This window comes from Somniosus microcephalus, chromosome 8 (genome assembly GCF_052327205.1).
Source record: "Somniosus microcephalus isolate GS21.2 chromosome 8, FLI_Smic_1.0, whole genome shotgun sequence".
In the NCBI taxonomy this organism is placed as follows: Eukaryota; Metazoa; Chordata; class Chondrichthyes; order Squaliformes; family Somniosidae; genus Somniosus; species Somniosus microcephalus.
The window spans coordinates 210,836,527-210,950,038 of NC_140994.1; the positions used below are offsets into that span (position 1 = coordinate 210,836,527).

At 43.2% G+C, this 113,512-nt stretch overlaps 2 protein-coding genes across 2 annotated transcripts; one reads left to right on the plus strand and one right to left on the minus strand.

Moving 5' to 3' along the window:
- Positions 1 to 5,111: 5,111 nt before the first annotated feature.
- LOC147114081 (ileal sodium/bile acid cotransporter-like) lies at positions 5,112 to 20,121 on the plus strand. Its single transcript, XM_085994059.1, has 6 exons — positions 5,112 to 5,473; positions 6,707 to 6,825; positions 14,146 to 14,234; positions 14,799 to 14,974; positions 17,948 to 18,105; positions 18,188 to 20,121. Exons 1-6 carry the CDS (start codon positions 5,112 to 5,114, stop codon positions 18,241 to 18,243), a joined length of 960 nt encoding a protein of 319 aa, XP_085850185.1. The 3' UTR covers positions 18,244 to 20,121.
- Positions 20,122 to 39,221: 19,100 nt separating this feature from the next.
- Positions 39,222 to 106,564, minus strand: sec24a (SEC24 homolog A, COPII coat complex component). Its single transcript, XM_085995665.1, has 23 exons — positions 106,249 to 106,564; positions 95,122 to 95,715; positions 84,236 to 84,409; positions 79,436 to 79,513; positions 78,799 to 78,944; positions 76,647 to 76,828; positions 75,590 to 75,692; positions 72,600 to 72,726; positions 68,977 to 69,086; positions 67,115 to 67,227; positions 63,368 to 63,486; positions 61,979 to 62,034; positions 60,495 to 60,701; positions 56,466 to 56,589; positions 55,388 to 55,546; positions 54,975 to 55,148; positions 52,811 to 52,921; positions 51,845 to 52,029; positions 47,397 to 47,534; positions 47,200 to 47,304; positions 45,141 to 45,233; positions 44,739 to 44,842; positions 39,222 to 40,589 (listed from the first exon to the last, which is right to left on the minus strand). Exons 1-23 carry the CDS (start codon positions 106,313 to 106,315, stop codon positions 40,475 to 40,477), a joined length of 3,384 nt encoding a protein of 1,127 aa, XP_085851791.1. The 5' UTR covers positions 106,316 to 106,564; the 3' UTR covers positions 39,222 to 40,474.
- Positions 106,565 to 113,512: the final 6,948 nt, after the last annotated feature.

The window sequence follows — 113,512 nt, forward strand, 5'->3', positions numbered from 1 at the left end:
ACACCACAGCCCGACCACCGGTCCGCCTGTCTACGCCCGCGCTCGGTGCCTCGACCCGGGGAAACTCGCCATCGCTAAAGCCGAGTTCAACACGATGGTGCGCCTCGGCATCATTCGCCGGTCGAACAGTCCATGGGCCTCGCCCCTCCACATCGCACCGAAACCAGGCGGCGGTTGGCGCCCGTGCGGCAATTACCGGCGCCTCAACGATGCTATGACCCCCGACCGCTACCCGATTCCACACACCCAGGACTTTTCCGCCCACCTGGCCGAGAAAGTTGTTTTCTCTAAAGTGGACCTTGTTCGGGGTTACCACCAGGTCCCCGTTCGGCCGCAGGACATCCCAAAAACCATGGTGATCACCCCGTTCGGGCTGTTTGAATTCCTCCGCATGCCATTCGGTCTCAAAAACGCCGCTCAGGCTTTTCAATGCCTAATGGACACCGTGTTACAGGACCTGCCATTCCTGTTCATCTACCTGGACGACATTCTCATCGCCAGCACCTCCAGGACAGAGCATGTGTCCCACCTCCGGACTCTCTTCGAACTCCTCAGCCAGCACGGCCTAATTGTCAATCCGGCCAAGTGCCAGTTCGGGCTGTCCTCGATCGACTTTCTCGGGCACCGCATCATGAAGGACGGGGCGGTGCCACTGCCGTCGAAAGTGGAGGCCGTGAAGGATTTTCCGCGACCCCTCACCGTGAGGGCCCTGCAGGAGTTTTTGGGCATGGTGAACTTTTATCATCGCTTCATTCCCCGGGCAGCCCAGCTTATGCGGCCCCTTTACGAGGCCCTCAAGGGTAAGCCCGCCAAGCTCGCCGTCAACTGGTCCGAGGAGATGGCCAATTCTTTCATGGACAAGAAAAGGGCCCTGGCTAACGCAACCATGCTGGCGCATCCATTGCCCGATGCGCCGATCGCTCTCACCACTGATGCTTCAGACTATGCTGTCAGCACCGTCCACGAACAGTGGGTCAACGGCACCTGGCAGCCGCTCGCCTTCTTCAGCCGGCAGCTCCGCCCCAACGAGCGGAAGTACAGCACCTTCGATCGCGAGCTTCTTGGCCTCTACCTCGCCGTCCGACACTTCCGTTTCCTGCTGGAGGCCCGCCTGTTCACGGCGCTCGTGGACCACAAGCCGTTGACCTTCGCCATGGCCAAAGTTTCCGAGCCGTGGTCGGCCCGTCAGCAGCGCCAGCTTTCCTTTGTCTCTGAGTTCACGACGGACATCCAGCATGTGGCTGGGAAAAACAACCCTGTCGCCGACTGTCTCTCCCGGGCCACTGCCAGCGCCGTACACCTCGGCATTGACTACACCCGCATGGCGGCCGACCAGGCCTCCGACCCGGACGTCCAGGCCTACAGGACGGCTGTCATGGGCCTTCAGTTAGCGGATGTCGCGTTTGACGATGCCGGCACCACGCTCCTGTGCGACGTCTCCGCTGGGCAGCCACGCCCCGTCGTGCCCGACGGGTGGAGACGGCAGGTTTTTGACGCCGTCTATAGCCTTTCCCACCCGGGCAGGAAGCCATCACAGAAGCTGGTGGCGGCTAAGTGCATCTGGCACGGGCTCAAGAAGAACATTCGCGACTGGGCCAATACCTGCGTGGTATGCCAGCGCTCGAAAATGCATCGCCATACTAAGGCCCCGTTGGCGCCTTTTGCGGTGCCCTAGAGGCGGTTCGACCATGTTAATGTGGACCTGATGGGGCCCCTGCCGCCCTCCCGCGGGTTCACCCACCTCCTCACGATGGTCGACAGAACCACCCGATGGCCGGAAGCTGTCCCGCTGTCGTCAACAATGTCCGCCGATGTGGCTCGGGCGTTCATCAACACTTGGGTCGCCCGGTTTGGCGCCCCATCTGACATCTCCTCCGACCGGGGGCCCAGTTCACGTCGGAGCTCTGGAACGCTGTCGCCCAAGGCCTCGGGTTGAGACTCCACCGCACCACCGCATATCACCCTCAGGCTAACGGGCTGTGCGAACGGTTTCATCGCTCCATGAAGGCCGCGCTCCGGGACGACAGTTGGATCGACAGACTCCCGTGGGTCATGCTGGGACTCAGGACCGCCCCTAAGGAGGACCTCCAGTCCTCGTCCGCCGAGCTCGTCTACGGGCAGCCACTGCGGGTTCCCGGGGATTTCGTCCCCAACGCCACGGACCCTTGGTCTGCAGCCCATCAGCGATCCGCCCTCCTGGACAACGCCAAGGTTTTCACATCGGTGCCCACGTCGCAGCACGGTCTCCCTCAGTCCCACGTTCCGCCCGACCTAAGTGCGGCGGAGTACATTTTCGTCCGCCACGAGGCCCACCGGGGACCTCTTCACCCACCTTATGACGGACCATTCCGCCTCCTGGAAGCCGGGGACAAGGCCTTCGTGGTGGATGTCGGCGGTAAGCCATACTACATTTCCGTGGACCGTCTTAAGCCGGCCCACCTGGATCTGGACCAACCCGTTGGGTTGGCTCAGCCCCCGCGGCGGGGCCGACCTCCGTCTTCTGCACCCTCAGTCCACCACCGAGCGCCCAGGGACCCTCCTGCGACCCCCCCGGTCCCCGCCCCAGATTAAGAAGCCGTTTTGGCCGTGTGATCTGGGCTCCTCAACGACTGACATTGCCAGTTCTAGTGAATTCTGGGGGGACGTATGTGGCGGAGACCACATAGGGACAGTAACACAATTCACTATGTATAGCCAATGTTGTTATCGCTCCACGTTATGTACGGAACTTGGTTGGGTTATCGGGGCAGGGTCCCTTTAAGAGTCGTTGATGGTGTGATGACGTCATAGCCCTGCGACGAGGCCGAGTCCCCCAGTCCATGCAGAGAGTTAATAAAGCTAACACGCGTTTTTCTTTGCTGCTATGAAAGTCTCGCAGTCTGTTTATTTCCAGCGACTCCTACACACGCAAAATTCATTGTCATCACTCAAAGAAAGGATGGGAGCGCTAAATCAAGCGCTAACGGCCTAGCTCAGTGGTGTTACACTCAAAGCGCTAACCAATATCAGGTGCAGTCTAATCATAAGTCATCATTGCCACAAGCTCTTTCCAGTTCTTAAAGGGGAGGTTCATTCATATTGCAGAACCTCATTCTCAGCATTGCTGCCTGTGAACCTGTGTCAGCAAGCAGGAGCAGGCCAAGCCCAAGGAGCCGGACAACTCAATCAGCTGTACTCATGACAGATCCACACCCCAGGGAGAGAGCCCGCAGATTTTCGGACCAAGTATTGGAGGAGTTGGTGTCCGTTGTGGAGAGACGGAGGGCGGAGCGCTACCCGGCAAGTGGCAGGAGGCCCTCGCCGCATGTCTTCCGTGCCATGTGGAGGGAGGTTGCCCATCAGGTCTCGGGCAGCACTGTGATCCCCAGGACCCATATACAGTGAAGAAAGAAATTTAACAACCTCACTCGGGTGGTCAGGATGAGTCAATGCCTCAACAAATGCTACATACCACTGTCTGAACCACCGCCTAAACCACAGTCTGCACCACACCTTCAGCACTCACCCACCAACAATCTCTACCTACCAACACTCACACCCACATCTCACGCCTTTCACACAATGACAGATATTCAACTATGGCAGGCTCATCACGCAAACACGTTGCTCCACACTCACTCACACTTTCCTTTCTCTTGCAGGCCAAGGCGGCTCACAACAGGAGGGAGCAGGAGCGCACAAGCGTGGGAAAAGCCAACACCCAACCACTGTCTACGCTGGAAAATAGAGTGCTGGAGATTATTGGGCGCCAGGTGGTGGGCGCCGTGGCCATTGGTGACGTTGACCCCCTTGGAGACAACAACAGTATGTTCATCCCTACTCCTCCTTCTCACATCCCATTTCCCCCTCACCCCTCAAGCATTTCTCACTTTCCAGCTAATCATGCTGTATGCATGCATTTCTGTATGCATTGCAATATTTTGTGGTTTCTCTCATTTCACCTTTGCACCCAGGAGCTGTGATATGGCATGACACAGGGATGGTATGATGGGCATGTGGTGAGCAAAAGGGATCTGAGGTTTAAGTCATCCTGCTGTGAGGCTGGAGGTATGTTTGAAGGAGGTGGCAGAGTTCTGTGACCACCACCTTGCTGATGCAGAGCCATCTAATACACTGCTCCTCGCTTAATTGAAGGTAGGAGAAGTGCTGTTGGAATACTCTCGGAGAGTAAGGCCTCCTGGTGAGAGCCCTGATGTCCCTCCTCATCTCTCTGCGCACATGTTCCCATATTTCTGGCTGTCTACGCTCCCTCTGCCATAGGTCCTGGAGGGCGAGGTGGCATGCCAGTAAAACCCCATTAATATTACCAAGTGTAGCAGTTTGAATCTTTGAACAATAAATGTAGCCACTTTGCACTTGCCAGAAGACTGCTGATAAAAAAGAAGCTTTAAATTACTCATACAAATTGCTCCACTGGCTGAAACTGACAAGAAGCCACTGAAACTAACCTGCCCTGACAGTTGCAATTGATTAATGCTGATGCCTTTAAATAACGTCGCTGGTGCCAGCTTTCATCAGCTGTGCGCCTGCTCTCCTTGTCGCTGTCTGGTCGAAGTGAAATGGTAAGCGGCGAAAATCAATCTTGCAGATCGGGCGCCCAGTTGCACGCTCACTGACATCATGATCTGCCTGGTGTTGAAGTCCCCAGCGCTACCTTGTACCAGCGGCGCAACAGAGGTTTGGATTTGCCCTGCGTTGCTGGGTTCGCCTTACCCCGGCGCTACTGCATCAGCGCCCTGTTAGCGCCAGCTGCTGGCATTAACGGGAGGCGCTAACCAACTGAATTTTTCCCCCATATTGTTGGAAGAAGTGAAATTTGATGGAGGTAAGGAATTGGCTAGTTTTGAAACCCTGGGAAATAAAGTGTAGGGAATGAGAGTTGATTTCAACACAGTGAGAATTCAGGGTAGAGGAAGAGCATGTAGAAAGGTATATCTGGAGCTTAGGAAGAATGTTCAGAGGAGAAATGACCATTTTTTGATAAAACGGAATTACTATCTGCATGAATGGGACTGATTCACTATTTTATATATTTATATTTTATTTTATTCCCTTTATACAGATTGATATTTTCTAGAACTTCTCTCAAAGAAGCCCTTGGAGACATAAGGATGAACATAGAGAATGAAACATTTACCAATGACACTTCAAAGAATCTCACAGGGAGACAAATCAATGCCACCTTAGATGCCATTATTAATACACTCATTACAGTGCTCCTTCTTTTTATCATGCTTGCAATGGGTTGCACTGTTGATGGTAACAAAATGTTGACTCACATTAAAAGACCATGTGGGATCATGATTGGTTTCCTATGTCAGTTTGGCATGATGCCTCTGATAGGGTTTGTGTTGGCACTCACCTTCCAGTTAAAGCCAGTGTCTGCAATTGCAGTAGTTCTCACAGGATGCTGTCCTGGGGGTCTAGGCTCAAACATTGTTGCATTTTGGGTGGATGGAGACATGAATCTAAGGTAAGTAAAATCAGTTATATTCATTTTTCTTATATTTAATATGCAATTGGGTTACATGCTCTTTTACCATGTAAAATAATGCATATGTGTGGAATAAATTAAGGTATTTGATTGATTGTCACTTAGATTTATTATTGCAGCAATTATATTTTCAATATAAAAGAGTGGCTTGACGGGGAAAGGACATTGTTGTAAAAAAAATGTTGTATTTAAAAAAAAACAGCTTTTTAGGTTTATTTGAATAACGTCCATCAAAAGTGATTTAATTGTATATGCTTCAAGATTGACAATATTTATTTCCCAAATGGGCCAGAATGTCCTGCACTAAGGAATGTTGTCACTAGTATGTCATTAACACATATTGAGAGGGTGTAAAATGTTCACACTTGTTTACTTAAACTATTAAAAACACCCAATGGAACAATTAAATATTAAGATTTTGATGCTACTAATATATTAGGATGATGATGTACTTGTGTTACAGCTCAATCATGGTGGTGGGAACAATTTGAGGTGATGGATAAAAAGCATCACAACTAGAGAACATATTGGTTTAAATCTGATGTTTCCTATAGTGTGTAGGTACCAATACCCTAAATAAACCTAGTGACAATAGTGGTGTGAAAGTGAGCAATATGGACCAGGAAAGCTGCTCATGCTGAGTTAACTAATCTCAGCCAATTGGTCTTGATCACTGGGCTGGGGAGGGGAATGGGGAAAATCAGCCAGGCTTATCACTTCTAATCACTAACCATTGATGCCTGTCGGAAAGGTTGAGGGCAAGATTGGGCTTGGCTGTGATGGACCCCCATTATGGATAAATATTCCACTACCACTTTTGTCTTTGTTCAAACCTGAAGGGTGGCCACTTAGGCAAGATATCGGAGGGCTGCCAGGCACTATGGAATTGTCCCCGAGCACAAATCACATTCTTTTGGATAAAAAGGGAGAAAATTAGCAGAATAAAAATAAAAATTGATGTAGTGCATCCACACAAGACAAACAAAATGATTGTACTCATAATACACTGCTCAATGTTTTTAATGTTATTGGTTACTGATTTGTAAAGTTACCAGAATGATGAGCCATTTGGTTAAGATCTTCCCAGATAATTCCATTAATCAGTATGTTTCATGATTTTTTTTAATAGGCCTATACATCAATATTCACATATCACCCTCTGCACAGTATCAATCTGTTGTTCTGCAGCATTAACGTTTTGCCTTTTCACAGCATTTGCATGACTTTGTGTTCCACACTCCTGGCAATAGGAATGATGCCTTTATGTCTGGTTATCTACGCAAAGAAGTGGGGAAACTTAGGAAACATCAACATTCCATATGATAGACTAGGTAAGAACTTTTGTTTATCATTCATGGAATCATAGACATTACAACACAATAGGAGCCTATTTGGCCAATCAAGACTCTGCTGGTGTTAGCTCTGCAACTGGAACAATCAACTTTTACCCACTTCCATGCCCTTTCCCATATTCTTTTTCACTTTTAATCCAAATTATTATTTTTTTTTAATAGTTTCTTTCGAATATGTATCTCCAGAAGTAGCTCTTCCACATCTTCATCAGGTACTCAGAGGGTGGTAGGTTTGTGGAATTTGCTGCCCCAGAAAGCTGTGGAAGCTACATCATTAAATAAATTTAAAACAGAAATAGATAGTTTCCTAGAAGTAAAGGGCAGGAAATTGGACTTGAGCCTAGGTTCAGAATGGTCATGGCCCTGTGGGTAGTGGAGTGGGCCCAGGGGCCGTGTAGCCTTGTTCTGCTCCTACTGTGTTCTAATTCTGTGTTAGATTTCAGGAGATGGTTTTATTCCTGTTCCTGGCTGGGGTGGAGATCGCCTTTACAGAAGGTAAGTACTGTAGAAAATATAGGGACAGAGTGATCTCCTGGAAGAATTTCGATCGCCTAGATGGGTCGGAGAGGAATTTCCCAGATTTTTTTCTCCCAAATTGGCCATTGGGTCTTTATCTGGTTTTTCGCCTCTCCCAGGAGATCACATGGGTTCGGGTGGATGCAGAGTGATAGAAGATTTGAGGTTAGGATCAGATCAGCCATGATCTTATTGAATGGTGGAGCAGGCTCGAGGGGCCGATTGGCCTACTCCTGCTCCTATTTCTTATGTTCTTATGTTCTTATGTACTCTACAGTGTAATTTTCATCATCCGCCTTAAAAGCTGAGGCAAAATACTTACTAAGCATCTCTGTCATTCCCTTACTCTCAAGTACAGGATGGGCCCTTACATTTCTGAACGGTCTCACCCTTTCTTTGACTATTCCATATGTACTTATAGCAGCCCTTGCTATTTCTCTTTGACTGCCAGTCTTCTTTCATATTTTCTCTTAGCCTTCTTAATCTCCCTTTTTGTTTCAATTCTATACTTGTTATATTCTTCATAGTTTTCTTTTCTTTTACCCTCCCTACATTTAGCATATGCCTCTCTTTTAAACCTCATTTTTGCTGTAACCTTTGTTTATCCCTGATTGCATTCCTTTTACTCCTAGTCATAAATTATCGAGCCTAATCATATCCATTTCATGTTTAAATATTACCCACCGCTGGTCTGCTGTTGAATTTGAAAACTTTTCCAACTGTTGTATCTGGACTAGGTCCCCTTTCATTCCACCAAATTTCGCTATTTTCCAGTCCGACGCCTTTGCCTTTGATTCCTCTCTTTCTTCATTAAGTTACAATCATTAATTCACAAGTTTTCTCTCAAGTTCAGGTCACTTACTTGTCTTACTTCATTTTCCAGAACTGCATCTTTGCTTGTTGGACATGTAACATATTTATTAAGATATAAATCTGGGTGCATTCTAAGAACATCTCCCAATGTTACTACAAACCTTTGTCATATTCCAGTCTTCCTTAGCATAGGTAAAATTCCCCAATATTAAAGTTCTATTACTATTGCAAACGTCTCTAACCTGCCTACAAATCTCACCCTCATGATCTATAATGTATCCTAATATGGTAACAGATCCCTTATTAGTTCTTAATTCTGTCCAGACAGATTCCATTCTGAATGCCACTATCAATACAATATCTCCTTTCTATGGTTATGATAGTGTCCTTAATTAGTAAAGCTTCCCCTATTCTCTTTTGTCCTTCTATATGTCTTCTAAATATCTTGTATATTCAGTTATATGCCACATTGCCATTCGGTAAGATATCAGACAGGAAAAATAAAATGGACATCTAGCCCTTTGAGTGAGCTTTTAGACAGAACCCACATAATCTTCTCTTGCTCTTCCCCTTTCACGCTTCTGTTCTTATTCTTTGTCTAGCTCCATCTGTGCTGCTTACTGTGTAAAAGAACAAAACTCGGAACCCCCTATGGACAGAATAGTAGCACTCGGTGCTAGAGCACTAACATTCAGGGCCATGAGAGTAAGACAAATCTGAGCCACACCAAGCAAAGAGCTGCCAAGTGACGGCTGTACCATCTCCCTGCAAGAGGGTAGAAAACTGGAGGGAAGGATCATACCTGGGTGGTACTTAGCATCACTTGGAAGCTGAGCACAAAGGGCATTGGTTACTGGAGAGGACATTGGTATAAGATACGGTTTCAAGGCCAAGCGTAGGAATAAAGTACAACAAAAACTACATGGAAAAGAACATTTTAAAAAAGACACCCGCATGTCTTTTGAATGCCTGTGAATTTCCAGATACGTTACTTTGAGAATTTCATCCCAATTTCCACTTCTTAAATTCCTATTTCATGGAAAAAATTTCCAATGTCTCCCACCAGGTTAAAATTTACCTAAGTACTAATTCTGCCAAAATTTTCAGGATACAGCAAAGAAATTAAATGCCAAAGAGATTATTTAGATAAAAATGGCAAACAAGTACTCTTGAAATGGAATGAAAAATGTGAACTAGAGATGAAGAACCCACGACCTCTTCCTCCAAGATACACTCACTCTGATATAAAAACAAAGTTAAGAGGAAATCTTCTAAATAAGTAGCACTAGGTTCAAGGTACTCATGACTTTAAAAAAATGTCAACGTATCTTTCAAAAATTCAAGCAATTAAAGGCAACCGCTTCCTGCCTTTTTTGTTGGTGACATTTTTACACCACGCATTCTGAGAGAGAGAGAGAGAGAGAGAGACTTCTGGAGAGATTCAATGCTGTGTGAAGGAGTTTTAGGTACTGAGCAGCACTTTGCAGGTTCATTTTGATTTGCCCTTCCTTGTATCGATTTAGAAGAGACTGTGGGGGCTGCACTCTGAGCTCTTTACCTGGGTCTCTCCATTGTTCTTTCCAGCAGATTTGATGTACAGGTCTCTCCAGGCCGAGATTCAAGGCTGCAATGAGCAAGATCAACCCTCCTCTTTAAGAACTGGCTGGCGGCATTGTGTCTGTGTTCCATTGCTGAGCTTCGCCAGCGCTCTGAGGTAGCGCCTCGCTCCTCGGCCTTTGCACCTTAAGACAGGTGTGTAGCGCCTGATTTAGCACTCCAATCTCCTCCAGGGGCGATAAAAGCCAAGTTTGCAGCCGGAGGCGATAATTAGCGCCAGGCGCTAATCTTTGCGCCTGGCCGATAATTGGGCCCCAAATGGGGCGATACTGAATTTCTCCACCATGACTCTATACATAATCATTTTCAACAATCTTCCATAGCAGTTCCTGATACCACAAGTTACATGCGCATCAATGCCTATCTTGAAGACTGAGAAGCTGCCCTGCTATGGCAGCTAGATACAGACATTTCTGCTTATAGACTCCCCAGGCAGATGCAAGAATATAGTTCAACTTTGTTACTGTGGAAAGGTAAAATCCTTGAAATTACACCGTGGGATATCAGTGTACGAAATGCTTAATATGTTCACCTGAAATTCCTCTCTCCACTATTTTTGCCAAGACATTAACTTATTTGCTATAAATATGATTCATCAATCAAACGATTCTCCATTTTTTAATCTGGTCATGGGCTGGTGGGTTTAGTACAAGACTGGGTTGTCTATTAGGAGCTAGGAGGAGTCACATCAATCAAAAGAGGAACAAAAGCAAACAACAGGTAGAGTCTGATAGACCAATTTCAGGGAAATTGTTATTTGATAAATATACTGCCAAGCTAGCCTCCCTCCTCAAATTGAGATCTGTCAATCCTGTAAGGACCAGGAAGATGTAATGACTATGTCATCCAGAAACTGACAAACATCAAATAGTCTGAAACAATTGAAAAACAGCTTCCAGTTACAGATTCCAAATAACCTATTTCATCAGCTGTTCACCCATCCTTCTTTTGAATCTGCAGTTTCATGAATTTTCCACAAGCACACTGAACCTAAAGAAAGAGGATTAAAAACTGGATGTTTAAGATGCATTCTATTTCCTGAGTAAAGTAGAATCTTAGAATGTGACAGATCACCAAATGCAATCAATCAGTAAATAGGGCAACCTTTTTGCATAGTGAATCATCCACAAATGGGAGAAACTCTGTTCTAGATTCACCAAGCCAGTAAGTTATGAAGACAATTTCTGATCTTGTAAGGCACGACTGTCAAGCTAACAAACACAAACAGCAGCCATTTTATAGCAAAAGGTTATCATTCTGAGAAGGATTTCTAGAGATTGCTGTTCGAATCCAATTTATGGCTTTAGATTATGAAGGGACCAACCAGTACACTAATAGTCCAAGTGAACCAATTACACTATGAAGAGTTTTCTTTGCTCAAAAAACAAACTTGATGAGCCAAATGACCTTTTCTTATTCCATGATTTGCTTATCTTGTGCTGTTTGTAGGGACCACTGATGAGAAGCAACTTTAGTCGGGTGGAGTGTGACATAATTATTTCCAATGCCTGGGTAAAAGAAACCATGGGAAGAGAATGACTCTACTTTGAAAGATTAAATGCCAAATGCATTAAGATTTTGTGGGGTTTGTCCAGAGCGACATTACTTAATAACTTTTTTATACTGTCAAAAAATTAACAGTGTCATTTGATTAAGAAACAAGCAGATTTTGTTCTGCTTTGTCAAAATGAGAAAGAAGATGCTGGAAATTTTGCTAAGGGTTCCCACCTAAATGGTTAACTTGTCTTTCGTTTTTATTTTCTCAATGGTTTCTTTGATGCAATGAGCTTCTGACCAAATATCCACGCCATCACTAAGACCGCATAGTTCCACCTCCGCAACATCGCCCAACTCCACCCTTGCTTCAGCTCATCTGCTGCTGAAACCCTCATCCATGCCTTTGTTACCTCCAGACTTGACTATTCTAATGCACTCCTGGCCAGCTTCCCATCTTCCATCCTCCATAAACTTGAGGTCATCCGAAAATCTGCTGCCCGTATCCTAATTCACACCAAGTCCCGTTCACCCATCACCCCTGTGCTCGCTGACCTACTTTGGCTCCCGGACTGGCAATGCCTCAATTTTAAAATTCTTACCCTTGTTTTCAAATCCCTCCATGGCCTCGCCCCTCCCTATCTCTGTAACCTCCTCCAGCCCCACAACCCTCTGAGATCTCTGTGCTCCTCCAATTCTGGCCTTTTGCGCATCCCCGATTCTAATTGCTACAGTACTGGTGATTTCAGCTGTCTTGGCCCTAAGCTCTGGAATTCCCTCCCTAAACCTCTCCACCTCTCTCTCCTCCTTTAAGACACTCCGTAAAACCTAAATTGACCTGTCCTAATATCTTCTTATGTGGCTCAATGTCAAATTTTGTTTGATAACACTCCTGTGAAGCGTCATAGAAACATAGAAACATAGAAGATAGGAGCAGGAGCAGGCCATTCGGCCCCTCGAGCCTGCTCTCCCATTCAATGAGATCATGGCTGATCATCCAAATTCAGTACCCTGTTCCTGCCTTCTCTCCATATCCTTTGATTCCTTTAGCCTTAAGAAATATATCCAACTCCTTCTTGAATATATTTAATGAATTGGCCTCTACTGCCTTCTTTGGCAGAGAATTCCACAGGTTCACCACTCTCTGGGTGAAGAAATTCCTCCTCATCTCTGTCCTAAATGGCTTACCCCTTATCCTTAGACTGTGACCCCTGGTTCTGGACTCCCCGACCATCGGGAACATCCTTCCAGCATCTAGTCTGTCTAGTCCTGTTAGAACTTTATAAGTTTCGATGAGATCCCCTCTCATTCTTCTAAACTCCAACGAGTACAAGCCCAATTGACCCAATCTCTCCTCATACGTCATTCCTGCCATCCCAGGTATCAGCCTGGTGAATCTTCGCTGCACTCCTTCCATGGCAAGAACATCCTTCCTCAGATAAGGCGACCAAAACTGCACACAATACTCAAGATATGGTCTCACCAAGGCCCTGTACAACTGCAGCAAGACATCCTTGTTCCTGTACTCAAACCCTCTCGCTATGAAGGCCAACATACCATTTGCCTTCTTAACCGCCTGCTGCACCTGCATGCTTACTTTCAGCGACTGGTGCACAAGGACGCCCAGGTCTCGTTGCACTTCCCCTTCTCCCAATCTATTGTCTTGGGGCGTTTTACTACACTAAATGCAAGTTGTTGTGGTTGTTTTTCAGATTTTTCTGTATAAAATCTAACACTAAACAATTTTGCTATAAAATAAAAAGGTTCTAAAATAATTAAGCTGTCAAAAAGATTTCACTCATGCAGAGGAGGAAGAGTCTTTCTCCCTCTCACTGCAAATTATAAACAAATGAACAGCCTTATCAATTATTGCAAAGATTCCTTCTTTAGATAAAGAAAGAAAACTTACTAGTTTACCAAGGGAAGATCATGTGGTTTGGGGTACAAATATATATATCTATCTATATATATTTAAATTAGATGGTAAGTATTTTATCAAAGAGGCTTCCTCAATGGCTCAGTGAATTTATCTGGTGAGTAGCTGAGTGAGACACACCAGAAAGGTGGCAGGTTCAATCTGCTGTCTGTACTGAGGTAGTTGATGCCAGCTGAGCTGACAGCAGTAGCCGCACTTCAATTGGCCTCCGCACTCCTGGGTAAAGAGGAAACATTGGTCTGATTGTTATCTAGACAGCTCTGCTGGAATGGTTTGTGTGTGGATGTTGGGTAAGGGTGGGTTTGGGCTTGGCTGTGATGTCTCCGTAGTTGCATAGCCTGCTGGCATACACATATGAAGAATGGTCAAACAATTTAAAAATTAAAAATTTTAAATGTTGGAAATTTGAAACTAAAACACAAAATGCTGGACATACACAGATCACTCACCGTCTGTAAAGAGAAAAACAATTAACGTATGTGTAACCCTTCGTGAATAATACCCACTTGGGTGAGAAGCAAATAGTGGGGGGGTGGCGAGGGAATAAAATTGGCAAGAAAAACGTGCTTCATCTATTTGCTTCCCTCAGGCCACACACCAAACTTGGGAAGACAACCTTCTTTTAGGCCTCTGTGCTGAACTAGTCACATGGCGACATGGAAGAATGGAATGGAGGCAGCTCTTTTCCATTCCTGTAGGAAAGTGCCTGATCAGACTTGACACTTACACGCAGTGGTAAAACTCAGACTGAGAAACAAGAATGTGTGGATCAGGAGCACAAATCCACATCCCACCACCCTTTTCATTCTTTGGTGCTCCAGAGGTCTGTCTCAGTAATCTATATTGTTATTGATAAATATTCAAAGTGTCTATTTTGGTATTGATAAGGAGACAAGAGTAACTAATGGAAATGTATTTTGCAGGCATTACCCTAGTGTCACTTATCATACCGATTTCAATTGGTGCATTCATAAACTACAAATGGCCCAATAAGGCGCAAGTTTTAATAAAGGTAAGACTTGTAACTAATCCTGCAACCTTAACAAGACCTAAATTTCAGAATGAATATAACAAGACTACCATTGCGACAACAAAAATTCAACAGCTCTGCATCTCGTCTATAATCTGAAGGGGTATCATTTCATTAACAAGCATTTGACAAACTTTTTTGTTGGGAGGGGGAGGGTGGGTTGAAGAAGAATTTGGCATATTTAAGATAATTGACAAAAAAAGCCAAGGAGGGAGGGAGATGAGGAGAATTCTTTTTTACACAGAAAATTGTTATGATCTGGAATGCACTGCCTGAAAGGGTGGTGGAAGCAGATTTAATAGTAACTTTCAAAAGGGAATTGGATAAATACTTAAAAAGGAAAAACAAATATGGGGAAGGGGTGGGAGGGACTAATTAGATAGCTCTTTCTAACAGCCAACACAGGCACGGTGGGCCGAATGACCTTCTTCTGTGCTATATGATTCTATAATTTCCTAAAATCTACCAGTTAGAAAATTCAATTCTAAATATATGATAATACCTCGCACAAATGAATTATATCATAACAACAATATTTGTTGACAGATTGGATCGATATTTGGTGTAATTCTGATATGTATCATTACTGTGGCCATAAATTGGCTTTACAAAGATATGTGGATCATGGACACTACCTTTTTGGTCACTGGGATAATATTTCCATGCATTGGATTTGCTTCAGGCTTCATTCTCGCATGGATCGCACGTGAGCCATGGAAAAGGTAATAAAACAGGAATCCCACATCTTATGCAAGAGAAAATTGTTTGTAATCGGTGGTGTAAGCCTGGTAATGTGCATAACTCAAGCAACTAAATGACTTGGTTAACATGAATCTACATCCATAATGATTCAGTTAAATAGATCTGAATGCAATGTCCCTGAATTTCATTATTAACCTTTTGGTCGGAAGTCTGAGTGTGATCTATCTGCCATTAGTACATGTTGCTTGCCAAAGCTATTAGTTTTTATTTTTTATACAGACATAATCATGAAATGTAAAATCCAGGACTCCTATGCAATTAAAATGGAATAACTTATTTGGTAACCATAAACCACTGGCCCGATTATAGGGAATTTGAATAGTAAAACATAATGGGCAGGATTTTCATTGTGCCGTGGAGTCGGGATTGGAGGCGTGGGGGGGGTTAAAATCCCGAAATCAGGGGTCCCGACCCCTTCCCGCACCCAAACCCGCCTCCATGCCAGTTTCAAAGGAGGCAGGTACCCGCCCCGAACTGGGACCCGCCTACCCGAGGCAGGAAGGGATTAGTGCCAATTAACTGCCTGTTAACAGGTAGTTAACAGGCAGTTTTTAGCCTAATCCCCCGATGGCTCCAAACCACGCCAAGTTAGAGGAGGCGGGCCATCGGGTTGAAGGACTTGGAGGGGTCGCGATGTCGGTGTTCAGGTGAGTGATGTGTGCATGAGTGCAAAGGTAAGTGTGTTTGGTGTGTCTAAAGTGATTAAATAAGTTTTACATACCTTTTCTTACCTTTTCAGCCTTCCTTCCTTTAGGTTCCAGGAGTCCCTCATCTCACCGGCACAGAAAGCAGAATGGCTGCGAACTGTCAAAAGTGACAGCCTTCAGCTTACTGTGCAGGAGAGATTTCTAACTGAGTCTGTGGAGAAGGACTCAGGTTACAAGTAAGACTGTCAGTGTTTGACAGCTTCAAACAGCTGTGAAACACTGATATTTCATCTGTCAAAAGCTCTTGACAGATGAAATTTCAGTCTGTGACGCCACCTGTTGCCGGGTGGCCCTTAATTGGCCTGCTGAGCCCGCTGGGTGGGCTCAACAAGGTCAATCAAGTTAAAATCGCGTGGATTGGCCGCATCTCGATGGAGGCGGGACTACAACCCTGAAAGTTGTAGTCCTGCCTCCAACCCGACTCCTGAGTTAAATTCCTGCCCAATGTCTTTGGTATGCTGTTTTCACAGAAAAACAGATGGAAGTTGCAAAATACGATACCCAAAAATGTCAGAATCCCATGTAATAAAAACAGAATTTGACTTATTCAGTAACCATAAACCAATGGTTCTCTTATTGCCCGCTATAATAGAACCACACAGGATACATCTGTATGGTTGGAGTTCCTTGAAGAAATACCCCTAGGCGTGATCCACTCACTTGTTTTTAATCTCCTCTCTTCACCATCATCAATGGAATATGGAGCAAATCTGCCATACAGACTATAATTGATATTTCTGTCTGTTTTTTCTCAATTCTCTCAATTCTCCACCCGGACACATAGACATGGGACCACGTGGAAATCAAAACCCCCAAAAAGTCTTTTGATTTTCCAATTTCTGACCACTGAAAGAAATATTTCAGAATTTATACAAGCAAAATTACAATATATGGATTGCTGTGTTACCAATGCATTTTCAAACATTTAATTCAGAAGATTTACTACAGATTTACAGTTCTTTAGAATGACCTCTATTTAGGTCTCATTGGGTGGTAAAACACTGGTTTGCACTTGAGATCAATTAATTGTTGAGTTCCAGATCTCAGGAATGTCCCTGTGGGAGACACCGAACAGAAAACAGGCACTTCTGGACATGGGAAAGGAAAATAGTCAGAGGTTACACTTCGGACCAATCTCGATTCTGACTACTGGTTTCAGATTGGCTATGTATTTCTCTGTACACTCGGTAGAATATGCTACTATTTCATTGTTTTTCCCAAAAACATTTGAATTATCCAGTAGCTCAAATTAAGTATTTTTAATCAAAGGACATAGGGGGAAAAATTCAGTTGTTTGCGCCTCCCGTTAGCGCCTTAAGAGGGCGCCAATTGGGGCGCAAAGCAACTAGAGGCCGGGCGCGGCGATGTTTGCGCCACTCGCGAAATTAACTAGACATATTGCGGTGGCGCTAAACACTACTGCCACAATCTCCTGCGCCGGCAGATCGTGACGTCAGTCGAGTGCGCAACGCCCCGGTAGCGCCCCGGACCGGATATTGAGTGGCGCCCCCTGCCTTACCGCCTGCCACTAGCAATGACAGGTTGAGGGGAGCGTTTTGCTGTCAGAAAGGGACTAGGGGAGCGCTATTTAAAGGCAACCGCTTCCTGCCTTTTTTTATCGGTGACATTTTTGCACCATGCATTCTGAGAGAGAGAGAGAGAGAGACTTCTGGAGAGATTCAACGCTGTGTGAAGGAGTTTTGGGTACTGAGCAGCACTTTGCAGGTTCATTTTGATTTGCCCTTCCTTGCTTCGCCAGCGCTCTGAGGCAGTGCCTCGCTCCTCGGCCTTTGCGCCTTAAGACAGGTGTGAAGCGCCTGATTTAGTACTCCAATCACCTCCAGGGGCGATAAAAGCCAAGTTTGCTGTCGGAGGAGATAATTAGCGCCAGGCGCTAAACTTCGCGCACGGCCGATAATGGCGCCCCAAACGGGGCGATACTGAATTTTTCCCCCATAGTTTTCTCATTCAAGTCAAGCAACTTCAAATGAAGAGGAGTAAACTATATACAGAAATATTCACGCACACCAATGTACAGATAAATAAATGAGAAGCAATGCAATTTTGGAAAAGGGAGAAGTGATAGGATATGACATCTTGTGGGTAAGTTATTCAAATGGGATGATGATGCCAGATGTGCATCTTTATCCTTTAGTTAGCAGATGAGACTTGCAGAAATCAACTTAACATCGGTTAATATTCCCAACACTATTCTTGTTTGGGTAGGTGTCGTACTATTTCTTTGGAGACTGGCATACAGAACACTGGCCTTTGCTCAACAATCATCAAGTTATCTTTCCCTGATGAGGTGGCTGCTGAAATGATTTTCTTCCCAATGGTTTATAGCTGTAGTTACATAATCTGTGGGATCACCATGGTTGCTGGTAAGGTCACTCAATTACTCAGTCAGTAATTCAAAGAAAGATATTGTAATTCTTTTCTTAAAATATTTTGTTTCTTTCTCAGCTTACAAAATTTACAAAGGCAGAAGTCAGAAGAATTCAGAATCCACAAGACAATGACTGATAATGTGGAAGCGAATATTGCAGTCACATCCTATGCTACATCAAAGAACAGATGACACAATGTTGTATGTCTGTTTCAAAAAAAACACCTAGGCAGCTGAAGGCACGGCTGGCAACGGTTGAGCGATTATAATCAGGGATGCTCAAGAGGGCAGAATGACAGCGAATATTAACACACGATCCAACTGTGGTGTACATCACAGATTAGCCTGATCTAGTGTCTCAAATTAAATTTATGCAGCTTTATAAATTTAAGTTTATTATAATGCATTTTTCTGTATTTTTCAATCAACTATGGCAATTCTAATTACTATAGATTTAAAGGGTGACTTTCCTCATTGCTAAGGAAAAAAAGGGGCTAGGAGACACACGGTCTACACAAAATTTTCATCATAGTGTTTTTTTTGAAACAGACATACTATTCAACATTGTGTCATATGCTTGGCACAACACTTTTCATGATGACAGTGCCTTTTTAATGCAATGGCTTTGTACCTGACGCTAGTTCAGATTATTGTGTATAGCTTTAACAAATGTTCTGCCTTCTATAGCATTTAGGTATTGAAAGTTTTAGTTTATTCAAAGTCTGTTTCTTTTTTACATCACAAGGAACAAAGAGGATTTTTCAAAACTAACTGTAGTCTATAGACTTTTGGGAATTTAGTTTAACTCGAGTCTCTGTCTATGCGTTTATAGTTGTGGGCTGTGGAACCAATCAAGAGGATCATGGATTTGGATTAGGGGCCAAAATGAGCAAGTTGGTAATAGATGGGTCAGAGTGTAACATAATATTTTCCCCCTCCAATTTTTTGCTTTCCCCCTCCCCTCCCCAACCCCCAGTCCTGAAGGCATTAATTTCCGCACTGACACACAGTTCCGTGGGCAATAGTCACCATCCAATACTTATCCCAAGTGACCATTACTCACATGAGCCTTGATGCCGCTGACAACAACAACAAGTTGTATTTATATAGCGCCTTTGACATAGTAAAACATCACAAGGCGCTTCACAGGAGTGTTATCAGTCAAAAATTTGACACCGAGCCACATAAGAAGAAATGAGGGCAGATGACCAAAACTTTCGTCAAAGAGGAAGGTTTTAATGAGCGACTTAAAGAAGGAAAGAGAGGTAGAGAGGCGGAGAGGTTTAGGGAGGCAGTTCCAGTGCTTAGGGCCTCGGCAGCTGAAGGCACAGCCGGCAATGGTTGAGCGTTTATAATCAGGGATGCTCAAGAGGGCAGAATGATAGTGAATATTAACACACGACCCAACTGTGGTGTACATCATAGATTAGCCTGATCTAGTGTTCCAAATGAAATTTATGCACATTAACCTCCAGCAGAAGTCTTTGTGTAGCGATCAGGAAGGAGAAACCTGACTAATTTTCCCTTCCTTGATCCATTGCATGCTCTGGCTGAAATCAGCTAACTCCACCGAGATTAAACCTTGCTCAGATCAAACCTGTGACCGTCCCAGTCGGCATGACTCAGGAGGATGACTTTAGCTCTTAAGCAGTAGGGGAAGCTCGGAATACAAATTGAAAGACTTTGAATCGGAATGAGTGCAAGGAACCAATTTTTTCTCCCAAATTCCTAGACTTATTTTGGAAGGAAACTAAAAAGGTTTTCAAAATAACAATGTGGCAGGATTTCAGTCAATTGGTAGAGAACACCTGCCATATTCATTTGTTTTTCCTCGGCTTTACACACCCCTCCAATTCAGTGTCCCTGGGTCCTGGTCAGTCTTTTACTGGAAAGTTCCTATGTTGCTTTAAACATTGCCCAATACATTTGAGTGGATTGTCAAAATCAGACAAGAACCCAGCAAGAGATTATGGAGCATTGCAATTGTAGTATTAAATTGCTAAATAATAAATACTGCCTGTTAAATATTTCAAAAGTGGTTATTTATTATTCAAATTACTTACATAACCACATACATTCAACTGCAAAAGTCTGTAACAGAAAAGCAGAATCTAATAAACCTTAAAATAATACACACCTGATATAGGAAACATTTACTTAGAAAATAAAGGATGCAACAAAAATAAATTTGAATTTGCAGCCACAAAGGGAAGTGCTCCGATTGAGCGATGAGACAAGCTGCACCACTGCTGACAACACAAAACCTCCACATCTCGGAGCTGGGTTCCAATCCAGCATGGGTTAATTACACGAAAATATCCTCTCTCTACCAAGTGTAGGGAACCTAAGAAATGAGTTTGGGTAATTTGAAGGCAGCTCCATAAGTGTGAACCCAGTGTACATAACTGTCCATAATCTAGCAATCTCAGAAAGGCCATGTGAATCCATGGGTGTGAGTAATGAAAACATGACACCAGTATAAGAAGGAGTGTTCTGCCAAATTTGGGCCTAGTTCTCTGAGTCAGATAAGAGACATGGAAGTTTCAGCCATGCTGTACCCCAAATTGTTTTGCAGTTAAGATCTTTTTCCCAGGAGTGTCTTGTCTTTCTACGAGCAGTTATATGCTGGCAGATATGACATAATTGGGATTACGGAGACATGGCTCCAGGGTGACCAAGGCTGGGAATTCAACATCCAGGGGTATTCAATATTCAGGAAAGACAGGCAAAAAGGAAAAGGCGGTGGGGTAGCATTGCTGGTTAAAGAGGAGATTAACACAATAGTAAGGAAGGATATTAGCTCTGATGATGTGGAATCTGTATGGGTAGATCTGAGAAATACAAAGGGGCAGAAAACATTAGTGGGAGTTGTATACAGCCCCCCAAACAGTAATGCTGAGGTTATGGATGGCATTAAACAGGAAATTAGAGATGTGTGCAATAAGGGCACAACAGTTATCATGGGTGACTTTATAGATTGGGCTAACCAAATTAGTAACAATACTGTGGCGGAGGAATTCCTAGAGTGTATACGGGATGGTTTCCTGGACCAATATGTCGAGGAACCAACTAGAGATCAGGCCATCTTAGACTGGGTATTATGTAATGAGAAAGGATTAATTAGCAATCTTGTTGTGTGAGGCCCCTTGGGGAGGAGCAATCATAATATGATAGAATTCTTCATTAAGATGGAGAGTGAAGTATTTGACTAAGAGACTAGGGTCCTGAATTTAAATAAAGGAAACTACGATGGTATGAGGTGCGAGTTGGCTAGGATGGATTGGGGAACGTTACTTAAAGGGTTGACGGTGGATAGGCAATGGCAAACATTTAAAGATCACATGGATGAACTACAAAATTTGTTCATCCCTGTTTGGCATAAAAATAAAACAAAAAAGGTGACTCAACCATGGCTAACAAGGGAAATTAGGGCTAGCATAAGATCCAAGGAGAGGACATATAAATTGGCCAGAAAAAGCAGCAAACCCAAGGATTGGGAGCAGTTTAGGATTCAGCAAAGGAGGACAAAGGGATTAATTTAGAGGGGGAAAATAGAGTATAAGAGTACGCTTTCAGGGAACATAAAAACTGACTATAAAAGCTTCTATATATATGTGAAGAGAAAAAGATTGGTGAAGTCAAGCGTAGGTCCCTTGCAGTCAGAATCAGGGGAATTTATAATAGGGAACAAAGAAATGGCAGACCAATTAAATACATACTTTGGTTCTGTCTTCACAAAGGAGGACACAAATAACCTCCCAGAGATGTCGGTAGAATAGATATGGGAGAACCTGTGGATGTGGTGTATTTGGACTTTCAGAAGGCTTTCGATAAGGTCCCGCATAAGACATTAGCGTGCAAAGTTAAAGCACATGGGATTGGGGGTAAGGTACTGACTGGATAGAGAACTGGTTGGCAGACAGGAAGCAAAGAGTTGGAATAAACAGGTCTTTTTCCGAGTGGCAGGCAGTGACTAGTGGGGTACCACAGGGATCGGTGCTAGGACCCCAGTTATTCACAATATATATTAATGATCTAGACGAGGGAACTAGATGTAATATCTCCAAGTTTGCAGATGACACAAAGCTGGGTGGGCATGTGTGATGTGAGGAGGATGCAGAGAAACTCCAGTATGATTTGGACAGATTGGGTGATTGGGCAGATGCATGGCAGATGCAGTATAATGTGGATAAATGCGAGGTTATCCACTTTGGTGGCAAAAACAGGAAGGCAAATTATTATCTGAAAGGCAATAGATTGGGAAAAGGGGAAGTGCAACGAGACCTGGGTGTCCTTGTGCACCAGTCGCAGAAGGTAAGCATGCAGGAGCAGCAGGCGGTTAAGAAGGCAAATGGTATGTTGGCCTTCAAAGCGAGAGGATTCGAGTACAGGAGCAAGGATGTCTTGCTGCAGTTGTACAGGGCCTTGGTGAGACCACACCGTGAGTATTGTGTGCAGTTTTGGTCGCCTTATCTGAGGAAGGATGTTCTTGCCACGGAGGGAGTGCAGTGAAGATTCACCAGACTGATACCTGGGATGGCAGGAATGACGTATGAAGAGAGATTGGGTCGATTGGGCTTGTATTCGCTAGAGTTTAGAAGAATGAGAAGGGATCTCATTGAAACTTATAAAATTCTAACAAGACTGGACAAACTAGATGCAGAAAGGATGTTCCCGATGGCGGGGGAGTCTAGAGCCAGGGGTCACAGTCTAAGGATAAGGGGTAAGCCATTTAGGACTGAGATGAGGAGGAATTTCTTCACCCAGAGAGTGGTGAACCTGTGGAATTTTCTACCACAAAAGGCAGTTGAGGCCAATTCATTTAAAATATTCAAGAAGGAGTTAGATATATTTCTTAAGGCTAAAGGGATCGAGGGATATGGGGAGAAAGCAGGGACTGGGTACTGAATTTGAATGATCAGCCATGACCGCATTAAATGGCGGAATAGGCTCAAGGGGCCGAATGGCCTACTCCTGCTCCCATCTTCTATGTTTCTATGTTTCTATGTAGAACCATTCTGGGAATGCGGTAATAAACCTCGGTTACTAGTGGCTCGTGTCGGGAATGCTTCCTTCAAATCCTGCAGATATCACCTAAAAGTGAGTTCTCATCCTTTGCAGTTGCGATACAAAATAGTTGGAGTTGGAGAATGGGACGGGTTTGCTATTTGTGAAAGAAAACGACTTGTTCTTTTCAGTATGACAATTCCCACCTCATTCTGTTACCAAAATAGTTTTATTTTCTCTCACAACACACACTTGAATACAATTGATTTATACTGCACTATTGTTACTCCGCTGAAACAAAATCTCCATTTCTGGGGAATATGTCTTTAAGAAATGTCATGCTAACATTGTTATTTTGCATCATTATTAGATATTGTAGTGTACAAGTAATTGGAGGATATAAAACTATTTCTGAGATTTTTCCATTTAACAATAAACAATTTAACATTTCTTTGAATTGGCGAATGAAGGGGCCTGACCTACATTCAATAAATATGTTTTAGTTAACTATTCCTCTCTTCCTCAATGCATGCCACAAAGTGTTCGATATCTCATTGTAACATTCACCTGAAATTAGCTCATTATGGGCTGGCATTTTGCGATCTGTCTGTTTAAAGCTTTGGAGTTCCTTTTAATCATTGTTGTTTGTTCAATAGTTCAACAACTGCTTGAATTCCTTACCCCTATTGAAGCTCCTTAATTATTTTTTTATTAGAGTCGGTGATAAAATTACGCCATCATTGAACAGGTCATTATTCTGACTTTTAAAGTACCAACGTAGAAATTGGATAGCGTCCTAATCGCTGCTTGTGCCTAATAAGGCCGGTGGCAGGATCACGGCAAATTGGTTCGCCGGCCTCATTTGTTTATTACTGGCACCATGCAGCCCCAGAGGCAGCTCGCCGGTCACGGAGAGGGGGGAGAAAATTCAGCCGGATCACACACCAACCGAGATACTCAGCAGAGTCCGGGGGGGAAGGAGGCAATCGGGAGGGGACGTGAGCAGTGGTTCGCGCATTTAATGTGGAGATGGAAGGAGCTCTCCCAAGATGTGTTTTAAATAGTTTTCAGAAAATTAGACTCTCTGTGGCAACAACTGTGTGAATTTCATTATGTTTGCCAACCTCTTTGAAGAGAACATAAATCCGAAGAAAGCCTGTGCATCTCAAATATTGGGTGCAAATTTACACTTGTTCTGAACCTGCATAAATACAGGAAATTGGAGTTGTACTTTCTTTCAGATGGGGGCTTAGGCAGGTCGGAGGCAAAGGTTCAGAAGACCAGCCCGAAAGATCGAGGAAATTCGGGCACTTACATAAGAAATAGGAGCAGGAGTAGGCCATTCGGCCCCTCGAGCCTGCTCCTCCGCCATTCAATAAGATCATGGCTGAGCTGATCTTGGCTCAACTCCACTTTTCTGCCGGTTCCCCATAACCCTTGACTCCCCTGTAGTTCAAAAATGTGTCTATCTCCACCTTGAATATACTCAACAACTGACCCTCCACAGCTCTCTGGGGTAGAGAATGCCAAAGATTCACGACTTTCAGAGAAGAAATTCCTTCTCATCTCCATCTTAAATGGGCGACCTTTTATTCTGAAACTATGCCCCCTAGTTCTAGATTCCCCCATGAGGGGAAACATTAAAATTTCCTTTATCTTTAGTGCCAGAAATCAGCATACCTGACCGGGAGTATTTACTTTACCGATACTGCATGTAACCCTTGACATGGAAGTGGTGAATGGGTCCAAAAAATGGAAAATAATCCAGTCGCCAAGACTGACCATCCTTCACCCTGGGCCAAAAAAAGGCAGATTTCCAATTAGATTGGTGCTTTTTGCAAGAATACAAAACACTGTTTTCTCTGCTCAGTCGCAAAGCGCACACAGCTGAGAAGGTAAATGCCCCATTCCTGGCAAACACGTGGCAAAGGAAATTTAACACTGACACGTGTAATGTTTTACATTTAGATGGAAAAACGTGGGACACAAGTATACAATAAATGGAATTAAATTATCACGAGAACACGCAAAAGGAACCTGGGAGTAATACTAGAGAGATGAGCTTTGATAGGATGAACAACCTCTTCTCTCTGACTTTTCTTATGTCTTTGCTTACCTTTTGCCATTGTCTTTCAGGTCATTTTGTTGACGGTAGTATTTGGCACTTACCATAAATGTAGCTTGGCATGGAATGCAGGTAGCAATTACAGTTGACCTGTTTGCCAATTGCCAGAACCAAATGTTAGCACAAATGTTTATCTACATTAAATGTGTTAAAGTAATTTCCAGGCCTTGAGAACAAGAGTCCTCAGTCATTTGAAGTTGTATATAATAATCAGTCCCCTTTAAGCTCAGAGGCTACATGAATAAACAAATAAAAAACTTAAGATAAATTGAGCTAATTATTATGTAACAGTTCATTAGGGGGGAGATACCTCAACAATATGAAGATTGGCAATTCTAATACAAGTTCAGCACTTTTCAGTCAGTTAACATCTGTTACAAGTTAGGGTCTTGCCTTAGCTATTCTCTCAGGTACAGCATTGCTAATCACTCCTGTAAGGAGTCTGAGCATCTTACATTTGGGGGTATGCTCATAGTGGCCAATATCTATATGTATAAATCGGTACTTCTGTCATTCTGTCTTTCTGTCATTCTGTCTATCTGTCATTCTGTCTGTCATCGCCTGTGCGTCTGGCGGGCTATGCGCTCGAAAGTTACAGGGCGTATCTACGCGCGCGTTACCTCCAAAGAAAGCTTACGCTTCCGAGACGGTTTTAAGCGTATTTACGTTTCGGCCGGGCTAAAATTGCGCCCGTGGTATCCCAAAAACCTTCAACATTCCACTCATTAGCATCTCATTATCCGCTCATTAGAGACAGAGTGACCTCGAGCTCGACCAATCGTACGCCGGGTTGCTGGCGTGTGCCGCCGGGCCAATCGGTGCGTGTGTGGCCGGGCTTTATCGTTCTGAACCGAGGTGAGTCGCCGCCATCTTGATTCCAAACTTTTCCTTTTTCCCGCTTTCTGCGTCTTAAAAAAAAACGTTGCTTTTAAAACACATATTGTTTTAAAAAAAAATGATTTAGAAACGAATTAACTTATCTAATCTCATTACTTTTCCTACCTTTCCCCGTTTTTCCAGGTAGGCCTCGAAGCCTCGGCTTCTCCTTCACACCCACGCCCGAGCTAGGCACCTCCCGACCCCACTCGAAGGCTGGAGGGCTGAGCCTCAGCCCAGCGCCGCTAGGGTGTGCGCGCAGCAGGAGCTGAGAGGCGGCGTATCTCTCTGGCTCGGCCGGGGGGCGGGGCTTGCTGAGCGTCAAGCGTCACCCTGGCAACCGGCCCCCCGGCCGTCTCGCACAGCCGCAATCGGCGGTCTTCACCTCGGGGGGGGGGGGGGGGGGGGCGCGACCCTCTGCGGGGGCCGCGACCCTCGAGGGGGGGGGGGGCGCGACCCCCGGACGGGGGGCCGCGACCCTCGGGGGGGCCGCCAAGCGTCACCCTGGCAACCGGCCGCCCGGCCGTCTCGCACAGCCGCAATCGGCGGTCTTCACCTCGGGGGGGGGGGGGGGGGCGCGACCCTCTGCGGGGGCCGCGACCCTCGGGGGGGGCCCCCCACCCTCGCCCCCCCCCTCCCCCTCCCCTTCCCCCCCCCGCGCCCCCCCTCCCCTTCCCCCCCCTCCCCCCATGCCCCCCCTCCCCTTCCCCCCCACGCCCCCCCTCCCCCCCCGCCCCCTCCCCTTCCCCCCTCCCCTTCCCCTCCCCCCCCCCCAGTCGCTCTCTCTCTCTCTCTCTTCCAACAACAACATGCCCTCGAAAAAGCCTCGGCACCGCCGGGCACTTCAGCTAGTCTACCCATACATGAGCATAACCTAGGGGTTAATAGTATCCATTGTATTGAATGATCAAACACATCTTTTAAAAACAATTAGATGAAGTATTTTATATATACACAGAGAATATTACAAAAGACCTAAGATAGAAGTTATACCCACTTGTGACATGCCTTTATTGTTCACAAAGTAATGTTCAGTCCGTTTAAAAAAAATATGGCATCCATTTAGTACATTATGTAGAATCGCATGTGATTTTTGTGGTGCACATCAAATATTGTATTGTTTGACCTCAACATGCTATGAGAATGCAATTTCTCTTAACATCTGCAAGCAGAATTCAAGTTCTACAGGATCTTCACCCACTGTATCAATTATACTTTCTAGCTCTAAATACAGCAGACTGCACCCTCGTGTGGCAAAATATTTTATTACAACGGGTTAGTGACCAGTAAAACTGCATTGTTTGAAAATAGTTTATCAGTCATTTTTTAATTTGCGCAAGGTGAAATGGGACACTTTCATTTTGGGCTCTTGCTATCAAGCACTCCCCACTCAGGTAAAGTACAGGTTAGATTGAAGTTAAGGATCCCTCTCCTTTGTACCAACAAGGCAACTTAAAGCTATCGTACTGTGCTATGGTTACTTTCCCATTTCTCACACCAGTCATTTCTATGACATCGGAATGCGATTGACAATATTGTACAGATCTGTCGGCATTTTTGTGCTGCAAAGTCCACAAAAGGCTGATGGGATAAAATATTTTCTCTCTGCCAGTTGTAAGGTTCTTCAGGGATAGAAGTTTGAAGAAATCTGAACCAGTTTCCAGTGGCTGAGTCCAAAGTACAAAATTGCTCACAATGTATCAATTTCACTCTGATACATATCGGCAATAAAGGTACCGCACTGGTACATTAGGGGGGTCCTCTTCTACATACAGTTTAATGTCTGTATTAAAATACTTGGATTTACATGAAAACTTACCTCTATTTAAAGAACTAAGATAAGTTGATATCCTACAAAGTATTACAAAGTATTTACAACACAGAAACAGGCCATTCGGCCCAACAGGTCTATGCTGGCGTTTATGCTCCACACCAGCCTCCTTCCATCCCTCTTCATTTAACCCAATCAGCATATCCTTCTATTCCTTTCTCCCTCACGTGCGTATCTAGCTTCCCCTTGAATGCATCTACTCTAGTCGCCTCAACTACTCCCTGTGGTAGCGAGTTCCACATTCTAACCATTCTCTGGGTAAAGAAGTCTCTCCTGAATTTCCTATTGGATTTATTAGTGACCATCTTATATTTATGGCCCTTAGTTCTGGTCTCACCCGCAAGTGGAAACCTCTTCTCTACATCAATCCTGTCAAATCCTTTCATAATCTTGAAGACATCTATCAGCTCACCCCCGCAATCTTCTCTTTCCTGAGAAACAAGTCCTGTCTGTTCAATTTTTCCTGACAGGTATAACCTCTCAGTATCATTCTAGTAAATCTTTTTTGCATCTTCTATAGTACCCCTATATCATTTTTATAATATGGAAACCAGAACTGTACACAGTACTCCAAGTGTGGTCTAACCAAGGTGCTATACAAGTGTAACGTAACTTCTCTGATTTTCAATTCTATCCCTCTAGAAATGAATCCTAAAGGAATATAAGATTATGTTTGTATTGCTCATTAACTGGCTGAAGCGATTTTAAAACTGGGACTTAACAGGACGTGCAAAGCAGATTGTATAACTCATATTACCATGATATGTGAATATTAACCATGATATCGACCAACATCCACTATAAGCCCACTGACTCCCACAGCTACCTTGACTACACTTCCTCCCACCTCACTTCCTGTAAGGACTCTATTCCATTCTCCCAGTTTCTCCATCTCCGTCGCATTCGTTCTGACGATGCCACCTTCCATACTAGTGTTTCCAATATGGCTTCCTTTTTCCTCAACCGAGGATTCCCCTCGGCCATGGTCTGTTTCATTTCACACACTTCTGCTCTCACCCCTTCCCCTCCCTCCCAGAACCACGATAGGGTTCCCCTTGTCCTCACCTTTCACCCCAGCAGCCTCCACATTCAATGGATCATCCTCCGCCATTTTCCCACCTCCAGCGTGATCCCACCACCAAACACATCTTTCCCTCCCCTTTCAGCATTCCAAAGGGACCGTTCCCTCCGCGACACCCTGGTCCACACCTCAATCATCCCCAATACCCGCACCCCCTTCTTTCCCACAGCACCTTCCCGTGCAAGCAGAGGAGATGCAACATCTGCCCTTTTAACTCCTCCCTTCCCACCGTCCAGGGCCTCAAACACTCCTTCCAGGTGAAACAGCGATTTACTTGTACTTCTTTCAATTTAATATACTGTATTCGCTGCTCACGATGCGGTCTCCTCTACATTGGGAAGACCAAACGCAAATTGGATGACTGCTTTGTGAAACACCTCCGTTCAGTCTGCAAGCATGACCCCGAGCTTTCGGTCGCCTGTCACTTTAATTTTCCGCTTCACCCCCACTCTGACCTCTCTGTTCTCGGGCTCATACAGTTCCAATGAACCTCAACGTAAATTCGAGGAACAGCACCTCATCTTTCAATTAGGCACTTTATAGCCTCCTGAACTCAACACTGAGTTCAACGATTTCAGATCGTAACCTCTGCCCCCATTTTTGCAGACGGCAGCTGTTGATGATTCTGCTATTCCCATTTACACCTCTTCTAGACCCATCTTTTGTTTCTTTACTTGTCCCATTACCATCTCCTTTTGCCTTGTACAATCATACCTTTTGTCATTTAATCTCTCCTGCCTTCCACCTCATCACAGACCTGACCTTTTGTTCTTTTCTCCCCTCCCCCCCTTTCCCTGCCTCTGCACTTGCTTATAACCTTGGAAATCTCTAACTTTCCCAGTTCTAATGAAAGGTCATTGACCTGAAACGCTAACTCTATTTCTCTCTCCACAGATGCTGCCTGACCTGCTGGAGTATTTCCAGTACTTTGTTTTTATTTCAGATTTCCAGCATCCACAGTATTTTGCTTTTGTTCAAATACATACTTACAGCTGTTTAGTGTATTTAAAAATAGTACATCATCTAAAGCTTGCTACATAAATAATTCCTTTTGAACTGTGGCAAAGAACAAAACATACCCTTAAAATATCTACCTGATTTTGAACTTTAAAAGCCACTATTCCCTGGCTTGGTGGAAATATTTCCCCATTTTCAGGCACCAAAGCAGAAATTGCCAAGTCACACATCACCATAGTTTGCAGCACACGTATGCTAAGGGAAGAGACGCTTTTTGATATGTGCTGCCAGTAATGTCATTTAAAACTAAATCCACCTTTCATATAAACTTGTTAGATTTATATAAATTCTATAGGCCTGAAAATTTTAACCACCAGCCTCAAATCTGGGTTTCGACCAGGGGTGGGCAATTATTTGGGCTGGAGGGCCACTTAACAAGCTTTGGTGAACTGCTGAGGGCCGCACACCAATGTTCCTCCTCCGGTGTAATTTGGGAAAAGCAAAACTCTCTACCAGCAGCAGGTGCTGGTGAGTGGCCGTACGGTCGCACACCAATCGCAAGGTCCCGCCCAGGCCGCTCACCAGCTCCTGCTGCTGGAAGGGAGTATTGCTTTCCCAAATTATTTAAGAGAGAGCCCTCGACTCCTAATTTGAAGTCTCGCAGCAATACCAACCAGTTACCAAATGGCAAAACTAGATTTGTCTGGAGTACATGATCCCATTTAAAACTTTACTTGTTCACTTTTTTTTTAAGTTCCTGTTATCTTTGCAAAAATATGTAATATTTTGGTGTACATTTTCTCAAGAGCATGTAGTTTTTTAAAATTCTCTCCTTTTTCCATTATTTCTCCGTGTTTGCATGAGCTAACTTTATCAAGGGCTCCTCACTGCTATAAAAAAAAACACACCAGAAACCTAAACTTCTCCTTGTGTGCTCGAGTGAGAGTGAAAGTGAAAGAGAGAATATGAGCATGCATATTTGTTTTTGGGAAGGGGGTTACATAAAAGGTTCAAACTGGGATAGGTTTAACTGGAGCAGTGTTAGCTTAAGGTTTACTTATCGTATAAACAGGCTCTTAATTTGATTTAATTAAATGTCAATCTGCACTCTTTTTGACCAAGTCACCATATCAACAAAGTTTGATGAGGAATTATTGCTCTTTCTGATGCAGGGATGGATTATTTGTGAAGACTTTGCTTTATAACTTGAACAAATAGTATAGACCAAAAAGACCAAAAGTGGAAGGGAAGAAAACAACAAAAGAAAAAAAAAGGGATGGGTTTCACCTTCTGATATTTATTTGACGTTTTTAAAAAGTTTCAACCACAAGTGACAAGAAAAATCATTTCTTCTTCTGCATGTGAGCTGATACCTATAATAGCTGCTGACACTGCAGTTTTTGCTCATTTTCAGGGATGCAGGTTATTTAACTACTTCCAACTTGTACACCTTCGTGAAAGCATTTGATGGCTATCCTCAATCATCTTGGAATTAATACTGAAACAGGTAAATGGATGCTTTTCTCTATCCTAAATTCTTCTAGGAGTCCTTTGTGTGTTCTCAGTTATTGAAATTCTTACAATGTGTCAGGATGTCAGTCTATGGGCTCCCATACTTGGTATATTAATTCCACAATACACACTTAATCCAGATTTGGACTTTCCTTCCACAGGAAAGTATGTTTACGTGGAATTTCTAAAGAACCCACAGCAAACATTTTCATCATAAGTTTACTCACTCAACTTGATTATTCATGTTTGGAGGAGGGAAGTCATATCAAACTAATGTACCTCAGAATCAAAAGAAATTTCAGCACAGAAGACAGCCTATTGTGCCTATAGTAGTGCTAGCTACACGAATCCCATTGTGCCCATCAGTGCTACCTACATGAATCCCATCATGCCCAGTGCTATCTACACAAATCCCATCATGCCCAGTGCTATCTACACGAATCCCATCATGCCAGTGCTATCTACACGAATCCCATCGTGCCCAGTGCTATCTACACAAATCCCATCATGCCCAGTGCTATCTACACGAATCTGATCATGCCCAGTGCTATCTACACGATCTGATCATAGCCCAGTGCTATCTACACGAATCCCATTGTGCCCATCAGTGATATCTACACTAATCGCATCGTGCCAGTGCTATCTACACGAATCCCATCATACCCAGTGCTATCTACACGAATCCCATCAACCCAGTGCTATCTACATGAATCCCATCATACCCAGTGCTATCTACAGGAAACTCTTTATCTGGCACCGACGGGACGGCGTGGTGCCAGTTTATCAAAAAGTCCAGATTACAGAGAAGTTATAGTTAAAAGGTACGAGAGCTCCGTACACAGCAACAAATACAGGCGTCCCTGTTGCTTAGCAACAGCTGCAGGAACCCCGGCCACAGACCAAAAATCCCTGTTGCTTAGCAACAAGTGCAGGAACCCCGATTACACAGCCACAAATGCAGGAATGGCCACAAATATGAAGTAAAACTTACCTGACCTACTCCTGAATTTTGCCGGTTACAGAGATTTCCGGTTATTTAGGTGCCGGTAAATTGAGAGTTTCCTGTACATGAATTCCATTATGCCCATCATGACTATCTACACAAATCCCACCATTGGCTCATCAGTGCTATCGACAGAGATTCTATTGGCTTATCAATGCTATCCTGTACAAATTCCACTTCACCACTCTCTCCCTACACTAGTATTTTTCTTCAAGTATACTTGTGAAGTGGAATTTGTACAACATTGCACTGATTTACCAGAATGGTTCCAGGGATGGGGAGCTTAGCTACAAGGACAGGTTGGAGAAGCTGGATTTGTTTTCATTAGAGCAAAGGCGGTGGAGGGTGATTTGACTGGTTTACAAGAGGTGTACAAGATTATGATTGGTTGGATAGACTAGAGGGGAAAGGCTGTTCCCACTAGTTGATGGTACAAAGACTAGGGGACACAGAATTAAGGTTTTGGTTAGAGATACAAAGGGGATGTGAGGAATACCATACTGACTTCAGAGAGATGTTTAACCTATTTGATAGCAAAATACTGTGGATGCTGGAAATCCGAAATAACAGAAAACACTGGGAAAAACTCAGCAGGTCAGTCAACATCTGTGGAGAGAGAAACAGAGTCAACGTTTCGGGTCAAACCCTTCTACAGAACTGAGAAAAAAAGGCAGGAAATGAAAGATTAAAAGGCAGTTTGTGGGCTGGGAAATGGAGGAGGGGCTGAAAGAAGAGATATTAAGAGATATTCAAGGTGAGACGAGATAGTAATAGGACAGGTAAAGAAACAAACAATGGCTCTAGATGAAGTGTGAAAAGTGCTGGCAGAGTGAAAGACAGCTGCCATGTGGGGAGAGAGAGAAAAAAAAGGAAAAGTCACAAACCAAAGTGTGGATAAAAATATAAAAATATAATAGGGGCCGAGGTTATGATCTGAACTTGTTTAACTTGATATAGAGTCCGGAAGGCTGTAAGTGCCTAATCGGAAGATGAGATGCTGTTCCTCGAGTTTACGCTGAGCTTCCGTGGAAACAATACAAGAGGCCAAGGACGGTGAGGTCTGACTGGGAATGGAGCGGTGAATTGAAATGACAGGTGACCAAAAGCTCGGGGTCACCCTTACGGACTGAACGGAGGTGTTCCGCAAAGTGGTCACCCAATCTGCGTTTGGTCTCCCCAGTGTAGAGGAGACCACATCGTGAGCAGCGAATACAGTATACTAGATTGCAAGTACAAGTAAATCACTGTTTCACCTGGAAGGGGTGTTTGGGGCCCTGGACAGTGGGAAAGGGGGGGGGGGGGGGGGGGAAGAGGAGAGAGGAGGTATATGGGCAGGTGTTGCATCTCCTGCACTTGCACAGGAAGGTGCCGGGCGAAGGGGAAGGGGTGCTGGGGGTGATAGAGGAGTGGACTAGGGTGTCTCAGAGGGAGCGGTCCCTACGGAATGCTGAAAGGAGGGGTGTGGGAGGGGAAGATGCGTTTGTTGGTGGGATCACGTTGGAGGTGGCGGAAATGGCGGAGGATGATCCGTTTAATGTGGAGCTGGTGGGGTGAAAGGTGAGGACAAGTGGAACCCTATCGTGGTTTCGGGAGGGAGGGGCAGGGGTGAGGGCAGAAGTGCGGGAGATAGAACGGACCCGGTCGAGGGCCGTGTCAACCACGGTACAGGAGATTCCTTGGTTGAGGAAAAAGGAAGACATGTCGGAAGCACTGGTGTGGAAGGTGACATCGTCGGAGTAGATGCGGCAGAGACGGAGAATCTGGGAGAATGGAATAGAGTCCTTACAGGAGGCGGGGTGGGAGGCAGTGTAGTCCAGGTAGCTGTGGGAGTCAGTGGGCTTGTAGTGAATGTTGGTCAATAACCTATCCCCAGAGATGGAGACGGAGAAGTCGAGGAAGGGAAGGGTCGGAGATGGACCATGTGGTGAGGGAAGGGTGGAAATTGGAGGCAAAGTGAATGAAATTGTCTCGTTCAGGGCGAGAGCAGGAAACGGCACCCATACAGTCATCAATGTACCGGAAAAAGAGGTGAGGGAGGGGACCCGAGTAGGACTGGAACAAAGAGTGTTCCACATAGCCCACGAAAAGGCAGGCATAGCTAGGCCCCATGCAGGTACCCATAGCAACACCTTTAATTTGGAGGAAATGAGTGGAGTCAAAGGAGAAGTTATTCAATGTGAGAACAAGTTTAGCCAGGCGGAGGAGGGTGGTGGTGGATGGGGACTCTTGGGCCTCTGTTCAAGGAAGAAGTGGAGCACCCTCAGGCTATCCTGGTGGGGATGGAGGTGTAGAGGGATTGGACGTCCATGGTGAAAAGGAGGCAGTTGGGGCCAGAAAACTGGAAACTGTTAAAGTGGCGGAGGGCATCAGAAGAGTTGCGAATGTAGGTGGGAAGAGACTAGACGAGGGGAGAAGAGAGTCGAGATAGGAAGAGATAAGTTCCGTGGGGCAAGAACAGGCTGAAACGATGGGTCTACCAGGGCAGTCCTGTTTATGGATCTTGGGAAGGAGGTAGAAGCGGGCTGTGCGGGGTTGGGGAACTATGAGGATGGTGGCCATGGGGGGGGGGGGGGAGATCTCCAGAGGAGATGAGGTCAGTGGCAGTCTTGGAAACGGTGGTTTGATGTTCGGTAGTGGGGTCATGGTCCAGGTGGAGGTAGGAGGAGGTATCGGAGAGTTGGTGCTCAGCTTCTGCTAGGTAGAGGTCGGTTCACCAAAAAACAACAGCATCTCCCTTGTCAGCAGGTTTAATGACAATGTCAGGGTTGGATCTGAGAGAATGGAGTGCTGCAAGTTCAGAGGGAGGTAGGTTGGAGTGAGTGAGGGGAGCAGAGAAATGGAGACGGCCGATGTCGCGGCAGCAGTTAGCAATGAAAAGATCTAGAGAGGGTAAGAGGCCAGAGGGAGGGGTCCAGGTAGAACGAGAATTCTGAAAGCATGCAAGGGGAAGACTCCTGGCCAAAGAAGTGGGCACGGAGACGAAGGCGGCGGAAACAGAGCTCAGCATCGTGCCGAGCTCGAAATTCATTGAGGTGGGGGCGTAAGGGGATGAAGCTCAGGCCTTTGCTGAGGACTGATCGTTTGGGGTCAGAGGGGATAGTGAAAATGCGGCAGGGGGTGAGATTGGGAGAAGGGGGGTCAGAGGAAAGTGAAGGGGAAGAAGGTTCCAGAGGGGCGTTGGTGTTCAAGAGTTGATGAAACTCTTCAATTCAACCGCTCCATTCCCACTCAGACCTCGCCGTCTGCGGCCTCTTGCATTGTTCCATGGAAGCTCAATGTAACTCGAGGAACAGCACCTCACCTTCCGATTAAGCACTTTACAACTATATCAAGTTCAAATCATAACCTCAGCCCCCATTATATTTTTTATCCACACTTTTGGCTTGTGCCTTTTCCATTTTTCCTCTCTCTTTCTCTCCCCCCCCCCCCCATGGCAGCTGTCCTTCACTTTGCCAGCGCATTTCACACTTCATCTACAGCCATTGTTTGTTTCTTTACCTGTCCTATTACTATCTCGTCTCACCTTGAATATCTCAATGTCTCTTCTTTCATCCCCTCCCCCATTTCCCAGCCCCCAAACTGCCTTTTTAATCTTTTCATTTCCTGCCTTTTTTTCCTGTTCTCTAGAAGGGTTTCGACCCAAAACGTTGACTCTGTTTCTCTCTCCACCGATGTTGCCTGGCCTGCTGAGTTTTTCTAGTGTTTTGTTATTTTGTATACCTACCAGTTCACTTACCTGTGTAATGGGAACTGGCATTGCTGCTCAGATGCATGCAGAAAGCTTTGGCAGTCTAATGTTACAGAAAGCATTTTTGAAGTGGAGTGTAAAAATAGAATGATGGTAAAGGGAAACAGAATTGTGCTTTTTAAATAAACGTAAAAGCAAGCTTAGTCTGAGCATTAAGTAACTGGTTCAAAATCAAAAATAAAGCATTGTCGCTTGTAGATGTCTTTGCTTGTAAAGATTGTGGCCCACACTAGCTGTTTTATATTGCAAATTTTGAACTAGCACACTGCATGCTTGGCCGGTACCAGAATAAAAGGTACAGGATAAGTTAGCCCTACTCATCCAAAACTCGCTGCCCATGTCCTAACTTGCACCAAGTTCCGTTCACCCATTCCGTTCACCCATCACCCCGTGCTCGCTGGCCTACATTGGCTCCCAGTTAAACAATACCTCGGTTTCAAAATTCTCATTCTTGTTTTCAAATCCCTCCATGGCCTCACCCCTCCCTATCTCTGTAATCTCCTTCAGCCCCACAACAGACCCCCCCCCCCCCCCCCGCCCGAGATGTCTGCGCTCCTCAAGTTCTGCCCTCTTGAGCATCCCTGATTATAATCACTCAGCCTTCAGCTGCCTAGGCCCTGAGCTCTGGAACGCCCTGCCTAAACCTCTCCACCTCAAGATGCTCCTTAAAACCCACCTTTGACCAAGCTTTTGGTCATCTGCCCTAATTTCTTATGTGGCTCAGTGTCAAATTTTTGTCTTATAACTCCTGTGAAGTGTCTTGGGACGTTTTACGTTAAAGGTGCTATACAAATGCAAGTTGTTGTTGCTGGACAGAACGAAGCAAGGGGTGGAGGTGAACTTTACAAACTTAAAAAATATATAGAACAGAAGAACAGGGCAACAGACAACAGTAACTTCCAATTATCTAGCATCTTTAATGTAAAAAAAAAAATCTCAAGGCGCTTCACAGATAGACCACACAGAAAAGGGACACTGCACCAGGAAAGAAGATTAGGTAGGGTGGGCAAAAGCCTGATTAAAGATGGATTTTTGAGGAGGTCTGTTTTTTTTTTAAATAAGAAAAGGTGGGTGGACAGGTTTAGGTGGGGAATTTTAGCGTAAGATCCAGGCGGGTGAAACCTTAGCTGCCTATGTTACAACAAAGGAAGGGGTGTACAAGAGGCAGGGACAGGGAAAGAGGCAGCGTGGTGGCGGCTGCGGGGGGGGGGGGGCGGCAGTGGTGGAGAGGGCGCGCGGTGGAGAAGGGGAAGGAGGCGGCAGGGGGGAAAAACCACACTTTAATCCCCAGCAGTAGAATGGGAAACATTTCTGTTTTTAAATACAATCTATCTTGACGACGAAAGTGGTGGACCTGCACCACAGCAATTGCAAAAAAGAATAAACCCAGCAACTCTTCTAGAATCAGAATTTCAAATAACTGTTATGGACATTTACATTACTTGTAAAATTAGAGAAACACAATCATAATGGCAACAGATTTTAAAAAAGAGTAATAGGTCCTTTCTTGGGAATAAGTTTTTTTCCCCCCAAAATCTTAAAACCTGATCCCCCTTCAAATCTGTAAAATATAGCAGCAATATACGACTGAAAATTGAACCGGCTGCCATAAGTATGATTCATCAAAAGTTGCACAAGTACTGGTAAAGTGTTAAAATTATCCAGCAAGTTATTGGATATTTTCCAAAGAACTGATTGCATGTCACAGCATATTGCTTTATTCAATAAAATTCTGTAATTAGAGCTCCTTCAAGCAGGTTGCACTTTGTAGTGCACAGGAGAATGAATTCAGTCCACAGGACATTTACTGCCAAAAGTCTCTCCTATAATTCTTATTCCAGGACAGATCCTAGATTCCTCCCTCCAAAACACATTGTCTAGCGTACTCAAAATTCAGCAATATTTAACAGGAAAAATCTTCAGATATTGGATAGTTCTTCAGATAAGGCAGTTCAGACAATTAAATTTGGAGTCGGTGGACATTTCCTTAAGACTTATAATACACAGCTCCACAACAATTCAGTAATCAAATCTCAATGGTTATACTTGTACTCTGTAGCACAATGATTTCACCTATGAGAGTTGGAGCACTATCACAAGTTTTAATTCCCTTAATATACCAAAACATAAAAGCAGTTACAACTGCACTGGAACATCCCTCTTCAATCCAAAAAGGCAGTGCAAAGTACCAGCAGCAAAACTGCACACAATACTTTTGCCTGCCTGTGAAACTCTCCCAGAGAACGTGAGCACCCAGAAATTGGCCTCTTATGTACACCAATTTAAATGGAGTGTTACCATTTGTTGAGCTGGAAGCTTTAAGCTATAGAAACCTAACTTGCCTATTAGAAGCTCAGTACAATTTATCAAATACTTTGTGCTCCTGCCAATCACTAGGGTAAAATTCATGAAACATCTGACCGAGGTAAAGCAATTGCCAGCAGTATCCCATTAAACTACCCAATATATAAAAGTGTTCACAAAGACAGAATGATCCCCTCACTGGTGATATTTGACTCCAATTTGAATAAGAGTTTATTTGGAGAACAGATGGACAGAAAACTATATTAAACTAGGTGTCCGAATGCAGTTACAAGTCTTTTGTTTTGAGCCATTGCAAACCCAGAAACAGTTGCACTTTGAAGACGATTTTGTTTTCTTATTCCACTTTTGTTACTCAAGCAGTCATCTTCCATCACCACCAAACTCAGAAGTGCATTAGACAGTTGTTTCACCGGATGCTTCACTTTGTAAATTCTCCCTACACCCACCTCCCACAAAAAAACAAATCCAATAAATGAGGTAAAGTGCACATTACAAATAGTCCTTTTGTTCAATAATTTCAACAGGGTAGGTGCAAACTGTTGACTGAAAGGTTATGTACTCCTCTAATGTGCTCCAAATTTTTTCCTCAAAATAAATCTAAAGAATTACTGAAAACATTAACATTCAAGGCCTCAGTATTAGACACTTTTAAGAGAATTAGGATTTAATTTGTTACAATTTTATACACTACTTTACAAAATGCAATTTACTATTTACAGATTACATTTCATAGTGTATGGACTTTCAAATGAATATTTGTGGTCCCAGATACTGTTACAGCAGGTTTTGCAGCATCAATTTTGATCACTAATTTAAACAATTCTGTAATAAAAAGCCTGTCTGTAAAATACATATGTCCCAATGATTTCAAAAGTGTTTGTTCTCTTCAAGTAGAAATATCAGACATGGCAGGCAATGTTACGGACTCTGCCTATTAGCATATTAGAATCATTCAAACTTAAATACCCAAGACAAAATTTAAAAAGGTGATACACATGATACTCCAAGCACAAAGATGTGGTAATATTAGCAATACAGCAACATCAACATAAATCACACTTTACCATATGTTGTGAATTACATAAATAAGTCACTTTTGCATAAATCTGTATTTTCCTAGTAAAAAAGCAGGAGAAACTAGAAAAATATAGCAAATTTAAGATAATGTTACACTGAATGTGGTCATATCTAGCTGATTCAAGACCAGATATAATGATACAGGAGAAGCAAATATTATAGGTGATAAGACCAGAGTCTAAAAACTGCTTCATCAGCATATACGATTACAAACGATGACCTGATCTCTCTAAATTGCCAGTTGTGAAGAGCACATGTACAGTAATAGTGATAAAATCCCATTGTTACATTTTTGTATTCTTTACAAGCATCTCCTGTAATATTGTGTCTTGTCTTTGGGGGAGGAGATGACATTCAACCATTGCTTGATTTGAAATCAGAAATTTACACCGAACTCTACATCGTGATGATTTCCTCTAGTTTCCACAGCTTTTACTACAGAATATTTAAACCATGCTATTACACCCGTGTGAGACATTTAAAAACAGCCCCACACTCCCAACGGTAGAAACTCAAATCTCATGAACAGAACTGGTACACCTAGGTTTTCACAACTGTATGCAGCTAGGTTTAACTAGGTAAATCTTCAAAAGGCTATTAACATAAAATGGCTTAGTTCTATTTATAATATTTTGTCATCCAATCTATTAAATTTTTCCATACTGTGTAGAAAATGTAGGCTGCCTCAATGAAAGCTAGAATATGTTCGATTTACAAGGATACCAATATTTAATTATTTTATTAAGCATATATAAATACTGGCACTCCTTGTACCAACACGAGCTGTCTCCACCCAGCTGAAGCTTGCATTCCTTTTGTGGATCACTTGTTCACTTGCTGTTGTATGTGAAGTAGGAACTCGTAATAAGACAATGCTGACTCTGTTCGATCTTCAACCATGTTCTGTAGGAAGCTGGCCTTAAGAGGGCTCTCATCCCTGTGTCAAGGAAATAAGTGAAAAAGCTCAGCTAATTTTAACCTGCAATATTTGTACATGTAAAACTTTTCAACAGGCTTTAGGTAAGTGCTCAGGTAAAAAAGCAAGTTTATTCTATCTAAAAGCATGAAACATTAGCTACCAGGGCTTCCAAGAAAATCTGGGGATCTTAATATTTACATAGGAATTGCTGGATGAAGAAAGACCACGGTCCAGAGTTCGCCATCCACCATTCTGGTAGTCACGAGACTTGCTTATTTCTTGGACATTTATGTAAATCCATGCAACGAACAAAATAAAAAGGAACTGGTTGCATTTTGGGATGATCAAATGTCTATAAAATTGGAATTTGAACACTAAATTAGAGTAAGATACAGCTTTGCTTTGTTTGGTAGTTTCAGGAATTCAAAACCAACAGTTCCTAAACACTAGTGCAGTAAAGGAATTGCAAGTTTCCTTAACTATTTTACTTCGAGAGTGTATGGTCCATATACTTTAAGATGTGCCCAGAGAACATTACGAGGATATTGCTCCTTAAACCTCCTGAACCTTGTAAAAGTTATGCCACCTTCTCCTTCCTTCACTCGAGCTACGTAAAAAGCCCCACGATTGGGTCTTTTCTGAGACACCAAAACAGTTGTCACTTTCTCTGAAGTGGGAACTGCAAATACCATGAGTACAACAAAAAGTGCTTTTATACAAGAATCGCTTCAAAGCATGCTAGGACAGAAGAGGGAATTTATCCTCGACATGACCGATTGCTGATTTGCGAGTGGTTCATGATAATACAAGATACAAAAAGTAAAAAACGTTCCATTCTCCAGAGAACTCATCTCCAAAGTTTAAACTTTTCCTCCATACCATCCACCCCCCAAAAAGTTACTGCATTCAGTGCACTAGGTGTCAGAAGCTTCTTCTGCAGATTGTAAAACTGCTGCATTTATCAAATACCTAATTATACATACAAATTTTACATTCCGAGCTACATGACTGGTTGAAACTATTGGCACAATTTTAATACAACAGGTTCTGTTTATTTCCATTAATTCTTGGGATGTGGGTGTAGCTGGAAAAAACAGCATTTATTGCCCATCCCTGATTGCCCTCGAGAAGGTGGTGATGGGCCACCTCTTGAACCACTGCAGTCCGTGTGTTGCAGGTGCACCCACAATGCTGTTAGGTGGGGAATTCTGGGATTTTGACCCAGCCACAATGAAGGAAGAGTGATATATGTCCAAGTTGGATGGTGTGTAATTTGGAGGGGAGTTTGGAGGTGATGGTGCTCCCATGCACCCGCTGTCCTTGTCCTTCGAGGTGGTTGGGGTTATGAGTTTTGCAGGTGCTGCTGAAGAACCCTTGGCAAGTAGCCACAGTAGGCTGGTGATGGAGGGACGGGGATGTTTAGGCCAGTGGGTAAAGTGCCAACTTGCTTTGCCTTGGATGATGTCAAGTTTCTTTGTTGTTGCAACTGCGCCCATCCAGGCAAGTGGAGAGTAATCCATCATTCTTCTCACTTGTGCCTTGTAGGTGGTGGAGAGGCTTTGAGGAAGACAGGTGGTGAGCCAGTCCCCACAGAACACCCAAATCTATGAATATCCCTTTCCTATATTGTTGTCACCTAGCTAACCTCTCACACAAAGAGTCTGCAAAGGGATATAGATAGACTAAGTGAGTGGGCAGTAAGGTGGTAGATGGAGTATAATGTAGGGAAATATGAGGTTATTCACTTTGGTAGGAAGAATAGAAAAACAGAATATTTTTTAAATGGTGAGAAACTTTCAAATGTTGGTGTTCAGAGAGATTTGGGTGTCCTCGTGCAAGAAACACAGAAAGCTAGCATGCAGGTACAGCAAGCAATTAGGAAGGCAAATGGCATGTTGGCCTTTATTGCAAGGAGGTTGGAGAAAAAGAGTAAGGAAGTCTTGCTACAATTGTACAGGGCCTTGGTGAGACCACGCCTGGAGTACAGTGCACAGTTTTGGTCTCCTTATCTAAGGAAGGATATACTTGCCTTGGAGGCGGTGCAACAAATGTTCACTAGATTGATTCCTGGGATGAGAGGGCTGTCCTATGATCAGAGATTGTGTAGAATGGGCCTATACTCTCTGGAGTTTAGAAGAATGAGGTAATCTCATTGAAACATACAAGATTTTGATGGGGATTGACAGGGTAGATGCGGAGAGGTTGTTTCCCCTGGCTGGAGTGTCTAAAACTTGGGGGCATAGTCTCAGGATAAGGGGTAAGCCATTTAAGACTGAGATGAGGAGGAATTTCTTCACTCAGAGGGTTGTGAATCTTTGGAATTCTCTGCCCCAGAGGACTGTGAAAGCGGAGTCTTTGAGTATATTCAAGGCTGAGATAGATAGATTTTTGGACACTAGGGGAATCAAGGGATATGGAGATCGGGCGGAAGAGCGGAGTTGAGGTCGATGATCAGCCGTGATCTTATTGAATGGTGGAGCAGGCTCGAGGGGCCGTATGGACTACTCCTGCTCTTATTTCTTATGTTCCATCAATCGCCCGAGTCTGGTTTCTGTCCTACCCACAGCACCAAGGCTGCCTGGTCTAACTCATCAACATCCTTTGCGATGGCAGTGTGTTATCTCTCCAAGTTTCCTTGATCTCCCTATGGTTTTCAAATCAACACTACTGACCACTCCCATCTTCGTCCATAGCATCACCTCATGTGCTTGCACAGCTACCTGTACCAACATAGCCAGCACATACACTGCAATAACTTCCCCATCTGCATCCCCTGGTCACTTCAAGGGCACCCAGAAGTTCCATCCTTGGCCCCCTCCAATTCCTCAGTGAAATCCATAAGCATGGGGTCAGTTTCCATATGTAGGCTGATGACATGCTATCTTCTCTGCCATCACCCTCAACTCCACTGCCAGACAATATCTGACAATACTTGCAAAACTTGAAACTTATCGTACACATAGAATGATACAGCACAAAAGGCGGCCATTCAGCCAATCCTGCCAGTGCTGGCTCTGCCCCGCTTCCCTCCACCAAAGTTGAATGGCCATTTATATTTGGCGACAGAAGCACCACAATGAGTCACTAACTTTAGCCGACATGGATAAGGGGAGTCAAAAACAGGACAAACTACAAAGGAAAGACACAGCGTAACGATTACAAAAGTGGAAGCAAGGAATTCCGACAATTACATTTGATATGTAAGCCTGTAAGAAGATTACAACTTTAGATAAAGGTTACCCTAAAGGGCTCCCAATTACCTGGTGACACTAGAGTCGGGCAAAGGGTAACTGCTAAAGCTGAACCTGGGTTTACACTTCAATCAAGATTGCACATTTTTTAAATACTCATACATCAATCCAGCTTGGGAAACAATTCTATTCTGATAAGTGACTAGCTCAGAAAATAGATCACATTAATTTGTTCTTTACTGTGTTAAATATTAATTCAACACAGAAATATACAGTACAGTGGAATAGTTAAATGCAGCCATTCTGAATTAGAGTTTGGTTAGTGGATAAATTGGATGCGGCATTTTGATTTATGGTTTCCAACTCTAAAAAAAAATATTGAAAGCAACAAGAAGCAGCATCAGTAGAGTATGCTGAAGTTTGAAAAGGGCGTTTACATTTGAAGCTAATTTCTTAAAACGAAATCCAAGTTTAGACCCATTAAAAAATGATTTACTAGAATGATACCAGAGCCGAGAGGTTTTACCCGTCAGCAAAGATTGACAAGCTTTGCTCTAAAAAAAAACTGAAGGGTGACATAATAGAGGTCTTTAAGATTATGAAAGGGTTTGATCAGGTAGATGTAAAGATGTTTCCACTTGCGGGAAGCCCAGAACTAGGGGCCATAAATATAAGATAGTCACTAATAAATCCAATAGGGAATTCAGGAGAAACTTCTTTACCCAGAGAGTGGTTAGAATGTGGAATGTGCTACCACAAGGAGTAGTTGAGGAGACTAGCATAGAATCATTTAAGGGGAAGCTAAACATGAGGGAGATAGGAATAGAAGGATATGTTGATGGGTTAGAAGAAGGGTGGGAGGAGGCCCGTGTGGAGCATAAACACCGGCATGGACCTCTTGGGCCAAATGGCCTGTTTCTATGCTGTAAATACTATGCAATACTATATAACATGTATCGAAAATTGCATCACTTACTTGATTACATGGAGTATGGGAAAGAATGGTCTTTGTTCCCTCAACCAGGAGAGGAAGGCTCTAGTTCGCTCAGATTCAGCAGTGTCCAGTTCTGGAAGCTGTGTCTGTTTAATGGATATGAACATTGAGATAAATGCAAAAACATTCCAAAATAACTGCAATGACGCATCAGATACTGAAACAACTACTGAAAACAGATGGAAAAAGATCCAAGAGATATGTTGACATTCTGGCGATAAGTTCAAACCTAGCGACTTAAGAAGGGCAATCATGGATGCGGTAAACTTAACAGTTGCAGCTTGCATTTAGATAGCATCTTCAACATAGAAAAAGATCATCAGACACTACAGAGACATGAGGAAAATGGACTTTAGTTGTAAGATTTTTATGTACTTGACCTACCATGTTTTGTGGTATGGAAGCATAATTGGAAGCACCAAGAGCTTGGCTCACAAAGTGTGGCCAACAATTTTTTCCAACCCAGAGAAAGAAAGCCTGAAAGACAGAAAAAGGTTAATTTTGTATTTTTTCAAAAAATGTTGTTGAAAATTAACTTAAATTCAAGCTATAATTGTGGACTGGGTGGCACAGTTAGTTACCACACTATTCTTTCACCCCTGACCTAGGTTTGAATCTAACACAGGCTGCTTAAACCACCCTCGACAGCTGCAAGGGTTCTTAGTAAAATAAGTTTGGAGCAGTTTTAAATGAAGATTTCTAACAGGCACAAAACTTAATAAAAGCAACATTCTCCCTCAGAGGCCACATAAAAAATGGAAAAGTTCCCACCAGTGCAATACAGAGTGCTTTTCTGAGGTTTGAGTCGAGACACAATGTTACAGGAAATAAGGACTTTTGCCTTGCACAGTACACCTGATCAAAGAATCCTGAATACTGACCTGAATGAAAAACACTGCTTTGCACAAGTGCATCCCTCACCTTGATCAGCACTAAAATTCAACTTTTTTTTTAATATAGCCATGCTCTGAACTTTAAACTGCACTCACACAAATTAAAAACCTACAAACTGAAATTTAGTGAGAATCAGTTTTGTTCTAGACAGTATTACTTTTTCACTAACAGGTTATTTTCTGCAGTCCAAAAGTTATTTAACATTCCTAAGCAAAACTAATTTATTTAAAAACTAAAATTATGGTATTACTCAATTCAATATTGTACTGTGTAAACTGCAGTTACAATCAGTGTATGTAGGACCAACCTGTCACAAATACACTTGGCAACTACAGTAGCCCCTCAATCCAACACTGATCAATGGCAATGTTTAGGATTCCCTCTAAACCAACTGCATACAAAAGCCAGCTTTATTCTGACCTAAACAGAGTTGATATGGAAAGTGATTTAGTGGCACTGCAAAGAATTACACTGTAGAGCATTTACAAAGTGAGTTGGAAACGCCTAGTAGCAATAACATGGATAAGTATCAGCTGATCAAAGAGCATCAGCATTGATTTATCTGTCTGTCATGTCTGAATAATAGAGTTGAATTTTTTGAAGTGGTCATTAGCATGGTGGATTAGGGAGTGCCTATGGATGTTATCTACATGGACTTCCAAAGGCATTTGATAAGGTTATCAAAAGATTAAAAGAGTAGGCTTCAAGAGGACACAGACAGGCTAGTGGAATAGGCGGACACATGGCAGATGAAATTTAACGCAGAAAAGTGCGAAGTGATACATTTTTGCTGGTGAAGGGTGTAAAGGGATATGGAACAAAGGCATGTAAATGGAGTTTAGGTACAGATCTAATTAAATGACAGAACAGGCTCGAGGGGCTAAATGGCTTACAACTGTTCCTAAGTTCCTAACAGGCCAAGACACTTGCATCAGGTAAATGCAAGGAAAACAATTGTGGTTAATATTTAAAAGAAGAGTTAAAATGAGGAGCGCAATTCTCTAACTTTGGATTCGAACAATAATTTTATTTAAAAAATGTTCTGCTAATCTTCCATTAACACCCTTGTTTAAATGAGTAACAATGATTCAAGAAAACTACTCACCACCTCGGAGATCTACATAAATAGTCGGTCTAGCACGCCACTAAACTTAGTTATTCCCACTACCTCCCCCCAGTCAGTTGTAGGACCAAACACTATGGTCGGAACACTAGAACAATGATCTACAATCTACTCAACGCATCAGCATCTAAACCAGATACTTGGCCAGGTACAGCTGTGTCTGGGAAGTGGGTTTTTTCATTGTAAGCAAGAGATTTGCATTGCAAAAGGAATAAAGCTACAATGAAGGTCTTTCTATAATAAAATCTTGACTTTTAATGGCTGGCCTCCCAACAGGAAGGCCGTTTCAGGTCTGCATTTTTTTGGCAAATTATGGGTAACATCAAAATCTAAAAACAAACCATGATTTTGATAAAAACAGAAGTAAATTGTAGAATAGAAGGCTGGTCTAAATAGGATTTAACAAACTATATAACAGTCACTTACAGAGCCAGCATCCATTAAGAAGGCACCGTCCCTACTTAGTTTCTCCACAGACAGCTGAAGAATTGGTGGCTGAGGTATGGTTTTATCATTAATGTTAATGGATCCCTGCAACGGAAAAATGCATTAAATGGCAGCTCATCAAGTTACTTTCATACTTTCAGCGTTTAACAAGAGGTTTAGTGCAAAGCGCAACCTACCTCATCTGAAAGATTGTCAATCCTGTACAGATTTGGATGAATCATAAGCATGAGGTAAGACACAGGCTGGTATTTCACTTCACACATGGAAAACACACGGTCATCCAGCCTTGTGCTGGTTCCAGTTCTGAAAGCTTTCTGCAATAAAGACAGTCATCAACCATTGCAAGCATAACTGAATAAAACTAAAAGTAAAAATACACATTGATAAGCAACGTTTCACATCCCTTTGAGTAAAATTAGATTTTAATATTTGTAAAAACATTCTAATTATGCTAGCGTTTCTACTTAAAAAGTTGAAACTTGGACTCTCAGCAGTAAATTTAAACAAAGTTGCCATCTCTGTGCAATGTGATTAATCTAGTTTCAATACAAGCAGGAAGCACCCAAAAAAGGATAAGCAAATGTTTGGCAGGACAGTTAAAGGAATAGTTTAGAATAATGTTCTAAATTGACTATTTGCCCAAATAATGGCCCGTAATTTCCGATAGGAGGCTTTCTGTGTGCAGATGCCTCCTATCGGAAAAAAATCTACGAGCTTACCCGAGGGCTCCAGAGGTCCGGACATTTCTGCTCCTGGGCCTCTCCACAGACGAAATGCGCAGGGCCCACGTATCCCAGGGGCACAAGCACTTCGCAAGCATCCCTGAGATCACGTGGGCCAGGCCAGCCAATAGGAGAAGGGAATCTTCTCCCTTCATACTTTTGACAGATAGACCTGTCAAAAGTATGAGTGGAGATCACACCAAAAACACACTAAAACATTAAATACATTTTTAAAAAACCATCACGTTTTAAAAATTACGTTAAATTAAATATTTTAAACAAAAATTTAATTTTTTGAAAAAAATAAAGTTTTTTACGGGGCTAAAAATAAACTTAACCTTTTTTAAAAAAGTATTTTTAAATTATAAATGAGTGAAAAAACATTTTTTTTTGACTTTTTTTCCCCACTCTTATGCTGATAAAAGCAGGCCGTACGCTTTTATCAGGCGTAAGATTTCTAAGGGTTTTCAGCGGGCAGAGGTTCTGCAGAAAGCGGGGACCCCCCCCCCCCCACCCCTCACCCCAGGGGCCCTTCTCCAGGGCAAGGCGTCCGATCTGTCAAGAGCATTCTTGACAGATCGGAAATGCCAGTTTTCAGCACATGCGCTTCGCATGCCTGAAACCGGCATTTCCGATGTCCCGACGGGTGTGTAAACAGCTCATACACACCCGCAGGCATCGGAAAATACGGGCCATTATAGTCAGCTTTGGAAACTGAAGTGCACTCATGGTTGCTGGTTTTTAAACTGGGTCGCCAAGACTAAGAAGCATCACACTTCTACATTTAGCCTTAAACACTGCAAAGATTCTGGCACCAGGAGGGTAGCCAACACCAAATTTTAAACTTCCTGCATATACTCATGCTTCATTTCTAAATTCAAAAACCAGACCATTAACCTGCCAAATTCTTCCAAGTTTACCTAATTATGCTGGCTTGTTTACGTGAAATGTACATTAAATTATAATTTAAGAATAGGGTTTCATGACAAAATTCAACTTATATAAATGATTTTTTGGGTTTGTTTGTTGCAAAAACACTTTATACAGCAGTTATTCTTTAAGAAGAATAAACAATGCCATCTCTAGTTCCCCACCAATCAATTTTCATTGTTATATGGGTTGGATTTAACCAGATTCACTGGTTTTATTCCATCTTGGTGGGTCACAGACATGCAGTAAAGTTTTGATGGGGCTAACTAGACCCAGGTGTACTCTTTCCAACGTTCACGCACATTCAACATTTATGAAGATACAGCTAAAATATACATGCATTGAAGACCAAAAGGGAGAAAGGTGCTGACTTTAAACTGAAATCTGCAAGTGCTGCCAAAATATTCTTAAAATTTGTTCATATCCCAGAAAAGGAAATTTCCACCATTATCTTTGGTAGTACCTGACTATTCAGGCGTCCAGTGAATAGAATCCCTGAAGCTGTAAGTGTTTGGATATCTCCGATTGAGGGGTTGATTGAGCTTCTAAATGTTTTATAGGTATTGGGTTCCTGGTCTCCAAGCATCAAATGACTAGAAATTATCTTTAGTTTTGTAGCAATCAAAGTGGGGCATGTGTAAAGACAGGGGGGAGAAATTGGGCCTCCGGGGGGCACTAACGGGGTGCTAAGCACTTATCGACTCCCGCTATATTCGGCGGGAGGTTTGCAGCGGCAGTATGGCATTATGCTCCGATCTCCTTCGCCTGGAGATTGTGACGTCATCACTGTGCACATCGCCCCGGGCCTGAACTTCGGTTCCGCCCCCTGCAGCATTGCCGAGTGATTACACCTACGCAGGAGGCGTTGATCAGGAGGCCGGGCGCTTCGGGGCTGAAAGTTAAAGGGGAGGTTGCCGAGGTAAGTACGTAAATTTCTGAAATGGTATTGGTCAATTTTTTTTGCTCCTCCTGGGCCACGATCGATCAGCCCGGCGCTCTGCTGGAGTGCATGGGGCTGATCGAGTCACATCGTGACTGCCGTCGGGGACCAGCTAACTGGTCCCAATGCAGAGCCTGTAGTGATGGCCCTTTCCTTTGAGGGAGGGAAGGGGCCTCGGAACGCGGCAGCGCTGCACGGCCCATTGCGCAGCGCTGCACCACGACCGCCCTGCCTGCGTCCTTTAGCACACCAGGAAGGAAGTGGAGCGCTCCACTTCCTTCCTGGAGCGCTACATCCAATTTCGTGAAAGCTGGGAATTATTAGCGCCTGGCGCCAAGTTTTCCAGCTTTCAAAGGTTACCGTCCCCAAAAAGGACGATAATGAATTTCTCTCCCAGAGTACTTTAGTACTCTAACTTTCCGTTTCTTTCCCTTCTCAAGATGACACCTGGGCTGGCAGTTCCTTGGTGAGCCCATTGCCTCCACAACTCCATCCACTACCCCCTCCCTTTTCCTCCTTTGTCCTATTTTGAAGAGCAAGGGAATTCTCCCCAGTATCCTGGCCAAAGTTAATCCCTCATCCAATATCACTAAAGCATATTATCTGGTCATCACATTGATGTTTGTGGGACCTTACTGTGCGCAAATTGGCTGCATGTTTCCTATATTACAACAGTGATGACACTTCAAAAGTACTTCATTGGCTATAAAGTGCTCTGGGACATCGAGGCTCTGCAAAGTGCTATATAAATGCAAGTCTTTCTTCTTGAAGAACAAAGTCTCTACTGTCAACCTGCCTGTGTGGCATTAAGTTATAGCTGAGTTTAAATTTAACTGAACATCAAGAATACTGAAACCTTTGTTTTCAACTTCTGCCACGATTCCCCCCACCACCACCTCACTGACCATACCCCATCCCCTACCACTCATTCAGCTTGAACCACCTGTTCGACCGAGAGCTGAGCTTCAAACTTCACATCACATCAGTCACCAAGACTACTCACTCTCACTCTACAAAACCACCCCTATCAGTAACTACTTCAGCCCGACCATCACCAAAATGCTTGTCATTTTTAAATTCAATTTCTCCAATGTCTGCCTGGACAGCCTCCTATCACCCACCTTCCATTCATGAACATATAAAAACCTCAGCTGCCCATATCCTGCCTCACACCAAGTGCCACTCACCCATCACCCTATCCTCATTGTGCATTGGGGCCAATGCAGGTCAATGTAAAATCCTAATCCTCATCTTCAAATCCCTCCAAGGTCTCAGCCAATCCAATTCAAGCAACCTCCCTTCGCCTTGTATCAACTCCCACCCACTCTGTCCTCCAGCTCTGGCATTGCGTGTGTCTCTCTTGCCTTTAATCCACCATTGGTGGCACAGCCTTCAGCCTGCTCTCTGGAATTGCCTCCCTAAACCCCTCTAACTCTGCACTTTCCTCACCACCTTTGGAAAAACCTTCTGAAATCCCATTTTTTTTTTTTAAAAACACGCTTTCAGTCAACTCTCTAACCCTTCCACCATGGCTTGTGATCGGTTCCTTTACCCTATTTATCTTTTTTCTTCTCACTCTTTAGCTGGGAAGTGGGAATTAGGCTGGATAGCTCTTTGTTGGCCGGCGCAGACACGATGGGCCGAAATGGCTTCCTTCCGTGCTGTAACTTTCTATGATTCTATGAAGTGCTACAGGATTTTTTTTTTTTTTTTTTTTTTTTTTTTTTTTTTTTAAACTGAGTAAGTTGCTATATAAATGCAAATTATTGTTGAGACAGCTAGCAGATTTGAACATGTGTGGGCAGCATTTGTCCTCTTACTAGCCTGGGGTGGGAGTGGCAGGGCTGAAGAAAGAATGAAAGAAGCCCAGCGGACTGTAATGGGAAATAGTGGGCTTTACCCAACTCAATTGGAGCAGTTCAGTTAGACCTTCCAGAGGTACAATCGTGGAAAAGTAGATGTGTTTAAAAAGAATGTCAAGGCACCCTGCTCCAGGAAGGGGGGATTTGAAAGAAATAAAGATTTTCCATACCTGTTTCAGTAGAGCTAGCACATAGAGAGGAAACAGCTGCAATGAGATGGGAGCCATTACACCTGGTTGTTGCTGTTGCTGCTGGCTTAAAACTGCTGTACGATAAGTAGAGAGCGAATCTATCACAGCATTAACCAAAGCATCTCTGGCATCACTCAAACTTGATGAAATAGATCGGTCAACAGCTAAATCAAGAAAGAGGCAAGGCAGTGTTGCAATCAAAACTGAAAGCTTGCAGCATCCGGTGTAAACATTAGATACAGTGCTCTAATTTTTTTGTACACAGTAAAAGGTCAAAATGGTCACAGCAGTGTTAAAAAATTCAACCAGCACACTGCTACAGAGTTCCTAAGATTTTTGCATATTTATTACTTAATAAGCAGGTACCTAAAACAGTTCCAACAAGTAGTTCTCAAGCACAAAGCTTAGAAAAAACAAAAGGCTGATGAGGTTAGAGCGTTCACAGTAGGATCTACAAAAAAAATCTTGAACCTCTGCTGGAGAGAAAAAAACATACCAATTTCCATACTAGACTAGCAAAGCATCACCTTCCGAGGAGGAAACAAAATATTAAAACTTCATCATTTACAGGTAAGCTGCAAACAGTCTGCATGCACAGACTCACTACCCCATTGAGTCTCTGTGTAAGTTTGCCCTAACATCACCCTGCAAGTTCAGCAAACACTCAAATAGGTCACCTGCCTGCCCTGTGTCAGGGAAATAGTCTGTAGGGGCATGACTAATGTACTGAGAAACAAGGGCAACATTTTGAAAAATCACATGCTGGATGTGTGGAATTCTGCTCTATTTTAACCCCCAAAATCTTAATATTCTACAAAATGATGCTCAGTAATCTGTAGCAAAATTGTCCAAAAGGGGAAATCTGACAACATTTTTATTTACATGCACATCAAAAAAAAGTACAACTTCCTAAAATTTGGATCTGAATACAATTTGAACACCTACCCATGCTGGCCAGCAGGCACATGACAGCCTGAACATCAGCTCCTGCGTAGATATCCGTCAGTGAGTTCACAACTGGTAGACACATAGTATGAACCCGAATGCGACGCTCACCTGTAATGTGGCAAAACACAGCTTTGAGTTTGATATTTTAACAAATACCAATTTGAATTATTTCCAAACTGTCAACATGTGGACATTAGATGAGATGATGATCGTACTGTCCCCCCCCACCCACTTAGCCATTAGCCTATGGACACTATGTTTGGGCACACACATGACGATTGGTCACTTGATACCCCATGGAACCTTGCCTCAGCAAGGAGTCTGGGGTGGGGGGAGAGAAGCAGGTGCATGGGGGCAGGGCAGAGCTGGGAGAAAGATACTCAGAGGGGGCAAAAAGTTAACAGAAGGATATTTATGTTAGCACTTGAAACAATACATTTAAACCTGCAAGGCCCCAACAAGATATCACACAGGAGACTATTAGAGAAGATTAAAGGATATGGAATATGGGGAAGGGTAGAAAGTCGGATTGAAAACCAGTTAAAAAGGAGCAAACAGCGAGTAGGAATTAAGGGAGTTTCTCCGAGTGGTTGGAAGTGAGTAGCAGTATCCCACAGGGCTGTGTTCCGAGACTGCTTCTGTTCACTCTGTGCAATACCACACTGCAATCAAACGTGGGTGCATGCATCTCTCAGGCAAAACACATTCACTCTGAGGAACCACCGGGCCAGCACTTCGGACCTCCAGTGATGGCACAGTGGAGGTTAACTGAAAGATTACGAAGCTGCATGGCAGTGTGTCTAAATGGGAGAGAGGAGCAAAGGGATACAAAAATGACTAAAAGCAGCAACACAGGTTAATAAGGCCATTAAAAAAAACAAAGCACTAGGGTTCGTTTCTAGAGGGATAGAATTGAAAATCAGGGAAGTTATGTTAAACTTGTATTGAAGCTTGGTTAGACCACACAGAGTACAGGAAACTTTCGATTAACCGGCCCCTAAATAACCGGAAATGTCGGTTAACCGGCAAAATTCAGGAGTCGGTTTCAGGTAAGTTTTATAACTTTTATTACTTGCACAGCAACAAATGGAGGAAGGCAAGGGTTTGGCTGCAGCTGTTGCTAAGCTACAGAGACGCTTGCAACTTGTGGACGTTGTTCTGAAGCTGTTGCTAAGCAACAGGGTTTGTTGCTTTATACGGAGCTCTGAGCTCTGTATCTTTTACTATGGCATTCGGTTATCCGGAATTGTTGCTGAACCGGCACCACGTCGGTCCCGTCCGTGCCGGATACCAGAAAGTTTCCTGTACTGTGAACAGTTCTGGTCTCTGGAGGATATGGAGGCACTGGAAAAGGTGCAAAAAAGATTTACAAGGATGATACCAGAACTGAGAGGTTATACTTTTCAGGAAAGAGCTGAACAGGCTGGGGATCTCTGCTCTAGAATAGAGAAGGTTGAGGGGTGACCTAATAAATGTCTTTAAGATTATTAAAAGGTTTGATAGGGTAGACGTGGAGAAATAAAAACAGAAAATGCTGGAAACATGAAGGAGGTCAGGCAGCATCTCTGGAGAAAAAAAACAGAATTAAATTTTTGGGTCGATGACCTTTCATCAGCACACCTGAAGAAAGGAGTTCTGAGAAAAGGTCATTGGCCTAAAGAGTTTCTCTCTCCACAGATGCTGCCTGAGATGCCGAGTGCTTCCAACAATTTCTATTTTTATTTCAGATTTCCAGCATCCACGGCATCTTGCTTTCATTGTAGACATAGAGATGTTTCCACTTGTGGGGAGACCAAAACTAGGAGCCATAAATATAAGATAGTCACCAATAAATCCAATAGGGAATTCAGAAGGAGCTTCTTTACCCAGAGAGTGGTTAGAATGTGGAACTCGCTACCACAGGGAGTAGTTGAGGCGAACAGCTTAGATGCATTTAAGGGGAAGCTAGATTAAACACATGAGGGAGAAAGGAATAGAAGGACATATTGATGGGGTTAGATGGAGAAGGCTCGAATGGAGCATAAACACCGACATAGCCCAGTTGGGCCAAATGGCCCATTTCTATGCTGCAAATTCCATATAATTCTACACAGCAATTCAAACAATTTCTAGAAGTGTGGGGTTACACACATTTATACCTAGTATTCTTGTTTATCCATACCTTTACTTGAAGTGTACAATAGGGCAGCTTGAAATGAGACAAGCTGCACATCTACCAGATTCTCCTCTATTGACATCTGTACTGCAAAACCGGCATCAGGATTTATATTGGGCAGCGACAGCAAGTCTGTAGAACGCACAAAGAAGTTGCCATGGAAAGTATGGATGGCAAGGCCTGGTGAGAAAACAAATGGATACTTCAGTTTCAGCATTGGAAATATGGCGTCATGTGACATTTACCGAAATTGCAAAACTGTCTTTCAGGCCAAGTTCAATACCTCAGTCTGCCCCAAAGAGTAAAAAAGACTTATTTTTCGCCCCCCAATATCCCCAACGTCGCAGTATTAATTACGATCTTTAGATTTCCTGCAACTGAACATTACAGTTCCAATAGTATTGGTGAATGGGACTGACCTTTCGTGCATCGTATCCGCATGACCGCTTCAAAGCCAATCTTTCTAGTCAAGTAGCGCTTCAGGTCCTTCTGAAACTTCTCCACCAGGACAGGATTGTGTTTGTGGTGATAGGCTGGGTAACAGTAAATGCAACCAGCCGAGTACTTCGAAATACAAGCTGAAAAACATTAGCAAATGACTTCCATTTGTAAAATTTAGATAGGACCACCAAAAAATGCAGTGCATAAATCACTTCAATCCACCCCCCACCACCAGCTTGCATTTATATAACGCCTTTAACAAAGTAAAACATCGCAAGGCGCTTCACTGGAGCGTAATCAGACAAAAAATTGACACACGGCCAAGGAGCAAATATTAAGATGGGTGACTAAATGCTTGGTCAATGAGGTAGGTTTTAAGGAGGATCTTAAAGGAAGAGAGAGAGCTAGAGAGGCAGAGGAAGGGAATGCTACAGCTAAGGCCTAGAGAGCTGAAGGCACGGCCGCCATTGCTAGGGCAAACGAGTGAGGGATACACAGGAGGCCAGAGTTGGAGGATCCCAGAGTTCTTGGAGGGTTGTAGGGCTGGAGAAGGTTACAGAGATGGAGGAGAGAAGCCATGGAGGGATTTGAACACGAGGATGAGAATTTTAAAATTGAGGCATTGGTAGACTGGGAGCCAACGCAGGTCAGCAAACACTGAGGTACGGGATAAAACAGTCAGAGTTTTGATCAAACTCAAGTTTATGGAACGTGTAAAAATGGGTGACCGTCCAGGAGAGCATTGGAATAGTTGATTCTGAAGGTAACAAAAGCAGGGATGAAGGCGTCGGCAGCAGATAAGCAGAGGCAAGGACGGAGATAGGTGCTGTTTCGTAGATGGAAGTAGGCAGTATTTTTGATGGAGTGGAAATGGGTTCGGAAGCTCAGCTCAGGATCAAATAGGGCACCGAGATTGCAAACAGTGGTCAGGAGGGTCTTTTAGAATGAAGCAAAAATGGTTACAATATTAGCTTCATTACTACAAGTACAGCAATTATAGTGTAACTCTTGCAACAGCAGTTAACTTTCTATATTATGAACACTAGTCTCACTTACTCAGAGATGCCAAATCAGAATATTGGCCATTCATCATAAAGAGGTCCACTGCAATCTGCTGTCCTGAACAGTCCAGAGCAAGTTTCTTGTAGAAATCAATGGCTGGAGAAAGGTGCTGCACATCCTTAGAAAATTAAAAAATAAATTAGAGTGCATTCCATACAATATTTTTAAAAAGGCATTTAATGTTTGCATGGTCAATCAGATTAATTTAGGAAAAGCTCACAAATCCAGAAAAAAAATATTACAAAAATGACATTGAAAAATAAGCCACTGATTTTTTTTTCCCACCTGTAGATTTTCAAGCATTTACATTCGGACCATATTTAAGAAAAAAATAGCTTATTTATATTGGCAACACTACCATTTGGCAAATGTGAAGGTTCCAAAGCATTCATACAGGTTTAATGAGTATAAATGGATAGGGAAACAAGACACTAACTCTCCATTTCTAAATTTATGTGGAAAGAACCCATAATTTTTCCATCTGAAATGTATATACTCATGCCAACAAGGCTTTTTACAGGTTGGTGATCAGGAACCAACCTCATCAAGGCGTGCTTCCTATTTGGACTCCAATACTAGTTTAGTTAGGGAGGAGGAAAATCATTACCTTACTATTGATCAAATTAAACTCTCTGAAACCAGTTGTTTTGAAAAGTGACTTCCTTCGAATTTTGTCTGGAAGGCTTCGGGATCTATGTTACTTCAAGCTGATGCAGGGGGCAACTTCTGCACACCCCATTAATAAATGCATGCAAATTGGCATAGGGACAAACAGATTAGAGGTTTAAATGCGTGGCTCAAAGAGTGGTGTGGGAAGAAGGGGTTTCAGTTCATGGGGCACTGGCACCAGTACTGGGGAAAGCGAGAGCTGTTCCGTTGGAACAGGCTCCATTTAAACCAGGCTGGGACCAGTGTCCTGGCAAATCGAATAACTAGGCCAATAGACAGGGCTTTAAACTAATGAAGGGGGCGGGGTGCAAGAATTCAGGGAAGAGTAAATTTAAAAGCAGCAAGAGAAATATCAAGGCTGTAGAGCAGAGTAGAGGTTTGGGTAAAAATAAGCAGAGTGGGTCAGGAAGGGACAGAGAGAGTAACAGAGGTAATAGAGCATCAGTGACTAAGGTGACATCAGGGAAAAATAGAAATAAGTCAAAGCTAAAGGCACTATATCTGAATGCACGAAGCATTCGCAACAAAATAGATGAATTAATAGCGCAGATAGAAATTAACAGGTTTGATCGAATAGCCATAACGGAGACGTGGTTGCAATGTGGGCAAGATTGGGAACTAAATATTCCAGGATACTTAACTTATAGAAGAGGTGGGCAAATGGAAAAGGAGGAGGGGTAGCCCTGATAATAAAGGATGGGATAAAGACAGTAGAGAGAAGGATCTTAGCTCCGAAAATCAAGAAGTAGAATCCGTTTGGGTGGAGCCAAGAATCAGCAAGGGGTGGGAGTTGTTTATAGGCCCCCAAATAGTAGTTGTAATGTAGGGCAGAGTATAAATCAGGAAATTAGACACACTTGTAACAAGAGTAATACAGTAATCACAGGGGACTTTAATCTACATATAGACTGGGCAAACCAAATGTGCAGTAATAGTGTGGAGGACAAATTCATGGAATGTATGCAAGATAGTTCTCTAGATCAGCATGTTGAGGAACCAACTGGGGAACTGGCTATTTTAGATCTGGTAATGTGCAATGAGAAAGGATTAATTAATAACCTTGTAGTAAAGGGGCCTTTAGGGAAGAGTGACCATAATATGATAGAATTTTATATTGAGTTTGAAAGTGATTTAGTTAAATCCGAAACTAGGGTCTTAAATCTGAACAAAGCAAACTACGTAGGTTGGCATGCTGTAACTAGTGGGCCTCAGCTATTCACAATCTACATCAATGATTTAGATGAGGGGACCAAAAGTAATACATCCAAGTTTGCTGATGATACAAAGATGGGTGGGAATGTAAGTTGTGAGGAGGATGCAAGGAGGCTTCAAGGGGATATAGACAGGCTAAGTGAGTGGGCAAGAACATGGCAAATGGAATATAATGTGGAGAATTTTTTTTCATTCGTTTATGGGGTGTGGACGTTGCTGACAAGGCCAGCATTTATTGCCCATCCCTAATTGCCCTCGAGAAGGTGGTGGTGATGAGCTGCCTTCTTGAACCACTGCACTCCGTGTGGTGAAGGTACTCCCACGGTGCTGTTAGGTAGGGAGTTCCAGGATTTTGACCCAGCGATGATGAAGGATCGGTGATATACTTCGAAGTCAGGCTGGCGTGTGACTTGGAGGTGGTGGTGTTCCCATGCACCTGCTGTCCTTGTCCTTCTAGGTGGAAGAGGTCGCTGGTTTGGAAGGTTCTGCTGAAGAAGCCTTGGCGAGTTGCTGCAGTGCATCTTGTAGATACTACACACTGCAGCCACGGTACGCCAGTGGTGGAGGGAGTGAATGTTTAAGGTGGTGGATGGGGTATCAATCAAGTGGGATGCTTTGTTCTGGATGGTGTTGAGCTTCTTGAGTGTTATTGGAGCTGCACTCATCCAGGCAAGTGGAGAGCATTCCATCACACTCCTTACTTATGCCTTGTAGATGGTGGAAAGGCTTTGGGGAGTCAGGAGGTGAGACACTTGCCGCAGAATACCTAGCCTCTGAGCTGCTCTTGTTGCCACAGTATGTGTGTGGCTGGTCCAGTTAAGTTTCTGGTCAATGGTGACCCCCAGGATGTTGATGGTGGGGGATTCGGTGATGGTAATGCCATTGAATGTCATGGGGAGGTGGTTAGACTCTCACTTGTTGGAGATAGTCATTGCCTGGCACTTGTGGCGCAAATGTTACCTGTGAAGTTATCCACTTTGGTAGGAAAAATAGAAAAGCAGAGTATTGTTTAAATGCAGAGAGATTTGGAAATGTTGGCGTTCAGAGGGACCTGGGTGTCCTTGTACATGAATCACAAAGTTAACATGCAGGTACAGCAAGCAATTAGGAAAGCAAATGGTATGTTGGCCTTTATTACAAGAGGATTTGAGTATAAGAGTAAAGACGTCTTACTGCATTTATATAGTGCCCTGGTGAGACCACACCTGGAGTGTTGTGTAGAGTTTTGGTCTCCTTACCTAAGGAAGAATATACTTGCCATAGGAGGGAGTGCAACAAAGGTTCACCAGGCTGGTTCATGGGATGGGGGCGATTGTCCTATGCGGAGAGATTGAGTAGACTAGGCCTATATTCTCTAGAGTTTAGAAGAATGAGAGGTGATCTCATTGAAACATAAAATTCTTACAGGGCTGGACAGGGTAGATGCAGGGAGAATGTTTCCCCTGGCTGGGGAGTGTAGAACCAGGGGTCACAGTCTCGGAATAAGGGGTCGGCCATTTAGGACTGAGATTAGGAGAAATTTCTTCGCTCAGAGCATCGAGTGTCTTTGGAATTCTCTACCCCAGAGGGCTGTGGAGGCTCAGTCGTTGAGTATATTCAAGACAGAGATCGATAGATTTTTGAATATTAAGGGAATCAAGGTATATGGGGATAGTGCAGGAAAATGGAGATGAGGTAGAAGATCAGCCATGATCTTATTGAATGGCAGAGCAGGCTCGAAGGGCCAAATGGCCTGCTCCTGCTCCTATTTCTTATGTTCTAATGTTCTATTTCAATATTTTAAACTTATAAACAATATACCAGCAAAATGTCAGATGGATACTTTTCCACTTTAAACTAACATACTTGGAGGGCACTTTAATTGCTCTGGAATTAGTCAATTTAGCCAACAAAACTAAAAATGGAACATCAAAACAAATACACATCACACGAATTTCCCCAAGAGACAAACAAGATGCAGTAAAGTAACATCTGATGAATTAAGTCACTTCAAAATTAAGTAAATTAACTTCTATATGAAATATCTTCAAAGAAAGTCAATGGAAAGTAACCTGCCATAGAAAATAACTAATCTGTAATAGTTATTTTCGGTGAAAAACTATGCCTACTTCTCAAACATCGAGAGGAAGAGCCGCATCCTACCTTTATACTAGATCTCTGATTGGGATCCTCCCTTGACTTTAGAGCTCCTACACCTAATGAAGGTAACTGTGTTTGGAAGACAGAGGCACGGCCACCAGTGGGAGACAACAACTTGAATGCAGCCTGCAGTGCAGGACCCAGGGCACTTTGAGTTTCCAATGTATTGCTGAACATTTGTGGTAAAGTTCTTAGCAAGTCTTGGATCAACTGGAATAAAAGGAGAAAAATAAACTACTGCTTTAGGTCTAAAATTACATGTTGAACAAAATGAACCAGTCTGGTTTGTCTTTATTTTCCTGTATTGCAATAATTGTTCCATTATTAAATCGTGACATATTACTATGTAGAAGCAAATTCACACTTACATAACCCAATATTTATCACCTACATCCTAAAACTGAAAGCAACCGCTTCTACCACAAATTACTAGATTTTCAGCATACGAGAAGATGAAGCCAAAAATTGAAGTGGAAAAGTATTAGTACACAGTCGTGAGTCTGAATAGTGTTTTTATTTTGGTCAGTTGGGTGTCAATGTGATTAAGACAATCCAAATTAATCAACCAAGTAATGCACAAAGGTAGTGTTTCTGTTTGCCGAATAGAGTGCACACTTTCTCTCCACAAGGACATAACCCATTTACCAAAGTCCAGAGAGGTTAGCGTAGGTTGGCAGTAGCCCGAATGCACAAGAGTTTAGCCAACTAAAACTCGTCAGCACAAAGCATTGGTATGCTTCCTACTGCTTGACCAGCAAGAGCCACCCTATCCATTAGGGCACTGGTTTGCAAGATTACCTGGAGTTGAGTGGGAAGAATCCCAGAGCTGGGTGACAAACTAGTTGGCCTGGTTGGTCAATCAACAGTGACCTACAGCACTGCAGACATGCCTGGGTCAAGTATTGGATTGAGCTCTCACTCGTCAGACAGGAGATACCAGGAATAGCACAGTGCCCCATAACATTTTCTAATGCGTCACTATCCCGCTGATCACAGGATAGACACCCAACCATACCCCACGGAAACTGGTTCCACTAGCTGGATTCATGGAGCTCCAGCAGCCGCTTTGCCTCTCTGCAAGCTGATAGGATAAATAATAAAACACTGGATGTGAGAGCACGCGGTCTCAATCAGCCTCCAGGTTGCACCAAGTCTTAGTTTGCCATATCAAAGAGAAAAAAAATCTACTTTTACTGTGGTGGGAAGACATACACAGGACAGCCAGCTTGATATCACAGACAAGTCCAATGTTGCATACCAGACTTATTCAGCATCAACTGTAGCAACTCGGTCCTTCCGAGGGAGATTCTGGATGTGCTGACAATAAGGCCAATGATCGATAGTTAATGATAAATTGCAGGAGCAACTTTTGTAGTGATAGCCACCTTTGGTGCAGTTATCAGAGCCTTCACGATTGCTATATTCCATGTACTTTTTTAAAAACACTTTATAAACATTATATAAATGCATCACATTCCAATATTTACCTCTTTGCTTTCATTCAAGTTCACCAACAAGTTGTCTGGGGTTGGTATAAAGACATCTGCAAAAGACAAGCAATATTTCTGCTCATAAAGCTGGGATCTTCAGTGTGAAGCAATTTTCCCATTTCACCTTTGTATGGATATGCCCTTATACCTCAACCAACACCTAAGAGAGATTATTTGGTCATTATCTCATTGCTGTTTGTGGGACCTTGCTGTGTGTAAATTGGCTGCTTCATTTCCTAAAGTACAGGAAGGGTGGCCAAAACCTTGGTCAAAGAAGTGGGTTTTAAGGAGAGTCTTAAAGGAAGAGAGAAAGGTGGAGAGCCAGAGGAGGTCAGCAAGCAAATTCCAAAGCTTAGGGCCCAGATGGCGGAAAGTACAGCTGCCAATGGTGGGACAAAAGGAAGGGGGGGGAGAAACACAAGAGGCTGAAGTCAGAGAACTAGAAAGTTCAGAGAGGGGGGAATTACAGGGCTGGGAGTTACAAGATAGGGAGGGACATGGTTATGTTAGGATTTAAATAAATGAGATTTTTAAGTTTAGCTATTGAAAGGTTGTGAGCCAATCTGGGTCAGCAAGGGCACAGCTGATGAGCAGGTGGGAATTGTTGCAGGATAGGATAAAGACAACAGAGGTTTGGATCAGCTGACATTTAGATGGTGAAGGCTGAAAGGATGGCCAGAAGAGCATTGGAACAATGTCTGGAGGTGACACGAGATGAATGAGGGTGCATGAGGTGACTCAGCTCGGGGTCAAACAGACGCAGAGGTTGCAAACAATCTGGTTCAGCCAGATGGTGGCCTGGGGCTGGCAGCGGGGCAAGTAGTGACGGGATAGCGTTTGCTGTGGGGCATAAAAAACAATGGCCTCCGTTTTCCAAAGGTTTAGCGGGAGAAAATAATGGCTCATCCAAGATTGGATGTCAGGCAGCTTGATGGGATACAAATTCTCATTTGAATCACTCTTGCACGCTTTGAGGTGCTTTGTAGTTGTAAATATACCATTTCCATTTCAGGTATTGCAATTACATGGGGATGCACTAATCATATGATTTTTCTTTAGATTTATTTCATGAGCCATTACACAACATATAAAACAATCACAGAAAATGCTGGAGACACTCAGCAGGTTAGGCATCTGTGAAGAGAGAAACAGAGTTAACGTTTCAGGTCGATGACCTTTCCTCTGATGAAAGGTAATCGAACTGAAAAGTTAACTCTCTTTCTCTCTTCACAGATGCTGTCTGACCTGCTGAGTGTCTCCAGCATTTTCTGTGATTGTTTCAGATTTCCAGCATCTGCAGTATTTTCTTTTTATATAAAGCAATCATCTTGTTTTAACTAATACCTTTATACATCCATGCTAGGAATAATTCTGTTTAAAACATACCTTCTATGTCCGAGACCACCATCATCTGAGGCTGAGACAGGCCTTCCTGAAGACTGTAGAAGTGAATGGTGCTATCCAATGTAATAAAACCTATCCTTGTACGTGAATCACCAGGTAACCTGGAAATTCAAAAGGAAGCCGAGTCATTCTGGATCTGACCTTTCTGAAACTGCAATCCCTGGTCAAGAATGTTTCCATTTTAAAGACCAGTTTAAGTGTTTCTATTTTTATAAACCTGTCCTCACGTTTTGTACTAAAAAAAAAAAAAAATTGCATCTAATTGCAAGACAAACAGTAAAGTGGAATTTACAGGTAGGTACATACAAGTGATAAAACAACTCATTTGTTTATATGCTAAACCCTGTTCATTTGGTTTGGATGACATCTACATAGACACAATCTTTGTTATTTAGATTACTTCATTCTAAAATTGATAATGTATCAAGCTTTCAGCAATTACTTTGTGTTGGTGTAGGGGTTACGGGGATTGGGAGGGATATGTGTCGGTGCAGGCTCGATGGGCCGAAATGGCCTCTATCTGTACTGTGAGGTTTCTGTGATTTCTGTGACTTTCAATATCTTATTTGCTCAAAAGTATAATCTTTACTGGATGAACTAGAACTTGATTGATGCACAGCTTTAATCAATTCTAGGAGTCAATGTTCCTTGACCAGTGGGGTCACAGGTAATGGTCACTACAGAATTTTACAAAATACACAAAGGCACATTTCCTCTCAAAAGAACAGAACTATTGAGCACTACCATTCGGTAATCCTATTGAAGCAGCCAACAGTTTCATTTCTGCATAACTATTTGCTGAAATTAGCTCCAGCATATGGATGGAATATGATAATGCATTATTCTGCTCCGAGTGTCTGTTACCATATTCTGTACTTGTGTTAAATGCTATGTGGTAAAAATAATTTGATGTTGGAAACATCAATGCCAGACGAGGTGTGAATCAACAAATAAAACATGAGTCCCACCCGGTTTAGAATAACTGAACAAATCAAGAGCAAGGTGTCAAACATACTATTCAATTGTGGGTCTATCCCTGAAAGAAATGAAAGCACCAGCCACACTGTTTGAAGTTCCAGTCAGTTTATATCAACCCAACTTGTGATGTTTATGGAAACGCCTGCTCAGAGAGAGATATCAAGCACTAGAATGTTGATTCTGAGGCATGCACAAGTTCAAACCCATCAAGCAACAACCCAACCTTCAGCCTTTACTTCAAGACACTAGCTTGTGTGTCAGGTCACTGCCTAAAGAAGTTCAGATTGTAAAACTGCCTCAAGCATCTTACATCCCACAACTTAAAAATAACAACCATCAATCTCAAATCCCATGTATTTAGATTCAATTAGGTCAAAGAATTTCAAGTTGATTGGTCCCAACGTACCAAGTGGAAGCAGGACTATACCAAAGAAGGTTTGAACATGAAGGAAGGATCCTGAAAAGGACCTAGCTGGGATTTATCCCCATCAAGAAACCCTAGCTTCCATGGCACACACTCCAGACGGCGCTATTTGGCTTCAGGACTTGACAATCACCAATGGGGACAACAGTGTTCCTACGACAATACTTAACAACTTGGGTGCCATTAATCTGAAAGGGAGGGTCTGTAACTTGCCTTCCTCCCCAAACAGCCAGTGCCAAATAATTTTGCAAAATGGTCTTACACCTACAAGAACATATATATTCTTGAGATCCACAGCGGCTAGCCAACTTTACAAGGTGCCGCTTGCTTAATCTGCATGAAAATTACTTTGTGGATATATTTGTTCATGTTGGAGGCCCAGATAGGTCCTATCCTCAAAAAAGCAGGTACTTAATAACAGGAGGAAGAGTGTTGCTTCCCAGCCTAAGTAAAAAGCTCCTTCTATCTAGCTGTTCTAATTAACCAAATACAGTCGGAAGGGGCAAATTGATCTATGATCAATCCCTTCAAATACTCAACAGGATGCCCACAATCTCTCTATACTTTGGTGGAAGGACATTTCCTGCATTTTCCTTTCTCTCCAGTTCAGAGTGATAATTGTTGAACAGTCCATTGTGTAGGAGTCATTACTGAGCATACAGGAAACTTTCGATTTACCGGTATCTAAATAACCGGAAATCTTGGTTAACCGGCAAAATTCAGGAGTAGGTTCAGGTAAGTTTTACTTCTGCCTTCCTCGATCTGTTGCTGTGCAAGGGTGTGGCTGCAGCTGTTACTAAGCTACAGAGACGCTTGGAACTTGTGGCCATTGTTCTGAACCTGTTGCTAAGCAACAGGGTTTGTTGCTTTATACGGAGCTCTCAGCTCTCGTATCTTTTACTATAGCTTTCGGTTATCCAGAATTTTTGATGAACCGGCACCACGTCTATCCTGGAAAAAAAGGTTCCTGTACATACTTATTTCATCATGTAATTGTGATATGTTTACTAGCCACTGCACCTCGACTTATTTCTACATGCTACAAGATCACTCAGGGATTAGTAATAGACAAGCAAAAAAAAGATTCAGAAGGGATACCAAAAAACAAACAAGCTGACAAAAGATTCAATTCAGCAGGGAATGCATGAAGAGATCCAACTCCATCTCAAGGGATTGTTTTATCACTGGTGGTTGAAAGAAGCCATGGGGTGCACTGAAAGATGTAGTAGTTAGGAATTTCAATGTGAAAGATTGAAAGCGCTCATTTAAAGCAACAATTGGCATAAAATTAGCAAGCCTCAACCAAGATTAGGAATGTTTTCCAGAAAATCATGGAACTCCCAGATAAAGCAGCAATGCCATATTAACATCTTTAAAAAGTTAAACTGATGCATGAGTGAGAGAAAGTAGGTTGGAAGAACATTTCTCCGTCTTCCCTGGTAGTATTTCCCATTAACAGGCATGTACATTAACTACACTGAGTATCACACGTAAATAGCTCCTTTTTACACAGGTGCACATGGATCAAATTTGACATAGCTAACATACCACAATATTAGTCACCACCTTCAGGCGAAGACAGAAAAGGGAAAAATTGGAACAAAGTGTCTGTGAGATCCTTAGCTGGCTCAGTGAGCAAAAGTACCATGTGATTCAGTAGTGAACCATACAGATCAAAGTCCCATGTTCAAACTCTGGCCTGTGTTCGGTTAACTACTCTCAAGCACACTAGCTTAAGTTACAAAGAAAAAGTGGGTGAAAATTCACTTAAAAAAAAACATGTAATGCTCCCTTAATTGAAAACTACAAACTGGAAAATATGACAAATTTTTAAAAAACATGAAGTTTGCTTCTGCAATTTATTTTTAGAAGGGGTAATAGAAGAATTAAGTAATCTTCAATGCTCAAATGGAGCAGCATTTATCAACTGATTTGAGATTGAACCAGCCTAAGCAGCAACGAAATCCTAACATTTTACAGGATCAAACTAAGCCTGTTGGGAGTCTTCAGCAAAAGTCTGACACTCGGAAATGGGACTACTTATTCGCCGTACTATACAGCACAATTAAAGTATCTTATTCTACCCATTACAAACTCCCAGTTTCAGTGCCATGGAATTCTATCGCAACTGGAGAAAACTATTGCAATAGATTCCATTCCCTGTGCTTCTCTGGCCTGTAACACATCAATATATGCATTTGTAAACTAGCTACATGACTAGATCAATAAGCAAATGCAACTTTGAATATCAAGGATTCACAGCAGTCAAGTAAATAAATACAAAAGCTTTCCATTAAAAACCCTTCATGCTGTAGGAAAAAACTTACACGTCGAGATTATCCAACAGCGATTGGCAGACCGTATTTAAGTATCCAGACTCTACTGCATTATGGGACACATCCAATATGTAAAGGTAAACTGCAGGTTGCGGTGGTCGCAGCTAGAAAAGATAGAAATATTGATGAAGTATAGCTGGTGTTGGTAATAGCGGTTTAGAAAACTTAATCATGTAGTGAAACAAGTAGAAGCACCTGTAAATGCAAATTATTGTGAATTTGTAAGTTTAAACCAGATTGATAAAACATGCAAATAGAAGCTAGAACTACCGTAGGTTTGTTTCTAGAAATATCCCCAGCCTATTAGACTGTTTAACACAAGTCAACTTTTCAACATCTCAACACAATGTTGGCTTTTTGAGATATCAAAAGCTTAATTTAGTTTCACTTGGTATTTATTGTACCTTCCCACCCCATTTAAGACAGATAATTTCTACCATTAAGACCACCTTTCAGTATTGGCAGGTAGCTGCTGTGCTACAACACTGGGACTCCTAACTTAGAGACGGGTGTTCAACCCCCACTCTCGACCACTGTTCAGCACTGGCTGCCTCCTAGGAGCAAGTAGTTCCAGTCTCAGCTAATGATGGATAAATGCAAAGAATATGTAGGTTTGCATAGATTTAATATACTGTAAAAGTCATTATATTCAGAATAAATACATTTTAACTATATTTGCAACTTGCAGCAGTCCCACAATATTTCACTTATGAACGTAAGTAGTCAGTTTCTCCACTCACTGCCACTTTAACTATCAGGAAAATGTGCAAAATGCCAACGCCATGCTTCTCCCACCAGGTGCTTGCGGAGTGACCAGCTGGCCACTTCTACCACAGCCAGGTGGGTGGGGAAAGACAGAACACCAGCACTTGAAACACGTTCCTGTTTAAAATGATAACGTTTAATGAGTAGGGCAGAGTACATGACTGTATGACAAGCTGGTTATTGCATCAGCTAATAGCTTTGTACATTGCAAGAGCAGCATAGCACCAGCACATCACCTGCACTTAATGAGGGTGTGTGAGTGGAGAAACTAACAGGGGAACTCTTTCCATACACACAGTACAGCTCACATAACCAGGGTCCCATGTTGTATATGGAACTTTTTATAAAAAGTATCTATGGGTGTCACCCTTGGTTCAGTGGTAGCACACTCGCCTGAGAGTCAGGGGATGGTGGGTTCAAGTCCCATTGAGCACATAATCTAGGCTAACATTTCAGTCCAGCTGACAGAGTGCTGCACTGTCAGAGGTGCCCACTTTCAGATGAGATCCCATAGCAATTTTGAAGAGGAGCTGGGGAGTTCTCCCAGTATCTTGGCCAATATTTATCCCTCAGCCAACATCACTAAAATAGATTATTTGGTCAGGAATCCGGTTTCTGTTAGTGGGACCTTGCTGTGTGCAAATTGGCTGCCATGTTTCCCTACATAACAGTGACTACACTTCGAAAGTATTTCAAAGCACTTTGGGACATCTGGAGATTGTGAAAGGCGATATATAAATCCCAAGTTCGTTCTTTCTTTAACTCCAGTATCCCAATAGAACAGAATATACTGCATATAAAAATTAACAAGTAGTTGCTAACAGATTCCTGGTGCACAAGCTTGAAGCACAGCTGGGACCCTAAATAGGTGGAAAAAAAGCATCATGGACAAGACATAATTTAAATGCATTGTATCTTTACAGCCAATTTAGGATCTCATGGAACTTCACTATAAACAACATGTTTCATTATCAACAAAAAGGGACAGAGTTCAGCATCACTGCAAAAGCTGTGCAAAGTGGATGGAGATGTACATTACTCTGAACATATGAACTTAATTACTTTAAAAATTGAAAAGCTGCACTCACCATATACTCTGAAGGAGCAATAAACTCTATAGTCGCACTTTGAACTTCAGGTCGTTTATGTGGTTCTCCATACGATCGTGTCACAGGGTTATACATGAATTCTTCCGGAACTAAGCATCAGTACAACAGTTTCAGAAGTTTACACGGGTAACACACAAATACCAAGACAGTACAACAATATCTTTTAGGCTTGCATTTTTATAAATTTGTGCTCATCTAGATGAGGATGTTAGTGCTAGGTATTGGACGATTTCCCACTTCAGGTACCTCAGATCAGCTGTTCGAAGCAGAGAGAAGCCCTTGTGCCCTGCCCCAGTAAATGACTCAGATGAACCTCCGAAGAGCATCCCTACTGTGTGCCATGCTTCCATTCCCATACCAGCCATTATGTGGCCGCCACCAGCAGTCAATTTAGTCCCGAATCATAGAAATGTAAAGCACAAAAAGGAGCCCATTTAGCACACCGTGCCTGTGCTGGCTCCACATTGAAGCTACTTTGATTCCATTTCCTAGCTAGTTCCTTAGTTTTAATTTGATTCTTCCAGTCTAATTTCTCATTAAATTCTGCAACTGACTCCACTTCACTAGTCAAGTGTTCATGCAAAAACCTTGTGAAATATTTCTTTCAACATTCCTTTCACACTTTAATATGAATCCTAAATTGATGCTCCTTGCTATCAATTCACTGACGAGTAGAAATAATCGTTTACTATTTATCCTCGCAATCTTTCGTAATTTTGAACACTTCTATTAGAGTGAACTTACACTGCAATTTTAGTGTAGGTGCAAACAGTTTCACCTTCACATCAACACAACTTCTGTAGGGTAATTGGGTGTAAAAGACCCAAAAATGACTCCTCCTTCAAGTCAGGCCCCAAATGTGAATTCATACCATAAATGCAGCATCAGTGCCAAGTGAAACTGCTTCACACTGGCAAGTGTAAATGTACCCTCAAATTGCCTCTTGAACTTCTCTACTCCAATGAAACGCATCATAACTACATCCGCAACCATGGCATCATCCCAGTAGATTTGTGTTTCACCCTTTCCACAGCTTCAATATTCTTTCCATATTGGGGTGCCCAAATCTACACAATAAGTGTGCTTTATCATCTCCTTGCTTCTGTATTTCAATGTGCTAAATATAAAACCAAGAGTCCTATTTGCTCTTTGAATGGCATCTTCCACTTGCAAGGTTTCCTGCTTTTAAAATTGTGTACACCTCTCTTTCTCCATTGAGAATGTTATCATTTAGGGTGGGAGTGTCCAACACATGGGCCAAATCCAGCCACGAACCCTCCCCCCACCACCAAGCTGCTTTTTCGCACAGAAAGTATGCACGGCTGCTTTCAACTACAGCCCAGTTTCAGTCTTTTAACTTCCTGAGCCTGAAGCACTAGAAAAGACTGCTCCCTGATTGCTGAGGTTAGACCAGTCAGTGAGGAGCCTTTTTGACCCAGTCCTCCAGCCCAGGATGTTTAGAGAACTTATGCTGAAGCTCCTTAACTTTCAAACTTTGGATTGGAAGGACTGGGCCGGGGGGGGGGGGGGGGGGGAAGGGGGGGTGAAAGAAAAGAGAGGGATGGGATTAGGACTGAGTGTGGAGTAATGAGGCCAGAGAATGGTTTGTGCATGAGGCGCCTGCTGTTTGTGTATGGGCACTCTCTTGTCTTTACAATGCACATTTATGCACTGGGGGCCTGATTTTGTGCATGATTGGGTGTTACTACTTTTGTGTGTATGGGCAATCTTATTTCTTTTTTGTCCATGGGATCTTACAATCATGCTAAATATCTTCATATTTCCACGCAACACAGCCCAACCACTGGTTTTGACACAAGTACCCAGTTAGACGTCCCAGGTTCAGGGTATATTTTCACATTATGCTCTTTCCAAAAATGTACTTAACATTTAATTAATGCATTCGCCACACCCCTATTTGTCTACGCCTCTCACCTGTAGTTTTTAATTCTTCCAGACTTGTCACACCCCTTAATTTGGTAGCAGCAAATTTTTTTATTCACTGTGTATATGGAAAACAAGAGGTCCTAACACAGATGTATGGGGCACAGCATAAGCCACATTTTACCAATCCCAGATACATTGGCCCTGATTTTTACAGGGAGGCAGGGAGGATTCGCTGGGAAAATCTGGCAAGGCCGGGGACGCCGAGATCCTGGTAAATTTAACAGCAGGACCTCATTAGAATTTCTGTCTTTGTTTCCCACCTGGCAGCCGGACAAATTGATAGACTGGCCGGCTACTGGTCAGGAAAACCAGTGGCAGGAGACCGCAGTCAGGGACCCTTGGGGACGGTGCCTGGCAATTGGGGGGGGGGGGGGGGAAAGAGAGAAGCGAACAAGAGTTCAGGGGTTTGGGCAGAGGGGAGGCCAAAGGCTTCCTTGAGGGGCCAGGGGAGCACTCCTGCTCCTCCTCGCTCACAAGGGAGTGCTGCAGAAGGCACTTGCCTTCTTGAGCTAGCAGCTCTCGCCTCCATTTCACTGCCAGGCTTCCCGAGCCCTGGGAAACCTGTGCGGCAACTGTTAAATTTAAATATGTTAATGAAGTACCCAAGGTGGGAGACTCGCACGACACTAACCCTGTCGCCGTAAAAACAGCAATGGCCGCGTATGCTGCGGGCACGTTCCCCATTTTAAATGTTTTTGCCCTATTCACTAACCCTCTCCCATCCGTCTTGGCTGGGGTAGGGTGTTGGTAATATTGAGGCCATTATTCTTTAATAATCTCCTGACTGTCCATAAATTACAAATCATCCAAAATTCCACTGCCCACATCTTATCCTGCATTAAGCCGTGCTCACTCATGTTCCCACTGCCCCTCACTAGCTCCAACCCACGAGGAATAAAATTTAAAATCCTCATCATCTACAAACCCCTCCACAGCATCGTCTCACCAACTGAGCTAAATGCCAGCTTGATTCAGTTGATGGCACTGTTCCGGAGTCTGATGGTTGTGGATTCAAGCCCCATTGAGCACATATTCTAGGCAAACACCCAAGTGCAGGACTGAAGGGTTGCTATATTGTAGGAGGTGCCAACTTTTGGATGATTTGTTAAACCGAGGTCCCGTCTGCTTACTGAAGTGGACACAAGACTCTATTTGAAGAGCAGGAAGTTCTCCAACATTCATTCCTCAACCAGCACTAAAAACAATTACCTGATGATTAATTTGCTGTCTTTGAGACCTTGCTGCGTGAAAATTGCTACAGTACTCGCCTACATAACAGGGACTGCACTCCTAAATTAATCCATTTTTGAGACATTCCTAAAGCACCATCTAAATGCAAGTTCTTTCTTCACCACCACAACCATCACTATTTATACATACCCCCGGCGTCCTCCCAGTATGTCTCTCTTTGTTCTGCTCCACGATTGGTGGCAGGACCTTAAGCCTCCTCAGTCCTATTCTCTCAAACTCCCTTTCTCTTTAAAAATCTGTCAAAACCTCTCCAACTAACCGGTTATCTATCCAAAGTTTCCCACAACAGCTCTGCACCCACACCTTTTCCCTCATCCGTGGATGCTTTTTTCTATCTTAAAAAGGTTCCATTTAAATGTATTTGATGTTTTCGAAGCATTTTTGTTCTTTTTTGGTGAACCTACCATCATTAACTCGATAGCACAAGTTACATTTCCATCTTCTTTGATCCAGGAAGTTAACAAAAGGGTTTATGTAGGTTCGGCAAGTACGACACCTCACAATGGTACTCGATGTAACCACAGGCAATTGCTGCAACATGAAGCATACACACTAAGCACCAAAGATGTGGTCAGATGTGTTTAAAAGAAAAACTTTAAGAAAATATTTCCATTTAAAAAAGTGCTACTTTTAAACTAAAGTAGAAAAGATTGAAAAGGATAAAAATTAAATTATTAGGCTAGCACAGCATGTTCAACCATCAAGTGTTGGCATGCAGCCTTAGTTTCTCCTCTTGGCCCATCACTGTGCTCCTGATCTCAACCACATTGCTGTGGGGAGGAGCTGAGTGAAGGTCAGGCTACTCCTCACCTCACAAGGTGTTTGTTTTTTTTTGGGGGGGGGGGGGGGGGGGGGGAGGGGGAGAGAAAAGGGGCAGGATGGAAATCAACGCTTTTTTCCCCTAAAACATAACTAATATTTCAGTAGTGTAACACAATTTATCACTTTTTTCAAATTCGTTTTTGAGAGATGTGGGCGTCGCTGGCATGGCCGGCATTTATTGCCCATCCCTAATTGCCCTTGAGAAGGTGGTGGTGAGCCGCCTTCTTGAACCGCTGCAGTCCGTGTGGTGAAGGTACTCCCACAGTGCTGTTAGGTAGGGAGTTCCAGGGTTTTGACCCAGCGACAATGAAGGATCGGCAATATATTTCTAAGTCAGGATGGTGCATGACTTGGAGGTGGTGGTGTTCCCATGCGCCTGCTGCCCTTGTCCTTCTAGGTGGAAGAGGTCGCTGGTTTGGGAGGTGCTGCCGAAGAAGCCTTGGCGAGTTGCTGCAGTGCAAGTTGTAGATGGTACACACTGTAGCCAAGGTACACCGGTGGTGGAGGGAGTGAATGTTTAAGGTGGTGGATGGGGTGCCAATCAAGCGGCCTGCTTTGTCCTGGATGGTGTCGAGCTTCTCAAGTGTTGTTGGAGCTGCACTCATCCAGGCAAGTGGAGAGTATTCCATCACACTCCTTACTTGTGCCTTGTAGATGATGGAAAGGCTTTGGGGAGTCAGGAGGTGAGACACTCGCTGCAGAATACCTAGCCTCTGACCTGCTCTTGTTGCCACAGTATGTGTGTGGCTGGTCCAGTTAAGTTTCTGGTCAAGGGTGACCCCCAGGATGTCGATGGTGGGGGATTCGGCGATGGTAATGCCGTTGAATGTCATGGGGAGGTGGTTAGACTCGCGCTTGTTGGAGATAGTCATTGCCTGGCACTTCTGTGGCTGTATCCAGTGTGCTCAGCCGTTTCTTGATATCACATGGAGTGAATCGAATTGGCTGAAGACTGGCTTCTGTGATGGTGGGTACCTCAGGAGTAGGCCGATATGGATCATCCACTCAGCACTTCTGGCTGAAGATGGTTGCAAACGCTTCAGCCTTGTCTTTTGCACTCATGTGCTGGGCTCTACCATCATTGAGGATGGGGATATTAATGGAGCCTCCTCCTCCCATTTGTTGTTTAATGGTCCACCACCATTCACGACTGGATGTGGCAGGACTGCAGAGCGTTGATCTAATTAGCTGATTGTGGGATCGCTTAGCCCTGTCTATGGCATGCTGCTTCCGCTTTTTAGCATGCATGTAGTCCTGTGTTGCAGCTTCCCCAGGTTGGCACCTCATTTTTAGGTACGCCTGGTGTTGCTCCTGGCATGCTCTTCTACACTCCTTATTGAACCAGGGTTCGTCCCCTGGCTTGATGGTAATGGTAGGGTGAGGGATATGCCGGGCCATGAGGTTACAGCATGTGGTGGAATACAATTCTGCTGCTGCTGATGGCCCACAGCGCCTCATGGATGCCCAGTTTTGAGCTGCTAGATCTGTTCTGAATCTATCCCATTTAGCACAGTGTCAGTGCCACACAACACGATGGAGGGTGTCCTCAGCATGAAGACAGGACTTTGTCTCCACAATGACTGTGCGGTGGTCACTGCTACCAATACTGTCATGGACAGATGCATCTGTGACAGGTAGATTGGTGAGGACGAGGTCAAGCAGGTTTTTCCCTCGTGTTGGTTTTCTCACCACCTGTCACAGGCCCACACTGGCAGTTATGTCCTTCAGGACTTGAGCAGCTCGGTCAGTCGTGGTGCTATCGAGTCACTCTTGGTGAAGCCCCCACCTAGAGTACATTCTGTGCCCTTGCTACTCTTGGTGCTTCTTCCAAGTGGTGTTCAACATGGAGGAGTACTGATTCATCAGCTGAGGGACGGCAGTAGGTGGTAATCAGCAGGAGGTTTCCTTGCCCATGCTTGACCTGAAGCCATGAGACTTCATGGGATCTGGAGTCAATGTTGAGGACTCCCAGGGCCACTCCTTCCCGACTGTATATTACTGTGCCGCCACCCCTGGTAGGGCTGTCCTGCCGGTGGGACAGGACATACCCAGGGATTGTGATGGAGGAGTTTAGGATATTGGCTGAAAGGTATGATTCTTTGAGTATGACTATGTCAGGCTGTTGCTTGACTCGTCTGTGGGACAGCTCTCCCAATTTTGGCACAAGTCCCCAGATGTTGGTGAGGAGGACTTTGCAGGGTCGACTTGGCTGGGTGTGCCGTTGCCGCCTCCGTAGCCGGTGCCGAGGTTGATGCCGGGTGGTCCGTCCTGTTTCATTTCTTATTATTGTGTTTCACAGCGGTTAGTTACAACTGAGTGGCTTGCTAGGCCATTTCAGAGGGCAGTTAAGAGTCAACCACATTGCTGTGGGTCTGGAGTCACATATAGGCCAGGCCAGGTATAGACGGCAGATTTCCTTCCCTAAAGGACATTAGTAAACCAGATGGGTTTTTACGACAATCCGATAGTTTCATGGTTACCATTGCCGATACTAGCTTTTAATTCCAGATTTTATTTAATTAACTGAATTTAAATTCCCCAGCTGGCGTGGTGGGATTATGAGAGGTCTTACCGATAGGTCTCTGAATGGATGCAGCTGTAATCCTAAAGGAAGCTTAGCTTTGTTCAATAAAGACTGAGTTTGAGGGATGTTGGTCAATGTGCATCTGAACACCCTAAAATAGAAAACATTTCATTTAAGCAAAATTAAATATGGGCAGATCTTTATCAAACTGTTAAATTAAAAAAAAAAAAAAAATTTTAAACAGAACTTTGCCATGGGTAAAGGCACTGGAGGTTTCCAGCTCTATTCTTGGTCTATAATTAGTCAGCTGATTTCAGCAGGGGCAGCACTCAGGATGCTATAATTGAACTCCCATGTTAAAAGGGGAAGGTTGGTGGCAGGAGTCATCCAGGGTTCCTGTTTCCAGCAAGTGATGCTTGCTGGAGAGCGGACACGTGAATTTTGGATCTGGACAGGATTGGGTTGCGTCAGAGACATGAGAATAATGAATGCCAAAGTAAGAGAAATTTGGAGGGTGACCAGAAGTTTGGAGGAGGTAGAATTATAAGGCTACTGAGATGTTTTGAAAATGTTATTACTATAAATAAATAGCCTGTTCACATGTACCATTTTAGGCCCATGCCCATTTGGGCAAGATACTAAAGGGCTCAGTACCCACAAAACCATACCACCTTCAGGAGGGAAGAATGGGGAGAAAATTGGAAAAAAGCTCCATAGTAGAGTACAAAAAGCACCAACTTATTGAACAGACTGCCATTAACTGCAACACTGCTTGCTTAAGCATTCAAAAGGGAATTGGAATTCCTGATTCAGTAAAGAAGGGGATGGGAGATGGTAAAAATGGTCAGATAAGGTTCTAAAACAGGGACCTGAATGAATTGATAATTCAGGAAGTAATTCAAATACCACTTCATTTGTCTAAGGACATATTTTGGACAACCGAACTGGATGGGGAGGGAAGAGAGTAAAGGGGTTAGAAGAGCAGGCAGCAAACTTTTATTTTCTAATAATGTTAGATGTGACTTGCAAAGTCCATTCAAAAATCACAACACATGTTTAGTCAGTTACATTAACTTTGGTTATATTGGAAGCTACTACAACTTACTCTGGATTGCAGTTTAGTTTCTGTAGCTCCTTGTGCAGGTTTGGATGAGGGGCTTTGACTGGAGTTGAAGGCAGAATGTTTCTCTCCTGCAGGAGATTCAGAGGTCGCGCTCCCTCCGATTGCTGGCCCTGCTGCAGATTAAGCCCACCCATGCCAGTCATTAGTTGATTAAAATGTGAAGCCTGAAGAAAACAAGTTTTAATATGAGAATATGTTCCAGCACAGAGAACACAAATACAGATTCATCTTTTCCAGAGTTTTTGAAGCAGGCATTTTTCTTGAAAACAGCAAGGAATAGGCTGCTTTTGTTCCAGTCATGTTGGATGCATGGAAATTTCACACTGAAGTTTCTGACAGTCTACATTGTGATTTTTGCACATTTTTCCTAATGCACCAGCTTATCTTAAAATTATTTAGTGATACACTCAGAAATGCAATTCACTTAATTGTGTTACTTATGCTGTCCACTGAAAAGAATTGCCAAAAGTGATGACTCAATTCCTTTAAAATTCTTATAAATGTGCACCATCTGTTCATAAACTGGCTGTGAAAATAAATCTCAAGAGTATCATTGTAATGAGATTCTTAAAGCTCAAGAGTCCCAAAGAAGAATTGCTTTGGAATGGTGGCTAGGTCTGCAGGAGCTCAAGATAATCTTGTGGCGAAAGAGGAAAAGAACATTTTGAGATTACCTCTGCACGAAATGAAATAGATTTCAATTCAATATCTCTGCAGGTACCCCTCACTGAGTGACGGGTGGTTTGTAATGGGGTAGTGGTAGGGATGGAGTTGGCAACAGAAAGAGATACAAAGCTCCTTTGCCAAAAGATCTCTGAAGTAATGCAAGGATAGAGCAATCCTCCTGTTTGGAGGGCTGGGCCTTAGGAAGAACACAGAACTAATCAGACATCCTAATCTACTCCAAAATATTGTGCAGTGAACAAAAACTGGTAGAGGGTCAATCTTCAGCACGTGTTGCATGAAAATGTGCTACACAAGCAGGGTACCATAACTTGAGCAGAAACAATTGCGAAGGAGTTCTCTGACCAATATAAACAGGCTACTGCATAACTTTATAAAAAGTGGGATCGCAAATCAAAAATCTTTCAAACATTTCAAAGCTTTGTACATATAACTGTAGCATGTGCTGCTTGCGCATGGTGGATGATCATAATTCTCACTAACTAATGAGGAGAACGTGCATTTAAAAAAAAACATTTTCTTCCCTTTGCTATATTCCACTCCAGGCAAGATCACAAGAAACTTGCACCCAGGTCTTCACCAACGTTACGCCACAATCAACAGCAAGAAAAAAGGGGGCACAACTGGGATGACTTCTCCAATTGTCCCTCTTTGAGAAGGGCTGCTGGGTCTTAACTTGAGCTTCCACTGAGACCAAGATATTGCCAGCAGGAACCCATGTTCCACCAGTCCATGGCTGCTAAGGCTTTGCAGCACCTCGACAAGAAAGTTCTACGTTTCCAAGTATCAACAGCAGAACCTTACTCAAATGCTCTTAATCATCACTTCTCACTAACTGGAAGAAAAGGAATTATTAAAATTAATTAGGAACATAGGAACAGGAGTAGGCCATTTAGCCCCTCAAGCCTGTTCCGCCATTCAATGAGATCATGGCTGATCTGTGACCAAACTCCATATACCTGCCTTTGGCCCATATCCCTTAATACCTTTGATTAACAAAAATCTATCAATCTCAGATTTAAAATTAACAATTGACCTAGCATCAACTGCTGTTTGCGGAAGAGAGTTCCAAACTTCTACCACCCTTTGCACATAGAAGTGTTTCCTAACTTCACTCCTGAAAGGCCTGGCTCTAATTTTTAGACTATGGCCCCTAGTCCTAGACTCCCCAACCAGCAGAAATAATTTCTATCTACCCTATCAGTTCCCCTTACTATCGTGAAAGTTTCGATCAAATCACCCCTTAACTTTCTAAATTCCAGGGGATACAACCTGTAACCAGCAGTTTGTGTAATCTCTCCTTGTAATTTGGAGTCCATTCTGGTAAAGCTACGCTGCAGTCCCTCCAAGGTCAATATATCCTTCCCACGGTGTGGTGCCCAGAACTGCGCTCACTACGCCAAGCGTGGTCTAACCAGGGCTGCAGGGCTAGCATCAGCAACGCACATACCTGAGAAAATTGCTGTGGTGCTGCTGTGTTTGCCAGCTGACCACCTGGGGTCCCAGGGCTGGCTAGGTTTTTATAGCCAGGGGGCAAGGAGGGGTAAGAGTGTCCGAGTGTCCGTCTAGTGTTCAGACCTTGTTGAATTGGCTGCACTGTAGTGAAAATAGGAAAAAAAAAAATCAGGTAGTTAAACCTTACTTAAAAATTGTAGATTAGAACACAGTAGCATGCCATTCAGACAGAAGACAAGCTCTGCAGCATTTAAAGCTGTATGCACAAGTATAAATGCCTCCTTGGGTAAAGAAAAACATTGTTCCAAGCAGCCCAACAATCTTAGGCTGAAATCAGTTTGCTAAACTAAGGTCTTGTCAGCATCACAGTACGGCCTCTTTCATAATTATAGACATGCTTGATTCAGACTTGAAGTAGTTCTTCAGAGTACAGCCTTCTGAGTTTACAGATAACATAATGAAGAACTTTATTGGAGATTATCTCCTTCTCCCCTTCCAAAAGTCAGTGCAAAATACTGTTACGCTGACCCTAGCGAAAGATGGTATCCCTACTTTTAAATCCAATTGCAATAACATTTAATTTCTCCTGTCGTCTAACAGCAAAAATTGACAATTTTTAAAGTATTACTTACTAATTTCACCTCCTCCTTCCACAGTATCATAATTGTCAGGAGCTACAGATTGATCACCAGATGATCCAGAGTTGACTCCTAAAAGATACAGAAAACTTGCGTCAGGTACATGTAGTTGAAAACGAATCACACATTGTTAGATATTTTGTAACTATTACACTGATCACTATTTTAAAATACTCATTTCTATCATTTTCAAATCCCTCCAAGCCTTACCCCTCCCTATCTCTAACCTCCTCCAGCCCTACAACCCTCCGAGGTATCTGCGTTCCTCCAATTCTGGCCTCTTGCGCATCCCCCGATTTTAATCGCTCCACCATTGGCAGCCGTGCCTTCAGCTGCTGAGGCCCTAAGCCTCGCCGCTTCTTTACCTCTCTTTCCTCCTTTAAGATGCTCCTTAAAACCTAACTCTTCGACCAAGCTTTTGGTCATCTGCCCTAATATCACCTTATGTGGCTCAGTGTCAAATTTTGTTTGAGAACGCTCCTCTGAAGCACCATGGGACGTTTTGCTGCGTTAAAGGTGTTGTTGTATAAAAAACTACTTCAAAAAGATTAATGAAATCCATTGAATCAGAGCTGTCACCTTACAATACAGTGTAGTGCTGTTTGACTTGATTTTTTGGTACAATTACCCTACTGTAGGATAATTGTCTTTAAATATTTAAATCTTTTAAACTGCAGCTTTTAATTTATTCCAACTCGCTGTAGCTACACTTGGAAAGCATAATACTGGGTAACTGATAAATGTTGAATGAAAAGGACTCTACTGTTCATATCAAAACCCCCAAGACTCGAGCGGTTTCACTTTTGATTTTAGGAAGCTAACCATTTCCATATAAAATTAAGCCATCAAGACAGGACTCCCACTGAAAATAAATTCTTCTTTGAACAGAAATGTTGCCATTGAAGAATACACTATCCCTCCCTACATACTGTAATCAAATTCCGATTTCCAATTAATAGAACACTGATTAGTCACAGACTACTTTAGTCACAGCCAGGGCTTGAAAGTTCTATTAGTTTCACACCCTAGAAGTCTAAACCAGCTTGTCCCAACTGAATACAGGAAACTTTCTGGTATCCGGCACGGACGGGACCGACCTGGTGCCAGTCCAACAACAATGCCGGATAACCGAACGCTATAGTAAAAGATACGGAGCTCAGAGCTCCGTATAAAGCAACAAACCCTGTTGCTTCAGAACAATCGGCACAAGTTGCAAGCGTCTCTGTAGCTTAGCAACAGCTTCAGCTACACCCTTGCACAGCAACAAATCAATTAAAAAAGTAACTAAAAGTAAAAAAAGTTATCTGAACCGACTCCTGAATTTTGCCAGTGGATAGAGCGTTCCGGTTATTTAGTGGCCGGTTAATCGAAAGTTTCCTGTATGTTGAGTGAAATGTACATACAACTTTAATTTAAACATATACATTTCATCTTATTCAATTCACTGTGCTTTATACCACCACTAGACTATAGTCACAAGGACCTACATTACCAGCTAGCAAGGTATGTTAAAACTTGTGCCATGGAAATCCTTCAGCAGTTATCCCAGCCCTGCTTCAACATACTATGCGGGGCAATTTACCTTATAAATCAGCAGTTCACTGCCCAAGTACCATCACAGTTGGAATGTTAGCACGGGCAGATATTCTAGACTGAGCAGCACACAAAGACTCAAACTACTTCATAGCATGGGTTATTTTGATGAAATTTTGTGTATCCTAAACAGGCCACATGAATTACCAGAATTAATTTTTGCTGTTTAAAAAAATCACTGACAGTACATAATATCCCGCTTTCTGCCTCCAATTCCCTGAATCTAATCTGCAAAAGGACTACACTGCACCATTAAGCAGCTCCAGAGCATTCAGTCATCCATTTTGAGATTTTAGCTCATGCATCACAAGGCTAGAAAAAAATCTTCTATAGCTACCCAGGTTAACCTTTGAATTAATTCACCCAGTGTTTACTTACATCAATTAGATTTTGGAACCCTTTCGGGACACAAACCAATGCTTGGCAGTCTAATGCATGTTTTACATAGTATAATGTTGCTTTCAGTTTAAAATAATATGGTTGAATTCCAAATTCAGTTTGAGAGTGAGAGAGTTGGATCTCAAACCAGCGTACTAAGCTTAAATAAAAGGAGACTATGAAGGTATGAGAGTAGAATTGACTAAAGTGGACTGGGAAAACAGGTTAAAGTGTAAGACGGTACAAGAGCAGTGGTCTACATTCAAGGAGATATTTCACATCTTTCAAGATAAATATATTCCACTGAGGAAAAAGGGGAGTAAAAGAAAAGACAGCCATCCATGGCTTAGTAAAGTAATAAAGGATAGTATTCGACTGAAAACAAGGGCATATAAAGTAGCCAAATCTAGTGGGAGGATAGAAGATTGGGAAGCATTTAAAAGCCAGCAAACAATAACTAAAAGATTAATTAAGAAAGGGAAGATAGATTATGAAAGTAAACTAGCAAAAAATATAAAAACAGATAGCAAGAGTTTCTACAGCTATATAAAAAGAAAAAGGGTGGCTAAAGTGAACGTTGGTCCCTTAGAGGATGAGACCGGGAAACTAGTGGTGGGGAACATGGAGATGGCAAAGACGCGGAACAAATATTTTGTACCAGTCTTTACAGTAGAGGACACTAAAAATATCCCAACACTGGACAAACAGGGGGCAATGGGGGGGGGGGGGGGGGGGGGGGGAGGAGCTAAACACGATTAAAATCACTAAGGAGATGGTACTCAGTAAAATAATGGGACTTAAGGCGGATAAATCCCCCGGACCTGATGGCCTACATCCTAGGGTCTTGAGAGAAGTGGCGGTCGGGATTGTGGATGCATTGGTGATCATTTTCCAGAACTCCCTGGACTCAGGAAAGGTCCTGGCAGATTGGAAAACTGCTGATGTAACACCCTTATTTAAGAAGGGAAGTAGACAAAAAGCTGGAAACTATAGACCAGTTAGCCTAACATCTGTGGTTGGCAAAATGTTGGAGTCCATTATTAAGGAAACAGTAACAGAGCATCTGGATAAACATAATTTAATAGGACAGAGTCAGCATAGTTTTACAAAGGGGAAGTCATGTTTGACAAATTTGCTCGAATTCTTTGAGGATGTAACATACAGGGTGGATAAAGGGGAACCAGTGGGTGTAGTGTATTTCAACTTCCAAAAGGCATTTGACAAGGTTCCACACAAAAGATTACTGATCAAGATAAAAAATCACAGGATTGGGGGTAATATACTGGCATGGGTGGAAGATTGGCTATCTAACAGAAAACAAAGAGTTGGGATAAATGGTTCGCTCTCGGGCTGACAATCAGTAACTAGTGGTGTTCCGCAGGGGTCAGTGCTGGGACCCCAACTCTTTACAATATATATTAACGATTTGGAGGAAGGGACCGAGTGCAACATATCCAAGTTTGCCGATGATACAAAGATGGGAGGGAAAGCAGAGTGAGGAGGACATAAAAAACCTGCAAAAGGACAGACAGGCTAAGTGAGTGGGCAGAGATTTGGCAGATGCAATATAATGTTGGAAAGTGTGAGGATATGCAATTTGGCAGAAAAAATCAAAGAGCAAGTTATTATCTAAATGGAGAGAAACTGCAAAGTGCTACAGTACAAAGGGATCTGGGGGTCCTGGTACATGAAACACAAAAAGTGCAGCAGGTGATCAGGAAGGCCAATGGAATCTTGGCTTTTCTTGCAAGGGGGATGGAGTATAAAAACAGGGAAGGCTTGCTGCAGTTATACAGGGTATTGGCGAGGCCACACCTGGAATACTGCGTGCAGTTTTGGTTTCCATATTTAAGAAAAGATATACTTGCTCTCGAGGCGGTTCAGAGAAGGTTCACTCGGTTGATTCCGGAGATGAGGGGGTTGACGTATGAGGAAAGGTCGAGTAGGTTGGAGTTCAGAAGAATGAGAGGCGATCTTATCGAAACATATAAGATTGTGAGGGGGCTTGATCGGGTGGATGCGGTGAGGATGTTTCCACTGATGGTAGAACTAGGGGGCATAATCTTAGAATAAGGGGCTGCCCTTTCAAAACTGAGATGAGGAGAAACTTCTTCACTCAGAGGGTAGTAAATCTATGGAATTTGCTACCCCAGAGAGCTGTGGAAGCTGCAACATTAAATAAATTTAAAATGGAGATAGACATTTTCCTAGCAGATAAGGGAATTAGGGGTTACGGGGAGAGGGCAGGGAAGTGGACGTGAGTCTAGATTCAGATCAGCCATGATCCTATTGAATGGCGGAGTAGGCCCGAGGGGCCGTATGGCCTACTCCTGCTCCTATTTCTTATGTTCTTATGTTCTTATGGCACATCCTCTGATTCACCATGAGCAGCACAACAGGAGATTTGCTAAAATACAAAAATATATAATCCTTGCTTTTCCATAGAATAGTATTCTAAAATCTAACATTTGGTAAAGTTATCTACTACTTGCTGTATGAATAGCTTCTCCAAGGAGTATAAAAAAGATCTTAAACAAATAACTCCTACAAAACCTTGCACTCTATTCAAACTAGAAATAAATCATTCAGAACTATTTTCAAAATGGGGCACAAATGTGCCACTTAACATGTTGAAGTATTAAATGTTTCCTGGTCGGAGATACCTGGGTAATGTGAACAGCACTTGCACCTATTTATAGTTGTGTCGCATTTAGGCTCTACATAGGTTCGTGCATCAGTTAGCACGTGCTCCCTGATGTCCACATGTACCAATATGGCACGTTTTAAATGAAAATTAAGGATTCTGTCCCTTGGAAGTGTTACCTTCAGAGTCTCTTGAAAGGTTTTGAGCCAGTGATGCATCATGATTAGTGGTTACCAGAGGATGAGTTGGTCTAATCAAAGGAGGACCTCCACTCGATGGTGGGGGACCCAAGGGTGTCCTGCCAGGCTGATACATCTGATGTAATGGCTGGCTGACTGGTGGACAACTTGATCCTACAGAAACATTTAAATAATTAATTAACTCAGAACTTTTAGTTACACATACAAGCTTATATTCTATTTTACATTACTTGAAATGTATTACACTATAAAATGTTGTAGAACAAGAGTGGAATTTTAAAGAATACCTATAACAAGCTCAGTATATAAATAATGGAATAAAAAACTGAAAACATTTCTAATGAAACATGCATTTAGATACAGTAAATGTGCAGCCAGAAATACACACTACACTGTAGCTGGCACTACAGTACTGTATATTACTGGACAGAGCGACAACACAAAATAGTGCCCATTACAATCACGTGCCCATAATGGAGGTTGCACTGAAAATTGTTCTTAAATATAAGTTGATTATGGAATAAGAGAAAGCCAGTCAGATAATCAAATTTATTGTTTTCAACAGGCCACTTAAAAGTTAATAGTCATGGGCTTTCCAATTTACTATAAAAATCAAATGAGGTGAGTTGCAAAAGGTGTAACCTTCAAGATGAATGGTCTATTTTTGCAAAACATCCCATACCTCTTCGCTCCACCACCTGGATATCTCATCATAGCCGTGCTTGTGATGCCAATATCAGTATTTCCATCCGCTGATATTACCCACTAGAGTTCATGTCCAACTGAGAAAAACACTTTTCATGCATGTTCAAAAAACCTGGGGAGCACTTTTACATTCTCCAGGGCACACTAGACAGCTCCAAAAAGTCTGAATAAAATCAAAGCAAATTCTAGTCAGTTAAGCTTCGTTATTCCAAGTACAGCAAAATATATTCTGTTGTGATAGAAGGCAGTAAAATATACAGCTGCTACCAGGCAACCATCTCTTATGAAACATTTTGTCTCTGTGGTGAGTGATAGATTTATTTATTTCTTCTGTGTCAAATGTTTTCATATCTATTTACTGAAGGAAATACTTTCCATCAAATATATTGGCAGGACTGTTCTTGGAAAAACTTTTTGTACCTGCCACCCCAGCATCAGCGCCACTATCTGCACACCTCAATCCTTAAACTAGCACCCTCCCTTCACCACCCCCCCCCCCACCCTTTGTCCTCAGCTTCCAGTGATCTCCACTCAGCCCCAATTCACCCAAATCCAGCCTAACTTCCTCCTCAACCCATGTGTAATACTGGGAGAGATCCACTAGCTTTCATACATAATCTCAATTTACATAACACTAGAAGATGAAAATTGTGTTCCAAAGATCCTTAATCCAAGCTATGAGACAGTATCAGAGATTGTAACAGCATTGGCACAGAAAAATTTGTTTAAGGATTCCATGTACCCAAATGTCAGTCTAAAACATGTGCACTTAAATCAATGTTGACATTCTCTCAAGTACAGTGGTGCTACTGACTCGAAGCGTTCGGAGCGTCTTGCATTAGGATTGTGCCCGTACTGCCCAATATCTAACTACAGTACATCATTGTGCAACCCACAGGTGCAACAACAGCACCCCCCTGTGGTCTAAATCAGATATTGTGGCTTTAGCACATGGCCTATTGCGTACCTCAACAATCTTTCTGAAGCTGAACAAGAGAAAACATTTGATAGGACATTGGCAAATATGAACTATTAAGCTGCTTTATTTCACATCAAGTGAACATGCAGAGCAACAGTTATCAGGCTCATAATTCAATCAGTACAACTTTCTTTCACGCAATAATAAATACTGTACACTTCTCCACATCACTCTTTTCTGGTTAAACTTTGCTTCTAACTTTCTGAATCTGATGAAGGCTTGCCCCCTCACAGCTTTCTGTTTTAAAAAAAAAAGTCCGAGTGTTTGTGTGTTTTTTATCTCCGTGATTACAGCCCAAGGGGAGACCTATGACAAACAACCCAGGACCATGGATCTCCCAACAAAATGGGTGCGAGCTGTTTATTGACTACAAAGACAGGCTAACAAACTGCTTATTGTTTGGTCTTTGAGGAAACAATTTTGACACCTTTACTTAGCATTTTAACCATCTTTTGTCTTAGTGCTTTTTAAAACCTGTATAAAAATTCTGTTCCCAGCCTGATGAAAACAAAGCTCTGTGACAATACCAAAGTCTCCCCAGAGATGAACATATTAGAAATTATGGAGAAACAAGTGACTGCAATTTATATATTTAACCATTAAGCACCAATTTCCAACAAGACACACATATGGATTGCTAATTTCGGATATTGCTGTCTCAAGGATGCAGTTAGTTGAAGCAAATTATTTTCAAAAAGCTGAAATCGGCACAAACTCAAAGCATTTATTTTCCATAGAGACTTACAGCTTTATTGCTTCAACTAAAACCAGAAGTGGAAAAATTAGCTTGAAGAATAAGGAATTAATTGTCTAATAAGTTTCCTTCAAAAGTAGTTCAATTTTGATAAATCATTGCGTCTCATTTCCATGCTTTTGCATCTAATTCACTATTGTTCAACTCTCTTACAAAAGCCAAGTCGCAATAGACCAACAAAGTTCCCAGGCTCATTCGCTGGTCTGTTGAGTTGAAGGATCTCAGGTGTGACTACAATAGTGGGTGCACTATAATGGCCTCAGCTGTCTCTGGGCTTCTGGCGGGGGATAAAGGGAGGCAAGAAAGCCAGAATTCTCACTCAGGGTCACTATCCAATGACTCCTACTGAATCACTTTTGAGAAAGGAGAGGTTCCAGCTCAGGTGCAGTGCACCGCCCCCCTATCAATTAGCTCGCCAATACTCACTGTCTAGGCTTACACCTGAAGAATGGCTCCCTGTCCGTGTGTACCTCAGCATGAGCCACTGCTTTCAGGAAAGGGGAAGAAAATTGAGAAAAGGTTCATATTTGGCAATGATTTGGATCTAGTTAAATAAAAACTATCAGATATCTTTGGAGTACTTTCAGTTTCAAGTGTTTTCTCTTGGCAGCCATCTTTATTAGACAATAAAACAAAAGGCAAGTTAAAACAAGCTACATTTCCTGGACATTCAGGTTTCAAAAATACAGTATTGAAGTACAGAGTTAGCTGAAACTGCAGACGGAAGGTTAACACAGGGAAACAAATATTTTTCTGGCAACAATCATGCATGTATGTAGGAAGAGCCATTGCTTATAGCTGTTGGACACAAGTCTGCTCACTTTGCCACAGGAAACTTTGTGATATCCGGCACCGAGCTGTTGCCGTCCCATCAAAACTGCCGGACAAACCAGCGCTAATGTTAAAACATACGGAGCTTTTGAGCTCCGTATCTAGCAACAAACCCTGTTGCTTAGCAACAGCTTCTAAACAGTCGGCCGTAGCTTGCAAGCATCTCTGTAGCTAAGCAGCAGCTTTAGCTAGACCTTGCAGAGCCTGACTGGTGAAAAAAAAGCAACGAAAAGAAAAAAAACTTACTGAACCGACTCCTGAATTTTGCCGGTAGATCGAGCATTCCGGACAGTTAACCTCCGGATAAACCAAAGTTTCCTATAATATTGTCCATTTCTCCCAAGTCTCGCCAACACCCAGGACCTTCCCCTCAAACTTTACCAACTATGCCCAGAAGCTACACTTCAATTTCGAGTCGCCACTCCCCAAGAGCCCTCGTTTGCTGATGGCATGGATCACCTTTTTGGTCTGCCAGGTGGGATGCTTGCAACACCAAAAACTCACTGCCTGTTTACAGCAATCACTCTTCTTAATCAACAATTACTAGATCAACCAACTTTTAGCAAGTGGCTTAAAAAGATACCAGCAGAACCACCTCACTGCACAATCTATACATCTTCAATAACTTTGTTTGATCTCTACCAGAATACACAATAAAATATTTGTTATTTATTTATACATATTGGGCCGGATAATCCAGTCCCTACGGGAGTGTACGTGCTGTGTACCCACCCGTAGGGACATTGGAAATGCCGGTTTCAGGTATGCACTGCGCATGCGCTGGAAACCGGCATTTCCGATCTGTCAAGAAAGCTCTCGACGGATCCTCCGGCTGCCGTGGAGCAGGGCCTCTGCGGGCGGAGAGTTCCGCTTTTTGGAGACCCTCTGCCTGCAGAAAACACTTACAATTCTTGCGCCTAGTAAAAATGTGATTTTTTTTTTAATGTATTTGTAAGTTTTACTATGTTTCAGGGGTGATCTCCAATCATATATTTGACAGGTCTTCCTGTCAAGTGTATGAAGGGAGATTCCCTTCTGTGATTGGCTCCCCAGGGCCCACGTGATCCCAGGGATGCTGCGAACTACCTGCACCTCTGGGTTACGTGGGCCCTGCGCACCGGCAGTTTGGAGAGGCCCAGCAACGGAACTGTGCGCCTCCCGGGAGCCCTCAGGTCAGGGCGCAGAGTTTTCCAGATCGCAGCCCTCCGCCCGCAGGAGGCCTGTGATCAGAACATCTGGGCCAATATTTAATCAATATATTTAGCAAAACAGTAATTATCACCATTTCTAATGTTTTCAGTTTAAAAACACATCCTATTGATCTCAGCATGGTTAACATACCTCCTTCCAGACTTGCCAAGGATTCAAAGCCCAAGATCTAGGCTAAGTTACCAGAGGATGACTTAAATGGTCAGCTATCCCAATAGCTCATTCAGCAAAGGTACAGCCTGCCTATACATAATCAGGATGGTCCGAGATTTGATGCCTTCTTGCCCACTCCTGATCGTTACCCAGCATATTCTTCTGGAAAAAGTGCAGTATCGTCATCAAGGATGACCAGATCACACTCTGGAGTACTGCTTTGATTTATCTGCCAGCCTTCATACTTTGATCTCATGTGAGGAACACGATGATGGTGATGTGCCAGAGCTTCTGCTACCTGTGGAACCATACCCTAGCACAAGTCACTGTCCAGAACAGAGGAAGAGAAGCAAAAACAAAGGAAAATCTGCACCTGCTATAGTCTGAGATTTAGCTGCTTAGGCAAGATAAGCAGTTTCAGGGTCACATACCATTTACACACCTATATGAAAACCACTCAACTCAACACCATTCAGCTTATTGTAGATTTGTTTCAAAGGAAGCAAACTTGAATGCTCTATTCAGACACAGAATTTCTCCAAATGGCTTTCTATATTTTTTAAGTTAGGGATTACGTGCATCATATACTCGAATCACGGCTTCATTTTTGTTCTAGGCCAGCTTCATAACTTCTTTAACTAAACACAAGGGGATAAAGACGTGGTATTTGAATCTGTAACTGCTCATCTTTAAGAAGCAGCAAGTACCACAGGTTTATTTTTGGTTTTCCTCCCCAGGAGCTCACTTGTACTGGGATGGGTACCACACAGTCCAGTGATATAAATCAATGTACAAGCAATGATTTAAAGTGCCTTTGTGATCCAGATGAGAAATGGCCATGATGGGGAATAATGTACTCTAATTGGGCAATCCAATGTCACTTCTAGGTCAGACATGCCCTAGCCTGATGCCTCAAGTTCTCTACAGGCAGGACCACGTTAAAGCATACTGTCGTAGGGCTACACCCAAATGTTAGATGGGTAAATGCAGCATGTCGTGCAATGCTGAGCCATATAGACCAGGAAAACAGAGTGCTGGAAACACTCAGCAGGTCAGGCAGCATCGAGGAGAGAGAAACAGGGTCAACGTTTCGGGTCAAACCCTTCATCAGAACTGGAAAAGGTTAGGGAAGAGAGATTTTTAAGCAGGGGCAGGGAGGAATGGAGGGAAGAACAAAGGGAAGGTCTGTGATAGGATGGGAGGCAGGAGAGAGGGACAAGTCCAAAGATGTGCGGGTTAGGTTGATTGGCTATGATAAATTGACCCTTAGTGTTAGGGGGATTAAATACGTGGGGTTACGGGGATAGGGTGGGATATGTGTCGGTGCAGGCTCGATGGGCCGAAATGGCCTCTATCTGCACTGTGGGGTTTCTGTGATTTCTGTGATCGTGCAAGGCAAAAGGAGAGGTAATGGGACAAGTTAAACAAAAGATGACTCTCGATGAGGTGTGAATGGCAATGGCAGCAACTTTAACAGCTACCATGTGAGGAAACAAGAGAGAAAAAATATAAAGAAATACAGGGGCCAATTTATAGTCTGAAATTGTTGAACTCGATGTTAAGTCCAGAGGGCTGTAAAGTGCCTAATCGAAGGATGAGGTGCTGTTCCTCGAGCTTACGTTGAGCTTCATTGGAACAATGTAAGAGGCCGAGGACGGTGAGGTCAGAGTGGGAGTGGAGCGGGGAATTAAAAAGTGACAGGACACCGGAAGCTCGGGGCCACGCTTGCGGACTGAACGGAGGTGTTCCGCAAAGCGGTCACCCAATCTGCGTTTGATCTCCCCAATGTAGAGGAGACCACATCGTGAGCAGCGAATACAGCATACTAAACTGTAAGAAGTACAAGTAAATCGCTGCTTCACTTGGAAGGAGCGTTTGGGGCCCTGGACGGTGGGAAGAGGAGGTAAAAGGTATTTCTTACAATTTAGTATACTGTATTCGCTTTTGTCAGACAATCTCTCCTGCCTTCCATCCTATCACAGACCTTCCCTTTGTTCTTCCCTCCCCTCCTCCCTGCCCCTGCTTAAAAATCTCACCTCCCTAATCTTTTCCAGTTCTGACGAAGGGTCCCCGGCTCAAAACGTTGACTGTTTCTCTCTCCTCGATGCTGCCTGACCTGCTGAGTGTTTCCAGCAGTTTCTGTTGTTATTTCAGATTTCCAGCATCCACAGTATTTTTGCTATTGTAGACCAGGAAAACCTTGGCTTCACTCTCTAGAGTAGAGTGAATTAGCCAGCCTCAGATGTGATGGAAAGAAAAGTGCTTCAAATGTTCCCAACCCAGGAGGAAGGGTGCCGAGAAGAGGAGAGAGATCATCAAGCTCCCACATCTGATGAGCATTACGTTCACCAGTGACTGTAGCCAGGTGGAGAAATTGAATAAAATCCGCAGCTGACAGGGACCCCTCCACCTGCATAATTAAGATTTAAATTATTTAACAGGATATTTGTTCACGTACTACGTGCACTGTTTCTTGAACATTTTATGTACAGGAAAAGTAATTCCGATACTTAAAATGTAGCATGTATAATACTAGAGAGAGCACTTTGTCTTCTAGGTGTGAATGCAAACATTAAACATCTAAACATTATCTAATCTATTTTGAACCGTCATAAATTACAGGAATTTATGTCAAAAGTCATACCAAAAGATGAAACCACAGAGGGACTTAATCAACATGGAAGATACGAGCATCTAAGAGACATACAAATCTGAACCAGCTATTTGTAACTCTCTTGCTGATAAGTTATGCAAACAAGTTTCAATCTCATGAAAGAAGCTACAGAACGTGTACGCTCTATTGTATTCCGTTTTGATACAAGGAGTACTGATATGCATGAATAGATGTTTCTATGTAGCTAATGGAATGCCCAAGGAACTGTGTAAAGGTTTCTTGTTATCCATATCCATAAATGTCTGGACATGGATTTTGAAAGAATCCAAAACTTGCTCACTGCACCAATTAGAAGGCATAGCACCACTACCCACATTTATGTGGGTCTCCAACTGTTCCCCGGATAAAGAATCTAGTTGTAGCAAAGTAAAAGCAGGGATTTGGCACATGGATCCAAACTAAATGAGCCTCAATATAAAAGTGCTTTTATAGGGCTTTAGCCCTCATCCCACAAGATCAATTCAAGGGCTTCTGCTAAATCAGAGTTTGGGCTCTTGGCTCTAAGCTGTGTCCAGGCATTAGTACCTCAGATTCAGAGCTGCACTCGCTAACTTCACTAAAGTCTGCATGGTCAGCTGTAGTTAGGTTTCTGTCAGTGGCACTCAATCAGTCCCCAGGGAGGGGTGATTCCAAACAGCCTACCGATTACCCTCTTTCACCATACCACTTCAAACTCACGCCACACTTGCCCAGAATCACCATACACTAAAGCAATACAAATCATTTCCCGTAAACATGAAGAGTTACCATTCAAAGATCAGAGCGTACATGCACAGATGTCCAACGGTATGCTCCCATTTGAAATGGCACTATGGCATTATAGTCCAAGGACAAGAGTAAAAAATGCAAGTGTCATTTTTGAAACATGGATACAGTATGAAGAGGGCAGGTGTGCACTTATGTACTTTTTCAGCTAGCAACAATTAAAATTGCCGAAATAGTTAAGCCAAAGGGCACTCTCAATTCAGTTCAACATTCACTCGTTAATGGAGTATTGTGAAAAGACTTTGTACAAAGAACATTCCAGGCTAAGTTGGTTGCCTAATGTTCAACAGAACTAGGGTCAATGTTCACCTCCAACATAACAACCTTTCACTCCCGCTCGTCATAGAAACAGAGATCCAACAATTCACCTTCCATGAGTAAGCAAGTCTGTGTGCTCTACAGCACAATACTACACTGTAACAAAGTTATAGGCCACGCAATGCAAGATATGAACCAGCCAGTCAGCTTTTTTTAAATGTTTCAATTCCTTTAAACTTCTGCTTTTTAATAAGTACTCACTAGAAGTTTCAGTCTCGTCAGCTATGCTTTATGTCTGTACCTTGCAGAAACCTTCATTGTGTAACCTTTAATTTCTCAAACAGACCCATTTTCTAAAGGCATGCAACAATCAGTAACTGCTTGTGAGCTATACAGCACTATTAAAAAACCCTTGAGGCACCATGGCCAGATCTTGTTTAAATCATTTGCAAAGACATAGTAACACATTGATTTAAAAAAAAACCTAAACTGATCTGCTCTCCGAAAGCACAGACCATAATATTTAAAAATTAAAATCCCTCTAAGCAAAAATGTTAACTCAGCTTGTATGTGGTAAAGCTGTCATTTTCTAATACCGGGTGTGGGGACACCTTACAATATGGACACTTGCAGGCACCAGTGTCTAATCTTCCAAAATGTCAGCTACACAAAGGAAAATGGATCCACCATTTCAGAAAATACTCATTACTGTAGTATAAAAGAACAGAGCTAAATGTTAGCAAGTCAAAAAATATAGACCACAGAATCCAAGATATTAGGCTTGTAGCACACAGTATGCCCCCAGATAGGCACAACCTTGGGGACTAAAAGAAACAAAACTACAAATGCTGGAAATATACAGCATGTCCATCAGCATCGGTGAAGAAAAAAGACAGATTAACCTATCGGGTATAACTCTTCGCCAGAGCTAAAAACTGAAAGATAAGCAAATATTTTAATGGGATTGGGAAAAAGAACCAGACATTCCAATCAAAGGAGGAAGTCAATTGGTTGAATAACCTACAGACTTTAATAGAAAAGCAGCAAACTGTTAAATTATACAAAAGGTCATCTAAGTGAGGTAATGAAAAGACATTACACAAAAGGTCCAACCACCTTAGATGGTGAAAGGTCACAGGAAAAGCCTACAGGAGAAAAAAGGCAAGAAAATGGAGAAATTGAGGAATACATTAAAAAAAGAGGCAGAATGTCTGAAATGGAAAATGCTTGAAATGCACAATAGGTCCAGCTTAAAAAAAGAAACAGACCAACATCGCTGGCACAGGTACAGACAGCCCACTTCCACCAGAAGTGTGTGGAGAGAGAACGAGCTCCAATGTCCAGTATTTCCAGCACAGAAACAGGCCATTCAGCCCAACACATCTAGGTTTGTGTTTATGCTCCACACAAGTCTCCTCCCACCCTCTTCATCTCACCCTATCAACATATCCTTCTATTCCTTTCTACCTAATGTGTTTATCTAGCTTCCCCGTGAATGCATCTGTGTGGTCTCCTTAACTACTCCGCGTGGCAGCAAATTCCACATTCTAACCGCTCTCTGGGAAGAAGTTTCTCCGGAATTCCATGTTGGATTTATTAGTGACTGTCTTATATTTATGGCCCCTAGTTCTGGTCTCTCCCACAAGTGGAAACATCTTCTCTTCGTCTACCCGATCAAACCCTTTCATAATCTTAGAGCTCCATCAGGTCACGCTCAGTTTTCTCTTTTATAGAGAAGAGACCCAGTCTGTCCAATCATTCCCGATAGGTACAGCCTCTCCATTCTGGTACCATCCTTGTATTTTCTTTTCCATTTCTCGTTCACTGGTTGGTCCCATTTCAACTTTATGTCATCTTCAATAATGAATCCATCCCACTGAACAATCCTCAATTCAGTTCAATTTTGCTTTCCTACCAGAGACCAATGGATTTACTCTTTTTACCAGCAGGGAGATTTGAGGTGTTCCACCTGCAGTTTCTGTCTCAGCCCTGTTACAAACACTATGTACAGTGAGAACTTTAATGCACAAATATACACCTCTGTACTTTAGATGCTGCACTAGCTAGAAACTCTACTGTGATTACATGACTAATCTCGTTCTGTCTTTTACTTTAGAGAAATCCCAGTTATCAGAAGACAACAACAACAATTTGGATTTATGTACAACGTCCCAAGGCACTTCACAGGAATGTTATAAAACAAAATTTGACACCGAGCCACATATGGAGATATTAATGCAGATGAGCAAAAGCTTGGTCAAAGAGATAGGTTTTAAGGAGTGTCTTAAAGGAGGAAAGAGGTAGAGAGGCACCCATAGCTTGGTTCGAACAGGATCAGGACACACAACATAACAACAAAATGAAGTAAATGTAGTCATTTGAGGAATGCAGGCATATTTATTACTGAAAGTGGCATGGTCCCTACAGGAAGAACAGACAGACAGTTAGTCGGTTTTAGTACAAGTCGTCTCTTTATAAGTAACCATATTATCAATACTTTATCGCTAGAGGAAACTGAGGCATAAATCCTGGCTTACCTTGGTTTGTATAGTTCTGTGCAACAGGTCCTCCAGCTGTATTTGCATACTGATTGCCCATCGCTGGCTTTGGACCAGCGCTTCCATAGGTGGTAGGCAAGGGCTCTGAAGGTACTCGCCCCTGGCCAGTTCCTGCAGCTGGAACTACATGATTGGTTTGCATCCCTGCTAGAGGCTGGCTGACAGGATGGGACTGCTGTGAAGGACTATACTGCCAGCTTGGCTGTGGAAGGATTGAGGCTCCGGGCTGAACACTGCTGGACGGTCCAGGTGCAAATGAGCTTTGAGAAGGCAGCGGCATTCTTGAGTAAGATCCTGGATATGCAGCCAAAGGTACACTCAGTCCATCAGCAGAGCTCCCCTTCTGTAACGGGGTAGCGTTTAGTGGAGGTCTGCTGGCAGTCTGTCCAAAGCTCTGAAAATTGCCAATAGGCTGAAGATTTTGATGGTACCCGTAGTTACGTTGTTCACTAGAAAGCTGTGGAAAGTTCTTTGTTGGTAATTGCTGCGAATATGGTGCTGGTGGGACCACATTATACCCATGCTCAGTGAGGACTGAAGGATGTTGATTCATCAACTGATTCGGCACAGGACCTGGGAAGAGATAATATGCAGAGTGTCAGAACACTATTCCCATCATTTAAAATCAGATCGAGATAAATTCAGACCTACAGGAAACAGGCAAAACTCTTTCTGGAATTTTATTTGTCTCAGTAAAACTGCAACCTGAAAGCGTCAAGATGCTGAAAAAAGATTTGATGCAAAGTCTGGATAATGTTGATTTTAATTTTAACAAAAAAAGTGAGGATAACGTTTCAGGTGGATTTTAAAGTAAATTAACAGCTCAGCAGAACATTGATCACAACTGAAAAGTCAGTGTATATAAATTTTATACAAGACAACTGTGGATAAAGGGGAACCAGTGGATGTAGTGTATTTGGACTTCCAAAAGGCATTTGACAAGGTTCCACACAAAAGATTACTGATCAAGATAAAAAATCACAGGATTGGGGGTAATATACTGGCATGGGTGGAAGATTTTGTTTGCTGTTAGATAGCCAGAGTTGGGATAAATGGTTCATTCTCGGGCTGGCAATCAGTAACTAGTGGTGTTCCGCAGGGGTCAGTGCTGGGTCCCCAACTCTTTACAATCTATATTAACGATTTGGAGGAAGGGACCGAGTGCAACATATCCAAGTTCGCCGACGATACAAAGATGGGAGGGAAAGCAGTGAGTGAGGAGGACATAAAAAACCTGCAAAAGGACAGACAGGCTAAGTGAGTGGGCAGAGATTTGGCAGATGCAATATAATGTTGGAAAGTGTGAGGTTATGCACTTTGGCAGAAAAAAATCAAAGAGCAAGTTATTATCTAAATGGAGAGAAACTGCAAAGTGCTACAGTACAAAGGGATCTGGGGGTCCTGGTGCATGAAACACAAAGTTAGTATGCAGGTGCAGCAGGTGATCAGGAAGGCCAATGGAATCTTGGCTTTTATTGCAAGGGGGATGGAGTATAAAAACAGGGAAGTCTTGCTGCAGTTATACAGGGTATTGGTGAGGCCACACCTGGAATACTGCGTGCAGTTTTGGTTTCCATATTTAAGAAAAGATATACTTGCTCTCGAGGCGGTTCAGAGAAGGTTCACTCGGTTATTCCAGAGATGAGGGGGTTGACGTATGAGGAAAGGTCGAGTAGGTTGGGACTCTACTCATTGGAGTTCAGAAGAATGAGAGGTGATCTTATCGAAACATATAAGATTGTGAGGGGGCTTGATCGGGTGGATGCGGTGAGGATGTTTCCACTGATGGGTGAGACTAGAACTAGGGGGCATAATCTTAGAATAAGGGGCTGCCCTTTCAAAACTGAGATGAGGAGAAACTTCTTCACTCAGAGGGTAGTAAATCTATGGAATTTGCTACCCCAGAGAGCTGTGGAAGCTGCAACATTAAATAAATTTAAAATGGAGATAGACATTTTCCTAGCCGATAAGGGAATTAGGGGTTATGGGGGAGAGGGCAGGGAAGTGGACGCGAGTCTAGATTCAGATCAGCCATGATCTTATTGAATGGCGGAGCAGGCCCGAGGGGCCGTATGGCCTACTCCCGCTCCTATTTCTTATGTTCTTATGTAACAGCTTTATATGCATTCATTCAATGTGCAGGGGAAAATACTCGGCAGTAGAAGTCTGGTAGGACCCTAGGAAGTACAGAGGGTCAGAGGGACCTTGGTGTACATGTACATAGATCCCTGAAGGCAGCGGAACAGGTAGATAAGGTGGTTAAAAAGGCATATGGGATACTTGCCTTCATTAGCCGAGGCATAGAATATAAGAGCAGGGAGGTTATGATGGAGCTGTACAAAACGCTGGTGAGGCCACAGCTGGAGTAGTGTGTGCAGTTCTGGTCGCCTCACTATAGGAAGGATGTGATTGCTTTGGAGAGGGTGCAGAGAAGATTCACCAGGATGTTACCTGGGATGGAGCGCCTCAGCTATGAAGAGAGGCTGGACAGGCTGGGGTTGTTTTCCTTGGAGCAAAGGCGGCTGAGGGGGGACCTGATTGAGGTGTACAAAATGATGAGGGGCATAGATAGGGTAAAGAGGAACTTTTCCCCTTAGTAGGGGGGTCAATAACAAGGGGGCATAGATTCAAGGTAAGGGGCAGGAGGTTTAGAGGGGATTTGAGGAGGAACTTTTTCACCCAGAGGGTGGTTGGAATCTGGAACTCACTGCCTGAAAGGGTGGTAGAGGCAGGAACCCTCATAACATTCAAGAAGCATTTGGATGAGCACTTGAAATGCCATTGCATACAAGGCTATGGACCAAATGCTGGAAAATGGGATTAGACTGGACAGGGATTGATGGACGGCGCAGACACGATGGGCCGAAGGGCCTCTTTCTGTGCTGTATAACTCTATGACTCTAAGTCTGTTTAATTTTTCTCCAAGTGCACTCTTGCAAAACTCGATACAATCACCTTTTGCTGGTATCCAACTACATGTGTTCCCGCATACAACCAGTGCTACTTGGGATGACCCACAGAGACACAGGGCAAAGCTGAGAATACGGCAAACGTTTATTCTCTCAATCCTGCAGATGGAGAGGACACCCATTTTTTTTAAAAATCCACCTTCTAAGGAAACACCAAGATGCAGCTGTGAGCTGAAATAAATTTAAACTTTAGTCTCCCAGTTGGAGAAAGAAGTGTCAATCCTTATGGTTGGAACCAGACCGTCCCCATTTCACTTTTCCTTGAAGCCAGAAATAGTAATGGAGCTAATTCTTGCGAGATTCAGACTTTTGCAAACACACTGCGATAACATCTTAAACAGCTTCCAAAACTATTTGTAATCTTAGAGTCTTTATCAACCAACAATCGCGATTTAAACTGCAGCTTGAAATCAGATCTTTCCTAGATAGTGTTGTGCAATGAGAAGTTAAAGGGAGATGCAATAGGGACAGGAATTGAGAAAAATCCCCAAAACAAATGTGACACCGATACAGCCTCTTTCAGTTGTCTATGAGACAAAGCCACACGGCAGCAGTGGTTACTCAAATCAAGGAGCTGATTGAACTGCATATCACAGCAAATTGCACAGCAAGAAGTAGATGCTTTGTATATATAAATTATATGAAAGTATATTTATACACTCAGGGATATATCTGTTTATACACTGTATGGATAGATCTGTATTTTTGTGAACAAACATGAATGTTTTCCGATGCTTTGGCAACATAAGATGTAACTTGTCATGCCAATAAAGCGATTTGAATTGAATTGAATTGAATTGATTAAGCGTGTGTTGTGCACCAAGCTGTGTGTATTGGAGGCTTTAACAAGTCAGTGGCATTTAATCATAAGGTGAAACAAAATGACAGGACATTCACTGGTATGGTGAACACCTCCCCCTAAATACATAGGGAAAGCTCGGGTTCGTCAAACCAGCCCCAGTTAATCATCTTACAACCAGGTTGGTGTGCAAATCCATTCAGAGAAGTGTGCAGAAAATGCCATGCTTATCTGGCCTGAGTGAATCAACTTAAGTCAAATGAGCTTCCGGACACATTGCAAGAAGTTTTATTTATGCACCTTTCATTCATCAATTTTCTCCCCTCGCCAAAAGGAGTTTGACTCTTTACTGAGGTACATTTTACACAGGCCCCAGTCACCTTCTAGTCCTGACCCAAGTAGCCATTCTTCACCTTCTGGTCCTGACCCAAGTAGCCATTCTTCACCTTCTGGTCCTGACCCAAGTGGCCATTCTTCACCTTCTGGTCCTGACCCAAGTGGCCATTCTTCACCTTCTGGTCCTGACCCAAGTAGCCATTCTTCACCTTCTGGTCCTGACCCAAGTGGCCATTCTTCACCTTCTGGTCCTGACCCAAGTAGCCATTCTTCACCTTCTGGTCCTGACCCAAGTAGCCATTCTTCACCTTCTGGTCCTGACCCAAGTAGCCATTCTTCACCTTCTGGTCCTGACCCAAGTAGCCATTCTTCACCTTCTGGTCCTGACCCAAGTGGCCATTCTTCACCTTCTGGTCCTGACCCAAGTGGCCATTCTTCACCTTCTGGTCCTGACCCAAGTAGCCATTCTTCACCTTCTAGTCCTGACCCAAGTGGCCATTCTTCACCTTCTGGTCCTGACCCAAGTGGCCATTCTTCATTTGTAAGCCTAGACAATGAGCATTAGCAAGCTACTGGACATGGGGACATCACAGTCAAGCTCAATACTGTTCTCATCTGCTGCCCACACATGTACACTTCCAGCACAGGTGACTAGATAGCAATCAGAAGCAGCAGCTCTGACCAACATTCCCTCCCCAACAGTGCCACGGCTGAACTCAGCCAACAGCCCACACTGAGGATCAAAGCTCGGACCTTCCTTGTCTGTGGGGTTCAGTTACTCACGGTGTAAACCAATTCAGCCATAAAGACAATCAGAAAATTACATTTAAAACCTTTTTAATCTCCCCTGCCCCACCCAAACAATTAAATCTATGTCAGATGGGAGAAGAAAAATACAGGTTCATTATCAACCTGTCCTGTAACAGGAAGACGTTTCCACAAATGAAGCTTACAGGATAACTGCCAGTTATTTATCCTCATAGTATTGCTGCCATAACCGGTCTATCCACAGGATTCCTGTCAGCACCTAAGAGATGCTACACTGAAATCTGGCCAGATGTCTCAATGTTTATTTTATACAAATGCCTCTATGTAGGAAATCTTCTGTCAAGGTTTGCAGCTGATATTTGCCCAGAAAATTTTTATTTTAAGCAAAAAGCTTTATGACGTCACGACATGACTGTGACTTGATGCCAGTCAAAACAGGATTTCCATTGATTTCTTCATCCCAGTGGCGTAAGATTTAAGTTTACACTTTGGTCAAGAGTAAGCAAAAACAGCGCACGAGCCTACTTTCCTAGGTAAGGTACTACAGAGGTGTTCAAAGGTGCTGAGGACACTAAGATCATTACTATTCCATCAATTGAAAGTACTAACAAATAGCAGCGGATCCTGTCGCTATAATAATGAAGTGCTCATTTAATACTGGAGGCATCACTCTCCATATTGCTGGCAGATCACCATCAAAACAGCAATGATATAACTGATGGTCACGTCATGAACCCACTTCCTCTGCATAATCCCTCTGAACTTCCTATTTCAAGTTTTGATTTTTAATTACTTTTGTTCCCACTGCAAATATGACCATTTTTAAATCCTATAAAAACTATATTTTCATGCTGGCAGTCATCACCCTCAAGATGAGATGAGAAAATTGGAAAAAGTGTTATGTGAACTTTGGTTATCCATTGGCAATGGCATATTCCAAATGTATGTTTACTCAATATTAACTTGTGCAAAACTAACCCTGGCATATTAAGTACTTATTCTTCACACCTTCATTTGACAACTGGGTATAGTAGCTTCGTGGCTACGGTGCTGGACTAGAAAACCAGAGGTTTAGACTTCAAATCTATGGCAAGTTGTGAAATCGAATTCCATAATTCTGGTCAGTTATGGGCTCACGGTGAAAAAAAAAATGGAAGGTGTCAGATTGTCATAAAAAATAAAACTGTCCACTAATGTCCTTCAAGGCAGCGAACCGGTCATCCCTACCTGGTTTGGTCTACATTTAACACCAGTCCCACATTATAAGGTTGGCGCTTAATGCCCTCAGAGACTAGGAATAAGAAGTTGCGTTGGCAGTGTTCCCCACATTGCAAGAACAAATTAAGAGAAAGAGAACTTACATTTACATTGAACCTTTCATGTCCTGAGGACATGACAAAAAGGTTTGCAGGCAATGAAGTATTTTAGAATACTTCATGACTGTTGTAATGTAGGCAAATGCGACAGCCAATCTGCACACAGCAAGGACCCACAGACAACAATGCAACCAAAGAATCTATTTCTGGTGCATTGCTGGGGGATAAATGTTGGCCAAGACACCAGGAAAACCCCTCTTTGAATAGCGCCATGGGATCTTTTACACCCACCCAAAGGGGCAGGCGGAGTCTCGGTTTAATGTCTTATTCAAAAAACAGCATCGTTGACAATGCAGTAATGATGGAGTGCTGCACTGAAATGTCAGCCTAGATTATGTGCTCAAGTCTCTGGAGCAGGACATGAATCCACAACCTTTTGACTCAGAGGCCCTACAGTTCCACCCACAAAAGACGAGTAGACAAATGCTCCAAATCAGTAAAAAGAAATCTTCTAAAATATCCTCATTATTATATTTTTGGAGCAAAACTACACCCGTTCTTGCATCTCATATTATAACCACTCTTGCTGTCTCCCCTCCCAAAACAGATAGCATTTACATAGAAATACAGAAGATAGGAGCAGGAGTAGGCCATTCAGCCCCTCGAGCCTGCTCCGCCATTTAATGAGATCATGGCTGATCATCCAAATTCAGTACCCTGTCCCTGCTTTCTCCCCATATCCCTTGATCCCTTTACCCTTAAGAAATATATCTAACTCCTTCCTGAATATATTTAATGAATTGGTCTCAACTGCCTTGTGTGGTAGAGAATTCCACAGGTTCATCTCTCTCTGGGTGAAGAAATTCCTCCTCATCTCAGTCCTAAATGGCTTACCGCTTATCCTTAGACTGTGACCCCTGGTTCTGGACTCCCCGACCATCAGGAACATCCTTCCTGCATCTAGTCTGTCTAGTCCTGTTAGAATTTTATAAGTTTCAATGAGATCCCCTCTCATTCTTCTAAACTCCAGCGAGTATAAGCCCAATCGACCCAATCTCTCCTCATATGTCATTCCTGCCATCCCAGGTATCAGCCTGGTGAATCTTCGCTGCACTCCCTCCATGGCAAGAACATCCTTCCTCAGATAAGGTGACCAAAACTGCACACAATACTCAAGGAAATAACAACAGAAAATGCTGGAAAAACTCAGCAAGTCAGGCAACATCCGTGGAGAGAAATTTGAGTTGACGTTTCGGGTTTGACCCTTCTTCAAAACTGGAGAGAAAAGGAACTAGATCGAAGGCAAGGCTGCGATCGGACAAAAGAATAAAAGAACCAAAAGAAGTAAAAGAGATTAGAAGCTAGACGAGATGGTAATAGGCTGTGATTAGGTGTAAAGTGTACTGGCAGGGCAAAAGATAGCTGCCAGGTGTGCGAGAGAAACAAAAGGAAAGCGGGGGGGGGGGAAGGAAAGGAGTGGAAAAATATAAGTGAAAATGAAATAGGGGCCGAGGTTATGATCTGAAATTGTTGAACTCGATATTGAGACCGGAAGGCTGCAGACTGCCTACACCTGCCCCTATACCTCCCCCCTCCCCACTGTCCAGGGCCCCAAACACCCCTTCCAGGTGAAACAGCGATTTACTTGTACTTCTCGCAATCTAGTATACTGTATTCGCTGCTCACGATGCGGTCTCCTCTACATGGGGGAGACCAAACGCAGATTGGGTGACCGCTTTGCGGAACACCTCCGTTCAGTCCGTAAGGGTGACCCCGAGCTTCCGGTCGCCTGTCATTTCAATTCACCGCTCCATTCCCACTCGGACCTCACCGTCCTTGGCCTCTTGTACTGTTCCACGGAAGCTCAACGTAAACTCGAGGAACAGCACCTCATCTTCCGATTAGGCAGTCTGCAGCCTTCCGGTCTCAATATCGAGTTCAACAATTTCAGATCATAACCTCGGCCCCTATTTCATTTTCACTTATATTTTTCCACTCCTTTCCTTTCCCCCCCCCCCCCCCGCTTTCCTTTTGTTTCTCTCTCACACCTGGCAGCTATCTTTTGCCCTGCCAGTACACTTTACACCTAATCACAGCCTATTACCATCTCGTCTAGCTTCTAATCTCTTTTACTTCTTTTGGTTCTTTTATTCTTTTGTCCGATCGCAGCCCTGCCTTCGATCTAGTTCCTTTTCTCTCCAGTTTTGAAGAAGGGTCAAACCCGAAACGTCAACTCAAATTTCTCTCCACGGATGTTGCCTGACTTGCTGAGTTTTTCCAGCATTTTCTGTTGTTATTTCGGATTTCCAACATCTGCAGTATTTTGCTACAATACTCAAGGTGTGGTCTCATCAAGGCCCTGTACAACTGCAGCAAGACATCCTTGTTCCTGTACTCGAATCCTCTTGCTACGAAGGCCAACATACCATTTGCCTTCTTAACCGCCTGCTGCACCTGCATGCTTACCTTCAGCGACTGGTGTACAAGGACATCCAAGTCTCGTTGCACTTCCCCGTCTCCTAATCTATTGCCGTTCAGATAATAATCTGCCTTCCTGTTTTTGCCACCAAAGTGGATAACTTCGCATTTATCCACATTATACTGCATCTGCCCAATCACCCAAACTGTCCAAATCATACTGGAGTTTCTCGGCATCCTCCTCACAGCACACACGCCCACCCAGCTTTGTGTCATCTGCAAACTTGGAGATATTACATCTAGTTCCCTCGTCTAGATCATTAATATATATTGTGAATAGCTGGGGTCCAAGGACAGATCCCTGCGGTACCCCACTAGTCACTGCCTGCCACTCGGAAAAAGACCCGTTTATTCCAACTCTTTGCTTCTTGTCTGCCAACCAGTTCTCTATCCAAGTCAGTACCTTGCCCCCAATCCCATGTGCTTTAACTTTACACGCTAATCTCTTATGCGGGACCTTATCAACAGCCTTCTGAAAGCCCAAATACACCACATCCACTGGTTCTTCCTTATCTATTCTACCAGTTACATCCTCAAAAAATTCCAGTAGATTAGTCAAGCACGATTTACCTTTTGTAAATCCATGTTGACTTTGTCCGATCCTGTCACTGTTTTCCAAGTGCTCTGCTATTACATCTTTTATAATGGAGTCTCGCATTTTCCCCACTACCGTTTTCTCTCTACCACCTTTTTTGAATAGCGGGGTTACATTAGCTATCCTCCAATCCATGGGAACGGTTCCAGAGTCTATAGAATTTTGGAAGATGACCAGCAATGCATCTACTATTTCTAGGGCCACTTCCTTAAGTACCCTAAGGATGTAGATTATCAGGCCCTGGGGATTTATTGGCCTTCAATCCTGTCAATTTCCCTAACACCATTTCCCTACAAATACTGATTTCATTCAGTTCCTCCCTCTCATTAGACCCTATGTTTCCCAACATCTTTGGGAGGTTATTTGTGTCCTTCTTTGTGAAGACAGAACCAAAGTATGTATTTAATTGGTCTGCCATTTCTTTGTTCCCCATTATAAATTCCCCTGATTCTAACTTAGAAAACATTAATGACTTTAAATAACACAGAATAAATAAGTATTAGGACAAGAAATTTGTGATCCTCCACTAGCTCTAACCGAAAAGTAGATGATGAATAATGCAAGAGTTGATCTTTCCGACCATGTTTTGCAATATTGTAAAAGGGAAACCAGATAATTATATAGTTGTACACTCAGTCTATCAAAATCTGGGACTTTCCTTTGGTCAGCTGGGTTCCTAAGCAACAATTTAGTAGGTTTCCACGCACAAATCTCTAAACTAAACAATTGGGACTTTGCAGTTGTTGGAGACGAGAGCAACCGCTATTCCTTTTTTCCGCAGTTTAGTCCCAAAGTAATGTGTTGTCCAAGCTAAAATTGGCAACCAACATGTTCAATAACCTAGAGAGAAGCTATTCGCATCTTTCAACAATACCTTCAAAATCCCTCTTCTGGAGTTTGTGCAGAACTAGAATACGGCACTTGACACCCAGCACCACAGTGCACTGGTTAGCCCACAAGTTGGGGAGTAGAACTCCCTGGGCGAGTCTGCCAACACAGCATCTGAGAAAGCTGGGACAGTTGCATGTAATCATACAAGTGCCCACAGTAAGCTCAATAAGATGGAATAAGATACTACTACACCATTATTTGCAAAGCAACCTAAAGCACTTGGGGAAAACTAACACCAAACGTACGAGTAAGAAAGATCATAGCACACAATTAAATAATGCACATAAATAATACATAACAAATTAACAACTCCTCACTGAATTGCAACGGCGAGGTTAGTGGCTTAAGTTGAATGGTTTCGAAAGACTGCAACCCTGTAGCTGTGCGAGGGGGAGGATTCGGGGCGTCACCGCCTTTCACTGACACGTTTACAGAGCCGGGATAGGAAAGCGGCTGAAACGGGTCGGGGAGCAAACAAGATATAAACAAGCACCCAAGAAATATGATTGAAAGAGGAGCTTATCGCAGAGCTCAACACCGCCTCGTTCACCTAACAGTCCCCTCAGCAACAGCTTGGGATTAGGGAGAGGGAGCGACCCTGGGTAACTCGGGGGAGGGGGGAGGATCTGTCAACCCCCGGGCCGGGGTCGCTCCCTCCCTTACCCACCCCCAGGACCCGGGGATCCTCCCTTCACCCCCAGGACCCGGGGATCCTTCCTTCACCCCCAGGACCCGGGGATCCTTCCTTCACCCCCAGGACCCGGGGATCCTTCCTTCACCCCCAGGACCCGGGGATCCTTCCTTCACCCCCAGGACCCGGGGATTCTTCCTTCACCCCCAGGACCCGGGGATTCTTCCTTCACCCCCAGGACCCGGGGAACCCCAGGCCGGGGTTCACCACCCCTGGCGGTTCTCCACTGCTCCTTATTCCGGATTTTATTGTAATTTACTCACCGTTCAGACAAGGCTGTGCGGCTCCTCCGATGTTCGGGCTGTTGTAGCCGGCGTTGGCCCCAGACATCCCCGGGCCGGGACTGGGTGCTGAGGCTGGGAGTGGGTCTGACAGCCTGAGGCCTGGGGCCGAGACTCGGAGCCTGAGGCTGGGCCGGGTGTGTGGGGCTGGGGCCGGGACTCGGAGCCTGAGGCCGGGCCCGCGCTGCGCTTCGCCGCCGCGAGCCTGCGATTGTAACTCGGGCACTCGCGGTGACGCCGTCCGATTGTGACGCTTCTCCCCAAAGGCCGCGCGCGCCGCTTTCGGCTTCCGATCAGATCAAACTCGGCCAGGCGGAAATTGAGCGCCCACCTCCCGCACATGCGCAGTCAGTACACGTGGCATTTCCGGCGTGACACCCTAAAGTGAAGTAAGGGAAACAAAAGGCGGCCCTACACCGACTAATACAGACCTGTCCAGTGTCATTCACAGGAATGAACCTCTAGCTAAAAGAAAAAAATTAGCTCTTCCCTGATGCCTTCATTGGTCAGTGCACTGCAGAGAAGATTTACAAGGATGATACCAGAAATGCAAGGGTCTAGTGTGGTGGATTATACAATCACTGACCTGGACCCCTGCGATATCAACGCATTCACTGTCAGGCAGCAATCCCCCCTCTCAGACCATAACCAAATAAATGTGTACCTTAAACTTTCTGCCCAAACTACAGACACAAAAAAGGAACCCATTAAGCTACATAAAATAAACCAGACATACAGATGGGCCCCAGACAGTGGAGATAAATTCATCACAGCACTAAATTCACCTGATCTCACAAGTAAAATTTCAAAATTTAAAGAAAATCTATATGAGATCACCAGAGATGGTGTAAACATGGCCATAGAGGATATAAATATGATCTTCCATGAGGCAGCTGTAAAAGCCGACCTCGTGAAACAGAAGAGGAAGAGTCACAAAAGACAAAATAAAAATAAGAAATGGTTTGACCACGAATGCAAAAATGCCAGAAAAGACCTGAGAAAAATATCAAACCAAAAGCATCGGCAACCAAACAATCCGGACCTACGTACTAGATACAATGAAACCCTCAAAAGATATAAACACACCATTAGGAACAAAACACAAAACTATACCCACAAAATACTCGAAGAAATTGAAAACTCCACCAATCCAAAACAATTCTGGGAAATGTGGAATAACCTGAGTACAACACAATTGCAAGCATTACCAATCCAAGATGGCGACATCTGGAGAACACATTTTGAAAACCTCTACAAAGACATCCCAATAAACGAAACAAACCCAAGTCAACATCAGGTCACAGAAAAACTCCACACATTAGAAGCAACAATTAAAGACAACCAAAACCCTCTAGACTCCCCAATCACATGGAAAGAACTGGCCACAAAAACAAAATCTCTCCACCTAAAGAAAGCCTGTGGCCCAGACAACATCAAAAATGAAATGCTCAAGTTCAGCAATATGGAGATGCAGGGTGCGGTACTCAAATTATTCAACATCATATTACGTTCAGGCTGTTTTCCCGATATCTGGTGCCAAGGACTAATCTCCCCCATATATAAAAGCGGAAACAAATCAGACCCAAATAACTACCGCGGCATCTGTGTCAACAGTTGTCTAGGGAAGTTATTCTGCAGTATTCTAAACAGTAGATTACTTGATTTTCTTAACAAACATAATATCCTCAGAAAAAACCAAATAGGCTTTCTTCCAAAACACCGCACCGCCGACCATATCTATACCCTTCACACCCTCATTGAAAAACATATACACCAAACAAAAAATGGGAAAATATTCGCCTGTTTCATCGACTTCAAGAAAGCCTTTGACTCTATATGGCACGAAGGGCTCTATTATAAACTTCTTCAGTATGGAATAGGGGGCAAAGTCTATGACCTTATTAAATCAATGTATCTGAAAAACAAATGCGGGGTCAAAATTGGAGACAAACGCACCGATTTCTTCACCCAGAGAAGAGGCGTCCGACAGGGCTGCAATTTGAGCCCGACCCTGTTCAACATATACATAAATGAATTAGCAGACATGCTGGAGCAAAGCGAGTCACCAGGTCTCCGTCTCCTTGATGGAGAAGTGAAATCCCTGTTCTATGCGGACGACCTGGTTCTGCTGTCTCCCACAGAACAGGGATTACAGCAACAACTAGACCTACTCGACAAATACTGCCAAAATTGGGCTCTAACAGTAAATCTAAAGAAAACCAACATCATGATTTTTCAAAAAAGGCCCAGATGTCAGGAAAACAAATACCAATTTACCCTCAGTGATACCGCTATAGGACACACTATGAGCTACACCTACCTTGGTCTAACTATTACAGCATCAGGGAGCTTCAGCATAGCAGTGAATGCACTAAAAGAAAAAGCCCGAAGAGCCCTATATGCAATAAAAAGAAAATTCTACAACATCCAAATCCCAATCAAAATCTGGCTCAAAATATTTGACAGCATAATCCTGCCCATTGCACTGTACGGTAGTGAAGTATGGGGCCCGCTAAATCACCAAAGCTACACTAAATGGGAAAAACACACAATAGAAGCCCTACATGCAGAATTCTGCCGAAGCATCCTTCGCACCCAAAGAAAAACGCCAACAAATGCATGCAGAGCCGAACTAGGCAGATACCCACTGATAATAAACATCCAAAAACGAGCACTAAACTTCCTAAATCACCTCAAATCTAGCTCCCCAGACACCCTTCATTTCAAAGCCTTTCAGACCCAAGAGCTAAACCCAGAAAAGAGTCCCCTGAGTCAGCTGCTACTGAAACTAAGTACTCAGCCGGACCCTGACCAGCCCCAGACCAACACAGCCGTCCAAACACCAATCCGAGTGAACCAAATCATTAAACAATGCAAAGAAACCTACCTGGAACATTGGAACAAAATAACCGAAAGCCAAAGCAGATTAGAATGTTACCGGGCCCTAAAAAGAGATTATAAACTGGCAGACTACCTCACGACCATCAGAGACACAAAACAGAGACAGACCCTCACCAGGTACAGACTAAGCGACCACCAACTGGAAATTGAAAAAGGCAGATACAAGAAATCCTGGCAGCCTAGAGAGAATAGAATATGCGATCAATGTCTGGCCAGCGAGGTTGAAACAGAAATGCATTTCCTCCTAAAATGCGAAAAATTCAACACATCAAGAAACATATTATTCAACAAGCTAAGCCAAACAACCCCAGATTTCAAGGAATTGGCTGACCTGTCAAAATTGAGATTAGTCCTGGGAGAAGGAGACAGACCATACCTTGGGGCCAAATATGTAACAACATGTCACAACCTGAGGACTGTTTAAAAGTAAGACTGTTTAAAATTAATATTGTTAAAAGTAATATTGTATGTACCCAACAAATGTCAAATCGATTGACACCTACAGAATGTTGGAAAACTGTACCTTTTTGCTATGTAAGCTTTGGCAATATGGTTTTCTGTAAACTTTCATGCCAATAAAGCATTTGAATTGAATTGAATTGAATTGTATACCCATCAGGAAAGGATGAACAGGCTGGGTCTCTTTTCTCTTGAAAAATGAAGGCCGAGGGGTGACCTATTGGAGGTCTTTAAAATTATGGAAGGTTTTGATAGAGTGGATATAGAGAGAATATTTCCACTTGTGGGGAAGAGCATAACTAGAGGCCATCAATATAAGATAGTCACCAAGAAATGCAATAAGGAATTCAGAAGAAACTTCTTTACCCAAAGACTGGTGAGAATGTGGAACTCACTGCCACAGGGAGTGGTTGCAGTGAATAGTGTCGATGCATTTAAGGGGAGGCTGGGCAAGCATATGAGGGAGAAGGGAATAGAGGGTTACGCTGATAGATTTAGATGAGGAAAGACGGGAGTTGGCTCGTGTGGAGCATAAGCGTCAGCATGGAAAGGTTGGGCCGAATGGCCTGTTTCTGTGCTGTATATCCTATAGCTCTGAGCTAAACAGACCAGAAAATCCAGGTCTGCGTCTGTGCTAATTTAGGTGATCTCAGTTGGATGGTACAGAGGCGACAATTGGCCATAGCGTCCTTGGGTTACTGGGAATAAAATCAGCTAGGGTCTTGCTCACTACTGTTATCCAGTGATCCTTACTGGACGATGTCATGATCAGATAGCTTTGATGGCTCATGTGTCAAATAGCTTGCCAACACTTGACTATCTAAATTTACACATTAAGAATGGCCACATGGACAAGGTATTGGAGAACCGCAGATACCTGTTGACCCATAACCCAGCAAGTGAGCACATTCAAATCTGAAGAAAGACTTGAAAATGTGAGTTTTCTTCAGTTAGCAAGTTACCAGGTGATTTGATAGAATTGTTTTAAACCATAAAGAGATGGAACAAAGTATATGGAAACTGACAGTTTCCAGTGTTTGAGGGGTCTAGAATGAAGGGGCATAGATATGATTGAATGTCAGAGAGTAGGACAAATATTTACACTGAGAGTGTGGAATGCACAATGATTGAAACAGAGATCATGTCCACATTTAAGAATAGGTTAGATAGATGGTTGAAGGAGAAAGGGATATGGGAACACGGCAGGCACATGGATTTAGGGCTACTATCCATGTGGAGATGAACACTAACACCGACTCATTGGTTCGAACGGACTGTTTCCATTTTGACAATTGGATGTAATTCATTCAGAGGAAGAATGGAGAAAATTGGATCCATTTTGATTAATTACACTGAAAAATAAAACATACAATAAATCTGTTCAAATGGGTTGGCAACATGTGTCACTGATGGTAAATCTCATCCTAATATCCTAGTATTCACAACTCCGCGCTGCTGTTTCCTTCATAGAACTGTCAAAACCACCTCCCCTTGACATTCAATGGCATTACCATCGCCGAATCACTCACCATCAACATCCTGGGGGTTACCATTAACCAGAAACTTAACTGGACCAGCCACATAAATGTTATGGCAACAAGAGCAGGTCAGAGGCTAGGTATTCTGGGGCGAGTGTCTCACCTCCTGACTCCCCAAAGCCTTTCCACCATCTACAAGGCACAAGTAAGGAGTGTGATGGAATACTCTCCACTTGCCTGGATGAGTGCAGCTCCAACAACACTCAAGAAGCTCGACACCATCCAGGACAAAGCAGCCCGCTTGATTGGCACCCCATCCACCACCTTAAACATTCACTCCCTCCACCACCAGCTTACCGTGGCTGCAGTGTGTACCATCTACAAGATGCACTGCATCAACTCACCAAGGCTTCTTCGGCAGCACCTCCCAAACCCACGACCTCTTCCAACTAGAAAGACAAGGGCAGCAGGCGCATGGGAACACCACCACCTCCAAGTTCCCCTCCAAGTCACATACCATCCTGACTTAGAAGTATATCTCCGATCCTTCATCGTCGTTGGGTCAAAATCCTGGAACTCCCGACCTAACAGCACTGTGGGAGTACCATCACCACATGGACTGCAGCGGTTCAAGAAGGCGGTTCACCACCACCTTCTCAAGGGCAACTAGGGATGGGCAATAAATGCTGGTGTTGCCAGCAACGCCCTGATCCCATAAACGAATAAAAAAAAAAACCAGGATTTTTGTTTTGGTCAGCCGAATGTCTGACAGATGCGGAAAACCACCACCACGAGTCTCTGATTCTAGATAGCTGTAGAGTTTCTGTTTGATCAATAGAGACATTTATCTAAGTCTCGAGAGCTTAGGTGTAGTTTGGCAGTGCACGGTTTAGGGACTCCCAAGTGTATGCAGGGGTATTACTTTAGCCAGCTTAACCATGCAACTTACCAAAGCAGGGCACTGGTATTGGATTACCAAGTCCGCCATAGGCTGACTTGTTTCCTTATTTCCATTATCAGGCATGTCATCCTGGAGTCTCCACAACCATAAAAAGACCCCATCAAGCCCGGAGGATAGTCACAAATTGGTGGTTAGAAAACTAACTATACAGGAATTCTAAAAGTGACAGTGGAGAAATGAGGAGCCTATTTCAAAACAGGTTTTTTTTTTAACAGGAAATTCCCCTGTCGAGTCACCATATTCAGGGGAGGAATGGTGAGTAATTGGGGTGGGAAATCAAGTTGTTAAAGCAAAAGTTTTTTGAAGTTCATGCATCTCAGTAGAGGGAGTCTTCACAGTGGCTGACTGAAGAGCAGTTTGAGGAGAGGTTAGGAGCAGGCCTCCGACCTGTCCTCTCAACTATGGGAAGACTTGAGGAGAAGGAAAAAATAAAATAAGTTACAAGTTTTAAAAAAGTAATGAAAGAAGACCATCAATCTCACCTCACTGTTTGAATGCATGTCTAGGACCCCCCACATTATTTTCTTATTCCCCTGGCTCGGCACCAAACATGTATCCCTCTACTCCATACTGACTCAGGAATCTGTCCACTTTCATTTTGAATGTTCACCCATGACAAATGATGGTGCTGATGGTGATTTAAAATCTGGACATTATTCTTTTAAAATATGTTAATCTGTTTTTGGTAGTGCTGGTTGAGGGATAAATGTTGACTCGGACACCAGGAGAACTCCTCTGCTCTTCCTTGAATAGTGCCATGGGATCGTTTACGTCCACCTGCAATGGCAGGCAATAGACGACACCTCTGACCATGCAGCACTCCTGCAGTACTGCACTCAAGTGTCAGCCTAGAATATGTGGTCAAGTCTCTGGAGTGGGGCTCGAACATTGAACAGTGACTCGGAGGCAAGAGTGCTATCACGGAGCCAAGGCTGATACATTTTGGTGACTATTTTTGTGTTAATCAAGAGAAGGGAAGTTAACACTGGGGATTGGAATATTATCCCTTTTCAGACAGTCAAAGTCAAAATAAAGTATTCCCGCACCAACTACAGCACAACCAGCGTCAGAATAAAATTCCCTCCGTCCAGCCCGATCAATGCCTTAGTCCATAACCACTAAATAGTACCCTCTATGCATCAGTGTGACAGTTTTGTTTCCCACGACAGCTGTCCTTATGGATGAAAGGCTACCAATTTGGTGTCAAATTTAAGGGCAGTTTGTGCTGTGGGCTCAGGTCTACCAAGAGGTGGATGAAGACTACCCAAAGTCGATATGACACAATGTTATTTCAACAACACCTTGCATTTATATAGCGCCTTTAACATAGTAAAACGTCCCAAGATGCTTCACAGGAGCATTATCAAACAGAATTTGACACCATATCTTAACAGTAGGATGGACAATTTGCTTTCTTGCTTTATGAAATGATCATGCAAAACATATG

What these genes read in the sequence shown, in the direction of transcription:
- LOC147114081 (XM_085994059.1), top strand. Translation starts at nt 5,112, where the DNA reads ATGAACATAGAGAATGAAACATTTACCAATGACACTTCAAAGAATCTC. An exon ending in GATGGAGACATGAATCTAAG is followed by an intron (nt 5,474 to 6,706) that starts GTAAGTAAAATC and finishes GCCTTTTCACAG; the next exon opens with CATTTGCATGACTTTGTGTT. An exon ending in CATTCCATATGATAGACTAG is followed by an intron (nt 6,826 to 14,145) that starts GTAAGAACTTTT and finishes TGTATTTTGCAG; the next exon opens with GCATTACCCTAGTGTCACTT.
- sec24a (XM_085995665.1), bottom strand. Translation starts at nt 106,315, where the DNA reads ATGTCTGGGGCCAACGCCGGCTACAACAGCCCGAACATCGGAGGAGCC. An exon ending in CCTTTCAAGAGACTCTGAAG is followed by an intron (nt 79,514 to 84,235) that starts GTAACACTTCCA and finishes TGTATCTTTTAG; the next exon opens with GAGTCAACTCTGGATCATCT. An exon ending in TTGCTCCTTCAGAGTATATG is followed by an intron (nt 67,228 to 68,976) that starts GTGAGTGCAGCT and finishes TATCTTTTCTAG; the next exon opens with CTGCGACCACCGCAACCTGC.